Source organism: Pieris napi, chromosome 8 (genome assembly GCF_905475465.1).
Source record: "Pieris napi chromosome 8, ilPieNapi1.2, whole genome shotgun sequence".
Lineage (NCBI taxonomy): Eukaryota > Metazoa > Arthropoda > Insecta > Lepidoptera > Pieridae > Pieris > Pieris napi.
The window spans coordinates 4,032,199-4,145,798 of NC_062241.1; the positions used below are offsets into that span (position 1 = coordinate 4,032,199).

The 113,600-nt window shown below is 32.5% G+C and overlaps 3 protein-coding genes across 3 annotated transcripts; 1 reads left to right on the forward strand and 2 right to left on the reverse strand.

The window, feature by feature from the left end:
- Positions 1-30,799: 30,799 nt before the first annotated feature.
- On the reverse strand, positions 30,800-90,268 carry LOC125051876 (transcription factor LBX2). Its single transcript, XM_047652483.1, has 4 exons — positions 90,104-90,268; positions 82,546-83,184; positions 71,170-71,408; positions 30,800-32,359 (listed from the first exon to the last, which is right to left on the reverse strand). The coding sequence occupies exons 2-4, from the start codon at positions 83,075-83,077 to the stop codon at positions 31,958-31,960; spliced, it is 1,173 nt and encodes a 390-aa protein (XP_047508439.1). The 5' UTR covers positions 83,078-83,184; positions 90,104-90,268; the 3' UTR covers positions 30,800-31,957.
- Positions 90,269-98,420: 8,152 nt separating this feature from the next.
- LOC125051883 (hematopoietically-expressed homeobox protein hhex) lies at positions 98,421-106,981 on the forward strand. The gene is made up of 3 exons (XM_047652497.1): positions 98,421-98,781; positions 105,698-105,867; positions 106,568-106,981. The coding sequence occupies exons 1-3, from the start codon at positions 98,427-98,429 to the stop codon at positions 106,691-106,693; spliced, it is 651 nt and encodes a 216-aa protein (XP_047508453.1). The 5' UTR covers positions 98,421-98,426; the 3' UTR covers positions 106,694-106,981.
- A 2,240-nt stretch (positions 106,982-109,221) lies between these two features.
- On the reverse strand, positions 109,222-111,572 carry LOC125051817 (protein jagunal). The gene is made up of 4 exons (XM_047652391.1): positions 111,299-111,572; positions 110,840-110,981; positions 110,432-110,653; positions 109,222-109,982 (listed from the first exon to the last, which is right to left on the reverse strand). Exons 1-4 carry the CDS (start codon positions 111,385-111,387, stop codon positions 109,851-109,853), a joined length of 585 nt encoding a protein of 194 aa, XP_047508347.1. The 5' UTR covers positions 111,388-111,572; the 3' UTR covers positions 109,222-109,850.
- Positions 111,573-113,600: the final 2,028 nt, after the last annotated feature.

The window sequence follows — 113,600 nt, forward strand, 5'->3', positions numbered from 1 at the left end:
AAACAAATTTCAACAGAATAAAATTTTTTGTTTATTCCAATGATAATTTAACACAACATTTATATTAACAGCTCGTGTATATCTATGTACATACCATGTCAACCTTTAAATTTGTAAATATGGTTCGTATCGGCTACCTTTAAATTAGTAAGATTATATTAATATATGTATGTCAATGCACTTGTAAATACAGTATTATATATGCAATATGTGTATTTTAAGTTATTGTAAATAGATATGTAAACGAATTTAAAGTTTATTATATGTATTGTAGTTGTTCCCACGCTAAAGCCTATCGGAAGAGTTAGAAATGAAAATTGTAAATAAATTTCCCTTAAATAAATTAATTACTTCTTCATTTTTTATCTGTCCTACCTCTCACTTTAATAACTAGAACATTGTTTTAATTGACGTAATAACTCATTTGTCTCTTTCCGTTGATTATTATTTATGCTGTGATGAGACCTACATCGAAACGCGCAAAAAGCGTCGGAATTTTTAACGCTGTCAAAGGTTACAGAGCTGACATAGTGCTTTATATATCCTACTTACGTATAATATATAAAGCACTAGAGATATAGATATATGACTGTAATTATTACAGTATTTTTAAATGTTGTGTAAAATTAAAATTCATAATCGACACTAAACTTAATATTGTTATCTTACGTTTGAGTAGTATTTCGTTCTAAATATGAATTGGGCGTTTCTCGAGTCTATTCCTTTTTTTACCACAGATACTAAGCAATTGAGCATAGACTATAACCAAAGACAGTAAAAACTCTTCGGATAGGTTGTTTTAATCTGTAAGTATTGCACATTCTTAATTTAAGTAAATTATATTACCTCTATAAATTGACTGATCAATTCGTAGCGGAGATAGGCTTACAGGATTTCAAATGTATCCGTCATCTTTCAAAATAATGTAAAAAGCACAAATGTAAAGCGTGGAATACCTACCTATTATGTTTGAAATAAACTACTAGTAAACCATTATAGTCGTATTATTTTAATCCTAATCCTCAATTATTATTATCAAAAAACATAAAGATAAGGGAAAGTATAAAGGAACACAAGAGGTTTCCTAAAAATTATGTCATATTGAAGTAATTTAAATGGATAAATGACACAAATGTGGAAACTTGGACCTGCACGAGAGTGTTTTTATATTACTACAAAGTATGACACACCTTGAGAGTAAGACTTATTAAAAGATCTATAATTCATGTAGTATATCGATTTTTATTTATTACATTAAATACATATACTACCCCTACTGACAAAGCCAATACGATAGTGTTGAACAATTAAAATTTCTTAAAAATAAAAAGAACAAAAATCTATTACAAAGGATACTTTAAACAATGACACTACTGTAAACTCGTTCTGCAGATAAAGATGTCGATTATGTCGGAGATAAGGAGTAAGAGAGAAGTAAGAGAAACATCTTTGTTAAGAGAGCTCTGAGCTACAGACTTATCTGGCAATGCCATTGCCGCAATGGCAGTTAAATAAAGCGTTAATAATAAATAAATCATGTATAAAATAAAAATATAAAAAATAGTATTGCCTGTCTAACGCTCCATTAATTTGAATCTGATTTTAAAACCGTTCATTATATGCTTTAGTAATTAGTTAACAACGTAATTAGAAATTAAGTGCAAATTAAAAACGTGCGTATTAAACCATCGATTAACCATTTCGTAACACTAAATAAATAAATAGTAAAGCACCGCTCGATTTCTGTGTAGTTAAACAATCATAGAATTCAAAAGGTAAATGTAAATGGAGCTATATCACAGGGATCCTCTGTTACTATGGGAGTACCGCAAGGCTCCATACTTGGTCCCTTCTTATTCCTCGTCTATATAAATGCCCTGCCATTTCTTGTAAAGGAGCTTCACGAGATAGTACTGTTTGCTGATGACACTTCGCTTTTATTTAAAGTGAAACGACAAAATCCATCACTTGATAACGTAAACAGTGCCATCTCCAGTGTAGTTCACTGGTTTAATACAAATAATCTTAAGTTAAACGAAAAGAAGACAAAATGTGTTAAATTTGTAACTACAAATGTAAAAAGTAGTCATTCTCAAATAATAATTAAAGACGAGGAAATAGACTTTGTTGATAATGCGGTGTTCTTGGGAATTACTTTAGATAGTAAACTCCAGTGGGGCCGACACATAGAAGGTCTTTCGAATAGGCTACGTTCCGCAGCGTTCGCAGTAAAAAAGATACGCGATCTAACGGATGAGAACACAGCAAAGCTTGTTTATTTCAGCTATTTTCATAGTATTATGTCATATGGTGTTATTTTGTGGGGTAATGCAGCTGACATTAAATCGATATTTGTAGTGCAAAAGCGGGCTATAAGAGCGATCTGTGGGTTGTCCCCACGGGAGTCGGTCTGAAGCAAATTTAAGGAATTACATATTTTGACTCTGGCAAGTCAATACATTTATGAGAATATTTTGTATGTGCGGAAAAACATAGATATCTTTAAAAAGAATAGTAGCTTCCATAATTATAGTACTCGTAATAAAGACAAAATTAGCGCACCAACCAGAAGGCTGCATAAAACGAGTAATTCTTTCCAAGGCAATTGTATACGTTTTTTCAACAAAATCCCTACTCCCTAGTGAGATACAAGCGTTGTCAATAAATAAATTTAAATCGTACATTAAAGTAAAACTGCTTGCTAAGGCTTATTATAATATAAATGAATATTTAAACGATCCTAGTGCTTGGATATGAGTTGCTCCAGTATATATTATAGGTAACACGACTGAATCTCTCGGCTGCATTTCCAGACTCTGGGGCGATCGTCAACATCCACGACTGTTTTAATGTAAAGTGGGAACAAACCTTGATCCATGTGGTATCCAATTATTTCAGTATTATTATTATTTTCTTATGTAGCCAAGTCCACATTTCAAGGATCGTCATGCTCGCTTAAATGTCATTGCTTGTGGCGGCGTCCATGCGTCGGGTTGTCTCTCTCCCTAAAATATGGCGAGGGGGCCGATGGCTGGCCATGCGTCATACTCGTGAACGGGTGCTACTTGTGGTGACTGGTCGTACTTGAATTCGTGTATGCGGTGATGTTAATTATTTCGACTATGTGTTTGCGTGTTGTTCCCACGAGAATGTAAGTGCGTGCTCCTATTTCACCATGCCTCCTGCTGATAGGGGACAAGTCTTTGTTTTTATTTATGTTATTATTATTAACTACTTAAAATGTCATGTGGAACATGGTGTAATGGTTGCAGCTCCTTACAAACGTTGTGTAAAAAAAAAACATGGCGATTAAAAAGAGTGGCGGAGAGTTTATTGCCAGTTCTTCTCTTCCGTTCTACGCCCTTGATTTGAGAACTGGCAGTAAATGTAAAATTAGAAGCATTAATATTTATTTCTTTAATGACGAATCACAAGTGTACATTGTGTTACCTACGTGAATAAATGATTTTTGAATTTGAATTTGATAAAAAATAAATCACATAGGTATATAAACATTCAAGACGTCAACACAAATAATAGTACAAAATTCGATCTCTTCAACCATACTTATCAAACGAGTGTTTTGATGATTAATTTGAGACAATAAAATAAAGAATCCATTCATAACTAGGTACCTAACAATGTTATTTTTATCTAGATATGTAATTATAGGCGTCTTATCGTACATAATGATACTATTATAAAATAATATTCCCGAACTATCGCAATTCCATATCACTTATTGTCATGCCAAAATTGATTGTGTTTAATTAAATTCATGTGATCATAATATAGGAACCTTGGAACTATCGATCAAACATCTATCGTAAGCAGTTATCGCGACAACCGTAAAACTCTTTGGTAAGCAGATTCACATTACCAATACATTAGGTAAGTTATACAAATACTAAAATCCACATCCGCCGCGCAGTCGTGACTCAGTCCACCATTATATTATTATATTTAATTTGATATCATTTATTTACGACTCCAAAAAATATGTCAACAAGTTCGATAACTAAAATGTAATTGGATCTAATGAATATACGTAAAATTATTTAAGCATTTATTTGTAGTTTCGAACCCCTGTGCAATGGGATTTTCCTATGTTCTGAACACCATGCCTCACGTGACATGTCGGCCTATGTCTACAGAAGCCTGATAACCAAAGCGATATTTGAGGCCAAGACAAGGGATTGCACTTTTTTGTAATATTGTTTAAAGTTAATAATTTTTAGAGAAAATTTGTATTAAAATCGTGCTTAAATGAAAAACCTCCTTGCTCAATCATCAATATGCTTCCACGATATTGAGCTATATAAACGTAGACAGTAGATGCGATATCTTTCATAGAATATTGTAGCGACGCAATTTGTTCCTACATCTACAATCGCTTGTGAGACAAGCCATCAGAACTAGGGCTGCCCAATATTTTAGGCATGGATGATTTTTTTCATTACTATTTATTTATTGCTCACACGGCACGGAGGTTTAATTTCCGGCGAAACAAAAATTGTTTTTAGAATGCCTAGAAGGCCGGTCAACAATTATAATATGCTAATTTTACTGTATGTACTTCCCCTGCCGGATGGCGGTCAACGTAGGGGAACACGACCGCTACCTTCCAACTTTACAAGCATAATAATATAAAGTATAAAGAAATATACCAATAGCAACCAAAAGAAGGCTTTTAATACAACATTTAGACATAGACATAACATTTATTACTAACAAAAACACACACACAAAATAACAATAATCAAGGAAAAAATATAATGAGAGATATAAAAAAAATCCCTTTTCCCATTCGGTTCATTTCAAGTGTGTAATGCGTATGTGCTGTGGTTGTAATTGGCCCCGGCTTAGCATTATGCTGAGGAGGAGGATATTCCACAGCACTGGTCATTCTGCCAGATACCACAGCAGCTAGTTTACGCCTCAGTCGCAAAAAAAATCATAAGAAATCAATGCAAATATTTAAGCGAACTTGAGATGTTTATTTGAACATTTAAAACAAGAACACTGAGAACAGAAGAAAGCCGTGGTATCTTGCTGGACAAGAGTGTCATAAGACAGAACCCAATGGCGATAGTTGGTTGTAAACAATTGGCACACTACAATAAGAAATATCATTTAATTATTATTTATTCAAGTCATATTTTCAATTTTATGTAAATAAAATTATTTAATTTTACTGTATAGGCAAGTAGGAATAGAACTTTTTGTTAATGAATGGATATGTGTGCTTACTACATGATTACGCTAAATAGGTAATATGGTTTACGAAAATAGCAATGTTGCTACAAATTATTTATTAACAATTATTGAGCACGAAAACCAATCTTTCATTTTTTATACACAAGTTCTTTTATGCACGGCGATATTTGGATGAAATTCATACTCGAACAACCAAGAAACATTCGAACCAAGAAGCAAGTTCACCAAACGATCAAAGGTTCATTGCAATTAAAAAATCACGTCATAACTCACACGCCTAACTACAATACACTGTGCAAATTCATAAATTATCAATGAAACAAATCCACAAAGTACAAAATACTTAAGCGTATGTTTAAAATAGCCAATTTGAATCCAGGTGTAGCAACCCTGCAAGTACATAACGGCTACTCTCAGCTGCAAGCGATCAGAAAAACCTTCGAAGCAATCGAAGGAGGCGCCGAGCAAAAATCGCGACGCTCCCCCCGTTGCCATACCAACCAACTTTTCCCTACACCCAAAATTCTACCATATCACAACCAGATAAAGTTGAAATTCGATCATCAATACAATCTATAAAGGACTTGCAAATGCGGCTTGTAGTTATGTGTAAAACATCGGTATTTCGATGTCGGAATGAGATAGGTGTTTTTGATGGTACACCAGAAAGGGATGGAGTTACCTTAAGGGGGTATTCTTTTGTTGTGGCAGAGGCGATAAGGTGCGTTTTATTTATGACTCCATTTTAAAGTAGGGGTATGTTAGGTAATTTGGTTTGTGATTTCTTACTGCTAAGGGATTCCGAGGGAAATGTGTGAAGATTGGATTTATTGTTGAGGAAACATCTATGTGGGGTTTTGGGATAAAATAGAATTCATATGTCGTTTGTGTCCTTTATGAAATAATTAATATTTCCACAGAATGAAAATTAAATATCCAGAGAAATGCCTTGTCTTGTCGTGTGATATTTCATATGTTTGGTCAAAAGTGGAACATAAAGAGGTGAAGATATTAATTAAGTAGTAGGTGGGCGTCGTGGGTGAGTGTAAATCACGCAACGGACATACGGACGGACGGACGGGCAGTAAATCTAGTTCATGTCCATCGATCAAGAGGCCTCGTTAAATATTTCACTATTTTCTCTACATTTGGGTGGCATCAAGAGAATTTTACGGCATAAAAAATAAAGTTAATACAAAAGTATTTTACATATAATTTTGATTTGTTTCATAATGTTAAGGAATTATAGTTGGGAACTGTTTGATGGTCTTGATTTTAATATAAAGACGTGTATGACAGTTTTAATTTAACTGACAGAGTATGGACATTTTATTATATTTGGACACTTAGAATAAACTTGTCAAAAGTAACTAAAATAGTTAAAATAGTTTTAAGTTCCCTCTGGTAAAAAATATTTAATAACATATGTTTACAAAGTATATTATTAACAATATAATGAGCTTAGACATTATTACTTTGTGTCTGAATGTTAGTACGAACTGATAGTCCACATCCAAAAAATTTGCTTCATAGGATCTTCATGTCCCTTGTATGTAAACATATATACGTCAAATTAAAAAAAAACATAAACGCAATATGTTATACTTAGTGCATTTTTGTTAGTGTCGTTGTTATATTATGTTTAAAACGAATTTATAAGCTTCCGATTGTATCTATAATCTATACCTACTTATTTAAATATTTATCAAATGGTTTGTTGACTCATAATGAACGTCTCGGTACGGTTGTTACTTATATTATAATGCGTTGTTAATAAAACAAATGTTTTTATACCCATCAATAAATAAAGGTCAATAAAGCAAAGTTAGAACAATGTGCCGTAAACACAAATCATGTCATGTCACGCGACACACGATTTTATCTCACGCTCAAGTGACTTCAAGAAAACATAATATGTATGAAACAAGTTTAACTTTCGATTCGGTATATTTTTAGATGTACTAACTTAGACCTCAAAAGTAATAGAATGTTTGGTCCAAAGGTTATGTCACATTATTTGACAATTGACACCGGAACGAAAAAGTTCTTCGTGTTCTGTGTTGGCTGATATTCAAATTTTAGACTTATAAAATGGATAAACGTAGATTTAATATATTTGTGAAATATATATTTTCTTGGTAATTAAATTTTTCTGTATTTTATTAGTTTATAATTAAAAAAACATTCCCTTTAAAACAATGAAATGTGTAATTAATTTTATCGCGGTCATATTAATTTTAACGGCTTGTTTGATTCGTTTACAATCCTAATAAAGTAATAATTTATAAAATAAAATATCGAGTTACAGATTTAATGATCTTTCGAATTTTTTAAGGAGCATATTATAACATCCATATCAAAAATGCCGCGAAATCTTGCGTTTCAGACGAATCGGGCACAATTGACTTTGACAAACAAAAGTTGACACTTTATTTGTTTGCCGTCAAATGTATATTTTCTAGATAAAACAATGCAATTTTTTATTGCTGATATTTACGTAATATCAATTACTCAATGTTTTTTTTAATGTAGCTAAATCTAGAAAACGAGTACAAATATGGAACAATTAAAGAAAAGTGTTTGTTGCCGTGAGATCCATTCATTAACATGTCAATCATTTTGGGATGACTATCCTCTAACTTACTGTACACAAATAACAGCTTTGTATAATATATAATTGATCTATAAAAATATATACATTTGATATGTATATATTTTTACAGATCAATTATATAAAGATGACATTACATTTAAAAATCTTAAAGTCACGCCAAATGACAAGAACTGTGTAGAACTTGAGTTTTAATAACATGGAATGCAATATAACAACAAATTCAGACAATTATAATGACAAATTAATTCAATTTGAGAATATTTATTAACAAGTACAAAACGTTAAGTTTACGAATAATAAGGAAAAGGAGTTAAGGAAATTAGCTATTATTTACGATTAATTTAACTTGACTATTCAAAAGTGTACTTAGTTACCTACTTGAATAAAGATATTTTGAGTTTGAGTTTTGAGTTTTGAGTTAGCACATGCATGTGAATTAGTGGCTTGGTGCTATTAGTGTTATAAATTGTGCGGTAGGTAAATTTAAATACAAATACGTGTAGGTAAATTTAAATACAACCTTCGACATGTAGATTACTGGGAAATAAATGTAATAATAGTAACATTATAAAATCGATGCAAGACAAAACCTTATGAAAAAAAACTAAATTTTACCGATTCGGGTGATAACCTAAATATGAATCTACTATTATTTATTGCAGAACGCGGACATAATTTTAAATGGACTGTCGAATTTGATATCTACGTATTAGCAAGCTTTAATAATACGGTTTAAAGTGTTTAAATATGTACTATGGCACTCCAAGTACCTAGGTGTTTTTGGTAATTGTTCCTAAATCGTGTATTAAATATATGAAATTAAATGATATACGATATTTAATGCAGTTGAATATCAATCGTTTTCTTATTCTTGTTCATATATCACGTATAACTAACACAAATTTATATGGCAACGTGTACACAGTACTCTGCTAGTACAAATAAAGGCTAAATCAAGGGTAGGAATTTAAAAACTCCATTAATTGATTCACTTCTTTCACTTTCACTGATTTTAAATCAACTGTATTACTTCAAAGTTAGACGAAGGAAGAGAGATATGGATTCTCGCTGTTGGCCTGAAGGCACTTTACGTCTTCTTCATCTCGGGCTGTTTTGTTTGATATTCCCTTCTCTCGTAACATACCACTTCGGAAGGTTCGACGTAAATTCGTAAGAGAATGCATCAATTGCTTATGTTTAGATTTTTAAGAACAGGATTATATTTTAATTATATGGAATTTAATTAAATAAATATGAAAAGCATACCCCGTAGTAGTAATCATAAAACAATAGAACATTCCGGGGTCCAATAAACCCGACAATAATACGAAAAGCAACGCATCAGACTATAAAGCTCTGGCACGCATTAAAACATTTTAAAATGCAATAAATAACTGAGGTTAACGACGGAGACATGATCCGCTATTAATCACGACTCCTCTTAAATGCTACTTTTTATTACATGTAAATGACTGGACCTGGTGCATGTATAGCATTTATAGTTCACGATCTACGATGTTTTTGTATCGTGTCGTATGGATTGTACGACATGTTTTCAATATTTTGTTACTTCGGTACTTTTTTTAAATATATGCTTTTAGATTAGATTTGGGTGAGAGGCAAACGCTTCTACGGGGCGCCTATGATGGGCAGTTATTGCAGCCCATGGACACTCATTTTAGTGAGTGCGTTGCCGGCCTTTGAAGAACAAGTATGCACTCGTTTTAAGCTATTGGAAGTTGTATCTCCCAGGGAATACCTCCACCGCGAGTGTATTCCATAGTTTGCTAGTTCCCGTAATCTTTGAGATATAAACTGGTAAGATGTGCACTTAATGGGAACTCACTTACGTGTATATAAGTATATAGGCATTGTTTGTATTATGGTTGGGTTATTTATATTTTTTTTTAAATCGTGACGTATAAAGGCCCTGATATAGCATAATTAACCTTCGATCAGTACATTTCCTTAATTATCGTGTTTGTTGGTAAAATATTGAAGAGAATTAACGCATTTTTGAATCGCATATGATAAACGCTATTTAAATTTCGATCGATAAAACTAAATAAAAACTTTAGGAGTTCCATTTATTGAAATTATTTTCTAGCTTTCACGAATCTTAGTAAAATCATATTTATTCATTGATAAAAACAGAATTCATTTACTTGAGGGCATTGAGCTTAAAGCATTATGTAATATCTGTTGGTACACAGTAGCCCTGTTCATACATAAGTACTCAAATATAAATTTTACAATCAAAATTCAGAGAAGTATAAAATCATAAAGAGCGCGCGGGCAATAAATAGGGAACATATAAATGAATAAATATAGCGATAAATCCATCGTAATTTATGTGAGCTCGTCCTTGGGATGGCGATTTAATGACGACCCGACAGATGGATTGTCACTGATATTAATATGAACCACGGTCGAGGATTCAGTCACTGTGGTCTCATAGCTTGTATCATCATGCCAGTACTAGAACAAGAACGAATAGAATTAGAAAAGAAAAAGTTTTTTTTATGGCTCTGGCACGGTTTGTGCATTAGCCAGCGTCAAGTATGAGATTTTTTATATAATTCGTGCTTTTTGCCTTAGAAATTCGACCAAGTCCTCCATGTACGGTTTTAGGCACTCGCCCGGTAACGCACAACCCTCCCAAAGGCCGAGAACAAATTTAAATTTAAATTAAATTAAAACTTGCCCTCGAACCGGGAATCGAACCCGGTACCCCTCACCTAGCTGCCACTTAATAAGACCGCTAGGCTGAGGCCCCTAAAAAAAAAAAAAAGTTTTTTGAAGTTATACTTCTCTTGGCGCGTTAGGGAAAAATGATGAGAGTAAATTTTTAGGATGCACGCGCACACCGTCGCAAAAACTGACACCCTGAAGTTAGCTATAGTCAACATTTAGTTTTTTCTATTGTTAGTGTCGTTTTTTCTTGAAACATAGAATAAAATTTTCGAAAACATTTTTATCTTGTTACGCCAAAGAAGTATTGTGACATATATATACTATAAAAATCAAAAAATAAATCAGTAGCGCGACAACTTCTTCAGGTCTGAGCCTCAGATTTTTAAAACTGTTTCATGATTATTTTTCAATCTAATAGGCAAGTAGGTGATCACCGTTGACTTTTTGGGTCTAAAACATGTCAGTTTCCTCACGATGTTTCCTTCACCGTTCGAGCGAATGTTAAAAGCGCACATAGAAACGTCCATTTGTGCATAATCGTGGATCGAACCTACGACCTCAGGGATGAGAGTCGAACGCTGGAGCCACTTTTTTTTACTTGTAGGGAAATGCGTTACGCATACCCTCCCATACGGCGCGGTTGCCTCGTGGTGAAGGGTTATGTGGCACTCGCTGCTGCGCATATCCACTAAAACCTCACGGCGCCACCAGCAATCAAAAACCCGAGGCAGGACACGGTACCAGCGTAGCCTTGTCCACATCCCACCACGCGATCAGCCGTTGAAATCACTGTTCTTTCCACAGTGATTACCACAGTCTAGGCCAACACTGCTCAACATATATACTATCCAAATGCTATAATTTACTCTGTAAATTTTATTTACAATTACTTGCCGTATCCCGGTAGCATGCGAATGCGACCCCGAGGGCCTATTAGCCATGTTGATACTATGCTAGGTGGTTTTAGAGACTCAAGCACACACGATACTCTGAGTAGGTGAGTGGTCTGAGTGATTCGATACCCATTTATTCCTATCATTTTAAGTGCATTGGTTCTTATTATAAAAAGGAAGATTTGTTTTTAGTATAAACTCCAACACTAATGGAGCAAAATCAAAAATTCTTTCACCATTGGAATTATATAAATTAAAAATGTCGTAATAAATGTGTTACTTAAATAATAACTAGAACTTATATTGTATGCCTGACACATTTAAAACGTTTGGTTAAAACAATAATTGTCAATGCGAGCAGGAAGTGAAAAGCCAACAAACGGTTGTTTTTTAGTTTCTGGAAATATAACTTTCAACACGAACCTTCAATTCATCGTAATTTTTATGAGGGTATACAAAAAACGTTCATGAATAAATTATGTTTTAAAAACTATATATAAATTGAATTATACCGTATCTACTATAAATAAAAACTATCAAAATAAATGTAATAAAGTTACTTAACTAGTTCTTGGTACGGACTTCCTTCATTTGTAAAACCTTAAACTGGAAAAGTCTTTATATGTCAAAACTAAAGCACTTTTTTTACAATATAAACCTCAACCTCCTTATTCATTGAAAAAATCTAATCTCACCTGTCTCTTTTTGTCACAGTGTAAATACAATTCGACAGAAAGAGACAAAATAAAAGAATACAATTGAACTGATGTAATTTTAGTTACGGAGTGAAATAAAGCGCTTTTACCTTGCGTAAAGGTAACAAAAATATAACCTATAAATAATACTTAGGTTATATATTTTACTTGAGAAATTAGCTAAGTTACGTTTTGTCATTTTCTAACGCGTGATTCTATTTTTTTATAAAGACATACAGTTGCTACATCTAGCACAGGACAAGACACTCTTCACGAGACTGACGGCCAAACCGGAATGCCTCTCCACCAAAAAGAAGAAGAAACATATACAAATACATATACGATATTTGCCAGACGTGAAAACATTGTATTGAAATCCGTTACTGAGGTAACTGCGACCTAAAAAATATACCTACTATCACTATATAGTTTGAAACACCAACTTTAGCCTGTGCCGTCCGTTGGGCGTGGAACTTAATTAATTACTTTTAAAAACATCAATATCAATAATATAATCCACATTCTCTCATCTGCATCTCAATGCGCGAGATCTCAAAACGAAATTAAATTTTCCAATTAAAATTAATATCTCACGGCATTACGAGTTGAAAATTAACAAAACCTCATTTAGCGTTAAGCCGAACATTTCCGGTCAATACAATTCCAACGAAAGATACATCAATAAATTCATCAGAGAGCTATGGATAAGGCGTTTTATACACCGGTCAGGAATAGTTTATCTATGTCAATGTTCTAGAGATGATAGAACTGATGAAACGACAACTGATATATTTATTTATTAAAGCACACTACATGGCATATAATAATTTTTTACAGTTTAAGTTTCTAATGTTCTAAAACATTTCAATTAAAGTGGACATTAGATTTACAAATATAAAAGATTTTTACGTTTCCAAAAAAAGAGAAACAAAATGAACTTAAATTTAATATAGTATAGTGCTGTAGGTAGCACTTTTCGCAGATTAACCTCGAAAATTGCAGTAAAACATATAATTAGTAAATTGAACAAAATTTTTGAACCAACACAACTTGGCTCTGGCACTAAAGGCGGCTGTGAAGCTGCTATACACGCTTTGCGCACTCTTTTTTCTAACGAAAAATTTGATGTGTTGTTGAAAGTTGACGTCAAGAATGCATTTAATTCAATCAGCAGGGACACCTTGCTGACTAAGTCTTTTGAAAACATTCCAGAAATATATAACTATCTTTTACAGTGTTACTCAGAGCCATCAAAATTAACATACAAGAGTTACGAACTCTCTTCAGAAGTTGGTTGTCAACAAGGTGATCCTCTTGGGCCGGCTATTTTTAGTCTCGCAATAAATTCTTGCATACAAAATTTAAAATCAAATTTTAACGGCTGGTATCTTGACGATGGTACTCTAGGAGGTAACGCAGATGTAGTACTTTCAGATCTATCTAAGATAATATCAGATTTTAGTTCAATGGGTCTAACTTTAAATTTTGATAAATGTGAAATATATCTCCATGGTGAGAATATGGACACCGACCATACAATAAAAAAAATTAATACCAAGGTATAAGGCCCCAAATATAAAAATAATAAATAAAAAATCGCTGTACCTCTTAGGAGCACCGATTTTCAAAGAAGGTTTTGAAGAATACAACTCGACAATATCAAAATTTAAAGATCTTTCTCACCGTCTTCTGGATATTACAGCACACTCAGCTTTTTTCATTTTAAAATTCTGCCTTTTTGTTCCCAAATTAACTTACGTACTTCGCTGTAGCCCTCTATGGAATCATTCAGTTTTTTTAAGTGATTTGGATAATCTTTTAAAAACTTCTTTGGAATCTATTTTAAATGTTCGTTTTGATACACCTTCTTGGAATCAAGCATCGCTTCCTGTTCGCTTTGGTGGATTAGGAGTACGCAAGATAACAAGTGTAGCTCTTCGAGCGTTTCTCTCATCTGTTCACAAATCTAGCAGTCTGGTAGGTAAAATCCTTAGATCTTATTCTACAAACTACGAGATTGCGGATTTAACAGATGCAAGAAACGTGTGGATAGCATCCAACCCAGGCTTGAGTTTGCCTTCTGGCGTCAACTTTCAAAGTAGCTGGGATGATCCTCTTTGCAAAAGTGAATTCAAAAAGTTATTAGGTCACATTCCAATAACAGACCGTGCAAGGTTGATGGCTGTGGGGTCTAGGGAAGCTGGACATTGGCTTAATGCTTATCCTTCGCCAAACACTGGCGAAGGATTTAGACCCTTTTAGACCCTGAATCACTTCGAATTGCCATCAGCCTCCGCTTAGGAGTGCCCATATGTACTCCCCATAAGTGTCCCTGTGGTTTTGAAGTAAGTAGCCTTGGACACCAAGGCCTACACTGCCAAAAGAGTGCAGGTCGATTTTCTTGCCATGCCGCGCTAAACGACATTATACGCCGCTCTCTAGCCTCCGTCAATGTTCCAGCAATTTTGGAGCCAACAGGCATCGCAAGAGACGATGGCAAGCGGCCAGATGGAATGTCTTTGATCCCTTGGAAAATGGGACGGGCTTTAGTATGGGATGCTACCTGTGTAGACACCTTTGCCCCGTCTCATCTCCTTCGGACAAGCCAAAAAGCTGGCGCGGCCGCAGAGCAGGCAGAAAATAACAAACGGCACAAATATAAGTCTTTCCTCCAACTTCAATTTTGTTCCCTTTGGAGTAGAGACTCTTGGGCCGTGGGGTTCAAGTGCACAGGCGCTTATTAAAGATTTAAGTTGGCGCCTGGTAGATAGTACCGGTGACCGCAGAGCTGGTACTTTCCTGGCTCAAAGAATAAGTCTTGCAATACAGCGAGGAAATGCTGCCAGCGTTAAAGGTACACTGCCACAGGGACCAAACTTTTTAAATTTGTTTTAATTTTCATTTTATTTATTTTTAATTATTACTTTATAGGTTAAGAAAATTGTAAATACTGTATTTGTGTAAAAAATTAAAGAATAAATGTATTATATAGTATATAATTTAATATATTGCTTAGTTAAAGATACTTATTTGCAGATTAGGTAAGATGACTATGCTTTGGTAGACATAGTGTATGACAAAATCCAATACGTTTTACATTTTTAATGTCACCAATCAGGCTGAACATCTACTTGCCTTAAAAACTTATCAATTAAACTAAGGAATATTGTAAAAAACTTGCAATTGGATTTTCTATTTTTCAAGGATGACCATAAAACCGGATGAAACCACGGGGTAGAGCTAGTATATAATCAAACGATATCTTGTTTATACGAGTGCCATTTGGTCAACTATATATTTGATAGCGTTCAATCTCTTCGTGCGTGAAATGCTTAAATTATATTTTATGAGTTTTATTGAAGTTTTTCTAATCGTAAAAGTCATAAACGGTAGCTCCAACGGATTAACTAGTTCACTATGTCACGTCAATAGAGTTGTACATTTGTCGATATTACAACATCATACGAAGAAGTCATAAATTGTTTGGAAGTCACTGCATCGATACTGCCTAATATCATTATATATTTCAGTACATACCATATGTCTTTACTTTTTGCTATTAGTTTTGTAGTTAAATTCACTGCATGTTATTTCAATATAATATGTTATTTATTTAATATAACATATATTAAATAAATAACATATATTACAATAATATATACATATATAAGAGCACAGCATTAGTAAAAAAACTTACCGATAACTCCATATTCTTTTAGACATCACTATAGCTTATTTAACATATTAGAGTAATTTATAATTATACAAGCATCATTAGCGTTGACTCACGCATTCCTTTCACACAAATGTATTATGAAAAATATTTGTAACATCAAATTCAAAAATGTTTATTAAATTCATAAAGTATCATATCTCAAACTTGTATAAATAATATAATATACATGAAAATACATTTTACAATGTAATTTTCATATACTGTATTGTAATGTTGAAATATTATATCCGACGGCAACGTGTCATAAGGGACACATTTTGTCTATTTTGATCAAGGCGAGGAAGTGTCTTTTTGCCAAAAAAATATTATCGTTTCGCCGTGTTTAAATTTTCATTCCAAATTTAAAATTATTAATTGAAAAGGATTTATTACGAATTATAGTTGAAAATATAATATTCAAATTCCTTTCCATAACTCACCAAATGCAATCAAAGTGCACGCATATCATGTTACAGAATTACAGCATAGAGATTACTCCAATAGTTATAAAAAAAACAATAAAATCGCCACAATATTCCGTATGTAAAAACCGTCTTGTTTTTTCTGTTCGTGTGTCTGTATACCTGCCACTTCCTTCCTAAAGCGATCCATTACAACAACATTCCATGGATTTGACAGCTAAATGGCCATCCTGATTCTTGACACCTTCCCTAGGTTTGTTAACCAGTGAAAGCTATAACTTTAAATATTTCTTTTCGAGTTCAAATAATATTATTTCTTTAGATTTTTTAAAAATAATTGATATTAATTTAAGAGAGATTATAAATAACTTATGTCCCAGTGTTGAAGCGATGAATGGTATTTATAAGAAAAATCGTTGTAAGCCAGTTTAAATAAAACTTATGTTAAATATAGATACCGACTATTTAAGGCAGATTGGGTAAAATCTTTTGAGTTTGATACTGTTGAGACAAAAAAAAACTTTTTAATAATACGCAATAAATGAGTCCTTCCTGTCACTAGATAACAATATATTTTATCGTTCATCGTCAGTTCCTACCTCTGACTTTCTACCTATATTGTCACGCATTGTCTATGCTTGAAAACGAAATGCATTTACCAGGATTCCTAAAAAAATTAATACGTTTATGTACTATTATTTTTGAGAGCTTTTCTTACTTTTGCTGACAAGAGGGGGGGGGGGATAAATTGCAGTAAAATGTTTACATAATACTTGAAAGCCCCTTTGGAAATACACTAATAGATTTCTTTATTTTATATAAACGTAAAAGTCTTGCTATATTCCCAGCGTTATAGCACCGTCTACAGTGGAGAAAACCCTTATTTATCCTAAACTATGTTCGAAATTCAGCATTCCTATTATGATTCTTAAGTAAAACAAGTTAAAGGTTGGTTTATTTTTGTTGTAATTCAAAACCTGAGAGGAGACAGGCTGTCTGCCACGACTCGGTTTTTGTACCAGTTAAATTTAACTAATATAGTTAATGATAGCTGACGACGTGTTATATTGTAGCCAAACTAATGGTGTATCATTAGGTTTTTACGTACTGTTTTTTGTTTTTACTTTTAGTATTCATGAAATAAAAATATTTTGTAGTTAGAAAAAATTGTCTAAAGAATTTTTAAGAATTGTCAACGTCAACTTCCACAGACTAAGATATACATACAGACTAAAATAAATAAAGAAATCGTTTTTGCATTTCACATACTTGTCGTTATCATTATTATTTTTATATGGTCTATCGGGCAGGAGGCACACCTGATATTAAGTGATACCGAAATGGATACTCTCAATGCCAGAAGGCTCGCGAGTGCGTTACCGGCATTTTAAGAATTGAATTTGAATAATAATCCAGTGGTGCTATTAACCTATACCATTATTCATTTTTATTTTTTATTTTATTTTATTTTATTAAAGACAAGTAGGTGATCAGCCATTTTACGTCTGGCACATGTTGGTTTCCTCGTGTTTGTGTTCACTGCAGGAGCAATTTCCAATAGCGCATTAAGAAAGAAAGCTCCATTGACACCATGATTCGAACGCCTCAGGAATGAGGGACTCCCGTTTAAGCCACAAGCCCACACTCCTCATTATCAACAGAAGTAAATCTGATAAATAAGTAATTTTTCATTACAGGTATGAAATCCGCTTAAAATCCAATTATCAAATCTCACTATTGTTACGTTTCAAAAAAAAAAAAGTCAATCGCATTCACTTCATTGAAGCAATCTGTCACTTAAGGGTATTAACTCCAACGTAAAAATACAAAAAACTATCAATGAACGTAAATATCGCAAGCACCTTTAACTCACAAAAGCATAGACATGCAATTCCAGCCCTTATTTGACCTTCCTCAGAGTAGTTGAGGGTCGAATATGGCTTGAATTTGCAAATTATTGGTTTCACAATGCGACCGGATATACAATAAAAGTCATTTCTGTTGTAATTGTATCTTTTGTACATTAGTATAATAGAGCCTGAATACGTGTTTGTTGGTGTTCTATTACACGTGATATTTAAAGTATCGAAATATATTGACCCACTTTGGTACTTAATCTGGGGTAAAAAGCTGTTATTTAAGCGAATTGAAGTCCTGTCTGGGCATCTGTTCATTCATACAAATAAACGAATTGCTTCTTTGCAAGAGATTCACAAGATATCGTTAGACGGAGATTAGAATCGATGGCAACATCGTTCAAAATGCTAAAATTATTAAATATTTTATTCAAAATCATACATTTCAGGTGACGCAGAATTCTTATCAATAATCTAAATTAGCGTAAAATATGTCTAAAAATATAGTATTTTATCACTTTCTTGTCGCTTCGAAGAAAGTGTGAGGCTTTAAATACTGGAAAGGTATTTAATTTATTATTCACACAAGCAGGCTATGGTGGGATAGAATTTTGTTTGCCGTTGGTCTTAAAAAAGCTTCATAGGTATTTTGTAAAACCTTTTTTTTAGGGAAATGTATTTCCGCACAGAGTGTCGGACTACCTGTACTCCTACCCTTTAAACTGATGGCGTTTCACACACTGTCACTATTGGAGATACAAACGATAACATTCTACCAACATTCCATGTGGCTAGTTGGTATTGGCCCTACATGTAACTATCGCATTAATGTTTCGTGTGTTGCAATTTGTTGCGTCCACACCTCATCCGCCGGAATGCTAGCTTTGGTGCACCTACAACAGAGGTCCTTTTGACCTAAGTTGCTAAGCAACGTTGCCTCAACCGGTGAGCATGTAGTCCCCGTATGTCCTACAGATACTTTGGATATACGTCACCATATTCCAGAGTTAGAAGACCGGCAGTAGCTCTAGGGAGCAGATGATTATATGCTACCAATGGGAAGCCACTTCACATGATAGCACCACAGAACAGATTCGCTCATAGCCTTAGGGCTGATTGCAAATACCTGCAGAAAATAAATACGATTAACGTTATGTGTATTAAAAGATACAATTAATAGTGTAACAGGCACATACAAATTAAATCGACACTAAAAACTAAACAAACTTCCTTCTCGATTGTAACTTAAACGGAAAGAGATGACTGACAGACGGAAAGGGTCCTAAGAAAACATTCGTAATATCCTTTTTACGTTTATTGTGGCGAATTTTATTGTAACCTTATTATAAAACGTTTACTAATGATACTGTATCTGTTACCATGGTTACCGTTTATGGATCGAATCGTGGTAACGAACATTGTACTACTACGAGTATATTACGTTAGTCAATGAATTACATGATGACTGCTAGCCTAGTTGCTTCAGCGTGCGACTCTCATCCCTGAGGTCATAGGTTCATCCCCGGCTGTGCACTAATGGACTTTCTTTCTATGTGCGCATTTGACATTTGAACGGTGAAGGAAAGCATCGTGAGGAAAAAAGGCGACGGCGTGTGTTGGCTGATCAACTACTTGCATATTAGATTGACAAATGATCATGAAACAGATACAGAAATCTGAGGCCCAGACCTAAAAAGGTTGTAGCGCCACTGATTTATTATTTATTTAATAACTATCAACTATGAAATTGCCGTTAATTTATAATTCTAGCAATATTAGCAAATAGGTTTTAGTCTTATGTGACTTTGACGTGATTTAGATCTCTGTGTCATAATGGCAGCTGACAGCATCATTGCTTCGATATATAAAAATGACCTTCTAGACTACAGCTTAACAAAAGATAATTACGAAAAGTCTTAATCCAGTTGAGACGTTAATAACCGTGTCTAATGAGTGTCGATCAGGAGTTGGGTGTAAAAAACATCTCTTTATATCGAGGCGTCAATAAACTCGCCTCTAACTTTTACCATTTAATATACCGACACAAAGGGCTCTGCCTCTTTTATTTTTATGTTTTGGGGTTCCCTGGTGAGTGAAGAGAACCCTTATATGCAATGTGACCATATACAGGTTTTTGTATCTAGTCATCCTTAGTTTAACGTAATTGAATGTGACTCAGGCACATTTTGGTACTTAATATATTTTTTTTATTTAAATAAAAACTATTGGAAAGATGTTCATCTTAGTGCATTGACTTAACGAAATGATGAAAACGTAAGTACGTTTAAAGTTGCTTTAAAAAATCCAAACACTTCTGACTTACTTCTTTACCTATCCATTCTGTACCTCACTAAGAAACGACAAGACGACGCAAGCGCAAGTTTTTTGTTTTTTTCTGGTTTCACAACAATTCACCAATTAAAATTGTATGTGTACTATTGCGCATTTGATGCAAAATAATCTTTACAAAGTCTATAAATAAAACACGAACAGGTATCCCAGCTAATATCGAGTAACCTATAAACATCTAATGGCCTATACGGAACCTCATTACTTCCGTCAACATTCTAACATAACCGCAACACCAGTAGCCGACAATGGTGCTCATTTATCAGGCTCGGCTTACGCTCTTGCTCTCTTTGGCGTCGAACCCGCTACCTGTTCGTTACCAAGCTCACTAAATTAATGACTCCACACTTTATACCTTACTGTTTTGCTAATATATTGCTACACTAGTTGTATGGGTTCATGGTTCAGCTGTGTTTGTTTCGTAAAAAGCTCCTTTAGTTCTACCTCAAGTAATAATAATAATAATAATAGCATACAATAAGCTTGGCAGTTCTTCTCTCTCGACTTTCTTGATTTGGGAACTGGTGGTAAATTTAATTTTAGATCTTCCTCTTTTATATTGACGTAAATAGATAGTAATATGTACAAGCTTAGATTTCTGTATGTTTCGTTTATATTTATAGTGACGGCCTCCATCAGCTTAAGGACGTCGCCAGAATAATTGAAACTTTTTGACAACACGGTCCTAGAGCAGATTGAAAAGAAAAAAACCGTTTGCGTTAGTGAATTAGTGTAAAAACTAGAACACAATAGAGTGTCTTCTCCTTAATAAAGATTGAAATAAGTGTTATTGGACAGAACTAGTGCACTAGCACTAGCACTTAGCACTTAGCACGTAATGTACAAATACATTATTATGTAGGTATCTTTTGCTACAGATTGGTTACACATCTGTGGGTATAGATGTTATTTGGGCATTAAATTGCACTAGAGTTCTAAGGCATGACATCAGCTTTGCCCTAGGCTATTAAAACGACAAACAAAATTAACTAGATTCCAACAATTTTTGTTGTATTTAATAGACTTGATTGTTTACCTAATACAAATTCATCCGTAAGTTTATCAACACATGAAATTATTTTGAGTAGACTTTGAAAGTCTGAATATAGGAAAGATTTTCCCTTATATGTTTCCTATTTATAATAAAAAGTCTTTACAATTCGCATTTCTCTGATTCGTCACAGTAACCATTTGTCAAAGCCTTTGATTAAAAATTATTAACTAGTTTAAAATCAATAAAGGATACGTCAAAACAGAATCAGACTATAACATGCAATGAAGATTTGTTTTAATGTTGAAATTATTCTCTAAGTATGAGGAATAAGTGAATCTAGCACGAACTCACTCTCTTAAGCTTAAGGGCAGGGTTACATGGCGGCCGATGGAAACATTTTATTGGACTATCAATAAGAATACTGTGTTCTTTTGTCTAGAAAAATATGTGACGGCCTAAATGTTTTACATAGATTATACAGCACTATTTAACTTCTTAATAATATACCAATAGTGAAGATTACTTGATTACTCGCGAGCAGTGTTGGCTTATGTTTTCAGCGTGCGATTATCATCCTTGAGCTAGGTTCCACCACCGGCTGTGCACCAATGGACTTTCTGTCTATGTGCGCATTTAGCATTCGCTCGAACGGCGAAGGAAAACTTCCTGAGGAAACCGGCTTGCCATAGACCCAAAAAGTCGATGGCGTGTCAGGCACAAGAGGCTGATCACCTTGCCTATTAGATGGACAAAAGATCAGAAATAGATCATACAGAAATCTTACTTGGTATCTAAATCCAAAAAAATAAAAAATATGAATAAGAAAAGAATACAGTAACCGGCATATAACCACACCCATATTGACACTTGGAAGCAAACAAATATATCTATTTAATAAGTTTTTATAGCCGTAATCTGGACATAATTTACGTGATAATAAGATCAGTGATAATATATAAACATATTACTTTATCATTGCCCCGAGACTTCGAAATGAATTGTGTATTTATCGGTTGGGAGTCATCTATACAGTTTTAATCGAATCTTTATATTTAAGTATAAATCGAACGGAAAATATATTTTTACATATACACATACACTTAAACTAGTTGTAGTTTTCCACGTCTGATTTAATTCTCTTTGCACCTTAACTAAATAAATAAAATCGCAAAATATGTTGTTAAGCTCATAACTCGAAGACGGCTCGATGAATTCGAGTTTTTTTTTTAAATTTATTCCTTAAACTCTGAGGTAGGTTTTATGGCGAAAAAATATGGAAAACTTTAAAAAAAATTTAGTTTTATTTCATTTTTTATTTATATTCCGAAAAAGCAAACAGTCTCAAGGTGTAGCATAGAAATTGTTCCATATGTTGGTATGTACTTTGTAGCTACTAAAAAGGTAGACTAAGTAAAAAAATCATATAAAGGCGAAGCGAAGTTCGCGGGGGCAGCTAGTTCATAAATATAAATCAGTATGTTGCACCGTTTTAAGTTCCTACTCATTTGTCTCTGTTCATCATTACGTAAATACGTGGCAGAAAGAGATAAAAGAGTACTGCAGTTACATGACCGCAGTCTGATTTAATTTTATGAATGAAAGAGTTTCTAAATTTTTTTGCGTCAACTTCCCGCAATTCTCTATAGTAGTACCTCAACAACTGAAACAAACAAACGGCTCGAAGCGTGATTAGTGCTTCACTAAATTAGAGAATCTATCGACTCCCGGTGGGGATCTTTCCTCAGAGATGCGACCTCCAAATGTTCAAAAAAGAGTATACTCCTCCCTCAAAGGCCGACAACGCACCCACTAAAAATGGGTGTCTATGGGCTACGATGACAGTCCCGCAAGCTCGTTTGCCCCCTATTATAAAAAAAAGGAATTAAGGAAATTTAAAAGTTCATAGATGTGATACCTTCGCTTTTTGCGGTACTAATAGATTCCCACCATACATTGCTATAAATAAACAAAGGTTTTTCTAATTCCTAGACAATTTTTCGACTTATTTATTGATGTATAGTCCAACAAGGCCACACATAAAAAATAAACAAATTAGAACCAATGCCTCGCTATTAGGTGCGAACGGTGTGCTTGTTGTCAATAAGTTCATAAAGATAAATAATACGAAACAATACAGAAAAGACCTTATATTACTAAATAAAGCTTGAGAATTTATCCGTACACAAATTTTACGATATACATACAATGAATTGACAATATGCACGAAATCTGTAAATGTAAAATCAACATATAAGTAGGTATACTTAAATAACTTTTTACGACAATTTATTAACAACAACAAATTATAAAACAATATCAAAAAGATGAGAAGACAAGAAAGGGTCAAACATGGAAAAATAAAACTGACGAAACGAAACGGAATACTAACTTTGAGAATATAGTCCTATTTGTCGCCAAAAAAATTGTACCCTTCAAACTATAGTCACTGATACAATTATGTATTGCGTATTTTTTGCTTACAAGACGTGTCATTTCCACATATTACATTTAAGTGAATTCGTTTATCCCATTCACAGCTCACGTCCTAAGCCGATTATCGGTAATCGCTACTTTTCATGCTCTCCTAAGCATTTTCGGCTATAACTAGCCTTTAATACCAAGAAATAGAGTCTCATTTAGCGTAGCAAGTCCATGTTCAACATTTGTAAAGATTAATACAAATTTTAGTACAAATAATGAGATTTAATACAAATTCTGTGAGATTGACGTCGACGTGTGAATGGCGCGTATTAATAAATTCAATTTCAGTTATTGATATTCTTGTATTGATATTTGTTCATGCTTTAATCTATCAGATTAATTATAGAATAGAAATGATAATTACAGTACAAAACTTCGTTTCCAAATTGAAAACTTGCATAATATATGTAATGTAAACACTATTAAATTAAAATATCGATGTTCCGATAGATATAGCAAACACATTTCTTCGTCTGTTTTGCTGATTGCGTGCTGAAATTATAATTGCTTTAAATATTTAAAATAAAATAGTTTAACCTGCGTGTTATAAAGATAGGTATGGATATACTATTAAAAAAAATCAGAGTAATTTTGGGACTTGAAGATAATCTCAAAATAATTCAAACTCTCAAACTCAAAATATCTTTATTCATGTAGGTAAACAAGTACCTACACTTAAGAATTGTCAGAAAGAAGTTAAATTAATTATAAATTTACATTTACTACCAGTTCGCAAGTCAAGGGCGTAGAGCGGGTAAGAAGAACTGGCAAGAAACTTTCTGCCAGTCTTTTTAATCGCCAAGTATTGTCATACAAATTGTTTGAACTGGAGCAAATCAATCCCAAGGATTAGGATCATTTAAGTATTCCTCAAATTTATAAAAAGCTTTATTGATTAATTTTCAATAATTACAGGGACAATTGCCTCTGCCTCCTTAATAAACATCTCTTTGTCCCTGGCGCCAGTGCCTTGTGCAAAGGCTGTTTCAGCGCAGAGGAATCAGTCACCCACGTAGTCTTGTAATGCGTCGCCTATGGCTTCCCAACGAACCAGAAATTCTCGAAGCAGTGAGGTCGCTCCGTAAAGCCTGTGAGGTGCCCAGGAAACTTCTGAGCTTCTGGAAGAGCTAGAGGCTGGTTTAATAAGCCAGGCCTTTATGCCACATGGGTCCGTTGTGCGTGAAGGCCTGTCGTCCATACTACATACATATATCCTAACATGAGGCGCATGATCCTAGAGTTCTGGGTTCGATTTAAGGGCGAAATAATTGTTTCGAGTTTCAAAAACGTTTTACGTAAAAAAATTACACATCGCATAAGTCGAAAGAGATTTAAAGTAGACACAAAAATATATCTGCCCGATACTAAACAACGCTTTCACAAATACCCCATCATGCTATATTTTATCACAATTATAACAGTCAATTAGCTTGTATGAGCCAACCAATAAAATCACTTCCGAACGAATGAGCTTTAAAATTTCAGATGTCAGTTAAACAGGCCGTGTTATATTAGTCACAATTTGTCAACGGCGATCGAACTGGCGACCCGGCAGATGTTTGCTTTGTGATATAATTGATTTCACGTCTTAAACTTTTGTAATATATTTTTAATGTGTATAAGAAAGTTAAATGTGTGTTTTTCAATATGCCTTTTTCATTAAGCGTATTTAACGCTTAATCTGGACTTAACTGGTTGATTTTTTAATTAAACTATAAACATAATGTGTCTAAGATGGAACCATTGATGTATTTCCGAACCAATTCGACTTAGGACTTCAATAAAAGAGCGTACACATTTTTGAAAGGCCGACAACCCTCTCACAGTTAGTGTTGCCCAAAATCGGTCTTGGTCTTGCAGTCTTGGTCTTATTCTTGCATTTTCGCAAGACTAAGACCGTCTGATTTTAGCAAGACCAAGACCAAGAGCGCAATACCAATACCAAGACTGGCCTAAGTCTCGTCTTGGTCTTGCAGTTGGGCAACACTACTCTCACTCTTGAGCTCTGGTTTTGAGAGTGTCCGTGGTACTTAAGATCAGATGAGCCTCCGTTTGCCCCTGTTCTATAAAATAAATAGTATCAATATCATTTAACTGATGGCTTAACGTAACTTTTGCCCGTAGTCTCTAACTACTCTACAATTGAATATGGACCTTAGATTACAAGTTCACTTACAAAAAAATAAAATAACTATGTTAATACGATATTTTGTATTTCACATATTAATTTATATTAGCGACGTTTAATACTTATAATATTAATAGATATTTGTGTTTATATAATAATATTAATATTATCGGCGCAGCTAAATCGTAGACACTGTTGTCTACGATTTAGCTGCGCCGACGCCGACCTCTGCCTTGCGATTCTGTAACTCACTTTTTAAGTTTTTTGTTTATCAGAATGCCAAATTGTAAAATGACTGCTTTACGACTGATTTGAGCGCGACCGCCGTTGTGAAAACCGCTGTGAGAGTTCGAAAAGTGAGTTACAGAATCGCAAGACTGGTGTGTTTTCGCGCGTTGCGAAGTAAAGCTATAATTACATAATTAAATTTTTCATTGTTACATTTAGAACGCATCGGCATTTGATCTTGTGAAGTTTCCTTTACACTTTACAATACAAGCGAAATTACGGTACAGTTTACAAGAATTACATTACATACGCTATCAGATAATTTTCATAGAAAATTCAACCCGATTTAAAGAAAATCAATCACTGCTCGTAATTGTTTTATGAAGGTATACACAGGTATATTGTAAAAACAAATAGGTTGTCGGGTAATGAAGATAGGAAGGGCTAATTTATCGCGCGCAATTTGCGCCCCCCGGGTCGTATGTCTGCCCCACAGACCCTTAGCGTCCGATTAGCGTTGGTTGTGGTCAAACCTACATTTACTTTGGAATAACGATGTTGCTCTTAATTTTCACGCGATTCTAATATGTTTTGTATGAGTTACCGAATCGAGTGGATGTCGTATATTTCTCAAAAATAAGATTACAGAATACTCTTTTTGAAGTTATTCTTCTTTAGGCGCGTTATGAAAAATTTATGAGAGTGAAATTTTACGATGCGCGCGCACCGTGACACAAAATTATCAGAATGAAGTTGCCCACGGAAGATGCTACGGCATTGGACATAATTTAAAAATAAAATTCGAATAATTATTATTATTCGAATATTCGAATTTATGTTACACTTAATGTAAGAGAATAATAATAAATATTTATTTACTTAATTTTTCAAATGTAAACTGAACTTTATTGACTATAATGACTCCTTTTCCAGTCTTTGATTATTTAATTGTAATTAATTATTTGCATGCAATCAAAAACTATTTTTAATAATGCCATAGAAGTATAATTTCTTACGCGCGTACATAAGTACACGCACCCTTTTTTTAAATATTAGCAGGCAGGAAGCTCATATGATGTTAAATGATACCGCCCATGAACACTGGATTCCCAGAAGTCACGTATAGTTATTCTTAGTTGCAACAATAATAATAGCTTAAGATAAATTGTGTTTAACTAAATAACAATTATTTTATTAATTACCTAGAAGTGGTAGTAGCAATGGATACCTAGGTACTTTCTTCTTACAATAATATAATGTGTTTTGTTATGACAATGAAATAATTATTTTGTCTTGTAAATATACTAAAATATCGACATTATACTAGTCAATTTCGCCATTAACACACAGCACTTGAAACAAAACGATACATATACATTTTATATGATTTGTTAATAAATTACTTTCTTTCTTAAATATTTCGATAATCAGTATTTAATTTAAAATTAATAACGAATAGAATAAGTATTTTTTTAATGTCCAAAGATAAAACATTCAACCCAAAATACATTACTGAAGTAATTACATAAAATATGGTCTTAAAACAACAACTGCTGCCATCTATACAAATTTGACATAACTAATTTAAGTTATACTTTATGCTTCTAAATTTAATATGTCTTGAAACGACAATGTTTACGAAATTCTAATGCACTACAACAGAGGGCGCGCAGTTATAAATAACTATTTTGTAAACAAAATACGGTAAAGAAATAATAGAGGTCGCTGTTTATGCTTTTAGTAGTGTTTTTTATAATTATCTCTATTTTATAATTTTTAAATTATATATACTTTTATGCGAATGAAAGAGGTTTTGCTGAAAATATTTAATGTCTCAGGGGCGTGTAGTTTTCGATGTTGGATACATTTTTTTTTTCAATAAAACTCTTTCTATTAATGAAAAACTATTTTATTTTCCATCTCAACTATCTACCGATATTATTTCTACGCTCAGACTAATCTTCTATAATAAGTAACAATTTACAACTTTAAATATTTTCCACTAAAGACATATTTTAACAAAGCTTTAATGTGGTGGTTTCTATACATCAGAAATTAGTTAAATATTCAACTCTTAATTCGCACACTTTAAGTACAGAAAAAAAGGTAAGCTTTAAACTACAATAATATGAAAGTATGAAAATCAACTACTTAACTCAAACTTGAGCTAAATGGAGAATTACAAATAAATAAAATTAACTTTAAGGTGTTACAAGTGTTATACGTGTTATAAATAAGTGTCTTAAGTTTAAAATATATTCCTGTAATAAAATTGGTGGTCTAATGTTAAAAGCGAATTAAATTGTTGAATGAAAATCTATTATCTATGGTCTAACACATATACTTAAAGCAGTATGTATATTATAGGATCCACACAAGATATAATCCACCGTAAATTCTAAAGCTCTTTTTCCTTTATATCTGATTGGAATCAGAAACAAGATTAAGAAGATTTTATTTTTAGCATTTCAACCATAGCATTATAATCAATGAGTCATAACTCGATAATTTTTATTGAAGTTTTGGTGTTTAATTTTATAATGTAAAATATTAACATAATATGATTGGGTTGGTCTGCTTAAAAAATATATTTTAGCTTTTAATTTAGACTAAGTCAAACGAACAAGGAAATTATAAATAAAAACATTTTCTATTCTCCATTTTAAGCTTTATTGCACAAACGCCATCTGTTGAGTAACTAATTAAAACATATTCCTTCTAATATTACAACCTATTTTAATAATACTTTTTCAGATGATATCATTGATTTTAAGTATCGGTTTCAGGGCACATAAATAAGCGAGTTTTATATAAAAAAAATATTATGTAATGTATAAAAAGATGTCGCTATTTACCGGTACAGCGAATAATAAATCCTAAGGTATTTTCTCATGGCAACTTGCGCCAGACTATTCTAAATATGGTAGGGGAGCCCACGATGCTAAATGGGGATTTACTCGAGCGTCGTAGAGACCTATTGGGATGCAAAGCTTAGATAATAAGAAGAAAAAAATGTTATGTGATATATACCTTTTCATCGGTGGGGGAAGCGGCTATAGATTGTTAAATATGTAAAAAAAAACTGTTGCATGGACATCCTCGAGCGCGTTAGATATTGATAGCATCAATGCCCTACGTATTTTTAATAATGTACGTATGTTAATCTGATCGTTTGCATGATGTGGGTGGTTGTATTTAAGGGATGAAAATGAAAAAAAAAAAAAATTATCGAGCGCGTCAGATTTTCTAAGGGAGTGCACCAAAAAAAGCTCTAATTCACTAATCTGACGATTTCGATGGGACGCAAACCCACGGCCATTTTCATAATTTGCAAAAAAAAATCGCAATTTTGAAATACTCAAGCGCGTCAGATTAAGATATATGTGGTTCATCTTTATGTTCTAAACGTACTGTCTCATAATCTGACGATTATCTAGAGGGATAAGCCTGATCTGACAAAAAAAAAATTAGAAAAACGGTTCACCTAAAGGGCCATCCCTGCAACTTCCCGCTAATTCCATTCCTGGGCGCTTAAAATTGATATTTTGAGCTCGCTGAGTTCAAAGAAATAACATTTCTATGCATTTGAGCTCTCCCAGCTCGAAAGTCTGATAGAAGTTTCATAGAACACTATTGTTGGAATTTTCAAACCGCAATAACTTTTGAATGGATGAAGCAATTTTCACGCGGTTGGCGGCATTCGACGCAGTTTTATCATCCATTTTGCAATTTTAATTGATCCAACCACAAATTTCGGAGTAATCCCGAAAAAACACTTTTTCGGGTTTCTTTCGTTCACGATATCTCTCGAACGAATCAACCGCTTTTGACCAGCTTGGTGGCAATCGACGTGGTTTTTTAAGCTCAAAGGCGGATTAGTTTTTGAAGTTGATCGATAAAGAAACCACTTTAAAAAAAATATATTTCTTATTTTTTTAAACTTTTCAAAATTTCTCAAAATCTATCGGTCCGAATCGGTTCAAATTCACAGGAAATTTAATTTTGAGGGAAATATTTAGAACGTCGTTTAGTAGATTCCGATCGGTTTAAGGAAATGTAGGCATCAGGCAGCTGCACGCATTTAACTTTATCGACGAATTTTTGTTATTTCGGCTTGCGGAAATCGTCAGATTATATATTTTTCATTATTCTTGAATTATTTCCTTCAAAATAAAAAAAAAATTAGCTACGCTCGAGAATGTCGAGATGACGTTTTTTTTTACAACTTTGTTGCCCTCCCCTTTTTTTCCGTCACTCTCAAATTGTCAGATTAGTGGAATATACACTTTTTAGGATGTCATTAACTCACCCTACCTTAATCTGACGCGCTCGGAAATTTCTGATGGTCAATTTTTTTTTACTAATCTGATCCTGTCTCCTTCACGGGCGGCCTTATATATGGGCCTCATATTTTGTGGAGGTACTTAACCGGGTACAAGGTATCCCCCTATATATTAATCTGCCGCGCTTTAGTAAATCCCGAAATCCCCTCTTGGGCTCCCCTACCAATAGTTTCTTATTGTAAGATATTTCAATAACTGAGAATTTATTAAATGATTTTTCGATGTATGCAAGGTAATTTGTGCGACTTCTTTTATGAAATATTGTTCCATATAATATTTAGACAACCAAAAACGTTTAATATATTTAACATCTTTGATAAATTAACAGATAAGAAAGCTTTAATAATATCATTACTACATTATAGATAAAATACAGATACAATTATTTGGCTCAGAATTTAGTCACTATTTATTACCCTTTTTTCCGAAAATTACAATTTGTACTTATCTAAATATTTCTGACTCGCAAAATCCTATGAGTATTAATTGTTATAAAAACTTAATTAACACAATACTAAACTAACACTGATTTATCGTTAAAATAATTCTACAAAAACAAATACTGACGTGATTGACTTTTTTTTATAATTTACAGAAGAAATAATTAAGTTTATCAAAATTATGATTCGCAAGAAATTTTTCCACATCTAATCATCAAATCCATACTTGATTTTACTAAACGGAAACTTATTTTTGACCGGCTTCAAAATGGGAGGAATTGTTTAATTTTTGAGTACGATGATCTATTTATTAGGCTTTTAACTACGCGTGCTATTTGGTAACTGGATGTTAGTCCAGAAATTCCTCAAAAACTAAATGGTATCTTCCAACTTAGGGCACACTCCGAATTTCAAAATCGGTTGATTAGTTTTTCAAATATCCAGGCATTTCTGGGCACATATAGATACTAGGTAAATTATGTTGACAGGTATAAGTCGGTTTAGTTTTTATGAATAACAATTATACAAATATTTTAAAAATGTATACAGTATAAACGAAGCCGATTAAAAGTGATCAACTTAGGTCAAAAAACTTTCTCATACAAATTAATAGAGCTTCTAATAGTTTTGTATTTAGTTTTACAAACTGGTTAATTGAACAATAAAAGTTCATAAGCTATTTTGCGATCTCTTACAGTTTTTATAGATTAATTTACATATTTATACAAATCGTGACGAAAATTTCAGAACTGAAAGTATTATACACAGTACAATATTCTATCTAATCGTATACAATTTTGGAAGGCATTTCGTGTTGTCATATTAAAATTTAGCTTCTATTAAACAAATTGAATTTCTGTGAAATGTAGAGATCGCAAAACCAGCCTCTTACATCTCATTAACGCATTCTCTATTTGATTCTATTCTTTCTTCTTCTGGGTTGAAACTTTTGACTGTCACACTCTCCGAGAGATCTGTACTCGATAGTTTATTTGTTATCTTTGTTATTGATATTCTACTCTCTATGTCATTGACGTCACATATCGTTTCTAAAACCACGCCTTTCTCCACCCTTCTTGGTTTAGGGAGGACGTTCTGAGTGGGTTTGGTTTTAAGCTTCTCGCTGAGTATTTTATTGCAGGTCTTCTTGGACATATCTATCGCCAGCGGATCCTCTTTATCTTCTTTCTTGTCTTCTGGCTTGTTCTGCTTCATCTCGGCTACTTCCGCGTTGCTGACGTTATCTTTCTTTTTCCACTTCGTTCTTCTGTTTTGAAACCAGATTTTTACCTGGAACGTGAAATTGTGATTTGTTAATCTTTGTAACTCAATAGATACAATGTTATTTTTCTGTTTTTATTCTTATTTTTAGCTAGATAGATTCTATTATTTTTATTTTTTTGCTACATTGAGCGTTGTCTTCGAGGAATACCTCGAATAAAAAGGTTCTAGTACAACTGTGGTAACAGGACACTCGCAGTTTCTAATTACTATATTAACTAGGTACACATTAGTTAATACGTTATTTGTTCTTTTTAATTCTTAAAATTATACTAAATTAAACGTATAATATACACTTATGGACACATCTATTGGCCCACCTTGCATTTTCAGTTTCTTTTGGTCCTACCTAAAAATTTATATTAGGTCGAGTAAAAAGTTTTTATGCAGTTTTGAACCTGGCACATTCATAATTGCATGCAATATTTTTTTTTTAATTTTGAACACAGAATTTAAAGAAACAAAAGACAATTCGGAGCCTGCTCATTGATATCAAACAATCGAATACTAAAAAAAACTTGATTTTATTGGTTTAGTTGGATTTAATTCTTGAAAGTGTGATTTTTCTCTTTGGTTTTGCAACAAACATAACTTATTCTGAGAGCTGTCGTAGATGCCCATGGAGGCAACACGCGTTATTAAATTAAACCTTTATTTGATAAAACACGTTTTTTATTCAAAAATCAACTGAGTTCATCAAGGCGAATACCCGACTTGTTAGGCGTATCTCCATGTGGTGCGGTATTCTAAATTCAAATTTAAAACAATACGATCGAAAAAGATGGTAAAATGTATTAGGTTCAAAACTGCCTAAAAATATTTTACTCGACCTAATATAAATTTTTAGGTAGGACCAAAAGAAACTGAAAATGCAAGGTGGGCCTATAGATGTGTCCAGAAGTGTATAATATAATGGCTAAATAATATAAATCACACACAAATATACGAATATTTGACGCATAGGTATAAAATTCGAAATATAAGAAACAAGTTGGTAATGTATTTCAAAGTATTTCTTTCATTATGTGGCCTATACTGGTAAGCCTCAGATTTCTGTGTCTGTTTTGTGATAATTTTCTTAAATAGAAGGTGATCCGTCTGTGTCTGACACACACCGTTAACTATTTAGGTGTAAGTGGATATTGGAGGGGTTAAATGCGCAAGAAACTTCATTAGTGCACAGCCGGAGTTTGAACCTACGACCTCGTCGCACGCTCACTAGGTTATCACTGCTCTTTACTTCACTGCACTTGTGACATGTAAACGACTTGTTAATAACGTTATTAACCCATATGCAAGCAAGTTAAAGTTTTTTTTTTGTTTAGGGAATCCTAGAAACATAATAAATGATATAGAATTATACACTGGAATAGATATAATATTATAATATTGTTGTTGCGCGGTGTATCAGTTAACGAACAGTTAATTACGCTGATCGATCTCCGAGCATTAGGGATGGACGCATGTATCGATAAAATTGTTAATTTTCTATAAATTTTAACACTTCCCTATGAAAATCTTTTTTATCGTATGATATTCCTTGACTCCAATAGAGATTGCAACATTTTTTTAGTGTAATTTATAATTATTGAAGCTAGTACCTCATAACTGCGTTAAGCCAAACAAACTTAAGTTTATACACAAAAAAGCCCCGAAAATAGCAGCCTGGTAACTCCGTTGTCTGGGACTCACCCCGAGAATACTTTTAAAACTCCGGTATATGATGAGGAAACGCTAAAATCGATAAGAGTTAAGTATGAATGAAAATCGCAAAAGGGGAAAAAAATTGTTTTTGAGAAATTCCGTTGCGTGTGCTACGACAAAAGCAAACCAAAATTGTTAATTATATTGTTAAAATCTTATATAACTTTCCATGGAAAGTTAAATGTTCTAAAATAATTAATTATATCTGAAGCAGTTTTTTGATAAACATACGCAATCAGTACTCAAATATAAACAAAATTTCTCCTTTCTTCGAAATCAAAAATTTACATACGTTTTTAACAAACCTTGACGATTTAAAAGTGTGACGGAATGTTTATTGCCAGTTCTTCTCGTTCTACACACTTAATTTGAGAACTGGCAGAACCCTTTTTTTTACTGTCTGAATGTTCATAAGTATATATAATTAAATGAATAAATGTTGATTATGTGCCGGGTGTTAAATTAATGCAAGCGAAACCGCGGGTAATAGTTAATATTATATCATAAAGAACAAAAGATACATAATCTTACATTCATAACCGAACAAAGTTCCAATTGATTTAACATTAAAATGAACAAATAATATTTTTGTTGTTAACCGCCGTTTTTAATTAATTTATCCTACTCTTAAAAAGAAAAAGCACAATTAAGGTTATTTGATAACCTTGCTTATAAAAGATTCCTCGTTAATTAAGCGTATAAAATAAATTGATTTTATTACCGGCAACCTATAAAAACATCAATAAAATGAATTTTAAATGAGACATTTAAGATTGCTAATACTTTTAACATTTTATATCCGACAAGTTGGGACTAATCTGGTTATTTAAAGGCCTTACAACTATTTATTATCTTACAGATATCGTATATATACAAAATACAAAAACATATTGCATTTGTATTCATATGTGAATCTTGCAACAAAAAATTGGCCCTTAACTTAACGATAGCTTCGTCATTTACTACACGAATACTATTCGATAACACGATAGCTTTTCTTTACTTCCAAATTCTCCCATAGAGAATCCAAGGTTTCCATATACAATTATTTATAACAATTTGTAAATGAATCTAAATAAATCCTATATAAAATTTGAACGCTTTAGTCTTAGAACGCTTCAATATTGTAATAAAATGTAATGCATGGGTGTCCAAATTGCCGCTAAAGTGCAAGCTATAAACCTAAGTTGAATAAAGCATAAAAGAGACATTAATATAAGTCGGCCACACGCACAGCACTTGATGCTCGCTTGGATTCAATTAAAATCTATCATCTTTATACATCGAGAGTAGAGTATAGGGAAAACATTTGAATATAATTTTTAGACATTTTAAATGTATGTAGAGATATATATTTCAAACAAAAGGGGAGGGAGGGATTATTATATTATCTTTTCTGGACTCTGGACTCTAACGCCTGATTACTTGTAATGCACTTTTTAAGATCTTGACAGGTTTTTTTCTTGTATATTGTAATGAGCTATCACAATTGGACAAGATTTTAAAAACCATTTCAAATAAATTTTTAGTGACTATAGAACCTACACAAATTGATACTATTGATTCTGTTAAGTAATGGGTATTAAAAATTTAAATTATACATTCATAATACAAGAACCCGCCAAAACGCCTTCAAGATGGCGTCGCACCAGTTTCTATGACGAACGCACGCGTAAACAAAGGTCAATTTTTTATATTTTAATCGTCATTGTTCAATTACATATTACACATATGTTAATCTTAGATCAAAAACAGTCTCCGAACTCTCCAATCCATAAACTAAACTCCAAGAAATATTATTTTTTGACATGACATCGTCGATTCGACTTACTTTTGACAATTTGCATCATGTGACTAACGTATCAATAATTTTAGTCATAGATTTGTTGGTAAAGTAATAATTATTTTAAAGCTATTTTGCTTTAAACGCTTTTTAAAGTCGTGTTTTATACGAATCACGCTCAATAACACTTTGTTTTTACTAATAATTACTACCTACTTATAGAAGTAGGAAGGTTCATGTATCTACAGTTACATTATACAAACGTGTCTTATTTATTTTATAAGGGTTATTACGATATATATCAGGCCTTCTACAATGTAGATATCAGTACAGTTATATTTTTCCCTAAACATATTTTGACACAAAAGTGAGTGCTTTTGCTAAAACAACGTAAGGAGATTGCATTAGCTTTCATGAATAAGGAAAACATGAACATAGCAAACTGTCTATTTCAAATAGAATATCTTTTCATGCTATTATTGTATGACAATAAACAAATATTTACTTTTCTGTTTTATTAATATTATCGTGACATTGTCGCAAATAAATGTTTACGACAGAACTTCATAAGTAGGGAAGATATAGCTGAATTTAAAACCATATTGCACTTTGCTATATGTATAAGCTACAGGATTAAACAAGTAATCCTATCTACTTTTAGCTACCAAACGACGTCTTTTAACCTGTCGACCGTAAGACATACAGACGGTGTTTCAGTTATGTACATAATCCACCTGTCATCCACGACCGCGGCATACATCACCGGCGGCGCGTCACCGCACTTCGCGTAATTGCCTCGCAAATTAATCCAACTAACATGTGACATTTGACTCGATCTGTAGCGCTAATGTGCCCAACGGTTTTAATTAAATTGTTATTTATCCTACTGTTATTAGAAACGTCAAGTTTAACAGATTTTGGTGCTTCATAGATCTATACAATAGTTTTGTTGGTATTGTTCCTGAATTCAAGTAATATTACTTGAGCCATTAAGAAGAATGTTCACCACAGACCTATAATCTTAAACTCTATACTTTATTATTTTTAAAAAATATTTTGTTATTACATGTTTAAAGTTATGTTTGTGTTTGTTATATTGATGATTTAAAAATAATTAAATATATCATTTGTCCGTTAAATTTAATAATTAATTATATGTAAGGGTAGGCTTTTAGTAGGTTTGTTAGTCTGAGTTAAGATGTTTTCAGGTACAAAAAAAAGGAAAATAAACTGATACAGAATAATTATAATTTCTAGTTAATATTTCAACGATGACCCTTATGAAATATGTTTCTAAATAATGTATTGTATTTCCTGTTCTTTAATTAATTAATAATGGTAGTGGTAGTTTAAGTAATTAAGTAGTATTAAAAACATGAGTGATATTTCGATAGTATTACAGGAAAATAATATCAAAAATATTTAATTTACATCCGAAATTCCAATCACAAATATAACGTGTGGTCACCCACATACCTTCGCATTACACAATACAATCCACTTGCAAACACGAGGATAATTATTATTGATTGCGCATTAGCGACTGAGATGGAAGATAAGCGTGTGCGAGCGGGACAGTGGTTATGTGTAACATGTCAAAGCTGCGCTAATTGTCCACTAGTGTTGTGATTTCTATCGACAACAATGCCCAGATACAAATTAAGTTCACGCATTTTTTGTTTTATGTATTTATTAAATTATATAGGACGGCAACGCATGCCTCTGGCATTGAGAGTGTGTGTGGGTGGGATCACTTAACATCAGGGTTAAGGTTCTGCCGTTCTATGAAAAAAATGTTATACAGATCAAGCAAAATATATTAGTGTAACTGAAAGCGTTCGAGATCTGAGTTTATCGATGTATGCTTAAAGACCGCATATTTATCACAAAACAAGTTTTAATGACAGCTTTAGCTCAAATCCAATATATTAATACATAGGTATAATGCTACAATCGGTCACATTATTAGACAATATCGTTTGATACAACGCACAGAGATCACGTTTATAAACAACAATAATTCCTTTCTGATGATACTTCGCTTACACTGCCCCTTAGGCGAAATTATTGCTGCGCAAAATAAGCTCTTACATCCGCATATTAAGCTTTGTTATTCGATAAACTATTTTAACAAATAAAAGATGTTACCTCTCTTTACATATACGTCTGAATATTATTTTCCTACCCTTGTTTTGCTTTTACAAAAGGAAATATTATTGAAATCGTAAATGCAGTTTTCAGATTGTTTGACTTTATTTATGTATACAAATATGTTTTGATGTATGGTTAATGGTAATGGTAAAAATATTTAATTTAATTTAAAATGGCGATAAAAGCTTAATAGTGAAAATATTTTTTTGAAATAAGTGTTGCAAAATTTAAAATGAATTGAATTATTGATAAATAACAATATATTTGGATAAATTTGCTCGTATCATTTAACTATGGAACTTTTAGGAAGTAGATTCTAAAGTGAATGCTAGAGTATAAGGTAGGAATTTATATCTCCCTATCGTAGGTTCAATCCCGGCTGTGAAGCAATGGATCTTCTGTATGTTTGGATTTAACACTCGCTATTACGATGAAAGAAAACATCATAAGTTAATCAGCATGGTTAACATGAGTCAGTCTGATCACCTACTTGCCTATTAGAAATGATCAGATACAGATTTCTGTATCGAATCTGAGGCCTAGACCTAAAAGGTATGTATATCACCTAGACGTTGTCTATTACAGTCTATTATAGTAAGACATGAAACAAATTAACGTGCCAATAACAACCGCCAATTGTTAATTCTAAAAGTAACTTGGCAATGTTATTAGCAATTGGGTTACAATAAAGAACAGCTGCATCATAAGACCAGCGAGCAATCAATATCACTGCCTATTCGCACAGTACACGATCCTATTAGTGGAGGATACTTTAGTGATGGGATAATGTCGATAACCGATTAAAGGATTACAAATTTCTTTAACTTCATTTCGTTGAATCGTAAAAATAGAGATTATTAATATTTTTCATAATAAAATATGTTAAAAACATAGCTTTATCGTCTAGTTCAGCTTAAGTGTATGCTATTAATGAGTAACTTACGAAAAATGCTAACAATTCAAAATCATATACGAAGTCTAAAAAGTTAATTTATTGTGTAAACACGACTGTGTACGTGCTAGCAACTCTTTACTTTATTAACCGATTAACTAATAAATTATTACAATTGCTTATTTTAATTTTATTTAAATTTAAATTTAACATTTAAAATGTTTTCTTATGACTTAATTATCCGATGAAGTGTTTAATTACAACTGCAACAATTAATTACACTGATTGATATTATGATACTCATATGTAACTTTGTATGTAATTTTTAATTGTAGTCTATACTACTATACGATAATTTTAATAATTTCAATAAATTATTAAAAATATCGACATTTAATGCGATAATTGGTACAACCCTACACTTATCTCGCTCGACGGGTCGGCTAAGTCTCGTTAATCTAACAATTATTCAGAGAAGATCGTGGAGGCCAGTTAGGATCTAAATGTTTTGTTTTATAGCAACTCAACTTATTATATCATTTCCAACACACAATACAGTATTACCAATATTCTTAAGAAAAATAGTAACAGTAATTAAAAATTGGTTAATAGAAAATAAAAAATAAAAATATTTGTATTAAAAGTATGGTCCCTGTTGCAGTGTACTAGTCTAGTCGACAAGTTGAAAATGGAACAAAATAGAGATACTGCTCTTAAAATTATGTGCGATAGCTCATTCGAACCGGAATGACGCCTAGAAAAATGTGCTAAAAGCGTGTATTAGCACATAAAAAATTGCAAAAGTTATAGACAATTAAAGATGAAAAAAAAATGGCATTTAGTTTTTTGCCAATATTTAATAAACTATTAATATTTAAGAAATTTCAAATAAAGATTCTGAAAGAAGAGGAAATTTCCAATAAAAAACTCCGAACTCTCGGAACTCTATCTCCATTAATTATAACTTTAATTTAACGCTGAAAATAGGTCTGCGGGTGACATTTTTAGGATTCGCGCGTGGCGTCAAAAGCGACTACGGCACATTAATTAATTTATTTAAGGTATTGAATATTTTTTTTTAAATTTGAAAAAATTATGGTGTGTTCTGAACACTATAATTAATTTATTCCCGTTGAAAATTTTACTTAAAGTTAATTTTTCAACAAGTTAAATAATTGTTAACAAACGAAATTTTCTCGAACGACCGTCTTAATTGTAAGTGAAAAAAAATGTTTAAATAATGGTCGTAAAAATATTTCGCTTCGTAGAGCCTTTCTTACATACATACTTAACAAGATCGTGCCATAAAAGTTAAAAAAATATTTATACTTTGTTTATAACATTTTTTTTACTTAAACAAAAACTTAAAAATCCATGTAATGTTGTTAAAAAAAATATTTTTTTTCTAAATCATCATATAATCGTTTTTTTATTAATACAAGATATTTATTGATTTGCAAAAAAAAAAATTCCCGCCATTTGTTGATAAAATTTTTTTTAACAAATTGAATAAATAAATATTTTTTAAAAAAAAATTAACACAACTTTATTACATTAAAAATTTTATGATTTTTAAAAAAAATTTTTTTCCTAAATAACAATTTTTAATTGTTTATAATCGTTTTTTTAATTTTCTATTGTTTAAATAATTAGTTAAAAAAATTTTTTTTTCTAAAAGTCGTAATTGACAGTCCTCTATAAAGTAACAGAAAAAAATTTTTTTTTAATCAACAATTCTATTGTTTATTAACTTACCAAGTTGTTATAAACAAATATTCAACTTTTTTTTATTTTTTTTCTAAAACTTCTAAAATTAACAAAAACAACCATATATAACAAAGTATAGAAAAAAAAAATTTTAATTTTAAATAAAAGTAATATTCATGATAATCAAAAAATTTACAAAAATTTTTTTTCTATACTTTGTTATATATGGTTGTTTTTGTTAATTTTAGAAGTTTTAGAAAAAAAATAAAAAAAAGTTGAATATTTGTTTATAACAACTTGGTAAGTTAATAAACAATAGAATTGTTGATTAAAAAAAAAATTTTTTTTGTTACTTTATAGAGGACTGTCAATTATGACTTTAAGAAAAAAAAAATTTTCTAACTAATTATTTAAACAATAGAAAATTAAAAAAAAACGATTATAAACAATTAAAAATTGTTATTAAGGAAAAATTTTTTTTTTAAAAATCATAAAATTTTTAATGTAATAAAGTTGTGTTAAAATTTTTTAAAAAAATATTTATTTATTCAATTTGTTAAAAAAAAAATTATCAACAAATGGCGGGAATTTTTTTTTTGCAAATCAATAAATATCTTGTATTAATAAAAAAACGATTATATGATGATTTAGAAAAAAAAAAATTTTTTTAACAACATTACATGGATTTTTAAGTTTTTGTTTAAGTAAAAAAAATGTTATAAACAAAGTATAAATATTTTTTTAACTTTTATGGCACGATCTTGTTAAGTATGTATGTAAGAAAGGCTCTACGAAGCGAAATATTTTTACGACCATTATTTAAACATTTTTTTTCACTTACAATTAAGACGGTCGTTCGAGAAAATTTCGTTTGTTAACAATTATTTAACTTGTTGAAAAATTAACTTTAAGTAAAATTTTCAACGGGAATAAATTAATTATAGTGTTCAGAACACACCATAATTTTTTCAAATTTAAAAAAAAATATTCAATACCTTAAATAAATTAATTAATGTGCCGTAGTCGCTTTTGACGCCACGCGCGAATCCTAAAAATGTCACCCGCAGACCTATTTTCAGCGTTAAATTAAAGTTATAAATAATGGAGATAGAGTTCCGAGAGTTCGGAGTTTTTTATTGGAAATTTCCTCTTCTTTCAGAATCTTTATTTGAAATTTCTTAAATATTAATAGTTTATTAAATATTGGCAAAAAACTAAATGCCATTTTTTTTTCATCTTTAATTGTCTATAACTTTTGCAATTTTTTATGTGCTAATACACGCTTTTAGCACATTTTTCTAGGCGTCATTCCGGTTCGAATGAGCTATCGCACATAATTTTAAGAGCAGTATCTCTATTTTGTTCCATTTTCAACTTGTCGACTAGACTATACCTTTAATGCTGGCAGCATTTCCTCGCTTTGTTGAGATACTTATTCGGAAAGCACCAGCTCTGGGCTCACCAGTTTACTAGGCGCCAACTTAAACCTAACCCTTACTTGAACTTGATGGCTCTAGAAATCTACTCCAAGGGCCAAATCAAAGTTGGAGGAAAGACTCTTATATTTAGACATAGACATAGACATAGTATGTTTCTTTATGTACTCCTTAGTTTAAAACAAGGTACCTTACCGGTGTGTATTAGCTGAGATTAAAAAATAAAATAAATCAGTGGCGCTACAAACTTTTTAAGTCAGGGCCTCAGATTTCTGTATGAGTTTCATGATCATTTGTTAATCTAAGGCAAGCCGGTTTCCTGACGATGTTTTCCTTCACCTTTCGAGCGAATGTTAAATGCACATAGAAAGAAAGTCCATTGGTGCACAGCCGGGGATCGCATCTACGACCTCAGGGATGAGAGTCGCAAGCTGAAGCCTAGCCAACGCTGCTCAAATTACGCTAGTAAGAAACCTTTACGGTAAGAGTATTCATTAACCCTTTATAAGGCAGAAGAAACGACAGGACATGATAAAATAAAAGTTTGTGATATGGAAATGTTAGTATCAGAGTTTTAATATTTTACAAAAAAAAATTTGAAAAGTAAAAAAAAATTATGGTGTCCATTATATGGACAGCACCTTCCTAGGTTTGATGAAAATCAGCAAAACATGGTACTGCACACAGAGCAACTCTGCATCTGACACACTCTATTTTAGATTTTTTGCTGTTGCCTTTGCTGCTGCAGTAGCGGCATCTTCTATACTTTGGCAGTTCACCAGGGTACCAACATCTGCTAGCCTCAAAGTTTCAGGTACACCATAAACAGTCTTTTGCCTGCTGTCAGGGGTTGGTCTTTTTGTGACAAAAGTAGGTAGGCTGTTGATCGTCCTCTTCCTGCTTGTGTAATTGTCTACCAAGTTTCTCCCTAGCATAGTTCGGAACTGTAAATTAGTAACAGGATAACGAACTCTTGAATTCTGCGTATAGAGAATGTATGCGTTGGTAATAGCAGCATCTATGAAAAAGTAGAAAATGCGCATCCACCATCTACGGCTTCGTCTTGCAACAGGATAGGTTCCCCGTTTCTGATCAAATCTATCTACGCCGCCCATTCGCTTTGTGTATTCCAAAATGCCCATTGGGCATACCACTGCTTCTTTACTGCCATCCTTTTGAGTCCTATTGCAAGTAGCTTTGTCTTTGGGGAAAAATGCTGTGCTCAATACATAGACTGGCTTAGTGTCCATCCACACAAACGCTCCAACATTACCATTTACTCTCCACTTGAACTGTCCTTTCTTAAGTTTCAGGATAGGTTTCCTAGGCTGCCCTTTTTTGGCTTTTTGTGGTTTTATTCTCTGCGGTAAATTTGTTCTATTCGGTCGCACTGTTGCTGTTGCATATATTTTTTGTTGATATAAATCTTGTAGGAGTTCAGTTGATGCAAAAAAATTATCAAAAGCAACATGCACATTTTCTAAGTTTTCATCAATCAATTCTTTACAAAGATTTTTCACCACTGCTGCACCTAATCCAGTTTCAGATTCATTTTCTTTCTTGCCTGTATATATCTCAAACTCAAATAAATATCCGGTCTGACTATCGCAACGAGCCCATACTTTGAACCCTCTCTTCACTGGTTTTTTTGGCATGTACTGTTTGAGTGTGCTACGCCCCTTAAACTTAATCATACATTCATCAATACTTTGTGATGCTGTATTATTGGCACTATTTTTAAATGCTGTATTCATGAGGCTTATCATGGGTCTTATTTTGTAGAGCTTATCAAAGCCTGCTTCTCCTCGTTTAGGCATGTTTGTGTTATTATTAAGATGAAGGTTTTTCAATATTTTTTTAAATCTTTTGCATGTCATGATGTTTGCAATTTCATCCACTCTAAATAAGGGGTCTGAAGACCAATATAAATCAACATTGGGAAGTGGATGAACCCCCATTAGAACTAACATTCCCAAAAAAGCTTTCATATCAGCTATGGTAACATCCTCCCAGTCTTTTTGCCTGTTTTGAGATGCATACAAATTTGTTTGCTCAAGAATATGATTTATTACCTCTTGTGAAAAAAAGGAGCTAAAATATGCTAAAGGACTTGACCTAATTGGGTAAACTTGTGATGGTCTGAGTGGTCTGCCATCAAAACTTTCTATTGGAGGAGTATGAGGATAAAATACTTTTTTCCAATTCTCATCATTTTCATCTTCTGTGTCTGACATATCATCGTGGAAACCTCGCCGTCTGTTTCGCAGGGCATGTAGTGATATATTGCACTCTGGATCTGAATCCAATTCACTTTCTTCTTCAGGCGCAATAGGGCCCATAGGGCTAGGCAAATTCTGATTAATGACGTGGTCCAGATCAGGTACATTAGCTGCACAGTTTGCAGGGTTGTCTTCGAGAACATCTATTAGCTCTTGCTGAGTTGGCTCCACAAAAACTGCTTCATTTTCGTTCTCGTCACTCTCACATCCGTCTTCCGAATTTTCGCCATCCGATAAACCAAAATATTCATCTATGTAGCCTTCTAATTTATCCAAAGGTATCACCTACAACAAAAATATCATTGAAATCATCTCTCCGAAAATAAATTATTTTTTCTCCAGAAGGGCTCTGTCCAATATATGGACACCATGATTTGACTAGATTTTTCCACAAAATCGAATTGTGAATCACAAAATAAATACATAAATATGGAGTTAAAGATATTTAAGACAAAATCTTATTTAAAATTTACCTTTTGATTGGCCATTTCCGAAGATTTTTTTAGATTCACATCAGCAACAGAAAAACACCCACCTGATTCTGACACATGACATTCACCTGACAGAAATGACGCCATCTTACTTTTTTTTCTTCTAATTTTCGTTCAGTATTAAATCCTCAGACGACAGACACTAAAATTCGTTTCATTTGTTGCATATTTTCAAAAATTTGGAACGGAACGTATGGTGTCAAATATATGGCCAGAGCCGTATAAAGGGATAATTAAAAATACCACGCGTGTTTCTTTATTTAATAAAAATCTGTCGTCAAATATAATATAAAAGAATTTCCCAGATTGCATTCCATAGGCTTATATGAGATATGCAATCTGGGAAATACACTGGAATAATTGTAATTAGACGTACAATATAGACAGTGAAGATCGATACTAAATTAGTATGTACATAATTATTGAGTTGATTAACTGTAAGAGGCGTGACATATGATCAAAGGCTTAGCTAAACTGATTAATATATAGCAATAATTGTATACATTATTGGGATTAATTATGCCAAGATTCAGGTCAAAAAGACAATTATAAATATAGCTAAATAGCGGCAAATGTTATTTTACGAAATAACAGTTACATTACGTTATAACTGCGATTTTTAAAAAGTTTATGATACGCGATATTATGATTTTTCATATATCTTTCAAATACATTTATCTTATTAAAGTATGCCTCCAACTGGACGCTTTCGCAGTAGCGTTCATTCAGACTGCAAATATTCTTTACAGTATATAGTTGAGTTGATCACACAAAGAGCTAAGAACGATAACCGTACCTAATACCCTAAGAATCTTTGAATAATGACTAACTATCATGGCACCTCCAGCTGTCAAAAGTTCTACACAGATTAGCAAATCCAGGCCGTGTCATGACAACCACAGAAATCAATACCTAATTAAAAGCAAATAGCAAAAACGTATATTTTAAAACAAATTGTCGATATTGCGGCGCCAGCACAAAGGCTTTGTATTAAATATTGATATTTTAGGCATTCCAGCTTAATGATCTGATCATTATTTTAAACCGCTGTTATTGGAGCCAGAAATCATTACATTTTGAAATACTCTGTAGTCAGTTGCAACATTATCGCTGTAAGCTGTAATTATGGTTACATGTGTATAATCCTGGATTATGCTTCTATTTTTAAAAGATTTACAAAAAATAAGCTTATTACTAATATAAAATACATTAATTTCGCTTGTATTCGTCCATGATCTTTTGTTAATGTCAATTAATTGGTCGGAGAAAGAGAAAATCTGAAACTTATTACGGCCATATTTGTAATACATTCTTAAAAGGCGGCGCCATTTATTTCCAAACATATTTCCCTTTACCTTTAATTGAGCTTAAATTAAGCAATCCACCACTCAAGGTGTCTGATGTTAAATATTTACCTGATCAAAGTCTGATTCAAAGTTTCGAACTTAATTAAGTTCCTATAAGAACATCGTTAGATTATTGTATAAACTGCGAATAGTATAAGTGAAATGATTGTCTAATTTATTTATTTATTTCGCAATCCTACAGCTAACATAAATTATACATAACAAAGAACAGTTATAAATTTAGCCAAAGATGGAAGACATCATATGTGCATACAAAAAGGTAAAACATATACGAAATTAATATACAAAATCTACAAAATTCTTCTATCTATCTAATCTAATTCGGTTGTGTTTGTTATGGCGTGAAAGACAGGGTATGTTCGATGATTATGTGGAGCTCATGATGCAGGTTATTTAGCGCTATGGATATTCTTAATATATTTTTAAGCATGTTCCGCGATAGCTTAAACAAGTCGACTTAAATAGTGGTAATTCTAACAAATATGATGGAGACATAATGTAATGGTACAATATAATAACACTCCGTGTGTTTATTGATAGTTCTTCTCCGTTGTACGCGCTTGATTTTAGAACTGACTTGTTTTATGGGACAGGAGGAAAACTAGCAGGGGATTATTTAAAATCAAGTTATTACGGATCCTTATTATTATGGATCCTCGCAACACAAGAAGGTTCGCAATTGCGTTGCGGGCTGATATAGTGATACGCTCTTATCTTGAAGGCCCCTTAGTCGTCACGGTTTGGAGATACCTAGAATAGCAGGTGCTTCCATAAATGTATGAATGTAAGTAGCAAGAATTGTCTTTAAAACCGCTCTGCCGTGGAACACCAAACAAGCAGGTAGAACGGGTGGAATTTTGCATTCAGTCTCAACGTCCGCTGATGATATTTAGCCGCAGGTTCCGAAAAGTTCTTCGGAACACTCCCCATGATATATGCGATAGAAGATGCAGTGAACGCCTACATATCCGCATCGCCAAAGGATTAAAAAAGAAAAAATCAGCCAGGATGTCAAAGATCCAGAATAAAGAAAGAGACAGGAGAATAATTCAAAAGTAATAATGCATATGATTTAAGGTGGGAACTGACCAAAGTTACGAGGTGTAATGTAACATTCGCATCGAGCGTGTTACGCATCGAGCATGTTACGCTGTGTTCTAAAATCGGCGTAACATGCTCGTCAAAACTCTGTGCTCCACTTTCGCCGCCAGTGTTCACGAGATGTGATAGTGATAATGTTGATATCTTTCATTCTATTTAATTATTGTTTCATCCAAATTAAGAAGAAGAAAAAATTTTACTGGACATAAAACTTATTTAAAAACCATAGGCGTATGAGGTGGTTTGTTATTGATTGCAATATTAAAAACCAAATGATTACTGGACAGTATAAAAACTTTGTACGCAGGTCTCGATTTTGAAGAACTGTTGAATTTAATTGGACCAAAAGTACTTAAAAAAGACACAATTTATAGAAAATCATAATCATGATCACTCGCGACGTGCGACGCGTAATTACTGAACCGCGTAACAGTCAAAGGATTCGCCAAAAAACCGACAGCCGGGTGGAGCACTCAAAACGAGCAACGAGCGGCTCGTTGCTCGCTGGTTTCCCCGTAACACGACGTACTGACTGCACGAATTCTCGCTGTGTAACATTACATTACACCTCGTAACGTTGGTCAGTTCCCACCTTTATATTTTATTGTGTATATCACATATAGCTGATACGCGATTTGACTAATTCTATTCAACATTACAGAATTAGGTACATCAAGTACGTTTATGCAATTTTGGCCATAAATATCAAGTGATGTTGGCACCAAACCAAATTATATGCACTTTTGAGTGATCTATCAAATATCACTTTACATAGGTACCTATCTATGAAGGTTCTTAGAACTTATATATGCTGTAATTTCGTATAATTTATGTTATTTTTAATACGATAAATATCCTAAATAAAAAAATTGTCTTTCTGTTAAATGAAAAGCTACGTGCAAAACTCATCTACATATTAATTTAAGATCAGTGTTGGCCTAGCGAGCTGGCGTGCGACTCTCATTCCTGAGGTCGTAGGAACGATCCCCGGCTGTGCACAAATGGACTATCTTACTATGTTCGAATTTAACATGCGCTCGAACGGTGGAAAACGAAGGAAAACATCGTGACAAAACCGGCTTGCATTAGACCCAAAAAATCGACGGCGTGTGTCAGGCACAGGCGACTTATCACGTACCTATTTGCCTATCAAATTGACAATCATGAAACAGATACAGAAATCTGCGGCCCAGACCTTTTAAGGTTACCACTGATTTATTTATTTTTTATTAATTTGGCGAGTAAATTGGTGAATGATTGAAAACTGTTATTTTTTGTGTTTGTGTTACTTATCACGTACCTATTTGCCTATCAAATTGACAATCATGAAACAGATACAGAAATCTGCGGCCCAGACCTTTTAAGGTTACCACTGATTTATTTATTTTTTATTAATTTGGCGAGTAAATTGGTGAATGATTGAAAACTGTTATTACTTAAATACTAGGTGTTATGAGGCTCGGAATAAGAAACCCTGGTTGACCTTTCAAATTAATAATGGTCAATCAAGAATGCTCTGGACTCACACTTTGAAATCGATTATCTTTTAGTTTTTAAATTTTATTTGTATTGTTTAATTTTTTCATTATCTCTTCGCGTATTTTGTTTCCCTATAATAAGTAGATACTTGTCACATTAAATATTGTATTTTATGTTTCTTGTATCAATGTTTCAGTGTGCCGAGCGCTGGCAAGCTTTTAAATAAATAAATAAAGGAAACTTACATACTTCAAAGAATCAAAGGGTTGTTAAACTTCATTTGTCACTAAATATGAATTTAATAGTTATTTTAAAAGTTATCTGAGAAACATCATATTATTTTTGTCATCAAATCTATTATAAATGTTCACAGGCCGTATTTATTGTTCTAATTATGTAGATAATAAACCCCAAACGTAAACCGGTAGTCTAATAACCGCCTAATTGAATTGCAAACGATACGTGCGCGTGGGCATATCACATCGCACGTCGATTGGCTGAGCAGTTCTAGGCCACCGGTGTTCTCCTTTCTGATTGGTCAGTCTGATGAAAATAACAATTTGGCAGCTTATCAAGTGGGATGGGCTTTAAGGAATAACGTCATAATATTTTGGTGCATACGTCATCGTGTCGTAAATAATGTTTCAAGATAAATTGCTCACGAAGTTCAAACACACTTTCTTGCGACAGTTACACCTGTGTTGAAAATTAAGGAATTTTAGAATGAAGTGATGAAACATTTTTGGGACAGCTTACTACGTTGGAATCGGTGGGATTTATATAATTTAAAGATCAAAGAGCCCATTCGGCAATATATTTAAAATGTGAGACAAATCTTGTTTACACATCATTTTAAAATAATAAAAAATTGGTTTTGTAATTTTTATAAAAGCCGTTGGCTACTTCAATAAAATAAAAATTGACAATAATTTAATCTGTAATAAAAAATATACAATACTTTACAAAACAGCTATAGTTAAAGTAAGCTCGAATTGAATCAATGTTTTTTTGTAAATCAGTGTTTTATTGTAGATATTTTCTTTAAAAACAAATGATTATAACTATATTATATTTATATTTTTTATATAAGATATAAAAATAGGTAACTATAACCTTTTTATCTACATCGCCTATAAATGACTAGCTCTCATTCTAGCCTCTATTAGTAACGTATATAGAAGAAAATAAATATTGAAGAAGCTGGAGTGGTAGAGGAAAATGCTATATTACTTAGACGTTTAATTAACTAAATCAATAAGATAATACTTCTGAGGCCCGAAACAATAAGTGTTTTATCGAAAATCCCACCGAGTAGGTACCTCAGGATTATTATGCCTTACTCATTAATATATCATTTTTCTTCTTCTTCTAGTGCCACTTTATTGGTTGTTAACTACTAGGATTGCCGGGTATCTTGCTCTAGTCTTCGTAGTCGTAGTCACCGAGGAACGGCGGATGTGTTGCCCGGTCCACACCCGTTCGTTCCCTAACCACGATTTCATCCATCTACCATCCCGTCTCTTGCCATGAATTTTTTCCATCATTAGAAACTGCAAGAAGTCGTATCGATGATGACGCAAAATATGTCCGGAATATGCGACGTTCCGTATTTTAACAGTCTGCATAAACTTCGTCCCGATTCGTTGAAAGACTCTTTCAATCGTCACCATAGCCTGTTTCATGTATATATCATTGCAATACGCTACATGCGTATTAAATCCATTACAGGCAATATTCAGAGTTGGGACTCAGTGCTATGAGTCGCGTATGTAAAAACATATTATATTTTGTCCCTGTACGTTTGAGGTTGTTAACCAAATTTTTAAAGGACAAGGGTTGTCCTAAAAAAATAGTGACTAAGCTTTACTCTTAAACATATTATAACCTCTTCCATACCTCTGAACGTAAAAAATATATATTCAAACACACGGTAGAACTCGAAATTAAAAGTTTTAATTATATAAATTGTTCTAACAGTAAGGCAATCTACGAACAAGGATCAGCGTCAAAATAAATCGCGTTAATTGTTAACCAATAGAATTTAACAATCAATTAAGGCATTGGTGGGATTTTTATGCAAATGCCTCGTTGGTGGTCGCTTGTCGAGATGGCTATCTTATCGATTCGCCTTATCGATTCTGTATAATTCGATCCAACGATGCCCGAAGTTAAGTGATATTTAAAATTTTATAAACGATGTATATATAATGAGTTATTTATTCACTGCCAAATCGTTATTTTGTATAACTATACATCTAACATTTCGTGATTGTAATTTAACATTTTTTTTAGATTAATATTTATTTGTCTTATAGACATTAAAAAGTAGGTACACAGCCTTAGTGTCAAAACTGACATCTACTGACATTGACATCTTATATGGATTTTATTTATTTATTTATTTACAAAAATACATACACTATTCTTACAGTTCTAAGCCAGGCCAACCTTGGCCTTCGCCCATATCCCCTAGGTACCATAAAACCGAGTTCTTGGAGAACATTTGGGTTGCTCACCACGCCTCGCAAGACTTAACACTAGATAGTAGACCAACTGTAAGTCCCATCTTGTTCCTAATTTATGGTAACCCACCATCCCTATGACAATGTTGGGTACATTAAGGCATAGTAGGGATTGAATGATGCTATCAGCATTTCAAGATAATTTAACGCGAACTAAATGGTTCAAATTAATGAATTAAAAAAGTTAATTGATTCAAAATTATGTTTTTTTAATAAAACCTATATCTATGTGTATACGATATATTTACATAACGCAATTATGTTCAGATGTTGGTAATAATATGCGATACAACCCATAAACCGCATGTCAATCACAGAACTGCGGTGATCGGGAACGCGGACAAATATCCAAACATATATATTGATGTATGACTATTTGAATGCTACATGCATGTGGTTAGATTGGAATGTATATTTAAAAATACTAACTAACTAACTAACTATAGAATAAAACTAAAGTATATGTGTTCGTTTCCTGATTAACACTAATTGGAAGTCCTGATAAGTAACATGATCAGTGAAAAAAAATCATTAAAAATGGCCCTTTAAAGAATACAAGATCTGGCTGGATCATAAAATAACTGTATTTTAGCGAAAATAGATACCAAAATCCGCTGGCCACGTCTTACTTCAACGTTTCGCAATATAATTCATTGTACATCAAAAAGATATTCCCTCGGTCGTCTGAATAAAACAGAGGACAATTAAAACGACACGTCATCGGAAAGTGAGAGCTGCGTCGAGCGTCAAACGTGCGTTATCATGCACTTGGCCAAGATCAATTACGATTGAACCGAGGGACTCGTGAAGCATTATACGGACGACAAAATTAGTATCAATTTCACGTTTCAGTTTCGATGCTCTTTGTTCTTCGATCTTTAAATAGGCTTTTCATTTGTTCTGTATTTGGTTCGTTCTTAATTTGAATTACTAATCTTTTTGTCTTCAGTATCTACTTTACGGCATGTCAATTCGAAACTGTCAGTTTTTGACAGCTTAATAGATTTGCACAGAATATGAATTTACTACACGATTACTTTTCGCATAACCTATGGTCTCAATTAGTTCCAATTTAGACCACGTAGCGCTGCTATGGATTCCATACATAGTACTGGATCGCGTATGCATTACCCGAATCATCAAAATTTCAATAATGATATATCAATTTCACGCTTCAGTTTCGATGCTCTTTGTTCTTAAAATAGGCTTTTCATTTGCGTAAGTAGATAATTGGTTACTTCTTAATTTGAATTACAATTTTTTTCTTTAGTAGATACTAGATAACTTTACGTCATATCAAATGGACATTGTCAGTTTTGACAGATTTATAGATTTTGCACAGATTAGGATATTTCATGTAGTGTATGTAGTATTACTTTCGCATAATCTAAGGTCCTGCTTAGGTCCAATTATGCCCTCGGACCGCTGCTCAAGGTTTCCATACATAATATTGGATCGCATTGCCGATTGAATCATCAAAACCTCTATAGTCAAATATCAACTTTGTTTTGAATAACGCTTAATACCAAAGAACTTGTAATACAAAAATAAGTGAAATTCACATTAAATCTATGCTATTCGTTCTGAGAAACTGTCGAGTTGGAACGATGTTTTGGTGTCGACATACTGAAAAATGACTTCACAGGAATTTGTGATATTTTCGATCTTAATTCTGTATCAACCCGATTGCTAATGATCGTATGCTACTGAAAGATGTTTTGATAATCTTTTACTGAAACGGAGAAATCCTTAGGTATGTTTTCCAGCGATTTCGGATCTTCAACGACGTGCATATTTTCTTAATGAAATTACGTATTGTTAAAGGTTTATATGTTTTTGATAAACACGCATTAGATAAAAAATATGTGATTGTAGACGTAACAGACAATACAAAAATGACTTAATTATGTCTAAACAACATTTATTTTAAAATATATTAAAATATCACTAACATTCATATTCCCATCTTAAATGAAAAGGGTTCTCAGCGAGCATGTTATCAGGATCCAATATGTTAAAATGATTATCTGTCTCTTTTATTGTGTGTTAGGATCTGCATTACCCGACGCATCTGCTTAAGGCAAAGGATTATGTGGGACTGTGATCTGTGAAATCCAAAAGCGCCACCAACACTCGCCGAAGACAGAGCAATAGAGCTGCCTGGTTCGCGGATCTTTGGTTTTCCCGGGCAATATGATTTGTGATGGCCTTTGATCATTGATGGCCAGGGATCAATCTTAAATGGCCTTAAATCTGCCCTAATGTATAGTTTTTTATGTTAAGAGGCAAACGGGTAGGAGGCAAACCATCTGTCAAACTGTCAAACGATACCTCCGCTCATGGACACTCTCAATGCTAGATAGGGCGACACTCCACATTTTGAGTACCTAGCACTATCTGGAGTCGTATATCCACGTCGCGTAAAAGCAACATCGAATACAAAGAGTAGAAACGAAGACATCGTTTCGCTTATTGTATGCGCATGCCCAACAATACGCGCTCAATTTATGAGTGGACACAAATCGCATTTCATCGTACGCCTCACCCCGATAATGTTTTGATAGGCGATTAACATGCGCACGAGTTTTTAGCTTTCTTTGATGTTTCTTGGAAATATGTTGTATTCTTGCTTGGGTTTTAAGCGAAAATTATCCCGATGACATTTTTAGACGTGTTAATATTGGGTATAATTAATTTGAGTTATAAATTATATTGAAAGAGTTAGGTAAAAAGGCAAGACATTTGTTTAAGGATTGAGATTAATCCATGTTATAATTTTTATTGTATTAATGTATGTATTGAGAAATGTAATACATTTACATTATACATATGTAGATTTTCTTTTGATATTTAATTAAAATAATTTAATTTTAATTTAACTGAAAACAAAAGACGTATGTATGTTCTATGAAATATTAAAAAAAAGAAATCAGTGGCGCTACAAATTGGCGGTACATCATTCCATTGGTACTCCTTTCCGGAGAACGCGTTTTGGCCGAAAATCACCGATGTCCAGATTGAGCATTCTGATAAACGAGCTAGTTCTGGATATCCATAGTTGGTGCCCTCACACTTTAAAATCGATTATCGTTTGGTTTTATAATGTAATTGTTTTATTATTTCTTCGTGTATGTTTTATGCCAATATGTGCTTGTTACATTAAAAATTGTATTAAATTTTTCTTGTACCAATGTATCCGTGTGCCGAGCGTTGGCAAGCTTTTATAAATAAATAAATACAAACTTATAAGTCTGGGTCTCAAATTGAACTATTTATATGTTTCGTAATAGCTTTTTTGTCTAATCTAAGGCAGGTACGCCGTAGATAATGACTGCTTACTCCCGATGTTTTTTATTAACGCGCGAGTTAACTGCGCACATAGAAAGTCCACACCCGGGCATCGAACGACATCAGGGATGAGACGTTGAGGCCATTGACAACACTGCTCTCTATGTTCCAGATATGTTACTTTAAAATCCAAACTGAATTAGTTTATTATTTCACAGACTTAGTATAATTTGTTTCTAAGTAATAAATTCTTGTACTGATCAAACAATTATGTACCAAACATTCACAGATTATAAACATTCAAAATTACGTAAAACATTTGACAATGTACTCTTACCAAGGAGAAGATAAATATAATAATGATAAGAAACGTTTGAAATAGGAAAAAGAATAGGAAAATATTAAAGGTTGTAGCCCGTAGCTGCATCGTTATTGTATACTGTAGAGGGAACACTGAGGGACCCGGAGGGCGCTAATTAACCCCCTGTAGGGTTGGCAAACTCGACTTTTTGAAGTTGTACTTCTTTAGGCGCGTTATGAAAAATTGATGAGAGTGAAATTTTACGATTGCGCGCGCACCTATGACACAAAATTGGCAGTGTGATATAGCGTGCGCGAGCGAGATGGGAATAAGACAAACTACAAGTAAAAAGAAATAGAATATGCGTGAAGCTAACTTCACGCATATTCTAGCTTAGCAGCTTAACAAGAATTTTGAATGACCATGACAATTGACATCTGACAATGACATTTACCTTTTAAACAAATATAGGAGTTTTAGTTATTGTTTAAAATTAATAATTATATACCTAGTTATTTTCATTATACAAAATATTTGTGAAATAATATAAAATATTTGTGAAAAAACTGTGCTAACCTTCCTGAGTGCTTCAATACAATTGAGGTTAACTATCCGTATGTATTATCGAGTATTATTGTTGATTAAAACTGAAACATGAACCATTATTCATTGCTTTTGTTTATTGCGTTTGTTACAGCAACTTTTTAGAAATATTCTACGACCCTATATATCAATAATTGAGAACAAAGATTTAAGCACGAATACTAATAAGGAGAAAATGAAGGCTTGGAGCGATATAACAGAGAAGTAAACATTTTAATAAGTACCTGCATCTCAAAAAAATGACCACATTATTTAATCAAAACATCAGATTTAATCTAGCAAATATAAGGACAAGAGACAAAAAACAATTGATGAATCAGTGGAAGTGCACTAAATTGAATACAAAAAAAGAGTTGTCATCTTATCGCCGTGAAACATCAAAAACTGGAGGTGGAACAAAGCCACCATCACCTTCTCGAGACACAATGGTTTGAAGTAGATTTCAATGAATTTGATTGTGATGGATTTGGGGTGTCGAGGTAGGAATGTTAATTATAAATATGATGTATGGTGATGTTCAAGGTTCAACCTTTCAAGCATAGGCATATGCTTACAACATTACTTTATTCCCCTACAGGGTAGTTAGAGATATTGTAATACCTCAAAACATCCATGTTGCACTTGTAGTACCGAAACTCTGTCCTGCCAGAAGTGAGCCCATTCCCACTTATAATGGACAGTGGGTATAATACACCTTAATACCTGAGTGCGAACCACTCACCATGATACTTAAATTAATAGATGTTATTTATATATTTCAGGTTATTACAAATAAAATCATTTTGGAAACAATTGATATCCCAAAAGCAAATAAAGCCAACAATGACAAGGTAATAAATCAGTTTTGACATAACTTGAATACTAAAAAAAGCCAAACAAAAGTGTGCACAACAGTGACAACATAACTTAACAATTTCATTATTTTGTAGGATTAAAGAAAGGTTAAAGAAAATCATGTCGAATTGAACAACAAGAATCCCCAAACAACTCCAAAGAAACCTACAAGGAAGACACCGGTATTATATTTAAATTATCTCTATCTCTAAATAGAATAAAAGAAAGTTGCTATCCAGGTCTGTAGCATGTGCTACAAATTATATTATTAGCACATTTATATAATTATATTATGTGTTAAAAAATTTATAATATGAATTATAAAAAATTTTAAGTTTTGCATGGACAGAGCTTAAATGAATATTCTCTTATTTGTTGCAGAAAGCAAGTAGTTTTGGAGAAGCCTCGTAGATGCACAACCAAGTAATGATTAATTTAAAATTACAAACCGAAATTCTGATGAAGACATTAGAGTCACTTAAAAATAAATAGTATAATGAAATAAAAATGTTTTAAAGATAAATAGTGTTTTATTTGTTTAATGTAAGAGAATAATAATAAATATTTATTTAATTAATTTTTCAAATGTAAACTGAATTTTATTGACTTTAATGACTCCTTTTCCAGTCTTTGATTATTTAATTGTAATTAATTATTTGCATGCAATCAAAAACTATTTTTAATAATGCCAAAGAAGTATAACTTCTTACGCGCGTACATAAGTACACGCACCCTTTTTTTTATTTAATTTTATATATTTTATCGATTTCAGTTCAATTAGTTTTACTACAGTGCAAAGAACTCTTGATCTTCTAAGTTTTATCACGATTGTTAGCGTTTTGAGAACATATTACAGTTTTTAGTAAAAATTGTTTATTGCAGAACATATATATAAACTATTACACCGATCATACTATTTGTTTATTTTATAGATCACATACACAACATATTATAATAAATAGAACACGTAAAATTGTACATTCTTGACATTATGTCAATACTGACAACAATATATATAAATAAAAATTAAATGCTGTTCGTTTGTCTAGTTTAAAGCTGTTCCTAGCTGAAAAATATTATTTGATGTCTTTTGTCTTTTTAGAAAACAAAATTGTCATTCATAGATGCCTTCAGAAATTTGTGTTTCATTGATGTAGTACGAGGTCTCTTTGTCTCTTTGGCCTGTTTTATTGTATTAAGTCTTGAGACAAATATATGTAGGTAGAAAATAAATTCTAGAAAAAATATAATTCAAAGTATAAAAGTGATAACCCTACGAGTGAATAATAGATCATGATTCCACAAGATGAAGGGAGAATCTGTGCTAAGTTAATCCTTAGCGATGTGTATTATGGCGACTGCTCTTTGGGGATCATTTTACTAACTAACGGTTGTCCGTAGATACCAACCTTACTATAAAGGTTTGTTTCAAAACCTTACAACAATAATAAAAGGCTCACTTAAGGCGACGTGAGTTCACGATAAAAATCCTTGTACACTCATGGGCCTATAAGACTTTATACAAGGCAGTTAATACAAATAAAAAAGGGTGCGTGTACTTATGTACGCGCGTAAGAAGTTATACTTCGACATTATTCAAAATAGTTTTTGATTGCATGCAAATAATTAATTACAATTAAATAATCAAAGACTGGAAAAGGAGTCATTATAGTCAATAAAGTTCAGTTTACATTTGAAAAATTAAATAAATAAATATTTATTAATATTATGTTTATATTTATTATTATTTTCTAATATTAATTAGTATTGATTTAAATATTCAATTTAAATCACTTCTGATTATAATTCAGACGCACATATAAAATTCGCACTTGTATAATGAAAACACCTGTTTTAAATGTAGAAACTCAAAGCATGTGGATAAATATTATAAATATAAATATATAGTGAACAGAGGCGGCGCTAATAATGTTAATTTTGTGTCACGGTGCGCGCGCATCGTAAAATTTCACTCTCATCAATTTTTCATAACGCGCCTAAAGAAGTATAACTTCAAAAATCCCCTCACATTAAAAAATAGTATTTAAAGCCTTGTGTCCAACGATCCATGACCGCCGGGCTACCTGAACCATTAAGCCATGAAGGTTTAAAATGTTTTGCGCCCACCTTAGGGCCGTGAAACACATCTCTTCAAATTCTACCGCATCTATCATGGAGAGTGTTCTTAATTGCTCGAATAATACACAGCTGAGTATCATCGGATGTCAAAGCAGAATACAAAATTCCACCCGTATCACCTCGACGTCCGTCGTTCCACAACTAAGCATTTTTTATATGCCGCGCACCACCGCTATGTGGAACCAGCTACTGAAGTATATCCGAACCAATACGGCTTAGAGTCCTTCAAGCTCTGCTAGCCCTCTGGTATTAAGAGTTTCTGCGGTAACTTAACATCGGGTGAGCCTCCTGCCCGTTTGTTATATTAAAATTGCTAATGTTTAAGCAAAAGAGAACTTAGGATGAACATTTGCTAGTACAAATCAAGTACGTGCTATGAAATCCTTTTCCAACCGGTTTCGAAGTGGGTGTGATTCGCAATATCATTATAAATGCGTAACTAATTGCAAAATTAAACGGAACGAGTTTAAATCATGATTCACTAAAATAGCTTTATGAATCATTTAGTCGCAGTTAAGTGGTCGTAAGCTTAGACAATAATGTCAACTTCCTCGACAATGCGCCAATTCACAGTGAAACGTATCGCCGCTCGAGCGTTAACTTACACTATACTAATATATTTGTTAAGGGGAAGCTTCATTATGGTATAAGGTATCTTTGCCTTTGTCTCTTTTTCCTTTTCTATTTAATAATGCCTGCGTACAGGTGCCAATTAGTTGGCAACTTTATGAGACGGTAGGCATTCTTTATGACAGACCATACATTATAGATTTGTGTTATTTGTTAAATTAATTTTTATATTTGTGGTAAAAAATATTATTTCTACCTTGATTAGTCGATCGTTTGAAATATTTTGGCCAGCAATTCAGCTAAAATTAATTCATCATTCGAAATTACCGCTATGCGTAACGTCAAAATTATGTTAGTTATATTGTTAATTAGTGATATTGTTGAATATTATTTTGGCTAGTGTTTCAAATGTAGTTAGAATATAGGTATTCACAAAATATTTGTTTTTACATAACTGGGGCAAACGGGCAGGAGGTTCATCTGATGTTAAGTGATACCCCTGCCCATGGTCACTCACACCGCCAGAAGGCACGTAAGTACGTTGCCGTTGGGTTCCACATAGTAGTGATGCGCAAAAAATGGCTTGAAAAACGCTCTTGACGAACATCGAGGTGATACGGGTGGTATTCTGCCTCGATATCCGATGAATGATCCGTTTTAACTGCGACACTCATCCAAAAATAGTACTTAAAGATTGGAACGGATTAAGCTTCCCCTTAACATCCATTTTCGAGCTTCATATTATTTGGAGTACATCATGGCTCTTTGATCTCAGCGACAATCCAAACTCAATCTTATACCAACACTCAATAGTCGATATTTCGTTTTAGCAATAATTGTATGGTTAGTATCATTTCTATTTTGATACAGTATCGTTATACTGAAATGTACTCTGTGCAATTATAATTGAGCTTAGTTTGCTCTGTGGCTCTCGAGAGTGTGTGTGACAGGAGGCATAATTGGCGAGAAATGGAGTAAATGTAGTCGTAACAGGTTCGTAATCGCTCGACTTTGAACCGCGAAGCGCTTTGATTTAGTGTAAAAGCTCTGAAACGAAATACTGATGAATACCTCTGTAATGTATGAATGTGACGTTCACTACGGCATCGTACGTTTTCCGTCGCCATCGTTACCACAGATAATGCATGAAATTATCATTTACAATTCACAGTTAGTAATTTGAAGGGGCATTAATTGATTTACGTAATATCGTGACAACTTTTTGGTATTTTAAATAATAATTTATTCCATTAAGATAGCACAGATCCATTTATGTACAACTTTAGTTCTAATTTCAGTACCAACATGAGCAACAAATTAAATTTTTTCAATTGATTGGAATTTGGAAACATCGTGTGGAAACCGGCTTGCCTTAGACCCAAAAAGTTGACGGCGTGTATCAGGAGGCTAATCCCCTATTCCTATTAGATTGAAAAATGATCATGAAACACATTCAGAAATCTGAGGCCCAGACCTAAAAAGGTTGTAGCGCCACTGATTTATTTTATTTATTTAGAGGCATGGTCTTGTTCGACTCCAAAGATTTTTGGACTGTTACATGTCGGTATGTCATTTTATTTTTCGTACAATAATTGTGCGCATTAAAAGACACGGCCGAGTCTTGAGAATCAGATGGTTTACTCCTGGTGTGTAAAAAAATGCGTCATAAATTCTATAACATGTGCCCTTTTATCATTAGTGATAAATTTGCAAACAGGTCTTACAAATGACTATTCGAGACGCTCTTTAATTGGTATTTATCGTGAATTTGAAGGGAAAGGGTTGGCCCGTTTATTAAAGGACCAATTTAACCCACAGAACATAAAACCTATATCATTGTTTTCTTTCCATCTCCCTTCCTCGATTGATGTAACGTATTATTTCTCTCTTATTGAGCGACGGGGGTTTGACAAAACTAAGGGATCGAGGCCAGGGGTGACTTCGATAAAAATTATCGATATTATGACCCGAAAATATATCTATACCAATATAAGAGGAAAGATTTGATTGTTTGTTTGCGTTGAATAGACTCCGAACCTAGTGGACGGATTTGAATAATTATCTCACTATTAGAATCCTGCATTATTCCTTATAGGATATTTGGAAAATTGGATGATGACGATAAAAAATAAAATTAGTTATTATTATTATCCCTTATGAAAATAGGCTGCAGAGTGTTTTCAAAAAGTTAGGTATCCGCATGAAACCGCAAATCTATGAAAAAATACCAAAAAACTGTATATCGCGTACGCGAAACTAATTTTAATAGAGCAGTGATGTAGGTACTACAGTTTTATAAAAAACATCAGTATCTATGTAAGTCCGAGATATGTTTATTTGTTTATAAAAGCTTGCCAACGCTCGGCACACATTCATTGGTACAAGAAAGATAAAATACCTACAATATTTAATGTGACAAGCACTTATAGGAAAGCATAAACAAAAATATTTAACTATAAAAACTTAAGGAAAATCAATTTCGAAGTGTGAGGGGAGCAACTATGTACATATTTAGCTCGTTTATCAGGATTCTCAATCTATATATCGGTTTATTACATATTTAATAATATAAAGCCGTGCGAAGTCGGGAGTTTTTGCGTTCAATTTTTATAAAATAGTTTCCAGTGTCTTATTTATTTGATTTTAGTATCTATATTTCATATATATAAAAACGGTATATTAAACAAAACCATAAAATAGTTCTCAGTAATTTAAAAATAATAATAATTTAAACAACAAACTTTTGTAGTGAAGACTTAGATTAAGATGACCTACGTTAAAATACTATAAAAGTCACCCTTGTATGCAAGTGAATTTTATTCAGCATCTGTTTCCACCGGTTTCTGTCCAGGGCCTCTCTTATAACAGTGTATAATTCTGAGAATGATGAGACTTTCACTTGATCGGTCCGTCTGTTTGATGAACGGCCAACGTGATCTTTTACCTTCTGTGTTAGCAACTACGATCAGTTTCTCGTTCTCATCGCCTCTGCGCATTGTATGGCCGAATAAAGTTATAATTTGCAGTCGGCATATGGTAAACAAGCGAGTCCGTATGTTGGGTCCGGAAGTTGAAGTTTCATGTATTGGTGCGCTTCAGCGTATTCATATGAAAACCAGCCCGCATATCATCCTGTATATTTTATTATTAATCGCGTTTAAGATAAATGTAGCTAAGATCGCTTCAAGAAACCAGTTAATAGCAATTTAATAAGAATTTCTTATTGATGTTTATAAACATAAACCCACGGAAATATCAATCTTGCGCGATTAACTAGTAAATCCATTTCAAAGAACATCTTATATAAACATCGACAAATACACATCACTAGCGTTTAAATAAGTGCTGGAAACACAAAGATATTCCTGCATACATTGTCTGCCGTCAGTCAATTAAAACAGACCGATATTGAACTTTAATACAATGCGATACGGTTCAATTTAAATGGAAATTGTGATAATATAAGTTTGTTGGCTGTTAAGTGGTCGATGAGTGCTTTAGTGATTTTATTTGATTGTTTATTTGTGTGATTTGTTCCCCGCGCTCCGCGGATGGGTTCAGGAAATTAAGAGCTTGTGTATACTTACTGCAGTACTGTCTTGCAATTTAGGAGGTTAAAATATTATTGGTAACACCATGTAAACAACTAACCTAGCTTAAGTGAATGTAATTCTTAAAGAAATAAAATATCTTTTAACCGAAAAAAAAAATTGTTATTAGAGATTTTGTAATCTAGACATCTTTAATATAATCATTATAAACGAATTGTAGTAAATTTATTTTTAAAAGAAACTGGGCCCATTTTTGTATATGTCAAAATGTAATTATTTTAATTTTAATATAATAGCAAGTAGTGATCAGCCTTCTGTACCTGACATACGCTGACTTTTGTGTCTACACCCCGTATTCCAAAAGGTATCTCAAGTCACAATCTCCGCTTGAGCACTGTCAAATATGTAAAAGTTAAAATAGAAAAATCGATTTGACAGCTCTTGAGTATAGATTTAAGTTTGAGTGACGTTCTAGAATACGGGCCGTAGTCGGTTTCCTCGCGATGTTTTCCTTCACCTCTCGAGCGAGTGTTAAATGGATAGTCAGAAAGTTGTTGTTAGCCTTGGTTCAAACCTACGACCTCAGGGGTGAGAGGCGGACGCTGAAGCCAGGTTAAAACTGATGCAAGGCAACAGTCAAGAATCGTTAAACTTCCATTAATAATTTTGTGTAATTTTACTTCAAGGATACTTTCATTATTAAAGTTACCATGGTTCCAACTTTTTTTGAATAAACAGGCTATTTGACAGTACAAAAATAAAGTGTTATTGAGAGTAATCGGTATAAAGCATGGCTTTAAAAAGCGTTGCACAGCAATCATTTGTAAATAATAATTAATACATAAAACTCAGAACAAAAAATATTTTTTTAATATTAGATTTTCATACGTAGTCACAAAATACAACGGTCACAGATTAGTCGATTGGACCAAGACGTTGCATGCTTGTAAATTATGTCTTCGTCTAATCCAAAAACCTAATGAATTTTATTACGGCAGAGACTGGTTTTCACCGAAATATTATATGTGTATTCACTCTGACTGACACTTCTTTAATTAAATGATAATAAACACGTAAAAACATGATTTTGTTGACATGGTACATCATAGGCCGACGCCATCTTGAATAATTGAATTATGAAAAATATATAAACTTTCAACCCAATACTTAACAATGAAAACAATTTCTATACGTTCTATAGTCTATAAAAAATCTTACATAATATCATAGCCCAGCCCAGCTAATAGGTATTAATAAAATAAGATAATAAATATATATTCCTACAAGTGAATGTACTTTTATACCAACGTTAAGAAATAATTTTATGTTTATTTCAAATTTGGAAAGTTTTTTTTATAGACATTTCCATGCGTGTACATTAGTTTAAAACTCGTGCCAAAATTTTACGCCGCAGATGACCGTGTGTAGTGATTCATGCCATTAATAAACGCAATGGTTAAATTGGAATAATGTTTGAGTTACATTGACGTGCTGCGCAATAATGATTTCAATTTCGTCTATAAAACTACGGCCATATTATAAAACCAAAAACATTCGGTATGTTGTTACCATGGTAAGTGGTAACGATAAACGAACACATCTATAATCTTTGGTGTTACCGCTTTCTCTCAGCTATTTTATAAAAAAGTAAGTACTTAATGTACGTACGTAACGTACGTATGAAATTAGACTGAGATATTTAGTAGTAGTAGTCTTTGTCAAAACATTGGAAATTCAAATTCTAATATGTACATAATTTCCATGCCTTTTAATTACCTTAGGAAAAAAACTGAAAATTTTTAATGAATGAACTAAATGTGAATTTTGTGATTGACAAAACCTATGTCTCAGCACGGTCTAAATACACACAGATATCAAAAATACCTTCCCCACTGGGAGCACTCAAATAAATCTAAAAGTTCAAAGGAAGTTATTACAAATACCAACCATCCGTTTTATAATCTACCCGCGCCGTTAATAAAACCTATTTAAATTGTCATCGTTACTCCTCTGGATTAACTATAAAAGATACCTCTGAGTTACGACACTCATAAACGGACATATTTCTTAATCCGTCAAACAACATTCGGAGACAAAAAAGAGACTTAATTTCGTCTAGAATAACACCGCGTGGGGAATGTGGTTACCATGCTTTGATGACTATTGGGACTTTGTTTAACCATAGATGAAAGTTAAATGCGAATGGTGAATATAAATTCTATATAAATAAAAATGAATCGCATAATATTTTTGTTAAGCATAACTCGAAGATGGCTGGACGGATTCAAGTATTTTTTTTATTATTTATTCCCTGAACTCTGAGGAACGTTTTTATGAATGTAAAAATTGTGCGGAAAAAACAGTTTTTCTGTAATTGTGAACGCAACAGTTTAGGTATATAATTTTCAAGGTTTAGGGGTTACGGTTGTCCGTTTAAAGACCTTGTTGTCTTATATGCCCTATAGTCTATACTATATGAGCACGTACCTTTAAACCTCTAACAAAAACTTTTTTTTTGTTGTTCGAGGCTCTTAGTTTGGAGCTACTTGCGGGAGTAACAACTATCTGTTACGCCAACGACACTCTCGTGGATGCTAGCGTGTTTTTTTTATAGTTTCTAACAAAACCTAACCTAACCTATCACATTAACTTGCTTGCATACAAAAAGACGGCAGTTGAGATGTGGTAAAGACTTTTGTTGTTGAATAATTTCATACAAATTAATTTATTACTTATTATTTAGTTTATATATTAAGTAAATACTTTAATAAATTCACCAACCTCGTTAATATGTCAACAATTTAGTAATTATTTTGTCATTGCATTATTTTGTCGCCTGAACTAAACAAATAATGGTGTCTCTATTCAAAATAATAGGGAGTAAATCAAAAGTGGAATCCAAGCACAGCTACCCATTGCGGATGGCTTCCTAAAATTAAAACGTTGCTTTTTGTTAACCCCCCGTCGCCCGCCACGCACCCACTACCCCCCTCTGCTAGGGTTGACTAAATTTATTTAAATAAGTTAAATTTTATTATATATTTAAAAAAATAGGAATCAAAAAGGCTTTTATTTTTACTTGCGCATAGATAATTTCGATATATTTTATAATTTCAATAGCTTCATTGTGTATCGTAATGTTAGTAAGTAGCATTGAAATTATACAAACTTCTGCAACATAAAAACCCCAAATTGGTAAATAAATAATGAAAAGAACGCCGCTATGGTTCCCACCATTTCATCATACACAGAATTTGCATTTATTGTATGAACCAAATTTAACCGTACTATGTAAGTAGTAGTATATAAAATAGTAAGTCATGTAAAAAATCATGTGTCATCTCTGATTATAAAAATAAATTGTGACAACCCTATTATACCTCCCTACCTTTCAGAGCACGGGATGATTTAAATTAATTATGTTTAGTTAATAGGCGAATATTAAGGGCTGTTCTGCGTTTATTTTACTTCGCTTTAAACGTTTTCATCCGGAATATTTTCTTGTCTTTAGATTTGTTCTTGAGTCTCGACTGCGGCTCGTATTGAACAGCTCTATATTTAAGTTTTAATTAGTAATTTCTTATCTAAAAATTATTCCGTAATTAAATGCAACATTAGAGGATAAACTAAGGCCTATTTTATTTATTTCTTTCTTCAGGAATTGTTTAATACACATAAGGTTCGATTCAGAGCAAAATAACTATTATTTTTAGATCATTAGTCATTCAAAATAATGAATAGACACGATGTATAGAGCTATTTATCTATAAGTAATCTTATAGCTACATATATCTATATTATACAAGAAAACACTAAGACAAATCAGATTACATTGATAAACAAAATTTACGAAACAGAAAAGTCAATTAAGTACATTAATGGATAAAAAAAAGAAAACGGAAACTAAGCATTAAACAAATGACCATAAACAAAAAACTATATTGTATAAACTTCTTAAAATATTTCCTCTCACCCTCTTTGATAAGGTGGAAAATATCTTCATAAATTGTATTGTTATTTGTTAGCTAAACCCGAAACATAATACCGCAGATAATTCCGTTATCAAGTCTATTATAAAGATTGCTATATTATTATTCACTCTCGATTTCTGGAACTATAAAACTAGACGACGTATGACTATGTAAATGAGCAAAAACAATAAAAACTATTAACATTAGAGCGTGTTTTCTTTACCTAATGAGTCGGCGCTCGTTTGATGCGCCGCTGTCGCCGGCCGCCCCGCTAACAATCCATCAAAATTTAATAGCCACCACAGGGAAGGATTCAGACACGTAGAGGCCCCGAATATTTATATATGGATAAGTGGAAAGAAAAAAACTTAATCTAAAAGTACGCAAATTAGAGTGATTTATTAATAGATAGATTTTATTCTCGTTTCGTCAAAATCCTTCTACTTTTAACAAAAAAAATGAACATATTTGGATATTGTAAAGGTAATTATCACTGTTTTAGTACACGTTTCCCGAACACTTATTTACTATCTTACCTTACTGTTAATGATTGGGGCCCCAACATCGGTCGGGCCCAAACTAACAGCGTATTAATAGCCCGTCATTCATTTAAATACCTCATCGACTCAATTCAAATTTGATGAGCCCGACGGATTGATTTATTTAGGGTCAATTTATGATCCCATTAACTGGCTACCTCACTTTATCTAAGCTGAGTTTATGTCCGTTTTAGGAGCGTATTTGGACTTTGGAATGTCGGGTCTAAGCTGCTTGAATTGTGAAGCCAGAAGGCAAACGGCAAATTTATTTACAAATTTGGCCCATATGAACCATCATATGATTAATTCAAGTAATAACTTGATAGTGATTTTTATATTGCAGTATTTAGTTTATAAACCTTGCATTGTGGTTCGGCCTAGGTACTGCTGGATCGATATTTCTGATCGATCCAGCAGTACCTAGGCCGACCTACTGGTCCGCGACCTCAGCCAACAAGGCCGAGTAAGGTACGCCGTACGATAGGCCTGGTATTCGCCTATAATAAACGCCTAGGTACTGCTGGAGGGACAGAGTGGATGAATACTTGCAGCAGCTGAAATTCAGCAATTGGCTGGAATCTCATTTCGGAGACCAAGACACTTGGTAGCAGAACTAGCGGCGTGAGTGTGTATTGTGGTTGTATGAAATTTATATTTGTCTTATAAATAATTCTGACAAATGGAAAAATAAGTACATGTTCTGCGAATAAGAACTTTCCCACGATAATTTATACTCATTATGTTATGTTATGGTTGTAATGGTTGCCTAGCAACGCATCAAGTGGATACAAAATGATGACTTTGTTTCTTGTTACTTTACATTAGTAATATACTTTGATAATATACTTTGATTACATATACTACATATAATATAGTTTATAAGTTTTTCTAACATCAAATAAATCATTACATTTGTCAAATATTATTGTTTTAGAATAGTTTCATATATATTAGCAATATACAGTAATGATTTTATCATATTACAATTTTTTATAACCCACTTTTTCCTGTAGGCAACAATTATGGGATCCCCTCACTGGGATCACCGAAAAATAGCGACTCATTTAATTGATAGACTTTTAAATCGCCCCTTTGTTATTATAAGTAAGTAAGACGAAAATATAGGTTATATACGCAAATTTTTGCCCCTCTGTTTCATTCTTCTCTCGAATTCTGTTCCATTTTCCTATTCATTTATTTATTAAGTAGGCAAAAATAATTAACACTCTTTATCAATAATCGCTTAGCAAAAGATGGCCGTTAATTGTCCTTACAACCTAATTAAGATATTTTTAATAATAATAATAATTTAAAATTTAAACAAATTTAAAAAGGTTGGTCCCAGTGACAGTGTACCTTTAACTTATTTCGCAATGTTACGCACTAAATTCTGCATGGACAATCCCCTATCATGCAAATGAAAAAGATTGTTCTATCCAATATTGCTCAAAATCGATTCCCTATAGCTTCGTTTGGGTTTTTGTCTCCCGTCCGGTGTTAATTGACTCCCAAATTGGGACGCAAACACGTGACCCTTATCGTCGCAATGGGGAGCTGTAGAAATGTTTATCTTACCAGTATAAAGTGATAGTTATAATTTAGTTTCGTTATCGGACGTTAAAAATATATAATAAAACGCGTAATTACAATTATTATGGACCGTGTCGTGTGTGTGTGTACCTACGATTAAGCACTATTAATCATAATAATGAAGTATCAAGTGGAAAGAAAATTATGACTTTGTTTCTTGATACTTCTCACACTAGTAATATACTTTCTTTTCGGATACATCTTTGCTATCAAACAGAATAATTTAGTTTATTAGTTGTACATTATTTTTTATTATAACGCCCTTTAGACAACAATTATGAGTTTTCCTCATTGGGGTCAACGAGAAAGTAGCAACTCATTTTATTGATAGACTTTTAAGGGATGATCCGTTTGTTATTATAAGAAAGATAGTTAAGACAAAATATTCTAAAATTCATTTTCTTTTCATTAATTTATTAAACAGACAAAACAAAGAGTTTTTATGACTTTTTTGTGTTTCTTTATAAACAGTGGTTAGTTTATTGAATGATCGCGAGTGTAACTACTAGAAGTCGAAGGGCTTCTGAGAAAAACACTTAAATAATAAAATACCCTGGGTAAACCGCTTAACTGTGATATTGTCTCGTGTGCTGGTGTCTTTAATTAGTGACTCCAGATGTGCCTCGTCGCGGGGGACTGCCACCTTGGTGATTGTATAATTATCTTTTGAGAGCTCCACGATAGGTAAGTAACAGGCGATAGCGTAAAAATATTTACATTATTAAAATTAAATGGTAATTAGTTTTTTTTTAATTGTGTGTGGAGTATATTATTAGATAAAATAAAAAATAAAAAAATCAGTGGAGCTACAACCTCTTTGGGTCTGGGTCTCAGATTTCTGGATCTGTTTCATGATAATTTTTCAATGTATTAGGCAAGTTGGTGATCAGCCTCCAGACACCAGTATCCGTTTCCTCGCGATGTTTTCCTTCACCGTTCGAGCGAATGTTAAATGGGCATATAGAAAGAAACTCCATTGGTGCACAGCCGGGGATCGAGCCTACGACCTCAGGGATGAGAGTCGCACGCTGAAGCCACTAGCCTAACACTGTTATCGCTGCACAAAAATTTAATGGATTTTTTAATTAATAGGTACAATATCGGTCCTAAAACATACCCAAATGGTATTTTCAGATTTTGGTGTAAAAAAAGCAATCATCATTTATGTTGGTAAGTACCCCATACAAAACACTACAGTACTGTAGGTACACTTATAAAAAAATGTTTCTAAACATACATTTACTGACAGTTCTCAATATAAGAACGTAAGAAAATTACTGGCATTAAACTGTTGTAATGTATTTTATTCGATATTTAAAATTACTTTACATAGCATAGAAACGCTATATGCCATCCCTTAAGCTGCGCATGCTTCACAAGCGTTTAATTTGGTTAGATTTCCGAGAAAGGCCGAACGAGGTGACGAGCCATTAAGTAATTAGTCCGTGTGTTTACGCTCACTGATAGATATGCTCATTATCACCACGATTATATTTATAATTCATTATTTAATTGTCTGCACGAATGACACACTTCGGGAATGAGGTGCTAAGGGACATAATTTCTTTGAAATCTTAAATTCAATTGGCCTTATATATTTTATATTACCGACTGAACCTTCGTGATATTCAGTCCAAGTTTCGATTACCGGCTAAACAATTATTGTTTCGGGTTAGATGCCTCAAAAGGATTACCGTGTTTTGTCCTACGTAAACGGCGTATTAATTGTTACACCTTTTTCATATATTGTTTACCGGCATTAATACTCAAAGTTCTTTAAATAAACTTCGGAACAAATTATAAATAAATTAAAAGGTCTTTGACTAGAGTCTTTAAAAAGCGATCTTGTGTATAACTTTTGGAAAAATTATCCAATAAATGATTATTTTCGTGAGACACTGTAGTTGACATAAATTTAATAAAGTATGATGTGATATGTACGATACAAATAATATAAGAATTGACTTTGACTAACAATGTAAAATGTAAAATTCCTTAAGACAAATTTGCGCGCCATTGAGTGTAGCAGAATATGCGAACTTACGATTGTACCACCTTACACATTTTTGTACCATATTCGTGCAATAAATAAATAATTATTATTAACAGAACAGGAGCAAAAATCAAGAAAAGAGTACCATTCCCTGAAAAGTCGGCAACACCCGCTAGCCGCCGATGTTGCAGGCGTCACTTTATTCAAAGTGCCTCTTTTACCCATAAAACACATATGAATATCGATAAATTATTAATATATTCGAAGACTCATTGGTCTAGTGGTTAGTACCCCTGACTGCGAATCCATGGGTCCCGGGTTCGATCCCCGGCTGAGACGAACATCGATGTGATGAGCATTTGGTGTTGTGCTTAGGTCTTGGGTGTTTAAATATGTATTTATATGTCTATTGTCTATATATCTATGATATGTATGTATATCCGTTGCCTAGTACCCATAACACAAGCTTCACCAGCTTAGCATGGGACTCGGTCAATTGGTGTGAATTGTCTTAAAAAAAAAAATTACCTGTGTCTCAGTCACATTAAGAAGTTTCGCCATATCTGCTCTCTCGCCTGATGACAAATATTTCTTGACTTCGAATAACTTCTCCAGCTCGAAGATCTGTCGTCCAGTGAAAGTGGTTCTTGCCTTCTTGCGTCTACCAACACCTGCATCCTCTCCTTCTTCACTGGTCATGGACCCTTCGCCACCAAGAGGTGATCGGACGTCATCTGTTGACTTCTTGCGTTTTATTAGCTTTGAATCTAGAAAAAATATAAAAATCAATTGCAAGTAATTGGGAAGTATATATTATTCTTATCTCTATAATGGACAAATCTATCCCACTATGAGAAGAATAAAATGAATGTATTGGACGAAAACACAAATATACCGTATTTACAATTTTCTTAAAATAATAATAATAATTTTAAAAATTCAATAGAAAATTAAAAAAAAAATAATTTTAAAGTTTGGTCCATGAAACAGTGTACCTTTAACGCTGGCAACATTTCCCCGCTGTATGAGGATACTTATTTGTTGAGAGAGGTAAGCACCAGCTCTGGGGTCACCGGTACTATCTACCAGGCGCCAACTTAAATCTTTAAGTAGCCTGTGCACTTGAACCCCATGACCTAAGAGTCTCTACTCCAAAGGGAATAAAATCAAAGTTAGAGGAAAGACTCTTATATTGGAGCCGTTAATTATAAAGATTAAAATAAATTATATCTAACAAAAAACTAAAAACCGCGGTGACTCCCTTTAATTTCAGCTTTAATTTACCCTTAAAAATAATTATATTTTTATTATTCTTTGTGTTATAGTTAACCATAGTTGTCATGTCATGTATTTTACAATAGATGATAACTTATACTGTAGAAAATGTATTACATGTGGTGTACTTTAATGACATTAGGTAAAAAATAGTCTAATTTTATTAATTTAAAATGAACGATAAATTATCAATATGCAATCCGTAAATTGAAACCCGGAGATGCGCTTTTGATCTGTCACTTCAAACCCAACTCGAGAGCCAGTTGCTAAAAATAATAAATTCACTAGAATTCAACAATTTTGACGCTTAGCATTTGGCGTACGATATATAAATTGTTCATTGCTAATGTTTCCTCTTAATGCCACTAAATCAGCGGCTATATTGCTCTCAGCTTATAATTTAAGCACGTTATAGGTAGATTATTGCTTCTCTCATTAAATATGTGATATACGACAAATTATATTCTAGTGGTAGGGCTAATTTTGTATTTTGTTTATGTTATGACAAAATATATGTTTATTTCCAAGAGTTAAGATGGATTATTCTATAACGACGTTATGTGGTTTAATTGTGCTTATTAATAACTATATAGATATATTAAACAAAATAAACATGAAATTACAATACACGTATTCCTGGAATGCAAAACTGTAGCTTCCCAACAAACAGAAATGTCGAAGCAATAAGGTAGCTCCGTAAAGCTTGCGAAGTGCCCAGGATGGAGCTAGGCTGGCTTAATAATTAGCCAGAACTTAACGCACAACGGACTAAATGGGCGTCTAAGTGTGGGAACTGAGTACACACTACGCTAACATGATATTAATTGTGATAGTTTGAATGTGCTAAAAGTATCAAAAATATATTCTTCACGTATTAAAAAAGTTATCAAAAAGTATATAATGTTAAAATATTCTTAACAATCGTCTCTATCTATAGAGGTTCATGTATACTCTTACACAAATGGAATGATCAAAGGTATTTCAAATAGGTGTAATTGGCAATAAGCAGGCGATAAATGCGACGTATTGCAAGCAAGCCCTTTGGAGCGACGACAATTAATATTTTTGGCTCGGTAGCAAATATGCATGCTTTTTACTCTTATTTAACGTGATCTAAATATAATTAGCTCTCATTCATACGTTTGTAAATATCCTAATTTTAAATTAATTTTAATTCGTTTTTTATTAAAAACATTGGCAAGTTGTGAGATCTTTTGTTTATTTTTTTTGTTCTTTTGTTTCAATCAACTACCTCTTTGGTTTCTTGAATGTATATATTAGAAATTTTTTATTTTATCTCGCTTTTTTTGATAAATAACACTCGTTTGATAAGAACAAAATTTTCGGTAACTATTTGAATACTTATACGTATAACTTTATGCATTATGTAACTTAGTTTCTTACTAATTGTTGTTTTATATATAGTTATAGCATAATTAAAATTATGAACATAAAACAAAACACAATTTGCATATAGTAGATGGCAAATTGATAGTAGGAATTAATGCATACATTTTATTTGTTGCGTACATATACTGTAGAAGCTAGTTCTGTATACATATTGTTATGTGAAGATGGTTAAATGTTATCTAATTACCAAGAACTGCGATGTTAATGATCATACATAAAAATATGTTACGTGAGAAATTATACTAACCGTGTGACATAAGAAGGTAAACACGCGCACAAGAGGAGCGAATAAAACCTACAACCTGTAGCGGTCTAGGCTTTAGATAGGCTTCTGTAAATGATTTCTGTACATATGCCGTCTGTTTTTCTCACAATTTTTTCGCTAGCCAGTGTTATTTGCACACAAAGAAAGAAAATTTTAGGCATTGCCGACCTGAACGACCTTAGGATGCCGAGGCGCATGCTCAGGCCAACACTGTTCTTCTAAGCTTTAAGAAGTTGTTACGAAATAAATTTAAATTACGTACCTATTTACTAGTGGGAAAAAGCCAAATGATATTCATTTGTTTATTTATTCTAACGATGTTGGGATACATGAAAAATGAGCTTCAGGAATTCTCGCTAAGGCTTTTACCCTGTGTAAGGTATTAAAAGTTTAAAATTCTTTCGTGGATGTCTTTATTAAGCAATTTATTTTACACATTGCAGAACACATATTTGTAAACATTCCCGCTTCGCTTGTACCGTGAACCCTACCTAATGCAAAATAACAGCTGAATCTGCTTACTCTGGAGTCACACGTCGCCTAAGACTAGATATTAATTACATTTCGCGAAATATGAGACGTTCTTCACATTGTTGATGTTACTTTGTATTACTTATATTAATATATACACCCTTATAAAATCTATTTCAGTCAATTGCACCGTTTTAATTATCATCCGTCCGTTTTTATCACAGCGTTAACACTATTTGACAGAAAGAGATGAAAGAGTATTTTAGTTGTGACTGTGCAATTGGACTGAAACAGTTTTTATGAATGATATTCACTAAAAGCACCTTCAAATGAATATAACTTATAGAATGTTTAAACTTTAAAACGAATATGAGGTACATATGAGAACAATGAGAGTCCTTCTATTCTATGCTATATCTATGTTAACGTAAAATTGTAAACACCGTTAGATTGTAATCTATCTCGCGAGATTATAAACTGTCGAAAGATTGTGAACCTCAGCTTACTGCTTACAATTTAACGTATTATTATTCGGTAGATTGTACTACACTAACTTAGTTATCATTCAAACTTCTTTGGTCAATTACAGATTAATTTTACTTTCCAACAATTTCATATAACTACCGAATAATTATACGTTAAATTGTAAGCAGTTCGTTGAGGTTCACAATCTTTCGACAGTTTATAATCTCGCGAGATAGATTACAATCTAACGGTGTTTACAATTTTACGGTGACATCTATATATCAATTATAAACATTACTTTATTAACGGAAATCAAGTTATAATCATTGGTTAAGTCAGGTGAGTTGGTGAAACTAAGCATGAAGGCGACCCACTTTCAAATATTTCCCTAGCCGATGAAATACCAAACTTTATTTCTCCATTAAATAAAGTTCCGAACCATCTAGATTCTAGAATCTAGATCAATCATACGCCGACGTTTCCTAGATTATAATCACGAATTTTCTGTAGCTAGACGTAGAACCAGGCATAATATCTACTCTTTATACATTATTATTTATAAAATAACTATTCTCGATTCATTATTTTATACTGACAAGTAACGCACAAATATATAGTAACGCACACACACATACACAGGGTAGTGGACCTTGAATTGTTTTCTGATTATACACTTAGATTATATTTTTGCTGTTGGCAACTTAAATAAATAACAATACAAACTACGCTTTAATCAACAATAAGACAGGAAACTTCAGCGCTATAAAGACAAATGCTTTACGACGCTCTCTAGAAACAAAAATAACACATTAAACTTTTATTCGAGAGCAAATTAACAGCGTTTTAACGTTTACTATTGTCGATAAAGTAGCGGTCGGGCGGAAAAATAAATTAGCTTAGGATTAGGATAGGGCCCAGCTGGGTTCGCGAACACGCAGGAAATGCACGCCTGTGTAAACATTGTGGTCCAGTGACGTCACAGGAATGACTTCCGAGAATAGGACATCTACAGCAAAAGTGCAAGTCATAGTTTAAACTATATCATGTTTACATACAATTACGTTATAGACAAATTAGAAAAATAAATTTTATTTAATTTTATAGCAAACTAGCCGACCGATCTGACCCGGCAAACGTCGTTTTGCCATGTATATTTATTTATAGTATTTTTTTTTTAAATTCAATAAAAATAACTATCTACAATAATAAAACATAGGGGTTGATCGTAGCGGGGTGAAAATTAGAGGTTGTATGTATTTTTGTATGCTGTATCACAAAAAAATAAAAACAAAATAAATTGTCTAAAAAATAAAAATAAAGATTTTCGGTTGGGCACTCCTTATCATTTAGGAGTTTGAAAGATAGATAGTAGCCGATGCTCTGAGTTACTGCATATGCATAAAAAAATATAAGAATCGGTCGAGCCGTTTAAGAGGAGTATGGGAACGAACATTGTGACACGAGAATTTTATATATACAGAGATATTATATGTAGGCATTCAACTATTATGTAGGAACAAAAGCTAGTCAAAGGTAATTGTAATAAATTAATTTAAATTAAGATTTACGGGTTTACTAAACTCACTGAAAACTTTAATTTCCCAATCAATCAACAGTCGTATTCCCAAAGCTCTTCACCTAATTCTAAAAACGGTTAATAATTAACCAGAAGTGCATCTAAATCACACAATCCATCAATCAAGAATGGTGTAACCCCAAACATCGTTAGATCGACAACGCGCTAAACATTTAACATCAAAGTGGGACATTCACTATTTATTGCGCTATTAACTTGCGGGAGAAAAGAAAATAATTGACGTTAGTTATTATTGAAATCGTTAAGAGCTTTAATTCAATTATGGATCTGGGAACTACATAATTAACGTCTTTGATGTGCCAAATATTATGATGCTCTTAGATTTAAACGCTGATTTGTTCGAGACAAATTCTTTGAGAATTGACTACAGAACCTAAAACGTGTACGAAAATATTTAAAAAATAAATCAGTGGCGCTCAACCTTTTTAGGTCTGGGCCTCAGATGTTTGTATCTGTTTTATGATCGTTTGTCAATCTAATTGACAAGTAGCGTTCGAGCGAATGTTAAGCGCACATAGACAGAAAGTCCATGGGTGCACAGGCGGGAATAGAACCTACGACGTCAGAGACGAGAGCCGCACGTCGAAGCCACTAGGCCCACAATGTTCATACGAAAATATTTATCTGTAATTAATAATGAAACGATTCACTGATTAAACTGGCCTATGTTTTGACTCTCATCCCTGAGGTAGTAGGCTCGAACTCCGGCTGCGTCACCACTGGACGTTCTCAGTGAGCATTTAACACTTGCACATACAATCAAACAATAGTCAAATGTACCCATACACGAGGATGCGTGATGAATGTCATTAAAGTGGATGAAGTGAGAGACCAGTAGGACTACCCCTTCGGTATAAGCGTAAATGTATAAATAAATAGTCAATAGTCCTTTATATATGTATAGTAAGTTTGTAGATATAGTATATACGTATACAATTATTGTTGATCTATTTTATTTTTTTATTACATGAATTGGTGTAGTATCAATTAATCAAATAATGCCATAGATTGTAAATCTTAAAAAAAACGAAGTAAAATCAATCTGACTTAATTATTTTTGTACGTCCAAAGATATTCATGAATTTTTGAAACAACTCTATAAATAAACTAATAAGATGTACATTTATTCAATACAGGATTGTAAAATACTTGCGAAGATGAGAGATAAATAAAAGAATTTGGAGGAGGCCTTCACTCCGTCGTAGGTTGTGTACTTATATTAAATATAATAATAATATAAACATAATGTAATCCTCATTATCATATTTATATTCAACTAGCAGACTCGGCCAAGCGTTGCAGTGGCTAAGATTTTTGTTATATGTACTATCTAAGTAGTAACCTATTCAAGGGAAACGGTAGGAGAACACCAGTCATAGGGACCACCATGCTTTTTTTGGTGGTTATGCCATTAAATTGTAGCTTATGTGAAACGTTGGTACTTTCAACACAGCGCCATCTGTTAGAATTGTGACTATCAAATAATGAACAAATATTTTGCAACAAAATAATATTGCGGGTATAAATTCAGATGTAAGCTATCCTATCTTTTAAGTTGGATCAAACTAACACGGTGTGCAAATTTGATTGATATCGGATCGGTAGTTTAGTAGTCCATAGCGGACAAACAACGTGACACGTAATTTATATATATTAAGATAATTTTAAAGAAAGTAAATCTACTTAACGTAACACTGAATGATGACATCAGTATATTCCCATAGCGTTGACTTTTCACAGTTAATTTAATCTACATGCAATAAGATCTACATGTATTCTAAATAGGCATAAAGTAATTAGATGTCTACTGTTTTGCTATATTAAGTAACTGGTAACCGTGAGAATGTTAAGTGTTATCTTTTATGGCAAAGCCGTTATAAAATATGTAGGAAAAATACAAACTTTTTTTTTTAATTTCTTTATTTTACAATATATGTAATCACAATATGTTACATTAGAAAACCGCTGTGGTTTGTATTAATGTAACCATAGCAGTCTTGTTTAGGAGCGCGACAAATGCATATAAAAGTAGTTTTTTAATGTAATTGTTATTGACTAGGTAACATTTGTAGCCCTAAGATAGCTTAAGCCTGCAAATCAACCCTGGACTCGTGCCTTCGAATCACAGCAATGGACTTATCTATTTGCGCATTTACTACTGCGGCATTTAAAACTCATACGGTGAAGAAAAAAGATATTTCTTAGATCGAAATGCACTGTGTATGTTCGGCACAGCCGAACCAACTTCTCTATTAAAAAAAAACCTATATACCAAAGATTTTAGACTAAAAGCAAGGGTTGTAGCGCCACTTTTTTGGTGTCAGAACATCCCAGAGCCACAGTGTGACTTCATTGGAGATAGTGTGGCAGTGTCGGCATGTTGATATTTTTCACAATAGTATTTATGAATTTAAAAGGATTATTCGCGGTGAAGACTTTTTGTCATTAAATTTAATATATGTACATATTATAATATACTGTATGTAATTGTTAATATTTAGTAAACCAGCAACTAAGATTTCACTAAAATGCTGTGTACAGATGTAATTGGACTTCTGGTTTACAAATGTTGTCTAGTGCGTAATAACTGTATGTATTTAACCAATCTGTTTTCTGTTTCTGTACCTAAAATATATAAAAAAATCCGTCCCATTATAGTACGTATTAGTCGTTGAGTATGGTAAGGTTATACACTATATTCCTACGCGTACACGCGTGCACTAATAGTATCTGAGTACATGGCCTACTAACTAGATTTTTTGCGACCTCTTCAGAATTCGTCATAAATTTACACACCTTAGATGTCTATTAATAAAGACCATTCCGTAAGCATATCGCATTAATAGAGAAATGCGGCCGGGGACTTTATTTTATAATATGTATCTAATAATAAAAATTTAAATTATAGCTATTAAGCTTAATAAGATTGATTAATTTTAATTTTATTTCGCTTCGCATATAACAATAATCCACGGAAACAAATCATTACATGTATGATTTACTATTAAGTCGACTTAAACTAGTTGTAAACTAAAGTGGTCCTTTACCATGCTTACACTGAAGAATACAAAATCGTTGTGTCGATTTCTATTTAGAGCTTCTGTATAGTGCACTTATTCGCGAACTGGTAATCTAGACAAGTGATTTATCTAAGTAGTGTGGAGTGTAGAAGATTAAAGCGATCGGTGGAAGCTTAAGTGTCCGCAAATATAGACTTTATATGTGTTCGGTGAGGAGCGATAGCGGAGCTGCATTAAAAAGATATTATTAGCCAGAATCAGAACTGAGCAAATAATATTCTTCTAGTAGTCCTCTAGATGTGCTTAAGATAGCTTTATATATAATCGTATTTAATATTCCAAGACAAAAACATATTTGTGAAACTCAATAATAATAGGAAATTTATATTCTCGCCAGCGCTTCATCGTTTCGCTTGTTTCGCTTCGAAATTTATTTGGAGTGACATTCGCACTTAGGTATAGTTCAATTTTTAACAGCGAACTGATAAATGAAACATCTACATTAATATTATAAATGGAAGATACATTAAGTACATAAAAAGACAAGACTTTTCATTAATTAGATATCTCCTTTCAAACTAAGGGGTTCAGAATCGAGACAATTACGTTAAAAATATATTACGTCGTATTTATAGGTAAGGTTAGATATAAATCTGCATATACATAGTTTTATCTTAAGACATCTACTGGTTTTGAAGTGTAGGCGAAAGCTAGTTTATAGTATAATATGTATTAGCTATAAAAGTAGAAATATATTTTGCTGTTCTGTTGATGACACCCAGCGGTTTTGAAGTCTAAGTGATTTGACGATGTATTACTTCGCCGTACGGCCAAGTGTTAATTGCGCAAATAAAGAGAAAATTCCATTGGTTTTGGCATTCGAGGGATAAAACCACTTTGGTTTAGATTTAGCATGTGCTTATCGTAGAATAATAGTTGAAGGTTCCTAAATCTTCTTGTGCTTTAATATATATATAATGTATTTAGACGATAATAAATATTTATATTTACATATTTAGCTCCATAAATCATATAATCTGTGCTATAGCAAAGGATTTATCTATGTCAAGTGTCACATACTATCCCCATTGACGAGCTAATACCCAAGTTAAACCATAGACTAATAATAATCCAGTCATATTTATTATCTGTATTAAATATTTAAAAATAAATTGGCAACCCCGACGACGCAGCTGCATCGCTTGATAGCTTATTGCTCGGACATTCGAATTTAATTTTACCAACATCTATATGCATTCGAATTTGTCAATGCAGACTCTATTTTGAGTACATTAGAAATCAATGTTGCTTAGCCGATGTATTTATAAAGTTGTGCAAAATGGCTCTCGATTAAAACGCCACAATAAATGCAAGCCAAAGACTTGAGATTAGAATGAAGCTATTTTCGCCACATTATGTTTTGCAAATCAAATGGACTTTAAAGCTTATATGTAATGTTTTATTAAAGTACATTTTGTTACGTCGTTCAAACTATTCATTAAGTAAAAATAAAACGACTGCAATTCTATAAAAGAATTCTTGAACGAAACTATTCTAGAATAGCTTGATTAAATGCATCAATTTATACATTTTTTTATTAAAGGTTAATACATTGTGTTTCTAAAATATTTGAGTAGTAGAAGGCAATGTCAGATTCACAAAAATAAAAATAGCTTAACGCAATATTTTTTTCGTTTGATTTACTATTAAACTTGTAACCTAACCTATATAAATATTTTGGCTAACCATACATAATTTTAAATAAGATCTACACTGTAAAGATAAGGAATATGAATTTAAATACAATTTTCAAAAGTAAAAAATAATTTTATCTATCTTAATTGCACTCAATAAAACTAATTGCGGCGCATAAACGAACAAAAGCGTTGCATTTAACGACTATTAATACGCGACTAAAAATATGAACGCATAGCCCTGAACACTTTCCACTAATTGACTTTGATTTACAACTTGGACGGTTAATACTTGTTGGAACAAAAACGGCATAAGTCTCGTGATTGGTTATTGAATCAATCTTTTTAAAAACAAAGAAATATGATTCAACTTTGTATCAGCATTTATGATATCATAATTAAAAGATTGACTTCAAATGACATAGACTATAGAGTATTCTATTTCATTAGAGCGTTTGTACCAATATTAATGATTATGTAATGTTCGGTCCAACTAATATTTTCCTAGAAATATTGTTTATTTTTCTTTGTGGGTGGGAATCGATTACCAATTACAGCATTTTTTGTTTCAGTGTATTTTCATGGTTGTTTATTTATTAACGGCTGGCCATTAACGTAAATATCACTTCACATATAAACTATAAACGTACCTCTTGGTCTTGGAGTATAAATATATCTCTATTATTAAACGAGATAACAAGCGACCTTAGAAGTCCTTTAGAAACAGTTGAAGAATTATGTTTTTACCAATTATTTTTTTATGGGACAGGGGGCAAACGACCCATGAACACCCGCAACACCAGGAGGTTTTTAAGTATGTTACCGGCCTTTAAGACGGTTCGGTATTCGTAACCAATATCGTAAAGCAAAATTGCATAAGTATATTATTACTATTAATTAAACGTTAGCTAGTGCTATCTACCGTTACCCTTATAAGCCGATTATAGTATTTACACTTTGCCCGGAGCCCGACATCGTTTAAGCCGTCCGGTTCAATCGATGACCCATTAGTCTGTTCGATTAATCGATCGACTTCAAACGATTACCTACTCGAATAGATGAGTCGATTCCGACCACATTAATGTTATTGTTTATCTTTGATCAATTCATTGGAAATACATGATTTATTTATAAGTTATTCATGTATATTAATCGGCCTAGATTTTCTAAATTATTTTGATTAGATAATGAGGGGACTAATTCAATTTAGCAGTTTTCTGCGATTATTGAATGTTTTTTTTTTGTTTCAGCTGTACAGAAAAAGGAGGTACTCATGTTAATGCTATTTTTATAATTATTTTTGAAGTTATACTTCTTTTGGCGCGTTAGGGAAAAATGATGAAAGTAAATTTTTGCGCACACCGTCATAAAAAACCGACACCCTGAAGTTAGCTATAGTCAACATTTTAGTTTTTTCTATTGTTAGTGTCGTTTTTCTACAAACGTAGAATAGAAATTTTGAAAAGACTTTTATCTTGTTATGCCAAAGAAGTATAACTTCTAACGCGTGTACACGTTTTTTATAAGATACTAGAGATAATATATTTTTAACAAAAACGTTCATAACGTGTCTTAAAGCGGTAATTTGAACATATTGTATAAAATAAATAAATATGTTGAAGATATACACATATATTCTAATAATGAAAATTTTTTTATTGTACCCCATGATTGAGTGAACCGGTTAAAGGTTTAAAAACAACTTACCTCTACTGAACTTCTCTTCTTCACACCAAGTCTTAGGCACAGACAAGTTTAACGGTTCTTCCTTAACACTGGCACTATCACTATTCCTACTCCGCTGTAGCAACTGTTCTTGCAGTCTATTCTGCACTAACTTATTGTCCCTCTCATGACCGAACCTTTTGACACTCATTAATGAACTAACAGTCTTCTTAGAATCCTTATTCAACCCAAGAATGAATTCTATCGTGTGTGGTGTCGGCATCTTTGGAGGTTTTCCATAAACGTGTGGATGCCACGAGTCAAATGGATCCCTACTTTCGTACTCTTGTTTTTTATTTTCTGTTTTCTGATCGTCTATTGTTTCTGTAACATCAATTTCTATATCTTTATCATCATCAACGTTGATTTTACCCTCTGAACCACATATATCTGCGTACTCTGCATATGTATCGTTGGACTCTACATTCCCAATATCCGGCATACAATTTGACAGGACTGTTTGCATTTCCGTTGTGTTTTGTATGTGTTCTATTGAATCTTGTGTGTCGCACATCTGTGTCTCAATGTTTAGTTGAATCTTGCATGTTTGTTTTTATGATTGAATCATTTAATAACTCTGGATTGACGGCTCGTTTGATCTTCTTTGAAGTGGTGTACTTCCTGTAACAAACGATATGTTTGATTCAATTTAACTTGGTTAAATTTATTTTTGGACGGTACTTAAGATTCTAGAATTGCGGGAATACTATTTTTGTGCTGTTGGCACATAAGAAGTGGTTCTTCAAAACTGTTATACCAGAAAACTGGTGTCAAATATATTGTTATACTAATTTGATAAAAACATATTTTACTATAGTCGATATTTTGTTCCAAACTGAACATTTGGTCAACTAGCGTTCGGTCCATGCACTGATTGATTTTTATTGGAATCGCTATAGGGCTGTCAAAATTCATCGGTAAAACAATCACCCGTTCAATCACTGATCGTTATCAACTTACAAATATTTCACGAGAAGTTACTCAATAAGTAGATTAAGATCTTTTTAAATTTGTCAAATTTATGACAACTCACGTCACAGAAGCAGACTACCGCTTTTTCGTGTCCTAACATTAATCGAAATTAATATTCATGTATTGCTAGTGAACTTTAGTCAACCCTAGTTATAATAAATTGCTACAAATCGTATGTCAGTGTGATAGTGAGGTACATATTCCTATATACAGTACAGGCGAAATTGTTTTTACGCTAACATACTTCCGCACAGTTTAACTATTTTGTTTGCGAAATTTGTCTAACAATGTTGTTCTGAAAGGGTGAAATTTTGAGTGAGTCCGATATTCCCCGAACTCCTGAGATAAGATGTCTAGACTTATACTATCTTAACAATAAGGCAAAGACAAAAATGTTGCAATAGAATTAGCAGTGCCATGGGTTTTCCGCATGACGCGGGTTATATTAGCCTCGACTAGCCTAGACTTTCCAACTTAAGAAAATTCAAGTTAATTAATTGAATTAGTTTCTGAACTAAGCGTTCTACCAAACCTCTTCAGCTTTATCGCGTACAATATGTGTAATAAATGAATAACAAAAACATAAACAGCGCCCTTCCTCCTTTACAAAAGTGACAAAAAATACTTTCTATGACTAAAACACGCTTTATTATAATCAATAATCCACTCTCGTACAAGTTACGGAAATCCGCGCGCCTTGTGTGGGCCCTTTGATAGCACCGACCACCTCTATCATATAAAATGACACACATTTATAAACCTTACAACGTTTTAATAAGAGCCATCGAAATAAGATGTGATCATAATTTTAATAGTCGGAAGTAGCGAATATGTTTGATATTTGACAGAAAATCAAAGTGAATGTAAAATGTAACATTTCCTAGTTTATTTTTGTTTCCTTTGATTTTTAATATGAGATGACAGGATGAGATCTGAGATGATTATTAAAATAATTCTCTGCTATTAGTTTTATTAATCAAAACTTTAGGATGTAGTTTATCATATTATCTTTATGCCGTTAATAAAAAAAATACTGATTTTCATTGCTAATTTTGAAAACTAATTTAGTTATTTATTCATTATACATATTATTACCACGATGAGCATTATTATATGACGTAGAATTAAATTTAATTAATCATTCATATTAAAAAATAATAAAGACTCTTTAAACCCCAAATCGTGGTTGAGCCTGATAGATCCTGATAGCTTTGAAATCATCGTAGCTATCTGAACTGTATCCGACCCCTAGGGCTCCATCTGTAACCTTGGGTATCTACATACATAACACTACATAATTTATATGTAAGCCCTAAGTTCCATAACATAAAAAGTTCCACTATTTATAAAACTTTATTTTAAAGGCCGGCAACGCACTCGCGAGCCCTCTGGTATTAAGAGTGTCCTTGGGCGACGGTATCACTTAACATCAGATGAGCCAGTGAGTCCTGCACGTTTGCCCCTGTTTAAAAAAACACATATACCTACGTATATTAGGTGTTCCCCTTTGAAAAAAATACTAGTTGTTCCTCGCAGTATCCCTTTCGTTAATGCAAACGTTATACTGGATCTTTAGATAGATTTTCAGTATTTGTATGGAGTTATTTTGAAAGTATATTCCTAGGATTTTTGTTTAAATCAAACGCAGTCAAGTCTCGAGAGCAATTTTATTCAAAATTATTGTAGGCAATTAACATCGTAGACTGAAAAATAAATAATACGTTTATAAAAACAATTTTGAAAGTAATGCATTACATATTTTAAAACAACCTTGAAATATGTCTTGGACTGTTTTTTAATTTAAAGTTGTTTTATACATATTTCTTGCGTAACTTTCCCCGTTAACGCAGCCCACGCAACGAAAGCCGTGAAAAAAGTTACACATCGAATTGTAAACCGACTTATATTTTACTTTAAATATAAACTTATGTTGTTTCACAATATGACGGTTTCACTTCGATAGATTATAATCTACCGAATAATAATACGTTAAATTGTAAGCAGTACACTGAGGTTCACAATCTTTCGACAGTTTATAATCTCGCGAGATAGATTACAATCTAACGGTTTTTACAATTTTACGTTAACATATATACTTATTATATATATAAAGACCAATAATTTTTCATATTTTTCATTCATTCATTCTCAGTTCCTAGTGATGCAACATCATCATATCACGATATACCTCGATAAATTGACTAACGTATATCAATAACTTTTTAATTCGAACCTCGTACGTTCATCCAAACAAACAAATTTTTACAATATAATAATAGTAAAATTATAATCACCTCATATCTGGGGGGTAAGATATGAATCACTTCTATATTAGTTGATAATTAATGTTATCAAAATCGAAGTTATCATATTATGGTTACTCAAAACTGTACATATATATATTGAAAGCAATTACCGATTAAAATACCTGAGAAATGATAGTAAAATTTGGTTTTTAATTCTATTTTGAATTTATTACTTATATCTTTAGACAAAATTCTGTAACAGTTCTTGTATATTGAATATATAGGTGATTAATTAGGTCATTGTTTGATATGACGAGATATTCAAATATTTCTTAAAAATTCATGTTTTTCGAACTTCATAGTTTATAAAGATAGACTTTACAGCTTTGATCTGTGGTTGTAATTATTGTCCATTAGCAGTTTTTTTTTATAGAACAGACAGAATGTCTCACGTCCCCATTGTTAATAGTATTAACAATTTTAAATATTATATGACAGTAACAATGACAAATTTCTAATTTTGGACTGCCGTTATGGGTTGCGTCTTACTGATATGTTTTTTTGTAATTTTTTTTGCCATTTTTAAATTTTCGAATACCGATCGTTAAATTCCGATTACTATTTAATCTGTAATCTTAAATCTATGTGTAACAATCATTATAATGTGTTCATTGGTTTATTGTATTTTGTACAACACAAACAAAAATACTTAATATATACCTACACTTTCCTAACCGCTTACTTAATTTTTTAAGCATATACGGGTTCTTACAGACTATAAATATGTAAACAAATGATAAGATAATTAAATAATTTCGTATACGTGAGATAATCTACTTTAATATAGATTATAAATAAATGTTTCATATGAAAATTTATTGCTAGTAATGCCAAACGCACATTAGATGTAGTGTTAGCACTACACGCGTTACAATTTCACTAATCAAGCGAACTAATCACTTTTCATTGACGTCATACTAATAAGCCGTTGTGCAATTGTATATCACGAAATTGTATATTAATTAATATCTCCGAGCAATTAAAAAAAAAATATCGTTATTGTGAAAATCTTAATATATATAAATTACGTGTCACGTTGTTTGTCCGCTATGGACTCCTTAACTACAGAACCGATATCAATCAAATTTGCACACCGTGTGCAGTTTGATCTAACTTAAAAGATAGGATAGCTTACATCTCAATTTATACCCGAAATATTATTTTATTGCAAAATATTTGTTTATTATTTAACAGTCACAATTCTAACAGATGGCGCTGTGTTGAAAGTACCAACGTTTCACATAAGTTACAATTTAATGGCATAACCACCAAAAAAGCATGGTGGTCCCCATGACTGGTGTTCTCCTACCGTTTCCCTTGAATAGTTTGCTACCATATAATATAACAAAAATCTTAGCCACAGCAACGCTGGGCCGGTCTGCTAGTTGTTTTCTATATTTCACTACAGCCAATAAGGCGTTTGGCTAGTTTATTAATTAAATTAATATCATTCTCAGTATCGACTGTCAACGTCATACATTTATGCAGCCATTAACGCTTAGCTATAAGCTTGAAAATAATTAAAGGCCCTTAAATTTTATTTTTAATTGTTACATTATAGATTTAGTATTGCCATCGTATTTTTTTCGATTTCAAACGCTATTGATTTGATTATGATTGATATTTCGAAACCGCAAGTGAAATATTTAGTATACCCATAGTTGCATACAGAAAAGACTGTGGTAAAATTTAAATGAAACAAATGCGCCAAAGGGTAAATTAAAAAATCTGTTTTATTAAATTTCGAACGAATTATGAATACAACATCTCTGTTGAATAGCAATTTCAAAGATATGATTACTCTGTTTCTTTGTTTATGTTGTTGTGTAGTTTATTGTGTTTCTGTATGTTTTTCTGATGTGGTTTATTCTATAAGTGAAGAGGAATGGAAACAACTTCGTTCTTTATAGAGATTGGCCTAAGACGCGTAATCAACCAATCTTATTAAGTGATTTGTTTTTATTGTTCTGTGTAATGTGAGTTGGTAAATGTTATATCAACACGATAGCTTAAATGCGCCACTTCCAGCTAGATCACCATTAACCATTTAGCAAAAACTGCTTGATGAAACACAATTAAAAACTTCTATGGGCAAATTCACAATTCTTCTTTCTAGTTGTGAAAAATCCTAACCAGATGTCAATTGATGGTTACTGTGACTGTGAGTTTAGTTAATTAAACATGTTTTTGTAGATATCTAAGAAACCATATCACTTATTCTTAAAATCATTACAGTTTGTAGGACTTTCGAATTAATTAAAAGCTTATGGGACTTAGGAATAATGTTGCTTTCTGCTTTATTTAGAGATTATTTCAGTGTTGTATTGTACATCGTTTCTAGTTACTAATTCTTACAACGAACCTTCGTAATATATTAAAATAATTATATTAATTTTAGATGTCATAAGTATTAAATCGCTTAACTTGCGTATCTCTAATCGTACCCAATAAAACATGATCTCTATACTTTTTATGTTATAATTTTAAAATGAAAATTAATTAATTTTTATCTACGATTCTGTATTGACGATAAACATATCGTCCACAGTGCCGTGATAACGACTAAGCTCTAAGGTAGATACAATTCTGTTGGGGGAACGCTGCCAGTATCTTCAGAACCATGCCTAAAGGGACTCCTTTTAATAATATATTTTAGTTATTATATGTTAAGGTTAGTTATTTATTTCAATGTATATGTGATTTATTTATTTGTACCGTTATGTAATACAAGATTCTGTGTTTGTTTCGTTGCTTTTTACGGCAAGTTGTTAAAGCTTTTATACCTACCAACTATAAATAATAATTCTTTGCTAAATTTGATAATCACAGCCGTGGTGGTTTATTAAATTTCATTAAACTAAAAAGATAATCTTTTTCGATAATTGATTTACATTATCGGTAATTATTGATTTACTTTCACAATTAGTTTGTTTGTTAATCTGTATTTTAAAGTCTCGCCCTCCCATATATTTGAGTGATCATAATGTAAATAAGTTGCGGTAGAATCTGCAATTAACAATTTGGTAACATTGTCCTAATTTCATCACTCATATTTGTAGAAATTTCGAAATGGAATAAACATTCAACACTCCTTTGTTTTCCTCATGCAAAACTTAATTATTATCTTAATGCTATTTTTCGAGAGGTTTTTGAGAGTATTTTTCGTACACAGCTTTTGTTAGTTACATGTAGTTACGGAATATTGAAATAACATCACAATAAATGGTTTTTCACATAGTTTTCCTCATACAATGATATAATTAATTAGCTACAAGCATTTACCCGTGTAATTCTTTTATTATTGTTACGAAAAACCTTACAATTTAGGAGAAAAACAGAACAAGAATGAACTGAGGTGCTTGTCTATAGAAACTGAGATATATTTCATAATTAGCTACGCTTCCGTTAAATTAAGATTTACTTACAAAAGGACAATACAGTATTTTTATACGGTTGGACAACCTTTGATATAGTTATAGAAGAATTGATTAGAAGGTGATTAAAACATTGATTTAAACGAACATTTATCATTTATAAACCGTGCCACATAGCAAGTGCTCTTTTAATATATATTTAGTCCTACTTATAATTTAGTTTGATTTTATTGATATAATTAAACATAGGTCGAACATTCTAATATGACGATACAAATAAAGTTATAAATTATCAGTTTAATACTCTTAATATATCGCCTATTACTATCAAACTAGATAAAGCATATCGCTTAAAATATTTTTTTATGGTTTGTTACAATAACTTGTTTATTTGTAGTATAACTTGCGTTAATATCCTAGAAAATATTTAACATATGCAGTTTTACTTACTTACTTCTGACGTAAATATAGACAGAAAAACAGAGTTCCTGTATTACTATAAAACTTTACGTTACCATCTCTTTCCATTTTACCGCGAAACTAATTTAGTTCAATTAATAAAATGAGGCTAGTTTTTATTCCGATTAAGAGTTGAATTCATTACCATCAAATGTATCATATAAACCAATTGTAAATATGGACTAGAATTTAAAAATAGTTTAACAACAAACCATGACAAACACTTTTAATTACTTTGTCAAAATAACGATCCTTGTGACAACCCATCAGTATAAAAAGTAAACAAACACTTGCTTAATTCATGAAATCATTCAATCAAAGTGACCCGAAATTATGACCAACTATCAGATCCGTCATTCTCAAATTATCACACATTAACGATCTATTAAAATAATTATATACAAGACAACCGTATTAAAGTAATCTCACCTGACCGGTTCGATATCCGTCAATCACAACACAAAGGTCACAGGATTAAAACAGTAACAAGTCATTACTGAATATCGATATAATTGCGAACCGCGAACAATGGTTGGCGTAACCCAATCGAGAAACGGTCCAGCCGCGACGATTCTCACAGTTAGACTAACTCGCATCCAAATCGCTTAATTTTATGAGTTGTTGCCTTCTCCACCCCCTCGCATGCAGCGCCCGGCTAACCTTTGACAGACGTTAGGTTAAAAGTTCAGAATGCCGTTTTTACAATGTAGTGAAATGTACATGGGGTTTAGAATGCTTTATAGAAATTCGGTACAACGAGAAAATCTTTATGAAATATATGCGCGTTTATATCTTAGTACAGACTTCGCTTAGGTACCATCTGCAATAAATACAAAGAAGAAAGTGAAAAATTCAAAAGAATATTAATTAATATAAAACAGGAAGAAAATATGCATTACATAAACGGCCTGTATGTGATAAACGTCGAAGATTACAATATGATATCTTGATATTAGGTTTTATAATGATAATTATTGATACTTAATTGTGTATTAAATTAATCAATGCGAATATCGATTTTATAATTGTTTACACGAAAACCATAGTATTTCTTTTTGTGAAATATATATTTTTGTGTATAAGAAAAATATTTTCGCCTAGATAGGAATTATCTGTCACTAAATTAATTATTTGTCAGATGTATTGTTAATTTAAACACAAATCTGATCCGATCCGATCCGATCTGATACCGATCGAATTTTGTAACCGCGAAACAAAATTAATTATTAATGAACGCCATTACAAAGTAACGTCGGTGAGACCGTTTAGCGGCGGCACAGTAGCAATAACTCAGCGCAGGAAATCACGTCATCGCTCTATTACAGCACGCACACTGACTCACACACACAGGCTTACACCATTTGTAATACACTGATTATCTCAGTTTGGTAAGAGACGGTGCAGTTTACATAAAATGAAAAAATGTAGGACATTTTACTGAAACATATTATTCTCGGTAGGATAAAATTCCTAATAGTCTAGATACAAAGTTATGTATTGCTTTACAGATGTATGTATGTAAATAGTTACTTAACTTTTTAGGATTTTACGATTTCAGGATTTAACTATTTTAGCCTCTTTTTCAATGTCAGACAACAAAATAATAATTGAAGAACATTGTTACGTTAGTGATATAATTGCAACAATTATTTACTGTATAAATTCATTAACGATAATTCAATACTAAAAGATAATAAAATATGTTTTTATGACTACAATGATTAACGTCCGAGTATTATCAAAGTTGCACTGTGTTGCAGTGAATCGAGATTAGTCGTAATTGTGTGCGTACGATCCGTCACTTTAATACGAGTTACTATTTGACATTATTAACGTATTATATATGTGTCGGAATAATTGGCAATAACATTATGACAATGTAAATGAATTTTACGATAATTGAAGTGTGTATCATTGAAATTATCATATAATATCAATTAGTTTTGTTATCAAAAATTGTGCTATCTTGCGAGTCTTGTTGCCAGTGTATAAAGCAAACACAATATGTTACGTACTCACTTAATTATAACAATCGGAATCAGATGCGCCGATGTTTTCAAGTCAAGTCTGTCAATTGTCAATTGACATTCTTTGATCAATAATAAAATGGAATGGACTTTACGATCGGACAATTCTAGCGCGTTGGTAGTATGTCAATCTTAAAACATAAGATAACCAACTTGATGTCTGCGTGCATTTTTTATTGCTAGGTAATTAAGTAAATTAATGCTTGACATAAATTCTGTCATTACATTCGCGTTACGTAAATTCAATGTAAAAGTTTTCGAATTAGTGAGAACTCGCGGTAGGGGTCACTTTGCACCTCATTTTGTGCGGAAAGCTATCACATAATAATGAAACACCGTATTGTTTCTGTGACACGCGGTTACAATACAATAGTCTGATGTTACTACTTCATTATAATTTATGATGAAGTAATTTTAACTCTAAAGCTGCGTTGTAAAGCTTTTCAAAGTATTCCTACTGAATGCATAATATTATATCATATCTAAAGACCGGTCCAATTCAACAAAAATTAATGATTAGTTGACTATTTATTTGGCTGAGAATCGAACCCCGGAACTACGGTCATAAGTAAATTTTTGTTCTGAGTTTTCGAGAACTCCACTAATTTTAATTTAGAGTAGTAGTCTACCATTACTACTTCCAACTCCAAAGCAAATGTGCATTTATTGGAGATTACCATACTTCGTTGTGAATAACCATGAGATATTGCTTCATGTGTATGTTCCTTTGAATTATCAAAAAAATTTAACCTACCGAAAACGAACTTGACTTTCGACAACAGTATTAACAATTAGTCTGGCGAATTTCGCCTACGGGCTACGGCGTAGCAACAGAGCTTTAAGTGCGCGAATTTTAAATTTAGAACAATAGCACATAAAACATAAATTATGTTTGTTCTAAAATTAAATTATGTGCCATGTTAAGAATTTGTTTCGAAGTATTCAATTCTTGTTTATACCAATATTATTACTACATTTATAAAGCGGAAACATTATAGTTTTATATTAAATTATCATAAATTATAAAGACGTAAAATTTATAAAGTCATTTTATGTGTTACTTTTATGATCATGATTATAAGGCAGCGTAGGCAAGTGGCGTAGGCAGTTTGTGATTAAATTAATCACTTACAAAGGGTTAATACTAGTAGAGTTTATTGACCTTCCTTGGAAATGTAATAAAAGTATCTTATAGAAAGGTATTTTAATTGAAACAACTGCGACTTATCAATCACATACTTCAATTTATACGTATGTATTTAGTATCGATACTAAGTTTATAATCGAACAAAATAACTCTTATTAATAATGTATAGAAACATTTTTTTTTTACGAAAAATGTATCATAATTTGCATAATTTGCTGTTCCAATTGCTTTTTAGAAGTTGTCGTCGGCAAAAGGTTTTACGCCTTTTAAAGTTTTATGCAAGTTGCTTCATGAGATATAAAAGCAAGCCGAAACAAAAAAATTTCATCAAACCGTTGTCATGCATTTTATTGAAATATTGTAATAATTTTAAATCTTTGCGTATACATAATTTATAGTTTAAACTCTCGGCGCCCGACATCTCAAATAAAATTAATTGCAGATCACTTTAATTATTTATTTAAAAAAATGCATTTCCAAATTGCCTACCGACTCGTTACCGTTCTTTGTTTCACGTTCCTCACATCAACACCAACTATGCAAAATCTCAGTTTTGTATCGCGCAGACCGGTCATACAACGACCACTATTAAAGCCTCGACTTGTTTAAGCTATCACGGAATATGCCTAAACAACCTGCATCATGAGCACACCCTAAATACACTCCATCACACAACACACTGAGTTAGGTATTACTTAGTTTAATGTATATTTTTCTTGATTTTTTAGTATAATTGATTTTTGTTATATATAATTAATGTAACCTATAGGATTACAAAATACCTGCGTCTGCCAAATTTTAAAGCTGATTTCTGGTGCCTTTTTGAAGATTTTTATTTTTATTAAGAGCAATTGATATGCAATCAGCCAGAGTCATTTGTAGATTATGTATATGATATAATATTAACAATATTGGGATTCCAACTGAAATGCATCACATATTTTTTTAAATAGCTCTATTTAGATAGTTAAGACAGCAATTAAAAAAGCCATTTGACTAATAGAGTAACATTAATAAAAAAATACGTCTTCATCATGTGTGTAGGACGGCTTAAGGACCCTATCAAATACAATGTTGCCAACTTCAAAAACTTCCCTATTTACATAAAATACTCACACGGGATTAAGATAAATTAATCTGTATTATTAAGGTCAAAAGTAACGTATATTACAAATATTCTTTTCAAAAAATATTTTTTCCGTTTTGGAAATGAAAACTAAACGCCTACATATAAAAAACGGCAACAGACGCAGAAATGTTGCTGTCCAATATCCATATTACATGAGCTTTCGTTATATTGCATACATTAAATATATGTATGTGACTCACAATAATTGTGTTATATTCTTAAATAATTAGGGTAAATATTTTGCCTGTTGCAACACTGAAGTTATTACTTATGCTATTTCTGTCAATAATAACGTGGAAATAAAATATTAAGTCACTATTTGATTGAATGTTGGCCCCTTTATGAGGCGCTCAACGCAGGTAGCGAGTATAAACTTAGTTGGACCCCTATTAAGGTTTAGGGATCCTTACTGTTTTATGAAGGAGAAGTATTTTAGATATAGACATAACACTTATTACTAACAAAAACAAACACCCAAAATAACATTAATCAAAGAATAAAATATAATAAGATATCAAAAAAAATTTTTTTTTTCCTTTTCCCATTCGGTTCGTTTTAAGTGTGTAATGCGTGTGTGCTGGCTGTGGTTGTAATTGGCTTTGGCTCAGCATTACGCTGACGAGTAGAATGTTACATAGCGCTGGTCATTCTGCCAGAGACCACAGCAGCTAGTTTTAATGGTAAAGGATTTAATCCTGAGATGGTGATCGACAGTACGTCAATTGATTATTATTCTTTATTCATAGTTAACAATTGCAGCAAAGAAAACCGATATCGGTTTTTTCAATTGTCTTAGACTAAATTTTGACATCATGTCCCAGATATAGATCATCTATTTGCCAATTAGAAAAACCCATAGATACGAAACAAATACAGAAATCTGAGATCCAGACGCCAAAAGGTTGTATAGCCAATGGTTTTCCTTTACAGTAAGATTTTCCTGGAATAATAAATTATTTTTTAAAAGTACGTTAGTCGTAAAAATATTACTAAATAATTATTCCTAGATGGTAATGTATAGATATATTTATATATTAGTAGCTGACCCGGTAAACGTCGTTTTGCCATGTATATTATTCCTAGGAAACTGTTTTTTAGTTCAATAAAAATAACTATGTGCCTAGTATAATAAAAAATAGGGGTTGATCGTAGAGGCTAGATGAAAATAAAGATAGTAGCCGATTCTCAGACTTACTGAATATGCATAAAAAAATTCATAAGAATCGGTGGAGCCGTTTCAGAGGAGTATGGGAACGAACATTGTGACACGAGAATTTTATATGTATAGAGATAAGGCGACTACGGAACCCATGTCATTACGTTTCTTATTAAACTTTTATTGAGCAAAATAAAACAGTCATTAGAGACATCGAACCCACTCACTGCTGCGACTCACTTAACCATAATTACGTTTGTCGTTAAACGATTTTATTATTATTAGTCGATCCATAATGCTTTGTTATTGTTTTGACGTTTGGAGTAGCTTAAAGCTCATTCCTAATACGTTGTATAAATAAAATAAGCAAAGCTTTCAATTCGCTTCGCAAATTTTTACTTAACTAAGATTTAGTATATATCTTAAATATATAAAATTCTCGTGTCACAATGTTCGTTCCCATACTCCTCCGAAACGGCTCGACCGAATCTTATGAAATTTTTGATGCATATTCAGTAAGTCTGAGAATCGGCTACTATCTATCTTTCAAACCCCTAAATATTCAGGGTGTCCACCCCTAAATTTTTATTTTTTATATACATTTTTTTTTATAATACAGCATACAAAAATACATACAACCCTTAATTTTCATCCATCTACGATCGACCCCTATTTTTTATAGTTATTTTTTTTAGTAATTTTTTTTTTCTAACTTATAAATTCTATTAGTTATCTATTAGTTCTTATCTTTCTCTTATTAGGCAGGAACACCGTAGTGGGTGTAAAGGTCTCCTCCATAGATGTCCGTTTGTCTCAGTCGTGAGCTATGTCACTGTCTACTACTACAAAGTACTACTAAAGGTGTATACTGTCACTTTTGTATTTTAATGTTATTGAAGGCAAAATGTAATGTTGAAAACGTAAGTTCATGGTATTCGAACTTCAAACGAACGTGTTTTATGCTGATTACGGCTTGATACTCTCTAGGGGGTTGATGATGGATGGCAAATACTTTGTCATTGCGAGACCAAGCTAATGTTTTGAGTGCTTTGTTTTATATGCTGTTTATACTTAGACGTATAATCATGATTGAAAAACGATAAATTTACTAATACTATCGATAAATAAGTTATCAAATATAATTAATAGCAATAGATAAACGAAGATAAAAATGAATTATGGTCCTCTATGCGTATAAGAAAAAGATATCATTTTATAATTATCTCATTACTATCGCAAGTAATAAAAAACAAACAAACCCACACAATAAAGGACCAATTAAACTCCCTAAATCAGGCGACCCCAATCTGTTTTAAAAATTCAACACGCGGCTCCTTAGCTACGATTCTGATGAAAAGAATAAAGGCATAATTATGCATATTCACAGAACACATAAATATAAGGATTATGGGTAGTCTGAAAATAATATAAATAAATACGTCGTTAATTAAGAATTTAATAAGTTTATCATAGACGTACTTAGGATAAGATTCAGAGTAGATATTTTTGTAAGTGTTACGGAAGTATGTCAAAAACGCATTAATTTTTTCCAATAATATATTTTATAGTGGAATTTTTGTGTAATTCTATCGCATTAGTGATAAATTTAAAGATAAAATAACTGTGAGAATAAATAAATAATGTTTCGACTCATATCACCAATAAGTCAGTTTTGCTTTTTGTTTGTTTTATTGCGATTTGGAAGTTTAAATATTCAATTGTAAACTAGAAGCTTTCTTCAGCATGCCCTTAAAAGTAGTTCCCGGTATTAGATTTTATAGCTACGTTGCACTGTTTTTATTAATCATGTAATATACAACTCTGAGTACGTTGGTTTAGCACCAATATATTCTTAAAAACGGCCTAAGAAAATGTTAAACATTTTCGTAAATCACTATTATTTGTTATCTTTAAGATTAGACCTGCTCCACTTCGGTATTAAAAAGTTTCACATATTCATTTCAATAATACTTTTATTGTACTAATATGTATTCAATCAAGCTAATATGTAACTGTATACAATTACTTATAACAAAAATCGCTGTTACTAGCTTCAATGTATTCTACCACTTAAAATCACGCCTTGTGAAGAAAATAATAAACGTTTGAATCCTCCCTACTCAAAATAGCTTTAGCTGTCTCCTCAATTAATTAGAGACAATTAGCAGGGGTTTCGCGACAAAAGGTAGAAAAACTCCGGCCATTAATTACGACGGGGTGGTTAACACCCCTTTTATTTTTCGAGTTACCGCCTGAATAGCCGTGGTTTGAAAAGATTAGACAAGAGTTCATAATTTCGCTTCAGGAATCATTAATTTGGATAAACAATGGGCAGGCTTTTTGCTCCTTATCCCAAAAACAAAGTTTTTAATGGATTGCAAAAGACTTCAATTGTTAATTAGGTACTATTTTTGTGTTAAAAGAGAAAGATATACACTATAGGCAGGCAAGGGGCAAGGGCAGGGGGAAACGGGCAGAAGGCTCACCTGATGTTAGTGATGCCTATGGAAACTCGCACTGCCGCAAGGCTAAAAGTGCGTTTAAGGAGTCTGCACTTTCTTTTCGGGTTCCCTAAGAATTCTTTCATGTGGAACAAGGTGTAATGGTTGCAACTTACAGACATTTTCTAAAACAAAAAACTTGGCGATTAAAAAGAGTGGCGGAGAGTTTATTGCCAGTTCTTCTCGTCCGTTCTACGCCCTTGATTTGAGAACTGGCAGTAAATGTAAAGTTAAAAGCATTTAATATGTATTTCTTTATTGATGATAAGTGTACAATGTACATTGTGTTACCTAAATGAATAAATGATTTTGAATTTTTCGAATTAGTTCGGAAATACTTCAATTTCACTTATTTGTTTGTCTATAGTGCTCAAAGTGTTTTGTAAGAGTCATCACCACACACGATACAAAACCCTAAGTCACCTTTATCAATATCAAAATCCTATCAACAAAATAATACCATTAAAATGTCCCTTGATGAAAGCACATCGATTTAATCAGGAAGCTTTCAATGATCGACTCGTTTTATTGCAGCCACTTCACTACCTAGTGTCCTAATCCACAATGAAAGCAAAAACACTTCGGGGATATACCCATTGCACAAACGTACACATTCGATAATGCCCCATAATATCAAAGTCTAATAGCCCATAATCGCGTGATATGATTTCGTAAAAACACCTGGGCTCAAATTATCGCGTTTAGCTAGATTAACTCCATTAAATAAGCTATCAATTAATAGTATCTAAACCTGATAAGTGATTTCGGCATTACACCACAAGTCAACACAAAATGTGCGCGTGTCGACAGAAAAAGTCTTCCTTCTTCATAAAAGATATTCTATGTACAGATAAGAAAGTTATTGATAACGGCGATACAAGCAAAGATGGTCACACAAATACCAATATTCGGACGGGAGTCGCGGAGTTAGATATTGAACACAGAAGAAACCCATTTCCTGTGTATCCCACGCCGATTAAACCAAATTATGGCTGGCCATACAAATTGAAGAGCTTTGAAAGACCTGCTGTATATAGCGAACCGATGTTCAATTCAAACCTCTTGCGCGGTCAGTTATCTTGGAACAGGTTCGCGACGCCGCGGCCGGCGTCAATTAGCTTACGACTGCCTTACAACTTTGAAAGAGGTATGACAAATATTTGTTATAAAATTTAAAAAAAACAGTGATATTTAAAGAGATTGTAAAGAATAATTATATAGTTTATTCTGCCACAGCCGTGGCTGAGTCAGCCTTGAAAAAAGAGAAATATATTTATGAAAATTTTATTTAATTGGCTTTATCGCACCTAAAACAGAGATAGGCAATACTATTAAAAATGGATGGACACTAGTATATACTTAATATTGCCTTGAATTCTACGCGAGTATCATACATGTATAAACTGGTGGCTTCGTGCTGTCTCGATTAATTTTAAATTAAACATTAATTAGTATATCATTTTAATAACTTCAATTGGCACGAGTGTCGATAACAGATTCCTTCCTATGACTAGGTACAAAGAAATTATGATTCTAATGTACCCACAGAAGATTTTTGTATTCGAGAGTACCTACTCGATTTTTTTGTAATATTTTGAAATGTATTCAATTAAATAGTTTAAAAATTTTGCAAATATGAAAACCTTTAAATATATGGAAACTACTACTGTTTCGAGCGTTAAGAGCACCCATTTCATAGAAAACGTTACTGGTATCTTCCGAGCTAGGTTTCATTTACTATGTTTAACTTTAGTACTTTCTCGTTTTATTTAACGCATTTATTAATTTTCTTATTTTCTATTGCTACAGTTACTTAATACTAATACAATAGACAACCTTTTTATACAAAACTTAAACTAAGAACATACAAACAAGACAAGAAAATATATAACCTTAACCTTTTTATAACAAATAATGAATAATGCAACCCTTCTGAATTCAGCCAGCAATTAAATAGATCACTCTCACACGCAATAGTATCGAGAGCAGGCAAGACGCGCGTAGATGGTCCTCTCCTAAGTAAATTTGTAGGCGCGCGGGACTCTTACTTACTTTTTATGTTATCCCGACAATTAAATTCTACGTTTAAATGAAGTCTTTGACTTCTGCTACTCTTGGAATTAGCTGTTCCTCTATGTAATAATTATAGAGGATCGGTGTCCGTGCTCTGGAAAATCGGTGTTAGTTGAATTTTCTTGCACCAACTTCCATACAACCCGATCAATATAAATGCTATAATCGTAGACAATCGCTAGCAGTATTTATCGGCAGTGATTATTTAAGATCGCGCGCGAATAGCAAACATTTTGCATCTTCTACGACTCCTGGTAGAAACAAAATATCTCGTTTTAAAGATTTAATTCCAGAATATTCAACGTACTGCTTCCTATCCATCATGTGACTTGCCACAAACCGACTCAATGACGCGGTGAAGCCAACTTCTTCCATTTTCTGCAAGAGCACATACATTATTATCAACCATATCAAATGCTTATCGCATGTCAAAGAAGCTGCATCAACTTGTCCTCCACTACCCACCAACTAGTATTATGCCTACTTTCTATTGGAAATCCAAGTCAGAGAGTTGAGAGATTGCACTTTTGAAGTGCTGACTCTCACCCTCACTCATACAATCCATCTCCGCAATGGCTTTGTCAATGTCTAGCTTCGGCTTTTGCGTGATATAGACTGAGCTGAAGTAATTGGAAAACTCCTCTACACTTTGAAATGAGAAGAATGCATATCTCATGAAGAATATCAAGCGAAAGATTACTTCGTGAGGAAACCGAAAAATGCATTACACCCATAGATCGACAGCAATCAAAATCGAGTATTTAGCAAATAATTCTTCTAAAAGCGGCACATTCTTCTTCGACACATAGAGGCGGCACATTCTTCTTCGAATTTGCGGCGTTTGATCAGGAACTGATGAACGTGTATGGAATCTTATGGCTGAAATATTTCTTATCGTCTTCTATTTGGTCGAGCAGACAATCGGCGACTGGAAATTGAAGTTTCAACCCACCAAAAACTTAACGGCCTATGGCAGACCTATGGCAGATAGAGGGTCGAACAAACTTTGAAAAATTATGAGATCCTGAAATTTCTGGATCCGTAAGAGATCGATGTAAGGTGTTTTAACATAAGTTGTAGAAAACTTTGAACATGGTAGTGTAAAAAATTCAAAATAGCCAAAAAAAGTGATGGCCACCAAATACAATGAAATTCCAATATATGCAATGCATATGTTAAATTACATTTTCTACGAATGGCCTAACAATTGACTCGGAATATAATGGTGCGGAATCGTTAAAAGAGATGTAGGAGTTATTTTCATATATTTGTGTCTTTAAAATTCGCCAGGGTGCTTGAGATGAAAATTGCAAAAGAAAATCCTCCATAAATTACACATCCATACGTTCCATAGAAATGGAACAAATAAAACCCTTCAAGTTGAATTTCTTATTTTCACCATTTTCACTGCTTCCAGACCCGATCCTGCTGGCTGCGTGTAGCCCACGCACCTTTAACCTCACAAGAAAATTGGCGGGAACAGAAAGCATTCTACTGAGAATTTGAACACATTTTAACCTATCACAAATACTGCAATTACGGAATTAAGTCTTTTACAAGAAATATGATGTATATCCTAGATTCCTAGTGAATGCGATATCAAACCCCCATCTCCCAGGCCAAGGCCAGGTCCAACGCACTGCGCAGTTTCGATGTAAGGATGTATCTGAGAACAGAAAGTGTTGGACAATGTATTTGAAAGTATTATAACGTAGGTACTGCCATTACGTTATTCCCTCCTTTCTTGGGTATAATATGATCTAATTCCTTAACTCATAGTGTATATGACATCAAACCCCTTACCCCCAACACGCGGGCCGTGCGATCCAGAGCGACACGCAACCACTACATAAGTTATTTGTAAAAGTAGTGGTTAAATGCTCGAAAGTAATACAATAACTAACCGTTACTTCAATATTCGTTGCTATATTCTTATCTTTCCCTAGGGGATGTGATCTTTTGCTCTAATTCATAGGTAACTCTGACCCCTCCCCTACACAGAAAATGCGCGGGCCTCCTGCGGCCCAACACCGCGCGAACGAAAATCGTTCGTTTTCAACACCGACAACTTAGGACTAAGCTCAATCTACATTTGATCATCCAACACTAAGGCAATGACGCAGTATGGAATAGCAAACCCTATGCTATTATAAATAGCAAGTCAAACTTGGATAAAAAAAACAGGCTTAAATTGCCTGTAAGATAGCTTACTAGCGATAACGCTATCTTTTGCTTTAAATCGTTTATATTATCTGTGAATTAAATTGTTAAATTACAACAAATTCTCATATGCACTTGCATATTAATGAATTCATTATGTACACTTATGCCTATAGTGACCGGTCCAAGCTTTGAAGAACTGAACGTTTGGTTCTTTTAATATTATGAATAACATACAGCCAAAAACGTCCAAAAATTTCCTCTTCGTAATATGTATTAGTATTCTACGAATTTAACACTGTGTTAAGTTTACGCAATTGGCTTATTAGGGCATATTTCATGCATGCTAGATCGTCGGCCCTAGAGTCTAGGTCGAACACTAGGGCCTAGACCGTACCGTCACCTAGCGATAAAAATTGTCGCCAATAGTATTTGGCGGAATAATTATATATTTAATGAATTCGAGACAGTTTGTATAAAAATAATTAATTATTTAATTGTGATACTAAAGGCGATATAATCCGGTTATAAAGTATTTTTTAAATCTACGAATTTTTTCAAAACAAATAAGATAGCAGGCCATAAATGATTAAAAACCAATCCTATTACAGATAGTAATTATATCATTAAGGCAAAGAATCGAAGCAATCTTTATCGCTATCGAGGGACTGTGCAAATAAAACAGCAAAATTTAATTTATCAAAACTTGTCTTTACGTTAAATATTTTAAAAAATTGATACATTATCATAATTTAGTATTTTAAAAGAGATTAATGTCTTGAAGTTGTCAATTACTCTGATTTATTATGTTACTCGTAAATTCAATTATAGATGCTTATAGAATGTGTGAAAACAATTGACAAAACCCATATAGGCTAGAAAATCAAAATGTGAAAGTCAATTTTTTTTAATAAAAAAAAATATATCTCTAAATTGACTGGCTATGCTAAAATCAAGGGCGTAGAACGAAAGGGAGGATTTGGCAAAAAAATGTCAGTTTTTTTTTTAAATCGCCAAGTACATATTTCGTTTTACAAGATATAAGTAGCTGCAGCTATTCAAGCGAGGTGTCCCATATGCCATGTAATTAATTCATAGCCTCCATCAGCAGTGGGCATAGCAAATTAGGAATACGCAAACATATATAATATTATATCACCTTGATAAACCTTTTATATTTTATGATATATTAATATCTAATACAGTGTAAAGTCTTTATAAAGAATTTCAATTTTATTTTCGTTATAGAGAGTGTGCGTTATACGAAGTGAAGAGAAAAAAAACTAATTTAACCAATTACAATAGTTTCTAATTTTATTACTATCAATAGGTAAATTATTCTAAACACATATAAACTCAATAAAAATAAATATTATTACTATATAGGTTATAAAAATAGTAAATACTGTATATTTGATTATGTTATGATTACTAATAAATAAATTTATATATTTTATGGATCAAGTAGATCCCGGGCGTTTTGTAACAAAATGTAAGCTACCTATAGTCGTATTTTTAATTAGACGAAGCCAACTGACAGTAGCTAATGTCACGTTGTAAAATAATGTTGCCATATTTAAAGTAATAGTGATGCGTTCAGTTCTTGTTCAATCAGATGAATGAACAATGAGTGTGAATAGTCAATCATTTCAAACAATAAAAGAATATTATTTCTATTTCAAAATTATATAAAAGTGCTCTGATATAAGTTAGGTACTAGTACTATGTAACTACAATCAGTTTTTTGACGTCTAATTACAAAGCGCGGCGCGGCGACTAGTGCCATCACCGATCATTAATTCAGGGGTTTTTACTTTGTCACAACACTATTTTTATTTCATTAAAAACTGACAACACCGTAAACGTCAGTTGATATCGTCTAATTAAAAATTCGACTATAGAGCAAGATATGTTTAGCTATTAATTATTTAGCCTAACATATAAATAGATTATAGATCGATAGTAGGTATGTATTATCGCTTATAACTCCAAATATCCATGAAGGCGGAACATAATTACTCATTTAATCATAAAAATAAAAAAAAGTAAAATTTGATAATAAAGCAATAAGCAAACAATTAGATACACTTATCGAATTTCTACAATCAATCAGACCCGATAACTTTGCAATTGGAACAAGACAAAAATGTTTCGATAAAAATGTTTATCTCTGTCTTTAGATTGAGGGAATTTTTGGAGTCGTCCTCAGTTTATTATACTTATTTTTATTATGTACTTTTACTCAATGAAACGTCGCTATTCTTACAAGAACTTGGAAGAATAATGTGACTTAAAATAGCGCTTTAATGTGAATTGGCAACCTTCAAAAATCTTTTATTCCAAAAAAATAATTCATTAAACTTTTAAATGACTCATAATTTTATTTTAAATTTGAAAGGTGTCAATAATTCGAATAAAATCAATAGATAAATGTCGGAACCTTGACATGACGTTATAATGAATAAAATGTCAAATTCAAATTAATCTAGTTTAATCGAGCAATTCGATTAATTAAAATGCTAAGAGATAATTATTTTATTATCAAATTATCATTTTTTATTATATTTTATGAGTGGTGTAGTCTCTTTATATCTTACAGATATTACAGAATGGTTAAATTTCATATTTTTTATATCTAACATACCTACATTCTGGAACTTAACAAGATAATCTAGTATATTGATATAAACGTTAGAGCCAATTTTTTGATAAGAAAACAATATAATAATTAACACAGATATAATATGCAGTTGGATAATAATTTTATAAAAAATAATACTAATAAGCAAACGTACTTCATTAATTTAAAGTAAAAATTAACAAAGTATACGTGTCCTTCCTTTGAGTCACGAAACTAAAATCGTGGGCAAGCTGAGGCCAGCCTTGCAATTCTGTAACTCACTTTTCGAACTCACACAGCGGTTTTCGCATCGGCGGTCGCTCTCAAATCATTTGGCATTCTGATAAACAATAAATTACAAGCTCCCACCTTATCAGAATGCCAAATCATAAAATGACTGCTTCACGACTGATTTGAGAGCGACCGCCGATGCGAAAACCGCTGTGCGAGTTCGAAAAGTGAGTTACAGAATCGCAAGGCTGATCTAAGCATGGAGAGCAGCGATGCGGGGCGGTACTAGAGCCAGTATACAACTCTTGCTCAAAAATTTAAACCATCAGCAAATACCTATAATGAATAGCTTGGTTTAGTACAACTATTACATTTTACTTCAATCCCTCTCGTAGCCGGCGTAACTCTAATCACACACTATCCAAAATCAGAAACGAAACCTTTCGAATAAGACTTTACAACAGATTACCTCATGAGATTCGCGAACTTGTAGCAGTAAACCCGATTCCGAATACACTTGCAAATGTTTTTGGTAGATGCACTTTATTGCAGTAATAGGAAAGCGATGATGTTTTAAATTTTCATGTTAATAATATTTTTTTAATTTTCATGTAAGTAACATATGTATATGTTTATAATGAGATACTTCATGAAACCTAGGTTTAGTGCAATAGCTTAGCGATAGTGCCTCACTAATATACAAATATAATATATATTTTTGCATTAAACTAAAACACCTAAACCAATTATGTGTAAGGAATGATGTCTTTTCATAGCAGACATTTCTTTCCAAGTTCTGGTATGAAAAAATGACGGTTCAATTGCGATTTTGGTTCGATCAAGTTCGATCCGTTGCGTAGCGGATCATGTTCGATTTCGGGCGAAATAATTAATTTGTGTTTTTGTCAATTTGTGAAACAGGTGCTTTCGGTCTGTGTCTATCCCAACATCTTTACTAAACATACGATTCCGTTGACAGCGTCATGCTGCAGTCCTTGGTGGGGTATGGGAGGAAGAAGAAAAGGGGGGCAAGTGAGATTTAGCGCTGCGCAAACGGGTGCTCTTGAACGGAGGTTTAGTGCTAGTAAATACCTGAGTCCTGATGAGAGAAGAGCATTGGCTTCATCGCTAAGACTAAGCGACAGACAAGTAAGAGAATACATATTAAGTTTTATCATAGACGAATAGCTTATTACCGCTTAAACATCTCATTCTTTTACCTAAGCTGGAATACATATTATTGTTATTGTAAAAGATATAAGTTCAGTCAGGTCTCATCAGACTCAAAAGTCAAAATAGGCTTTAGCTACCGTAAAATCCGACCTTAATGATATGACAAAGATATATTTTTTTTAACATTAATGTTCTTATTCATAGTGTAAGTTTTGTCACGATTGTTTTTAATCAGAGTTGCACGAGAAGAACAAGGACAAAAATTAAAGACCTATTTAAAATTTTAGAAATCAAGAGGTTAATAGTAAAATATATTGTTTATAATATATACATCCCTACAGCAAGAACTATATATAGACAAAATTCATACCTATTGCGAGCATGTCGTTCTTTTAATGTGGCATGTCGGGAGGTTGATTTGGATTTATTCTGCACTAGTGTTACTAGAACGAAGAAAGCCCTATGTGATCAATACTTTGAATGATTAAGATTTTATTATAGCTGCCTTGAGAGTTTTTTGAGATTAGTATGTAAATATATAATAATACCTAAATGTGGAAACGGATAGTTGGCCGTCATCATGTTAATTATATAATATTGAACCTTTTTTAGCTGTAAGTTTCCCTAAAATTGTAAAATAAAAAAATAAAAATAAAATAATTTGGTTTTACTGCAGGTTAAAACGTGGTTTCAAAATCGACGTGCTAAGTGGCGTAGGACCACATCAGAATGTTCAGACCCCGGCAGCCCTAGCAGCGCCAATGAGGAATCTGATGATGATGTACTCATTTCTGATCCTTGACATCAAGATTTATCTTCTTCTTCAGTCACACTCTTCATTTCTGAAGGTCTTGTTAGTGGAGCTGCACAACTTCGTCCACTCTTCCCTGTCTTCGGCAAGATTGAAACTATACTCTAAAGTATTTGACGATTCCATTAGCGACCAATTCGGTTTTAAAAACTGTTACATAATAAGAGTTATCAGAATGAGAGAGAGAGAGAGAGAGCATAGAATTACAAGATTATGTACTTTTAATTCAGTTATGTACAGTGGCGGATTAACGTATTTTCAAGGTATAGGCTGTGAAGTTTTTGCCGCCCTTGCCTCGACAATTGCCTGACAAGGTCCTAGATCATTTTTAGAATTCAACAATTTCTTTGAAATTGCACGGAAAAAAAAAATGGGTTTGATTTTTGAGTACAAAATTATACACAAACCATCTAGTTCGCAGTCTCCCAACAGTAGTAGGATTGACATTTGTATAGGTTGTTAGGAGGAAGAGGGAAATACACTTTATGCAATTTCGCTCTGTAAAACATCAGAAATACGTCATGCAGAAACTTTTTTGATTCGATTTCCAAATTTGCCGCCCTAGACTTCAGCCTACTCTGTCTGCTGGTAAGTCCGCCACTGGTTATGTAATACATTCATACACATAAGTCTTACTCCAAAGAAATGGAACATATATTTACAATTACAATATTAAGATATTGTAATTGTAAATATATGTTCGAATTAATTTCAAAAGTTTCAGAAGGTTAAATATAATTTCATACGAAATTGTGAGAAAAATAAATTGTGAAAAGTACATCTAGTCAAAAGAAGTGGAAGTCAGAAACTAATGTTTTTAGTTAATCGATATTGTAAGTGTATTTTAAATAGTTACTTAACAATCCAATCTTCTCAGTCATATCTACCTTAGTTTTAAGTCTACAGCCACATGTGGGGCTAAGTACAACAATACTTAGAATAAAAAATATTTTCCTTTCGTGTATTATTTATGTTTATATTGCAACTTGACAAGCTTTACCATATCATATCTGATATGGTAATTGGCTTGGCATACCTGACAAGCTTTAGCATATCTGTTAGCAATAATTATTTTTGCATTTCTGCTTATAATAATTGGTTTGTTTTATTTAATAAAAATATTTTTTTTATTTGCTAAGAAAGTGGTTAACACATTGAAATAAAGTTGTTTTACGCGAAGAACATTAATAACACGATGAACACTATTGCTCAAAATCACGCGAAATGTCGAATATTTAAATATCCATAAAATTAATATTTCTTATATTGATGAAAGCAATAATTGTTATAGCACCATATTCATTTTAGTAAGTAGTTGTTACGACCATGCATTCGAATCCCTACTTACAGTGAATCCTTTTCGCCTTTAACACTAGATTTTACAAGAAAAATATAATCTGGAAATGTATTGGAATCATAAAAGACAATCACCCAATCTGCTTAGCCAGCATCAAACGCCATGGTGAACATTGGTGTATAAATAAAGAGCCGTCGTTATTTATTCAAATGTTTCGGCCTTAGAATAAATCGTAGTCGTTATTAATAACGTGGAAATAAAGTTTACACGTTCAAAACCGAATAACATCAGCTTATCATCAATATTTGTAATATTTTTATTATATGTATAGATTTATTGAAGCGTTTAAAAATACGAACTTATCAGCTAATAACTATTAATTGATAGTATGATAAGCGATAAGTATTGAAAAGACGTCAGTGGAATAATCAAAGATTATTTTACGATTTGAATCGGTACGGATTAACTTGTAAATATCAATGTAATATTATTTTTAGATGGCAAATAGGTACAGCGAAGATAAAGTTACGATTCTAAATTCCAGTTTTATAAACTAATAAAATTGCCAAAGAAACTAATGTTCTTAATTCAAATTATCACTAACTCCTATTAACAGTCCAATGTATTTCTGTCTCCGAAATAAATGTTTAATTCAAATGATATTTCATTAATTCATATAGGTATATCTACTTCTATAAAAGTACCCTTAGAAACGTCCATATTAATAAAAATACATAAATAATATTATAAAAATCATCCTTTCCAAAAGAACTCTCCAGTACTTCAGTAATTTATTATAAAAAAATCATTTATCAGTATGTGAACAGCATCAGTACTATTACGGGTAGTTAAGCTTAACACTTTGATAAATCTATTAAGTAAATTTTAATAAGTTCACCAAAGAAATAATAAGCTTCAGGCGTTTAAGGCCTATGATCCTATGGTTAATTAGTCGATTATCAATTATCTAATTGTATAACTATTTTTCACAGCTCATCGATTTCTAGATTCATTAATTAATTTACGTATTTAGGTTTTTGTAAAAAAAATGCGTAAAACCTTTCGTAATAGAAACAAAAAACGACTATGGATTTTTGTATCGTAATAAATCATATTGGAAATGTACACTTGTCAATATTAAAAAAGGAAATTTACATTTACCACATTACTCTATATAATATAGGTTATATTAACTATAAATTCTAATAATGAAACAAAAATCATTTCCAAAAACAGTTTATTATTAACCATGAAAGTAAATAAAATGTCATTTCTGCTCTTATGTTATAGATTCACTAACATAGACATCCAACTACATTCTAATAGTAATTATTTACAATAGTTTCTTTTTAAATTAGACCTTTTTTAGAAAAACAAATGTAAATAGATTTCTTGTTTATTTATAAAATCATATTTTTTTAATTGCTTCAGTTCAACAAAGCTATATTTTGATTAGTAGTAGGTTTCTAATGTTTTTTACACCTTAAAACCATCAATTCATTTAATTGAATACAACCATGAAACCTGTTTCCAGGCAAAACTAAGAAAATAACCACATTAATGCATGATCCATACAAAGTTTAAATTTCTTCTTATTTCTGCCTCCTATTTGTGGTGCAATCTGTTTTGTCAAACATGCATGTACTAATTGACATATAACTCTATACCAGATTAAAAGTCTGCCATAACATTGATTTACCAGTCAAATACATCGGAATTAGCACACTAACTTCATGGGTACAAAAATATAAAACAGATATATAGTTTCCATTCACAAACAAAAATAACCCTTTTAACAATTTTTTTAAGAAAACCATTAGTTAATTTGTAAACAACCATAACAAATGTATTTTATTCTGCCTTTTTGTAAGAACCTCTCGAACGCCAGGCAGTCAAAAGATTGTAGGAAAAATACAGTTGAAAGAAATGGACTTGTGACCCAAGGAGTACGAATGCATACCAGAGCAAGCCATATGGGTAACCCTGAAATAGAAAAGGCATTATTAATGTTATCTTTGAAAACTCATAATGAGGCATGATAAAACATTTCTGTATCTGCTTCATTATTATTTAAGGCTAGTAATTGAGAAGATCTTAAACCAAGGCCTTTAGGCTGTATATTATGTTAAATATTAAACCACATGAAGTTATTAACTTTCATACAATCCAACTCAGATCAGATTTTGATGAGAGTTTAGTCTATTGTATTGCTATTATACTTAATTCTAACATATAGTCTATACATATACTAGAATAATAATTTCATCATTTAGTATTTTAGTTCTTCCTTTATTATATTCTGTCAAATACAGACACAAATATTAAATTATTAGTATACCAAATGTGGTGATGTAATAGTATAGTGGTTGAATATTATGTATTATGTAAAATGTAGTCATGTAAAAAATGCTAATTATTTATGAAATACATACCTGCCATAACATAATTTCTTCTTCCTCATCATCCTCAGCTGTCAAATATAGCCAAACATCTCCACAGTAGTGTAGTATGCAGTAAAGTAGTGGTAGAAGACCTAGCCCTGCGATACCATACATGTATCTACGAAGGAACTTTATGTTGTTCCGCTTAATTGCTGATAAACCCAAGAAAGACAATGCCACAGATAGACACCAGATGTACTCCCACCAGAGTGGCTGGAACATTTAATAAATTTACTATAGCTTTTATAATTTTAATTGAAAAAATAATTAATTAAATAATTTAAATCAATAAATTTTAACAATATTGATAGGAAATTAACTAACAATAATGAATATACATATTCTTAGTAAAGTGTTGTAATAAAATAGAAACATATATTATAGCCTTTTTGTATGTACCTGTGGAATTTGTAGTTCCTCAATCTCCAATATAAATATGTCTAATTTGTCCAAAATATCTGCAGATAGTTTTGCCAGCATTGCCAGGAATAACACATGGTGGAAGAATACACAGTACTTTAAACGAGACTTGTTTAATGCGCTGAAATAAAATAATGCTAATATTATGTAAAGTTTGTTTGTAAACATTATCAGTAAAAAAGTTGTTATTCAAGGGCTTTTTAAATTTATTTGAAGAACTTGGACAGTGATTTTCTACCTCAAAAGGTATACCATTATTTATATTGTAAACGTAAAGGCATTCAAACAAACAGGTATTTAAATTAATGGCGCGAAACACTGACCCTAGCTTTTATCTAAAAATAATTTGACGGAACTTGACGATGTGTGTGATGTGAAATGTCACATTAACCATGGTCGTTAGCCGAGTAGACACATAAAAATAATCCCAATGCTCACCTAATTTGATACTGAGCCGCTATTTTCTCCCTGTGCTGAAAATCAGCACCATTTGTACCAGTTACCATAACTCCACCTCTTGAAGCCATTTCTGTAATATAACTTGTGCTTTCGTTTACTCTAAAGTCAGTTTCCCACTCCCAACTCAACAACTTTATTCATTCATTCAGATAACTTCGTATTTTTATTCCAAATTTTATTCAATCCATTATTTCACATCTGCCAAAATAAATCTGATCGTAATCGCTAATGTGTTGGCAAATCAAATGCCAACTTGACATTCCAATGGCCATTCAATTCCTTGACATGCCAGCGTTTTGAAGGTTGGCACGATCGGATAGCTGTACTAATTTTTTTATGAAAATCCAAGACAGAGACCATTTGACATATTTTATAATTGGTAATTAAAAAAAAAACTAAAGGATTTTGGGGTATATCTGTATTCATTTTACAATCAGTAATCAATGCTATCAGTTCAGAGTTAGCTATAATATTTAATGAATGTATAGATTGTGGAGTCTTTCCAGACCAGATGAAGCTAAGTAAAATCACACCTTTATTCAAAACGGGAAGCCCTTCTGAACCCACAAATTTTAGACCCATATCTGTGTTGCCAGCATTGAGTAAAATTATTGAAAAAATTATTCTTGATCAATTATTGATACACTTTAATAATAATAAACTAATGCATAGCCAGCAGTATGGTTTTACAAGAGATCTCTCCACAGCCGATGCTGGCATTAAAATAATTTAATAATTCAACACTATGGCATTGGCGAAAAAGCGCTAAATCTTATGGAATCATACCCCAGCGATAGAATTCAAAAGCTAAATGTAAATGGAGCTATATCACAGGGATCGTCTGTTACTATAGGTGTACCGCAAGGCTCCATACTTGGCCCTTCTTATTTCTCGTATATATAAATGACCTACCAATTCTTGTAAAGGAGCTTCACGAGATAATACTGTTTGCTGATGACACTTCACTTTTATTTAAAGTGAAACGACGAAATCCATCACTTAAGAATGTAAACAGTGCCATCTCCAGTGTAGTTCACTGGTTTAATACAAATAATCTTTTTTATTTAATTATGTCAATTGTACTATATTAATGTACGTATAGGCAACGAAGTGTTAATAAATAAATAATCTTAAGTTAAACGAAATGAAGACAAAATGAATTAAATTTGTAACTACAAATGTAAAATGTAGTAATTCTCAAATAATAATTAAAGATGAGGAAATAGACTTTGCTGATAATACGGTGTTCTTGGGAATTACTTTAGATAGTAAACTCCAGTGGGGCCTACACATAAAAGGTCTTTCGAATAGGCTAAGTTCTGCATCGTTCGCAGTGAAAAATATACGCGATCTTACGGAAGAGAATATAGCAAAGCTCGTTTATTTCAGCTATCTTAATGCAGCTGACTGAATCGAGATTTGTAGTGCAACAGCGGGTTATAAGAGCGATCTGTGGGTTTTCCCCACGGGAGTCAGTCCAAAGGAATGGAAGTTAAGGAATTACATTTTTTGACTTTGGCGAATCAAATACATTTGTGAGAATATTTTGTATGTGCCGAAAAATATAGACATCTTTAAAAATAATAGTAGCTTCCATAATTATAGTACCCGTAATAAAGACAAAATTAGCGCACTAACCACAAGGCTGCATAAAACGAGTAATTATTATTTCCAAGGAAATTGTATAGGTAAGTTTTTTCAACAAAATTCCTAGTGAGATACAAGTGTTGTCAATAAATAAATTTAAATCGTACATTAAAGTAAAACTACTTGCTAAGATCTATTATAATATCAATGAATATGTAGGTGATGATTAACGTGTCGTATTGAAACAGCGATGTGTTCTGAGAAGAACATATCAGAATAGATACGGTCGTGTGTTCTGAAAAGAACAGTTTCATCGTGTCGTAAGACACGGTAATATGTCCTGACAAGGACAGTTGTTAAACGTTTTCGTCGTGAAACAAGAATAATATGTCCTGAAAAGGACAGTTGTTAGACGTTTAGTCGTGATACGATAATTTGTCCTGAAAAGGACAGTTATTAGCGTTATCGCAAGGCTACGATATCGAAGTGTTCTGAGAAGAACACGTTCGTACGCTTAGGCGGCTGCGTGCAGAAAAAGGCCAACTTTTTGCCGCGCCGCATTTTTATCGCCTACTCTGGTACCTGCGCAACCAATCAACGCTCCGCATCTTGGCACCACATGTCAATATTAGTTGTAAGTGTAGGATAATTTTTAAGTATAATTGTACACAGTTTTGTAAATAAAATCATTCAC

Coding starts and splice junctions, on each gene's coding strand:
- LOC125051817 (XM_047652391.1), bottom strand. CDS start 111,387: ATGGCTTCAAGAGGTGGAGTTATGGTAACTGGTACAAATGGTGCTGAT. Junction 110,654..110,839: donor AGGAACTACAAATTCCACAG/GTACATACAAAA, acceptor TAAATGTTCCAG/CCACTCTGGTGGGAGTACAT. Junction 109,983..110,431: donor AAGAAATTATGTTATGGCAG/GTATGTATTTCA, acceptor TTTCTATTTCAG/GGTTACCCATATGGCTTGCT.
- LOC125051876 (XM_047652483.1), bottom strand. CDS start 83,077: ATGTGCGACACACAAGATTCAATAGAACACATACAAAACACAACGGAA. Junction 71,409..82,545: donor AGAAGAGAAGTTCAGTAGAG/GTAAGTTGTTTT, acceptor TATTTTTTCTAG/ATTCAAAGCTAATAAAACGC. Junction 32,360..71,169: donor TTAATGTGACTGAGACACAG/GTAATTTTTTTT, acceptor TTCACGTTCCAG/GTAAAAATCTGGTTTCAAAA.
- LOC125051883 (XM_047652497.1), top strand. CDS start 98,427: ATGTGCGCGTGTCGACAGAAAAAGTCTTCCTTCTTCATAAAAGATATT. Junction 98,782..105,697: donor GCCTTACAACTTTGAAAGAG/GTATGACAAATA, acceptor TTCCGTTGACAG/CGTCATGCTGCAGTCCTTGG. Junction 105,868..106,567: donor TAAGACTAAGCGACAGACAA/GTAAGAGAATAC, acceptor GTTTTACTGCAG/GTTAAAACGTGGTTTCAAAA.